General features: G+C 43.2%; 5 protein-coding genes and 1 pseudogene across 31 annotated transcripts; 5 read left to right on the plus strand and 1 right to left on the minus strand.

Annotated features, from left to right (window-relative positions):
* The window catches only part of LOC139391956 (uncharacterized), a 25,097-nt pseudogene extending 8,021 nt beyond the window's left edge, over nt 1-17,076 (plus strand).
* Nucleotides 17,077-29,923: 12,847 nt separating this feature from the next.
* LOC139392179 (guanine nucleotide-binding protein G(I)/G(S)/G(T) subunit beta-3-like) lies at nt 29,924-35,691 on the plus strand. Its single transcript, XM_071139960.1, has 8 exons — nt 29,924-30,138; nt 32,511-32,616; nt 32,993-33,138; nt 33,542-33,605; nt 33,873-34,029; nt 34,250-34,518; nt 34,863-35,079; nt 35,534-35,691. Exons 2-8 carry the CDS (start codon nt 32,560-32,562, stop codon nt 35,638-35,640), a joined length of 1,017 nt encoding a protein of 338 aa, XP_070996061.1. The 5' UTR covers nt 29,924-30,138; nt 32,511-32,559; the 3' UTR covers nt 35,641-35,691.
* Nucleotides 35,692-39,427: 3,736 nt separating this feature from the next.
* On the plus strand, nt 39,428-49,141 carry LOC139392180 (triosephosphate isomerase A). Its single transcript, XM_071139961.1, has 6 exons — nt 39,428-39,673; nt 40,322-40,445; nt 45,035-45,252; nt 45,872-45,957; nt 48,111-48,198; nt 48,479-49,141. The coding sequence occupies exons 1-6, from the start codon at nt 39,562-39,564 to the stop codon at nt 48,595-48,597; spliced, it is 747 nt and encodes a 248-aa protein (XP_070996062.1). The 5' UTR covers nt 39,428-39,561; the 3' UTR covers nt 48,598-49,141.
* Nucleotides 49,142-52,102: 2,961 nt separating this feature from the next.
* LOC139392178 (gamma-enolase) lies at nt 52,103-72,995 on the minus strand. 2 transcript variants are annotated; one of them, XM_071139958.1, is made up of 12 exons: nt 72,847-72,995; nt 65,686-65,771; nt 65,466-65,561; nt 65,290-65,348; nt 64,511-64,580; nt 64,218-64,351; nt 63,782-64,004; nt 59,580-59,777; nt 59,208-59,409; nt 57,355-57,463; nt 57,157-57,215; nt 52,103-52,888 (listed from the first exon to the last, which is right to left on the minus strand). In XM_071139958.1, exons 1-12 carry the CDS (start codon nt 72,876-72,878, stop codon nt 52,819-52,821), a joined length of 1,338 nt encoding a protein of 445 aa, XP_070996059.1. In that variant the 5' UTR covers nt 72,879-72,995; the 3' UTR covers nt 52,103-52,818. The 2 variants fall into 2 exon arrangements, with proteins under 2 accessions (XP_070996059.1, XP_070996060.1); XM_071139959.1 differs by lacking the exon at nt 72,847-72,995 and adding an exon at nt 67,786-67,869.
* An 18-nt stretch (nt 72,996-73,013) lies between these two features.
* LOC139392181 (cell division control protein 42 homolog) lies at nt 73,014-94,916 on the plus strand. The gene is made up of 6 exons (XM_071139962.1): nt 73,014-73,084; nt 80,207-80,311; nt 92,335-92,407; nt 92,819-92,928; nt 93,274-93,471; nt 93,802-94,916. The coding sequence occupies exons 2-6, from the start codon at nt 80,207-80,209 to the stop codon at nt 93,889-93,891; spliced, it is 576 nt and encodes a 191-aa protein (XP_070996063.1). The 5' UTR covers nt 73,014-73,084; the 3' UTR covers nt 93,892-94,916.
* A 16,214-nt stretch (nt 94,917-111,130) lies between these two features.
* On the plus strand, nt 111,131-138,541 carry LOC139391689 (chromodomain-helicase-DNA-binding protein 4-like). 26 transcript variants are annotated; one of them, XM_071139136.1, is made up of 42 exons: nt 111,131-111,307; nt 111,783-111,932; nt 114,264-114,370; nt 114,654-114,908; nt 115,445-115,563; nt 115,718-116,102; nt 116,743-116,890; nt 119,045-119,214; nt 119,536-119,766; nt 121,171-121,374; nt 121,644-121,852; nt 122,178-122,309; nt 122,422-122,521; nt 122,748-122,939; nt 123,469-123,669; nt 123,806-123,943; nt 124,240-124,361; nt 124,529-124,702; nt 124,945-125,086; nt 125,267-125,398; nt 125,643-125,760; nt 127,236-127,360; nt 127,632-127,724; nt 127,945-128,098; nt 128,210-128,233; nt 129,467-129,642; nt 132,753-132,942; nt 133,928-134,017; nt 134,125-134,216; nt 134,427-134,560; nt 134,677-134,821; nt 134,959-135,127; nt 135,318-135,377; nt 135,563-135,666; nt 135,886-136,117; nt 136,236-136,301; nt 136,465-136,620; nt 136,743-136,851; nt 137,168-137,300; nt 137,553-137,748; nt 137,998-138,167; nt 138,262-138,541. In XM_071139136.1, the coding sequence occupies exons 2-42, from the start codon at nt 111,869-111,871 to the stop codon at nt 138,274-138,276; spliced, it is 5,976 nt and encodes a 1,991-aa protein (XP_070995237.1). In that variant the 5' UTR covers nt 111,131-111,307; nt 111,783-111,868; the 3' UTR covers nt 138,277-138,541. The 26 variants fall into 26 exon arrangements, with proteins under 26 accessions (XP_070995237.1, XP_070995241.1, XP_070995233.1 ...); XM_071139140.1 differs by having other exon boundaries at nt 135,566-135,666; XM_071139132.1 differs by having other exon boundaries at nt 133,928-134,016; nt 134,115-134,216.
* The last annotated feature ends 5,638 nt before the right edge of the window (nt 138,542-144,179 follow it).

Genomic DNA, 144,179 nt, shown 5'->3' on the forward strand with positions numbered 1-144,179 from the left:
TATAAATAATGGGGTGCAAAGGAGCAAAATAAATAAATATTTACAGTAGGGGGTGAGGTAGTTGTTTGGGCTAAATTATAGATGGGCTATGTACAGGGGCCGTAATCTGTGAGCTGCTCTGACAGCTGGTGCTTAAAGCTAGTGAGGGAGATAAGTGTTCCCAGTTTCAGAGATTTTTGTAGTTCGTTCCAGTCATTGGCAGCAGAGAACTGGAAGGAGAGGAGGCCAAAGGAAGAATTGGTTTTGGGGGTGACCAGAGAGATATACCTGCTGGAGCGCGTGCTACAGGTGGGTGCTGCTATGGTGATCAGCGAGCTGAGATAAGGCGGGGCTTTACCTAGCAGGGTCTTGCAGATGACCTGGAGCCAGTGGGTTTGGCGACGAGTATGAAGCGAGGGCCAGCCAACGAGAGCGTAGAGGTCGCAGTGGTGGGTAGTATATGGGGCTTTGGTGACAAAACGGATGGCACTGTGATAGACTGCATCCAATTTATTGAGTAGGGTATTGGAGGCTATTTTGTAAATGACATCGCAGAAGTCGAGGATCGGTAGGATGGTCAGTTTTACAAGGGTATGTTTGGCAGCATGAGTGAATTTAGTGATTTAGTTATTATCATGTGATAATGCAAAACTCATTGACATTATGCTTGACTAAGATGTTATAATTCATAACTGTAATGATCTTATGGAAAAATATACTTAGTGTACAAACAATTAGGAACATGCTCTTTCCATGACATAGATTGACCAGATGAATCCAGGTGAAAACTATGTTCACTTATTGATGTCACCTGTTAAATCCACCTCAATCAGTGTAGATGATGGGAGGTGACAGGTTAAAGAGGGATTTTCTAAGCCTTGAGAAACTGAGACACGGATTGTGTATGTGTGCCATTCAGAGTGCACCAGTTTGTGTGTCTGTGTGTATCAAGAATGGTCCACTTCCCAAAGGACATCCAGCCAACTTGACACAACTCTATGAAGCATTGGAGTCAACATGGGCCAGCATCCCTGTGGAACACTTTCGACACCTTGTAGAGTCCATGCCCTGACAAATGGCGACTGTTCTGAGGTAAAAAGGGGACACAACTCAATATTAGGATGGTGTTCATAATGTTTTGTACATTTCAGTATATGTGACAGACTTGGCCTGAAAATCTGGCATTCGAAGTGTCAGACACAACAAAAGCAGTCTGCAGAAGCCATAAACATGTACAACTGTCATTCATATTGTCTATTCTCCATAGCAGCGAAAAGCAGCGACGAGGTATGCTCGTCAATTTTAAAACAGTTGGGTTGGGCATTGACTTTGTGCCAAGCGGCTCAGCATGGAGGTAGAGGTTCGGCTGGCAGGCTTTAACCTGGTACGCCTGAGTTCAAAGGTTTGAGCAGAAAAACAATGAGACTAAACACTGAGGGAGTTCTTATTTAATCATGTTGAGATCTCTCTTCTTAACAAAAGAAAGGAAATGACATCTTAGCAGATGTTCTTATCCAGAGCGATTTACAGTAGTGAGTGCATACATTTTCATACTGGTCCCCCATGTGAATCCAACCAACATCCCTGGCGTTGCAAGCGTCATGCTCTACCAACTGAGCTACACAGGACCCTGTCATCCGTTGTCCCACATGTTTGAGATGCCCTATGCCATCAGAACTTTTCATTGACCCTAAAAGGTATTTACTACAAAAAGATGTTATGATGAGTGTCAAGGCTCAAGAGAAGACCCAGATGCAGACAGTTTCAAAGTAATACAAGTGTATTACAAAAACAGGGGGGCGGGCAAACGACAGGTCAAGGGCAGGCAGAGGTCAGTAGTCCAGGATGGTATAACAAGGTACAGAACGACAGACAGGCTCAGGGTCAAGGGCAGGCAGAGGTCAGTAGTCCAGGATGGTATAACAAGGTACAGAACGACAGGCAGGCTCAGGGTCAAGGCAGGCAGAGGTCAGTAGTCCAGGATGGTATAACAAGGTACAGAACGACAGGCAGGCTCAGGGTAAAGGCAGGTAGAATGGTCAAAACCCAGGAAAGCTAGAAAACAGGAACTAGAGACAGACAGAGGCACAGGGAAAAAACAGTGGTAGGCTTGGAGAAATAAAACAAACTGGCAACAGACAAACAGAGAACACAGGTACACCGGGGATAATGGGGAAGATGGGCGACACCTGGAGGGGGCTGAAGACTAGCACAAAGACAGGTGAGACAGATGAGTATGATGTTCATTTAAATGAAGTACGAGTTTTGGTTTAAATTGTTTTATACATTAATCCTACATTGCTATTAGTGTCACTAAAAAAAGTCTACAGATTGTTGAATGATTTCCTATCAAACGATTTGTTTCCAAAAGAGACTCCTAATTGTACACGTTGGAAGTCAGGTCTGAATGACTTGTTGATTTTGGGACAGTGTTGCAATAACATTGACCAATAAATGATAACTGTACACAGAGACACGTTGGGTCACATCTCTTCAAGTGACGCATACTTTCCTGTGAGGCATCAATGACCACATCATTTCCTCTCTCGTAGATGAAATAGAACCAGTGTGGTACTTTGGTCATCTAGTCTGCGTGGAACTGAAAGTAGTTTGAGGATTCAAACAGACTCCATAATGTTTTTTTGATCAAGCAACAATCCACAACAGGATGTGTATTATCAGAGGTGTCTGTACATGACTATTTTGGCACTCACTCAAGATATGTACATTTTTAAGGTCATTGCTCTTTGACCTGGTAGTGTTTGTAAACCGTAACATTAGCCTACTGTAATAATGCATCTGATTATGACATTTGGGAATGAATATTCATATGCAATGTACCTTATTATTCATGCATAAACCAATGACAAGTGATAAGTGTACGGTAAGCTTTCTGTCCTTACTGGAAGTGATTAATGTGCTGTGCATGTGGGTGGGTGCTGCGTGTGTGGTTGGGTGTGTGTGGTTTGTGACAGGGTGTGTGTTACATGGAATGTGATCCATTCAGGGAGGGAAGTTAGCCGTATTGGCCTCAACTCCGGTATCCAATGACCAGACTCAGACACAGGTCAGGTGCATGATGGAATAGGGCTGTCTGATCTGTCTGACATCCATCATGTCACCTCTGTCCTGCCTCACCTGGAGGCGTTGGGGTTGAGTAACCCCCCCCCCCCCCCCCCCCCAGCTTTGTCCCTCTGACTAAAACGCCATGCTCTGAATGGTGCTGAGCGCACGCACGCTCACACGCACACACACACACACACAGACTTACACTACAGATACTCAAAAAGAAACAGAACTCACTCAGACAGAAACGCAAAAAGCAGAGATGCACACACACAGACACACACACAGACACACACACAGACACACAGACACACACACAGACACACAGACACACACACAGACACACAGACACACAGACACACAGACACACAGACACACACACAGACACACAGACACACAGACACACAGACACACAGACACACACACAGACACACAGACACACAGACACACAGACACACAGACACACAGACACACAGACACACACACACACACACAGACACACAGACACACAGACACACAGACACACAGACACACACACAGACACACAGACACACAGACACACAGACACACACACAGACACACACACAGACACACAGACACACAGACACACAGACACACACACAGACACACAGACACACAGACACACAGACACACACACAGACACACAGACACACAGACACACACACAGACAAACAGACACACAGACACACAGACACACAGACACACAGACACACAGACACACACACAGACACACAGACACACAGACACACAGACACACAGACACACACACGTACACACGTACACACAAGTGCACATAAACAAAACAAAATGCATTAACACACACACACACACAGACACACACACGTACACATGTACACACAAGTGCACATAAACAAAACAAAATGCATTAACACACACTTGCATACGTGCAAACATGAACGGTCATGTCTGTGTACTGTACATAGGAGTAAGTAAGAAATGAATGGGCAAAATGTAAGGGTGTACCTTTCAGCCTGGCCGTCACAATAACCACAGTGCCACCTGCTGGTCCTTAGACCTTCTTAAATATTTCTCAGATTTTTGTGAGCTGATCGAATTATCCTCACTTTTAACCAGGGTTGTGGTTAATTCCATTAACATTTCAGTCAATTCAGAAAGTAAACCAAATTCCAATGAAAAAGGTGGCTCCCTGGAATTTAAATGGAATTGACCAATTGTTTCTACAAGATTGTTGAATGTTACTCCCTCTTTGTCTTGGCACTACAGAATGAGTGGCATATCTGTCTATCTATCCCTGCCCAATCATAACATCCTTACCAAAAACAAACTCAGAATTAGATGCTGGTAGTTAGGTTTGCTAGGCCTTAGTCTTGCTTGGCCAGACTCACAGCACCATGCTAGAAAATCAAGACTAGCTAGCAAGGCCCTAAAGTTGTGTAGACAGTCAGGGTTGGGCAGTAACTGATTACATGTAATCTGATTACAAAAAAGTTACCAGCAGAAATATTGTAATAGGATTACAGATACTTTTGAAAAACTAGATTACTCCTTGAATTACTTTTAAATTGAAAAAAGGTGCAAGTTTATGTTTGTTCCACCTGAGTCAGTCTGACCATAAGTGAGAGACCACTATGATGGCACAGATGGAACCTTTTTGTCCTCTTCTCATGCCGCTTAAGGTAAGTAACTGAAAGTAATCCGATTACATTACTGAGTTTGGACAATCCAAAAGTTACATTACTGATTACAATTTTGGACAGGTAACTAGTAACTGCAACGGTTTACATTTAGAAAGTAACCTACCTAACCACGTGTTGCCTAATGGTAATTATTTTTTCCTGTGTCAGAGTAGTTCTCCTGCATTGAAGCAGTCACTTCAAAGCAGCATTAGTAGGACCACACACATTCTGGCAGGCTTATAATGGTTGATAACAGTAGCCAGAACACACTGACATTTCCCAATCCCTACCCCACCCCTAAACACAAATAGCATTACTCAACATCCTAAAGTAAGCAGTTTCAGCATTCCCTTGAAAGGAGTCATCCACTTCCTATATCTATTTCAATCAATTAGGGAGTGAGGACACATGGCTGACTCCCATATAGTGAGTGAATCCAGGGGAGTATCACAGAGCATTCTGGGTTGGGAAGATTTACTGAAAGGGATGCAGTAACAGATACAGGAAAGGGAGTTACCCTTTTGATACTGTCTGACTCAATGTGACAAAGGAAAGGCCTAGTAAGCCTTCACAACGTGAGTTAAAGGTACACGAGCACACACACAAGTGCGCAAGCGCAGCACACACACAAAGAGAACCTAAGGACATGGAATTTATGTCATCTATCCCCACCGGTCATTAGTAGGTGATAGGATGTTGTGATGTGGGTCAGTGAGATGCTTTACGTGAGCTAAACATTCATTATTACTACCATTCCCTGTAGTCGGTTGGCTAATATCTATGGTGATTCCTGAGACATGATGTGCTGGAACGTAACCGTCCAATGTCGCACTGGTCGAAAAACACAGCAGTCTGATGAAGGTCATTGGGAGCAGCACTGCTCTGGAAATCGTATTGTGCTGTCTCTTAATCGTCATGGTTAAACACTGTGTTCCCTTGATGACCTAACTGTACTCACCTTTCCGTTCACATACAGTAAGTTCAGCAGCAGTACTAGCAGTATTGTGTTTATAGCCTACTGTACAGCACACATTTTACACAAAAGCATTTTAAAGGCTTGTGGGGCACTCTAGTGGCTGATCAAAGGGAAAATAACCTCAGAAATGTATAGCAGAGGAGGAAGAGGAAGCGAGACATTCCACTCCTTCATTTTTTTCTGGTTCATATAAAAACAATGAATGAAGCAGACCAGACCCAGCTGCTAATGCATCGGAGCCTATGGGAGAGCCACCATGTTAAGCAGACCAGAACCTACCTTTTTTTTAAAATGTTAAATGGCCTGAGTGGGATATCTTTATTTATCCATCAGCTTTTTGTATAGTAGCCTACATGCAACCATTTTAAAGCATTTTGAAGGCTAGTGGTGAAATCTAATTGCCTAACATAATCTACAGTGCATTGCGAAAGTATTCGGCCCCCTTGAACTTTGCGACCTTTTGCCACATTTCAGGCTTCAAACATAAAGATATAAAACTGTATTTTTTTGTGAAGAATCAACAACAAGTGGGACACAATCATGAAGTGGAACGACATTTATTGGATATTTCAAACTTTTTTAACAAATCAAAAACTGAAAAATTGGGCGTGCAAAATTATTCAGCCCCTTTACTTTCAGTGCAGCAAACTCTCTCCAGAAGTTCAGTGAGGATCTCTGAATGATCCAATGTTGACCTAAATGACTAATGATGATAAATACAATCCACCTGTGTGTAATCAAGTCTCCGTATAAATGCACCTGCACTGTGATAGTCTCAGAGGTCCGTTAAAAGCGCAGAGAGCATCATGAAGAACAAGGAACACACCAGGCAGGTCCGAGATACTGTTGTGAAGAAGTTTAAAGCCGGATTTGGATACAAAAAGATTTCCCAAGCTTTAAACATCCCAAGGAGCACTGTGCAAGCGATAATATTGAAATGGAAGGAGTATCAGACCACTGCAAATCTACCAAGACCTGGCCGTCCCTCTAAACTTTCAGCTCATACAAGGAGAAGACTGATCAGAGATGCAGCCAAGAGGCCCATGATCACTCTGGATGAACTGCAGAGATCTACAGCTGAGGTGGGGGACTCTGTCCATAGGACAACAATCAGTCGTATATTGCACAAATCTGGCCTTTATGGAAGAGTGCCAAGAAGAAAGCCATTTCTTAAAGATATCCATAAAAAGTGTCGTTTAAAGTTTGCCACAAGCCACCTGGGAGACACACCAAACATGTGGAAGAAGGTGCTCTGGTCAGATGAAACCAAAATTGAACTTTTTGGCAACAATGCAAAACGTTATGTTTGGCGTAAAAGCAACACAGCTCATCACCCTGAACACACCATCCCCACTGTCAAACATGGTGGTGGCAGCATCATGGTTTGGGCCTGCTTTTCTTCAGCAGGGACAGGGAAGATGGTTAAAATTTATGGTAAGATGGATGGAGCCAAATACAGGACCATTCTGGAAGAAAACCTGATGGAGTCTGCAAAAGACCTGAGACTGGGACGGAGATTTGTCTTCCAACAAGACAATGATCCAAAACATAAAGCAAAATCTACAATGGAATAGTTCAAAAATAAACATATCCAGGTGTTAGAATGGCCAAGTCAAAGTCCAGACCTGAATCCAATCGAGAATCTGTGGAAAGAACTGAAAACTGCTGTTCACAAATGCTCTCCATCCAACCTCACTGAGCTCGAGCTGTTTTGCAAGGAGGAATGGGAAAAAATGTCAGTCTCTCGATGTGCAAAACTGATAGAGACATACCCCAAGCGACTTACAGCTGTAATCGCAGCAAAAGGTGGCGCTACAAAGTATTAACTTAAGGGGGCTGAATAATTTTGCACGCCCAATTTTTCAGTTTTTGATTTGTTAAAAAAGTTTGAAATATCCAATAAAGGTCGTTCCACTTCATGATTGTGTCCCACTTGTTGTTGATTCTTCACAAAAAAATACAGTTTTATATCTTTATGTTTGAAGCCTGAAATGTGGCAAAAGGTCGCAAAGTTCAAGGGGGCCGAATACTTTCGCAAGGCACTGTACATTGATTGCACTGCATCTAAATGATTAAATACCCCACAAAACATGTCATAAAAAAACACAACATGAAACATGCATATGCTAATACTATATTCTACTTGTAAATAGTTAATTAGTGGCATTTTAATTAGAAAAGTTAGCCTACTACAAGTTGTTCAATTCAGATAGTTAGCCCAAACCCATAAAATAATTTCCAGACATTTCCACTCGGGCTCCTGAGTGGCGCAGTGGTCTAAGGCCCTGCATCTCAGTGCAAGAGGCGTCATTACAGACCCTGCTTTGAATCCAGGCTGCATCACATCTGGCAGTGGGCTTCACACAATTGGCCGGGGTAGGCCGTTATTTTAAATAAGAATGTGTTCTTAACTGACTTGTCTAGTTAAATAAAGGTTAAAAAAATATCTATATATCTATATATAAAAGTAATGTATTTATGGAAATTATAGAAATTATCTAAAATGTTTCAGTAATGAAAGCAGACAGGGATTGGAAATCAAACTGGTCTCAGAGCATTTCGTATTATTCTGTATGTAAATCCCAAACACCACATTTAGTATGATATGCTACGTTACTAATGTTTTGTATTAATTTGTGGATGTCCATCATCCATTTCGCATATGTTACGAATTACAATTCGTACTATATATTACGAATTTTCAAAACCGAATGAAATGTATGGCATTTGGGACAAGAACATCCTTGACCACCATTTGACAAAAACAACATTTGCATCATTTCCGGCAAAGAGAGCCTAATGACTGATTTACGTGGTAAAGTTTGGGATATACTGGTTGAATCAACATTGTGTCCACGACATTTCAACAACAACAAAAATCAACGTGAGGACGTTTAATCAGCATGGAAAACTGATTTGGATTTGGAAAAAGTCATCAAAGGGAATTTGAACCTAAATCCAATGACATAGTGACCGTTTTTGTTGATTTCATGTTGAATTCAAGTAAGTTCGCAACTCAACCCAATGTAAATCAAAACTAGATGTTGAACTGACATCTGTGCCCAGAGGGTTTGGTTATGCAGTGTTCACTCAGGCATGGTGTGTATTGCATTCAAAACACAGTTCTCTCTGGGTTTCCATATCTGTCTTTCATCATTACCTTCCTCAATAGAATAGACACTGCTTCTAATTTGTATTCAAGATGCTTCCTCCCACGTATCGGACACCATAGCTAATTGTATAATACTACAGGACTGTCACAAGTTCTGAAGAACAATAGTTCTTTATTAAGGAATGTCATTAGTTAAATTAAATCTTGCGTCTAATGTGAAAAATATATTTGCATGCTGTGACCTTATGTCTGACTCCTAATACTGTAAAGTGGAAATATTATCCATTTCAAAATGTGTCAATCTGTTCCTCTGGGACCCCCCCTATTTCAGCACCAGCATACCTGATTCAACTAGTCATCTAATCCTCAAGCCATTGATTCATTTTATCAGATGTGCTAATGCTGCAATGGCTAAACTGGGGTTCCCTGAGGAACAGATTGGAAAACAGTGCACCACAGGCAATATTACTGACAGGAATTGACAGGAATTGTCTCCAAACTGGCAACAAGCAACACCCCTTCCCATACAGCCCATGTAGTTTTCCTGAATGCTCCTACTACTCTGTGGTGCAGTCAACATGCTCATGACATTTAACAGCCAAATAAATGCTCTTTGTGTAATGATTACACAGACATGATTCATTTCCTGACCTAGAATAGCAACAACCGTAATCCTGCCCTACAAACATGATGGGAAGTAAGATTCAACAACAGGCATTTTGTGAATCATCGGGAGCAAGAGGTGGCCTACTGACAGTACATTGTTTTTTTTAAGAGCAGTCACATGATTATTCTTCTTTACATTACTTTTGTTCCCCTTTTAATGGTTGGCTCAATCAAATATCGAATCAACATTTATTTATTCAACAATTCTCTAAGTACTGATTGATAGGGTATAAACAGTATACCTAATAATTAGTAGCCATTAGCCTGTTTCCTTCTCAAAAACACACAATAACAATTGTGTTTTGCAATAATTTCATTAAGGCTTATATTTCAATGATTCCAAATTTGTTTTCTTATTTGAATCCTTTTTTCTTTGTGTGTACCACATAAAACATGTAATTATTGAAAGATAATTTCATCACACCTCTCTTTCAATTATACTTACTAGTTTTTGATTTCATATTTATCTTCCATTCTTTTTATAATGATTCATGAAATGTATCTAATTTTCTACCAAACACACATTTATGGGTTTTTGTCTGCAGGATTAAATGTTGTTGACATTCTGAAAATAGTTCATTGTAGGCATGTTGTGCATCCCCAGCCTGCAGACAGTAGGCTGTAGTATAGTATCTGACTGTGTTATCAAGTGTTTCCGTTGCACAAAAGCCCCCCAAAACCACATACAGAGCAATTAGCACCAACATTTCCAACTGAAATACAGCTCTATACACTGGTGTCATGTACTTCTCTGTGTCCTCCAAAACAGTGTCTGTTCTCTCACTGAGAACGGGCCCCAGGCCCTACAGGTTAGCCACGGCCTGCCTGGCCACACTGTGCGCTGTCCTTCTGCTGTCCATCATCGCTGCGAGCACCCACTGTGAATATATCCACAGCAAACACACAGCGTTGTTTAAATGTTGCCTCCCTAAACCACTTCCTGATTTACCCTAGTGTCCCAATGTGACACAACATTTAAATAAAGGCCTCTGTTTCTGTTTTTTTCCCCTCCGTTTGGTGACCTTTGTAATCTGACTTGTGTAACCAAATCTCGCTCTAGCCAAAAGGCTAGAGCCGGCCCTGCATCCCAGTAAATGACTAATATGAAACTCGCAACCTAACAAAGTCTGAGAGCTCAAAAAGCGGTGTGGAGTCAGTGATTGTTGCAGTGCCACTAACTCTTATCCTGAACAAACCTTGATGATGTCATACTCAGCACATATAAAAGACAATGAAAAGACATTTGCTTGTTGTGTTCTATGGGGCTCCTTCTTATGGCTACCACATTCAACTAGCCTTATCAAAGGTACCTCATCACCTCTGCCCTACGCTCACCGCATTCTTTGTCTTTGCCGTCCCTTCTTCAAAGACTTGTTTTTTTTCTTCCTGGGTGCTTTGGACTGAAGTCCCCTGCTGCTCGTCTTCCTCTCAGATAAGAATATCTATATCTGGGCTTGCGCAATGAGCATCAGGCTCCTCTGCCTCAGAACGAGTCTGGTGGTCAGATCCAGATGCAGAGAGAGACCGTCAACGTAACGGCCCCGATTGCAGCCCTGAGAGAACTGCAGACGGAGAAAGAAGACCTTGTGAAGGAGAGAGACGAGCTTCTGGCCAGGTTGGCCAAATCAGGTCGTGTGTGTGTGTGTGTGTGTGTGTGTGTGTCATGACGCTGAAGTAAAACATTTATATCTAAATCCTTTTTTCTGCTGTGTATGACAGAACCAGAGCCCACATCACCACTGTCACCTACGTCAACCCCGTTGGCCCTTTCAAACGCCGGTAACCTGTCCTCGGGACTGGATGGTGCTCAACAGCAGCTGCTACTACATCTCCACCAGGAGTATGCACTGGCACAACATCCAGGACTCGTTCATGGAGATAGGAGGACACCTGGCCATCGTACACACTGCTGAGGAACAGGTGAGATGGAGTGGGGAGGGAGGGAGATGGGGATGAGAGAGAGAGAGAGAGAGAGGGAGAGGAGGGGGTGGAGTTAAAGAGGGAAAGAGAGCTAGGGAGGGTGGGAGAAAGAGGGAGGGTGGGAAACAGAGGGAAAGAGAGAGAGGAGAGAGGTTGTGGATTAGACACTGTTGATTTTCTCAATTATCTGGTAAGGCTGGAAATAGCAGATCAATAGGGAAGATAAAGTCCAATGTCAAAAAGATTGACACACAAATTTCCTTTTCTTTCTGCCAGGGTTCTGTAGGGGTCATGATAAATGCATTGAGTTCATTTTATATTCCCCCTGTGAATCCGTCTCCATCTGTTTGTATGTTCCTATGAAAGTCACACATGCAGCCTTGGCCCGCTTGACCAAACTCGGGTGAATGATGCTTCTTGCTGTAGAGATTGGCCAGATGGTGGTGCTATGTATGCCCTGTTCAAAGGCACTTAAATATGTTGTCTTGCCCATTCACTCTCTGAATGGCACACATACACAATCCATGTCTCAATTGTCTCAATGCTTAAAAATCCGTCTTTAATCTGTCTCCTCCCCTTCACTGATTGAAGTGGATTTAACAGGTGACATCAATAAGTGAATAGCTTTCACCTGGATTCCCCTGGTCAGTCTATGCCATGGGAGAGAACATGGAAAGAGCAACATTTCGTACACGTTAGATACAATGTCAAGTCTCAACATATGCAAGAACATTTATATTGACCACACGGTGGCGCTATAATGGGCACATGTTTGAAATGTGTCTCATATACTCAGGGATATGAGTCTAGCTAACCCACACAATATCTCAGACACCACGGGCCCGATGTTGACGAAACTTTGGTGAATGATGAGTCTTGCCATAGAGATCCGGCATTAACAAAATGACACTGATTGGCCCAAGGTGGGCGCTATAGGAATCAAGTCTGTTAGTCACACGCAATATATCAGACACCACAGGCCCGATTTGAATGACATTTGGGTGAATGATGTGTCATTCACCCAAATGTATCATTTGTGTGGAACAACATGTTTACTGTTGCCTTTTAAAATCATGTGTCCTGTTATACTCGTCATTCACATCCCAATGTAATCATGTCTCCTGTTATAGACATTGTCGCATTCCAATGTAATATTGTCTCCTGTTATAGACATTGTTATAGACATTGTCGCATTCCAATGTAATATTGTCTCCTGTTATAGACATTGTCGCATTCCAATGTAATATTGTCTCCTGTTATAGACATTGTTATAGACATTGTCGCATTCCAATGTAATCATGTCTCCTGTTATAGACATTGTCGCATTCCAATGTAATATTGTCTCCTGTTATAGACATTGTTATAGACATTGTCGCATTCCAATGTAATATTGTCTCCTGTTATAGACATTGTCGCATTCCAATGTAATATTGTCTCCTGTTATAGACATTGTCACATTCCAATGTAATATTGTCTCCTGTTATAGACATTGTCGCATTCCAATGTAATATTGTCTCCTGTTATAGACATTGTCACATCCCAATGTATTTTTCATGTTGGGTCGATGGAACCAAACTGGTGGTGGGGGGGGGGGGGGGTTGGCTTTGCTGGGCTACATCAAAAATGTGTCCGTGTTTTCGTGGACGCAGATAGATTAAGTCTACCCCAGGACTATTAGATTCAATCAACACTAAAAATGATTGGCTTCGTACACATTGGCCTAAATTATCCCGGGACTGTGGTGGTGCATTTTTTAAACATTGAATCTGACTAACCATGTAGAACAAGGCTCAATTCTTGTTTGATATACCAGAATTCAACTACACCTGGGATTGTTTAAATCTGGGTCTGAGTCCCATCATTTAATGTGAGAACCTGCTTTCTGTTTTACAAATGAGTATATTCATTTCGTTTTTCAAATGGTTTGGTTTACTTGTGTTCTCAGTTGGTACATGTGATGCAAACAGGTTATGGTTAATTTGACTGTGTTTTCACTGTGGGCTCCACCCATTTGTTGTTCCATCTTTAAACTTCTTCAGTTGAGCACCTGCCCATTTTGCATCGATGGACAGGGTGAAGATTGATTACACTGCCTTTTTGTACGCTGTAAATGAGACTTTTCACTGTTATAGCATTCTAACAAATTCATGTTTTGCCTTCATCCAGAAGATTACTAGAGAGTCTGTATACTGTTATGAGATTATCAACATGCTGCCTAAGGATCACAGCCATAGAAATTTAGTTGGGATGAACCTATGGAACCCCCTGCACAACTTTCATTCAAGATGAAAGCTGCCGTTTTGGTGGGTTTGTCAAACACTTGCAGCCCAACCCCTCCACCACCACCCCACCCAATGTTGTCAATGTTCTATATTTGCATTATCTCGTTGTTGGCTTATGTAATTTGCTAGCTCATTAGGCCTAGTTTCCACATGTTGAATGCAAATGTGGCATTTGAGCTTCTAGAGATTGAGAGACAAGGTATCACTGCAAGCATAAACCTTGTCTCGTCAGAACTGCAGGAGCAGTACTTTGGATGGACAAACTGGCATTTATCAGCGTCAATGTGCCTTTCATTGCAATCAGCATATTTGCAAACCTGTTTTTTGCCTTCTGCCTGTTCTGTCCTCTGCCAGGCAGAGAGCAACTCAAACAGCCTGTGAAGATACTACTGGGCTCATTAGTTTGCTGCACCATTGTTTTCCTGGTTTCTCTTATTGCAATGAAATACTTCCTCTTCACGGAACATCTGGAGCTCTGGCTCGCTGCTAATCTGATAGTGGGGTACACTTTCCCCACTAGTATGACAACCTCTGTTTGGCTGAGTTTCTTCTACTACACTCAGATTGTCCCTTCCCAGCGAGCTCTCTTCACCTGGGTGAAGAGGAACATCAAAACAATTATTTACTGGATCCTGTTTATTGACAGAGTCTTGTTTTTGTTTGATATTTCTCTTCATCTTCCCGCAATAGTTGATTTACTCAACAGCGTGTCTGGAAATGCTAATGGCACTTACATATCAATGAACACTACGGTGTCTGCCTCTCCAAATGCCCTGTGTTACACTGAGATGGCACGTGTTGTCTTGAAAATAACCTACGTCTTTTTTGGACTCTGTGTGGTAGTTTGGTCGAGCTGTGCCACTGTGCGCTACCTGCACAGACACATGGAGAGCATGAAAGAGAGCGGCAGCCCCTTCTCCGCGTCCCGTCTGCACAGTCAGATGAGGGTCACCATCACTGGGATCCTGCAGGGGATTCTCTACATCATTTGCTTTTTGTGGCTCATCTTTTACATCTTCAAAGATTTTTTCTCTACAGATTTTGACAACAATGGAAATATCTTCTACACGGTCATCTCTCTGTACATGTTTGGCACCACTGTAAACCTGGGAATTGGTCAGTCTGTTTTCCGACAGAGGGCAGCTGATGTTTGGCATAAAGCTCAACAGGATGTAAGGTTGGCGAAGTTGTGTGGATGAATCCATCAATGGCATTGCTTTGTTTTATTTAAACGTGTTATGCTGTGTTGAGTTATAGTCTACCCCGGGACTATATCTACCCCGGGACTATATCTACCCCGGGACTATATCTACCCAGGGACTATATCTACCCCGGGACTATATCTACCCCGGGACTATATCTACCCAGGGACTATATCTACCCCGGGACTATATCTACCCCGGGACTATATCTACCCCGGGACTATATTGATACATAGATGTAATCAATGCTAATAATAATTTGGCTTCATAGACATAGCCTAAATGATTTAAGATTCAATTGTTTCAATTTAAGATTCAATTTAAGATTCAATTTAAGATTCAAATGATTCAATTGTTTTACAAACCAGAATTTAGCCTCGATTCACCTGGATTTATTTAAACTGGGTCTGTGAAACTGGCCCATAATGTAGTAGGCTATAATATTTAACAAATTAGTATTAAACTCTATTTACTTTTAATGTTTTTATTACGCGTTCCTCTGTAGCTCATTTGGTAGAGAATGGCTCTTGCAACGCTAGGATAGTGGGTTTGATTCCTGCGACCGCCCGTACATAAAATGTATGCACGCATGACTAAGTTGTTTTGGATGAAGGTGTCTGCTAAATGGCATATATTATTATATTTCTACATATATTTTCCAACTGTATCTGACATGCAATTACATTATGATATATTTGACTGCGTTTTTTAATATGTCAGACGTGTGATATTCCTATTTGTTTTTCCATCCTTTAACATTTTCGGTGGACTATAATAATAGATGACATATAATGTGTTTAGTACGTTATGAAGATTACTAAAATGCTGTAAATGGACCTCTATATTGTACTTTGGGTTACTCTGTGACAAATCTTTAACTTGTTAAAAGCAGCTTGTGAAATGTGTGACTTTGCTTTGTGTACGCAATAAAAAAATTACTAAAATGTGTACCCCAATGGATTTCCATTCAGGATAAGTAGGCTATTACAAACTACTGATCGGACCATAGAAATAAAATTACTTCCTCTTTTAAACCTATGGGTACACACAATATGGCCACCGGTCCATCCATTGACTTGAATGGCAATGACCATTCTAGTCATTCTATTTCTATGGGTCCATGTAACTATCTATAGCCCAGGTAAAGAGAGGCCTGTGGCTCTGGATCCGTAGGTCACCGCCCCGTTCCGCCCCTGCCCCACACCTGCCCTGCCCCCCTGGATCCCCTGGAAAGATCCGTATCACCTTCAGTGCATGTGTTTCTTTACCTCTACTTTAAGCACACATTTTTGTGGTCACCTCTCCCTTCACATTTCTCACTGTCCAATCGTGAATGATGATAATTCTTCAGGTTTTACCGGTGAAACGTCCATGCAGCATCTGCATGCCAACCATTTGATCACGATCAGTTCCATGGGAATATGCATTTCGATCTTCTTTGTTATGTACAGTGTTGTTTCAAATGATGTACAGTGTTGTTTCAAATTATGTACAGTGCGCGAATTCTAGAGCAGATGGTGTTAACAAACCGTAGCATACCTGTTTTGTATCGTTATGTGATCTTGGAGACACTGATTCAACTTTAAACTAACTTTATTAAACAAACACCATTTGTCAGAGTAGCCTGTTCTCTATGGCCCCGACTCAGACTTAGGAAAGGTACTCCTTTCCTATGCACGCCTTTCCTACCACTTCTCAGTAGTTGGTATTCAGACTTACCGTATGCAGGTGCATAATGGGCTTCGCAGGCGTGGTTCCCTTGTGGGTGCTGAATAAATAAACCTTTATTTATACAGGTTTGTCTCGCTTAGATAAAAAAAATATATATATATTTTGCAAGAGAGACCTGTAGAGGCACTGTAGATAACACAGTTCATTAGTGCACACCATTGGCCAACAGCTATTCTAGTAAAACAATATATTATATATGTTTTATTGATATTATGTACTGTGCATTATACCAAGATATGTTTGGTTGACTTTGTGGGGTTTTCTAAGGAAACCATGTTTCTCCCTGTGTAGCTTTTGGGAGGAGGGTGAGCCCAACAACCACATTGACAAAGACTGTGGCTACATCGTGAAGACACGCAAGCTGGAGCGCAAAGCGGTGACCAGCTGGTACGACGCCCCGTGCACCATGTACTGGCCCTTCATCTGTGAGATAGAGACTCAGACCCCTGATCCTGCTACTTAGCGATAAGCACTTACCAGGCTCATGTTGGATCTAGAAATACTTCCTCTTTGAGTGGGAATTGTCATTGTTCATAATGATAGACCAGTGATGACCAACCCTTCACCTGGGTACACTGGTTTTTGCTCTAACCCTGCACTAACTTATCTGATTCAGATAATCAAGGTTCAGATGAGCAGCTGATTAGTAGAATAAGGTGTGTTAGAGCAGGGCAAGAGCAAAACCTTGCAAGCCCTGTAGCTCTTCGGGATGATGTTTGGCCACCCCCGTTCTACACTTTGGTAGACTTTTGCAGCATTATCAGGTCTGAAGGGGAACGCTCTACATTACTAGTCTACTGTATTTAGCTTTTTCAATTCAAAATGTTCTCAAGGAACATGTTAGTTACTGTTGTGTCATCGAAGTGGTCGCCAAAGTTCAATAATCCTTCTAAAGCACTATCTGTCAATCAATAGTCATGTCATTTAGATTTACAGAAGAAGAAAAAAAGATTTATTAAAAGAGATGTTATTCCTGAAACAGATTATCAACTGATGTATAACAATGCAAATACATTTTATTCTGAATCTGTTGATTTTGTAAATAAAAATGATTCAAATGGGAAAATAGTCATGAACCTATTTACTATTATAAATTATGTTCTACAAACACTTTTACTTCTAGTGGTTACGGTTAGTATCAGGAAAGGGTCATGTGGTTCTAGGTAATCTGCCTAGACCAGCACAGCTATATATATCCTGTTCCAGTGTCAGTAGACAGTAGACCTACAGTATAAGTAACTTGTTTGCTAAATCATTGCCTCGCCTATTTAGATGTGTGGTGTTATGCTATTTGAATACTGTGCAGGAGCAGGACTATAGATTTATGAAAATCTAGCAAGATTTTGAAGCATCGTTGAGTTTAGTTTATTCGTCTTTCAGCATTATTACAGGTTCTTCAAAAACGGAATTACTTTGCTGTTACGATTAAAAACATTGATGTGGAACAAATAAGACAATTTCCAAATGCTGTGAAAGTTTTTGCTCAAATCACATTGCAAAGTGTTGGACTGATAGACAAAGTGTGTATTGCCACTGTAAATAAATTCAACACAGCAGACATAATGCTCAACTAAGCCTACTACATAACGCTGTCATCATTACTTTGTCTCACTTTTCCCGTAACCTAGCAATACATGAGCTAAATTGCAGGTTCATTCAAAGTTCAGTTTATGTCAATCTGCGCCAGTAACTCTGCTTCTGTCCCTGTTCTGCTCCAATCCAGCCTGTGTGTGTGTGGTGTGACAGTAGGATGTGTACTGCAACAGCCAAATACACCTTTTTTGGACTAATTAAAGCACACATACAGTATTTTTTATTACATTTTTAAATCATCCCTATATGTGTAATAAATCACTGTGTGTTTATTTCATGAATACAACTCCAAATATATGATTAGCGAAAAGGTTCGTCTACACTCAAGAGCCTACCCGCTTACCTCTTCATAGTAGGAGGATACATACGCAAGTAAAAGATTGGTCAGAATAGGTCGTTATCAATAAAACTTGATAATGTAGCTAGCTAAAAAAAACTAAGTGTAATTTAGCTTGCTTCATCAGAGTTTAGGCTTTGGAAAGAGCTTCACTTGGGCAAGTCCTCGTCCTGGTAAAGTTGTCAGACCTTCAGTCATCACCACTACAGATGGCAAGCAAATCAAACAATATTTGGATATAGCCATCTAATTTATCCTCTGAAAGTTAGCTTTCAGGAGACTAGCTAGTCATTACGTAATCTCTTATTAGCTAGCTAGCAAATCAATCAATGTAGACTATTGTCTATAAGCCTGTCTGCAGCAATTGTGATTAAAAACTCTTAAAAACAATGTTGAAAAGAAGATACTGTTAGCTAACTTCGCTAGGTAGGCCTACGTTGGTTGGAGAAAAAAGTACATTACCACTATATTTAGCTAACTGTACAAGGTTTCTACCGGTAGCTTGAAAAGTAAACATTATCAGCTAAGACATCGGCAAATGCGCCCATCTGCTGCTTGACAGGCAGAGCCCACAAAAATGGGAATTGAAAATGAACATAAATCCCTCACACTTGTCAGGTATAGTTCACTTACTTTATATCACTCAAATATCCAATTAATGGTGGCCAATATTGAGTGATGTCGTGAGGCTACACTAACGTTTCTGAAATTACATGATCAAGTGATGTTTACTGATCATGAAAAGCATGCAGTACATTTGTAGTTCTGACTATGCTCTTCAAGAGGTGATGATATTACAACAAAATAAACTCAGCTAAAAAAGAAACGTCCTCTCACTGTCAACTGCGTTTATTTTGAGCAAACGTAACATGTGTAAATATTTGTATGAACATAACAAGATTCAAAACTGAGACATAAACGGAACACGTTCCACAGACATGTGACTAACAGAAATTGAAAAATGTGTCCCTGAACAAAGGGGGGATCAAAATCAAAAGTAACAGTCAGTATCTGGTGTGGCCACCAGCTGCATTAAGTACTGCAGTGCATGTCCTCATGAACTTCACCAGATTTGCCAGTTCTTGCTGTAAGATGTTACCCCACTCTTCCACCAAGGCATCTGCAAGTTCCCGGACATTTCTGGTGGGAATGGCCCTAGCCCTCACCCTCCGATCCAACAGGTCCCAGATGTGCTCAATGGGATTGAGATCCGGGCTCTTCGCTGACCATGGCAGAACACTAACATTCCTGTCTTGCAGGAAATCACGCACAGAATGACCAGTAAGGGTACCACATGAGGAAGGAGGATATCTTCTCTATAACGCACAGCATTGAGATTGTCTGCAATGACAACAAGCTCAGTCCGATGATGCTGTGACACACCGCCCCAGACCATGATGGACCCTCCACCTCCAAATCGAACGCTCATTCCTTCAACGATAAACATGAATCCGACCATCACCCCTGGTGAGACAAAACCGCGACTCGTCAGTGAAGAGCACTTTTGCCAGTCCTGTCTGGTCCAGTGATGGTGGGTTTGTGCCCACAGGCAACAGTGTTGCCGGTGATGTCTGGTGAGGACCTGCCTTACAACAGGCCTAAAAGCCCTCAGTCCAGCCTCTCTCAGCCTATTGCGGACAGTCTGAGCACTGATGTAGGGATTGTGCGTTCCTGGTGTAACTCGGGCAGTTGTTGTTGCCATCCTGTACCTGTCCTGCAGGTGTGATGTTCGGATATACCAATCCTGTGCAGGTGTTGTAACACGTGGTCTGCCACTGCGAGGATGATCAGCGGTCCGTCCTGTCTCCCTGTAGCGCTGTCTTAGGCGTCTCACAGTACGGACATTGCAATGTATAGCCCTGGCCACATCTGCAGTCCTCAAGCCTGCTTGCAGCATGCCTAAGTCACGTTCACGTAGATGAGCAGGGACCCTGGGCATCTTACTTTTCATGTTTGTCAGAGTCAGAAGAAAGGCCTCTTTAGTGTCCTAGGTTTTCATAACTGTGACCTTAATTGCCTACCATCTGTAAGCTGTTAATGTCTTAACGACTGTTCCACAGGTGCATGTTCATTAATTGATTATGGTTCATTGAACAAGCATGGGAAACAGTGTTTAAACCCTTTACAATGAAGATCTGTGAAATTATTTGGATTTTTACGAATTATCTTTTTTTGCGTTTATTTAAAATTTATTCAACAATCTCTTGAAATCGCCACGCAGTTGTCAATGAATTTAGTGGAGCAGATTATGATGTCATGATCTGGGCCAAAAAGTCCATGCATTCTTTTTCAAACAGCTTTTACACAACAAGGGGATTATCACAATTTTCACAATTTCAGTGTTATTTTGACCTCACAGTTTGGACAAAGGAATTATCCGTAGAGGTCCGAGACATGATTGTGTCGAGGCACAGATCCACCAAAACTCTTCCTAGAGCTGGCCGCCAGGCCAAACTGAGCAATCAGGGGAGAAGGGCCTTGGACAGAGAGGTGCCCAAGAACCCGATGGTCACTCTGACAGAGCTCCAGAGTTCCTCTGTGGAGATGGGAGAACCTTCCAGAAGGTTATGGTAGAGGCCGTTATGGTAGAGCGGCCACACGGAAGCCACTCCTCAGTAAAAGGCACATGACAGCCTGCTTGGAGTTTGCCAAAAAACTCTCAGACCATGAGAAACAAGATTCTCTGGTCTGATGAAGCCAAGATTGAACTATTTGGCCTGAATGCCAAGCGTCACGTGTGAAGGAAACCTGACACCATACCTACGGTGAAGCATTGTGATGGCATTATCATGCTGTGGGGATGTTTTTCAGTGGCAAGGACTGGGAGACTAGTCAGGATCGAGGGAAAGATGAACAAAGCAAAGTACAGAGAGATCCTTGATGAAAACCTGCTCCAGAGCGTTCTGAACCTCAGACTGGGGCGAAGGTTCACCTTCCAACAGGACAACAACCCTAAGCACACCACCAAGACAACGCAGTAGTGGCTTCGGGACAAGTCTCTGAATGCCCTTGAGTGGCCCAGCCAGAGCCCGGACTTGAACCCGACCGAACATCTCTGGAGAGACCTGACAATAGCTGTGCAGTGACTCTCCCCATCCAACCTGACAGAGCTTGAGAGGATCTGCAGAGAAGAACGGGAGAAACTCCCCAAATACAGGTGTGCCAAGCGTGTAGCGTCATACCCAAGAACACTTGAGGCTGTAATTGCTGCCAAAGGTGCTTCAACAAAGTACTGAGTAAAGGGTCTGAATATTTATGTAAATGTGATATTTCCATTTTTATATACATTTGTAAAAAAAAATAATCTAAAAACCTGTTTTTGCTTTGTCATTATGGTGTATTGATGAGGGAGGAAAACAATTTAATCCACTTCAGAATAAGGCTGTAACGTAACACAAGGTGGAAAAAGTAGAGGGGTCTGAATACTTTCCGAATGCACTGTATGTCTGACTTTATAGTAAGTACAGAGTCATAGGATACAAAAGCATTTATGTATGTGTTATAAATTACCAAAAGGGTCTGACTTTAAAGTAAGTACAGCGTGATGCGATATATAGTCTTTATGAATGTGTTATGAATGACCGAAGGTGTCTCACTTCAAACGAAATATTACAGGACACTACATAAAGTGTCAATAAATAGGTTATAATCCACAGTTTACTGTAGGATGTGAGAGGTACTTAAATGGGTTGATGGACCTGCAAAGCTTGTTTTTGTGTATGTTTCAGAGCCAAGATGATTTGGACTAGACCAACCTCAGACTACCGCACCAGGTATTTCTCTTCTGTTCCCATGCTGGGGACCAGGGCTTGATTGCAACCTGTTACAATGGTGTCAACATGTTGTGGCTGATCTTTCAGCGGGGGAGCGGGTGAATGTGTGTCGTGGAAATTTCCTGTATTACTAAATAAGGAGAGTTACAAACCACACACCAGTCAGAGTTATACATAAACTTCATCTGAGCTTCACCATAGCCCTGTGACTCTCAGATCAATTCAGTGTCTAGAAATGAATTCTCTGAGAGTGCTTACAAAATGGCAACTGAGATCTTTTATAGCAAAGATCCACCCCTCTCAACTCACAATGACGAACCACAGATCTTAGGAACTTCACAAAGTGCCTTTTACTTGAAAGAGGAGTATCCCATAGTCAGATAGCATTAGCTATACATTATTGTTCAGTTTGGTCTCCTAAACCGAGATTGTAATCTCGTTCCTGGTACTTCTTAGTACCAAAACATTACCTCATCCAATGGCATATATCAATTGTCAATTCTAGATACTCCCATCTCAAATACATCTCCTCCTGGATAAACTCACAGAGGGGAGTGACTGGCACACAGACATTGTGGAGCCCTTCACATGGTTTAACAGATACATTGGAAGACACTGTTCAATTCTGACTTCTCCCTTTCTGATATTCTGCATATTACCAGACAGATAAAAGACAAGCCTGGCCTCTCCCCTCTTTGGGCCCCAAGTGACTTTTCCCTGGAGAAGAACGAGGAAAATGCAACTGCCAACAGTATTATCCAAAAGAAGACATTCTAATGACAAATATCTCACATAAGCATTATTATGAAAATAAAACATCTTATTTATCAGTGTTACCTAACTAATTCTGATTCATCCCCAACATGTGTCAAAGACCTGATCCAGCACCGTGCGGAATGGCTCATCGTATTGTTGCATGCATATTTGTATACTGAGGAACATGTAACTTGGTTCCAGAAGAAAGACACTTTCAATTTCCTTATGTTCGGGGCTTTCATCAAGATAAGTGTTTCTTGGTGTAATGTCGCCTCTCCCCGGGCTTTTGTGCACACAGCACATACTGCACAAGCCTGGGATATCAACCATTCAAAGTTGGCCTTAGTGGGAGTGACAATATAAATCTATTGGCGTGACCTTACTGAGTAAAATATTTGTCATCAGGCTATGTCCTTTGCTAGCAATAATATTCCCCCTGGTCATCACCAGTTAACACAGCCACAAAGTCATAATTATGGCTAAACCCAGCCCATTTCCACTATTTCTCTTCTTAAAATGTGGATTTGAAACCTAACTAACTAATGAAGGCCAAGATTGATTCGGTGGTCCACCAGACCTTCCGCACATTTGGGCGGAAGTGTCTGGGAACGAGATATAGTGTGACAACTTGACTTCACTTTAGAGCGTATGCCGACCTTCAGCACAACATGTCACCCTTTATAAAGCACATGTTTATATCATATTCGTCATAGTGGGTTATGTCACATTTGACATTGTTGATTGTCACACTGTAATGCCACATTTATTAACCCTATATAAAGCAAGACATATGGTTATAGATACTCTAACACATGTATTTAGTGCTTATGAAGGCATTATGAAGTCTTTATGAAGCCTTTATAAGCTGAATGTAATTTAAAGTGGGTCATAAAAAAAACTGGACATTCACGTTTTTAGCTGCACTGCCCCTTTAAGCATGATTCTATTCCATCCCTTATACATTATTAATGTTAATATGACACCAAATGACAGGTATTTGGATCGTTATTCAGGATCTTTTGAAGTATTGTCAGTCACAGGTATGAAATGGCCCATTATAAAGACCAAAAGGTAACACACAGAACTGCTCCAGTCCCTGTAATACACATTTACAAGTCCTCACGAAACAGATATAGTTAGTCTAGCACTGTAACACACAGTGTACACAGTATACTGATCACTATTATACCAACATAATAGCTACCTTCAGTACTATGCCTCCTCCCATGTAGCAGTACATGCATGGTAGCCAATGGTAGCCAATACAGAGTCATGCATGAGATCCCTTCTGCCCGCCCTCTTTCTATTTTCGGCCACGAGCCAAATGTGGCTTTCTGATCCTAGCTACTTCCCGAGACATCCCTTACGCTTGATAGGCTTACAGCAAGTGTCAAACTCGTTCCACAGAGGGGGTCTGCAGGTTTTCTCGCTCCTCCCTTGTACTCGATTGATTAATTAAGGTCACTAATTAGTAAGGGACTCCCCTCACCTGGTTGTCTAGGGCTTAATTGAAAGGGAAAACCCCAAAACCAGTAGACACTAGGCACTCCATGTAATGAGTTTGACACCCCTGGTAGAGAATCAAACCTACCCTCACAACCTTGACTTTCTCAGGTTATTCAGGAAAAAGGGCATAACAGGTGTCAGTCGGGCCAGCCAAGGTAAATAAATAACCAGCTAGGAAAATGGTGAAAGTCTTCTTCCATGGAAACAGGTCTAGTCATTTACTATGTCCACCATGCATGTTCCTCCATTCTAAACCTCGTGTTAAGTATCATTTTCACTCTATTTGACACATTCAGTTGACATCTGGAACATGTGACACCAAAAAAAAGGTGGCAATTTGAGCATTTCAAATATTTTACAACAATAAATAGATTTAATACTAGTAAATGTTTGTGCTGAATACTCAATGTTGGACTGCTCTGCATTTAAGTGCTGCCCTGAAAACATGGACCATGACAGTATTGGACCAAGCTACATCAGCCTGGTTGTCTACTTTGTCAGCTTTCACCCAGATAAATGGGAAATTGCCTCAGTAGCAGTACTTGAAAGGGCAGTAGCCAACCAGGAGGAAGGTGTCATGAAATGGAGAGGGATACTGGGTTAGATTGTAGGAGGATGGAGGATGTAGCAGGATAGAGGATTGGAATGGCATTAAAGGAACGGGGTCAAATGTGGTTTCCGTATGTTTTATGTGTTTGATACCATTCCATTAATTCCATTCCAGTCTTTACAATGAGCCCGTCCTCCTATAGCTCCTCCCACCAGCCTCTCAATAGTCATGATAGCTTAAGACAGACAGTTGGAGTAAAGTGTTACCACACACGATATATGAACATACACCACATATCAACTGTAGACAATGCACACAAGAAAATCATGATGTGCTCAATCTGATTTAGAATGTTTAAAGTTAAATCATGCCCATTTAGGGTGCATGGGCAAAAGAAATGCTAGGCTGACTATTCTTTCAGGATTTTAAACTTTACTTTATTCAATGTGTCTGATAGATACAATGCACATGAATCAACAATGTTGTACATGTGCCAGAATTAGGCAATTATACAAAAGGCTAATTCGCTTGGTCATGGTGTTATAGCCATTGTATGCCGAGCCCGGCGATACATCCACAATAATCTCTTACACTGCCCGTCATGTGACCATGTTCTTAGTGGGTCCGGTGTCAAAGGTGACAGGGGTTTGTGTGCTGTACTCTAACTTCCTATCTACCTCCTGAACGTGTTACTAACAGAGGAAGTTCGCTAGCCCATTTCTGTCATAGTTGGTTAGGGGTTAGCTAGGATTACAGCAGGGGAGGGAGGGAGTCGGAGAGAGACATGCAGACTGCGAAAGAGGCACACAGACATATACCCCTTTCATACAAAGAACTAAATCCCACTCATTTACATTTATCTCGTGATTCCTGCATTTTCACAGATCCTGTAACCAAAATACAGGTATACGGGCTCTGTAAGTGGTTCTCTGAATTTTTTGGAGGATAAAATCATTAACACTTCCATTGTTCAACAGAGAGGGAGGAGAGGGAGAGAAGTGAAAGAGTGCAGAGGGAGAGAGAGTGAAGGGATAGAATGAGCGAGAGGGAGAAATAGAGAGAGAGAGAGAGACAGACAGAGAGAGAGGGGGGGGGGGGGGGGTAATACTAAGTGTCCTACAGGGCCTGATTGAGCTTAACTTACAGCCTTGCACTAATTCTGAGAAAAAGAGGAATGAGAAGATGGCTAGGTTTCACAGAACCATAGTAGCTAACAATGTTACTGGAAAGCATCAGTTGGCTTCACCCTTGCACTTCACCCTATGCAGACCTTTTCAGTGCTGACTGTAGAATAAAATCAACACAGAACATCAATCTGTGTTATAAGGTGTTCTAATGTTCTAAAATGTATTATAAAGACTTGGATCAAATACCAAATACTTAACTTGTCAAATACTTTACCTGCGTTCGATTGATTTTGCCTGGTACAATGGAACGAATAGAATAATCGCCGTCACACGTGGAAACTCCAAGCTAAATAAAGCACATGCACACATTTACACACAGGCCTGTAAGGTATCACAACTCGTTCCCAAATATTCAGACAACATATTATATAGTAATGTTACGAGATGTATACTGTGCTGTTAGGGGGGGGGGGGGGACATGGTGCAAGGGTTTCATGCCTGTTGACACTTTTATCGATTTGTATGCATCACAAGAAATGATAAAGAAGCCAATCTGTCTTTTATGCAGAGGTTATTCAAAGATATTACATTTGTCAATGAGTGCCACTTCCCCTGTCATGAAAATAGTTGCACGCAACTTTATCACATATTTATTGGAACATCATGGTCCACAGCCCCTTGCTGGTAGCCAGGTAGTGGTGGATAAACTGTAATATCAGTGAATTACAAATCAAGGCCTTTTTGACTGGTGAAGGGGTGAATCCAACACGGGTGTTTAAAACCAACAATCACCTCAACCCTTAACTATTTCTGACCCCATGACACATGCCACAAGGCAGGGTGATTGGTAGATCGCCCTGGCATGGAACCTGATCGTTTAGGTTTTCACCTGTAATCCCTCTTGACGAGGAGATCAAGGTGCATTGTCTCGTTAATACCAGAGATTGCATTGCATAGAATAGACGTGCTTGCAAAAGGTTTCTCCACACATAGAGTCTAATACAACCTATAAAGTAATCATTGCATGGGAGCTATCTAGAATATCAATGTTGGGCCATAGCTGAGTGTGCATCAAGGTTCAAGGTTTGTTTGTTAAATGGCGTTGGCATTGCTTGCCGCGAATTGGCATTCTCAAGCAACAACGCTTGTGTTAATTCATCGAGCGGTAATGTTCGTATCGAGGCACCAAAGACCTCTTGAACTCAGACAAATCTTGCTGCGAGTACTTCTGAATCTATATACTGCTGTAATACAGGAATTACTGCAGTAGCACACCCCCAAAGTTCCCATTCACGCCGATCTTTAGGCCCACCCCGATCTTGTGGGATCTGTGAAATCTCTCCTTCGGAGCCACAAATCAGCTAATTCCCTGTGGCTGAGAAGAGATGATCAACTCTCAAGGTACAGTATAATTCTCCCTTTATTTACCACAACTATAAAGGCTTGCCATTTATACCCAAATGCATTCAACAACTCCACTGGCATCTTCACATCCAAATCTCTATTTTAACCATCAATCGATCCCTCGATTTCTTGATCCATTTTCTTCTTGTCTCTTCTGTGTCACTTGTGACGCATGTTCTGGTTGGACTGCTCTAATTCCTTAACGAGATTTCAGATTCCCCGGATATCCAATTGGATCCTGATTAACTGGGCTCAACTCATTAGCTCTGATAAATAAATTCAACTCCCCTCAACCTCAACCCCTGCCAATCTCTCAGAAAACCCTACAAAATTCAGCCGCTCCACCAATACAGTCAGACAATAATACTCTTGATGTCTGGTCATTTCTGACTGCTGCATCATATTACTATCGATAGTGAAAGCTGCCACTGATAGACTTGATAAGAATCCAAACACCACTCATTAGTGATGTGTATTTGTATTTGTAGTTGTATTTATTATGGATCCCCATTAGCTGCTGCCAAAGCAGCAGCTACTCTTCCTGGGGTCCTGCAAAATGAAGGCAGTTTATACAATTGTAAAAACAATACAATACATTCACAGATTTCACAACATGTGGAATAGAGTTCCATGTAACCATGGCTCTATGTAGTACTGTGTGCCTCCCATAGTCTGTTCTGGACTTGGGGACTGTGAAGAGACCTCTTGTGGCATGTCTTGTGGGGTATGCATGGGTATCTGAGATGTGTGCCAGTAGCTAAGACAGATACAATCAACATGTCAATACATCTCATAAATAAAAGTAGTGATTAAGTAAATCTCTCCTCCACTTTCAGCCAGGAGAGATTGACATGCATATCATTAATATTAGCTTTCTGTGTACATCCAAAGGCCAGCCATTCTGCTCTGTTCTGAGCAAATTGCAATTTTCCTAAGTCCTTTTTTGTGGCACCTGACCACAAGACTGAACAGTAGTCAAGGTGTGACAAAACTAGGGCCTGTAGGACATTGATAGTTGTTAAGAAGGCAGAGCATCGCTTCATCATAGACAGACTGCACCCCATCTTAGCTACTACTGCATCAATATGTTTTGACCATGACAGTTTACAATCTATGTTTACTCCAAGCAGTTTAGTCATCTCCACTGACTCAATTTCCACATTATTTATTCCAAGTTTTAGTTGAGGTTTAGGGTTTAGTGAGTGTTTTGTTTGAGTGTTTTGTTCCAAATACAATTATTTTAGTTTTAGAAATATTTAGGGCTAACTTATTCTTTGCCACCCACTCTGAAAATAACTGCAGCTCTTTGTTGAGTGCTGCAGTCATTTCAGTCGCTGTGGTAGCTGACGTGTATAGTGTTGAGTCATCCGCATATATAGACGCTCTGGCTTTACTCAAAGTCAGTGAGATGTTGTTAGTAAAAATTGAAAAAGCAAGGGGCCTAAGCAGCTACCCTGGGGAATTCTTGATTCTAACTGGATTATATTTGAGAGTCTTCCATTAAAGAACACCCTATGTGTAGTAACTCTTTATCCACATTATAGCAGGGGGTGTAAAGCCATAACACATACGTTTTTCCAGCAGCAGACTATGATCGATAATGTCAAAAGCTGCACTGAAGTCTAGCAAGACAGCCCACACAATCATTTTATCATCAATTTCTCTCAGCCAATCATCAGTCGTTTGTGTAAGTGCTGTACTTGTTGAGTGTCCTTCCCTATAAGCATGCTGAAATTCTGTTGTCAATTTGTTTACTGGTTGGACTGCTCTAATTGGTAGGCCTTCCATGCAATTGACTGGAAAAGTTTTCTGAGCCACTCCAGGTCAGCAAAATCAAATACCCTCTCCTCATAGACATTAACACTATTATACTGTCGAATGATATGGGACTGAATGTGGAAGACATCAAATGTGTTTCTCTACCAGCTTTATGTCGTAGCCATTGATGTGATGTAACAAATGGTGTGTTCTCACTAGCAATGCCGCTCTATACCCCTCAGAATCTCTCTACTGGATCATATCTCAAACCCCTCCGCATCTCTCTACTTAATCTTATTCTCACATTTACACCTTCACCTGTCCCTCTCTCCCTTCATCCCCCCTTCTCTCTTTACCTGCTCTTGTCTTTTGACCCCATGACCTGATTTTCTCCTCCAATCGGTTTACCCATCTCCTCTTGCCATGCTCTCTCTCTCTCCTTCCCTCTCTCTATTTCCATCTTCGGGCTTATCCCTTCATCCCTGATCTCCTTCATCCCCTTCAATCCTCATCTGTTCCTCACAGGAGGACGGGAGAGAGAAAGAGAGAGTTTTCACAGGTTGCCTGCAGCCAGTCTGTGGGTGAAAGCGTAAGAGGAAAGAGAGATAGAAAGAAGGAAAGCAGGGCTGACTTGAGTATTGTGGAACATAAAAAGCTGCTTCAAAGGGCTACTGAGGCAGAAAAGCCCAAAAAGAGGAAGGACTGCGTTTTGTTTGGAAAGGTGAGTGATTTTGGGTCACTTTGGTAGCACATACGTGGAACTACATGGAACGACATTGACGTCTCTGATGATTACGAACACGGACCCAGATCATCATCAACACTATCCCATTATCTAGCTCAGTATTCCCATCCATGATAAGATTTCACAGTTGAAAGACTGGAACTTCATCTGATTTGCAGCCCGGTCCAATGGATTGAATATGAGCGAAATAAACTACTCAATTGTCGGTCAATTACAAGAAGTAATAAATGGAGTTCTCAGATGTGCTCATTTCCACCAGAGGATGAATTCTAATGGCCTGCAAAAAGTGCACTGTAGTCCATGGAAAACATGTTGACTGCTGTCTTTGCAAGTGAGAGAGAGAGCAACAAGAGAGAGAGAGAGAGAGAGACAGAGACAGAGACAGAGACAGAGACAGAGAGTGAGAGAGAGAACTGGTAGGTCGGGTTGAAATGGCTGTCACCAGTAGGGAGTGACGGTGACAGAATTGAGTGCTTTTCTTCTCAGAATCCGTTTCATTTATTAGGTAACAACAGCATACAAAGACGTTATCAGCATTATCACGAAGGTTGCAAATCCTCCCTCATTGATTCTGGAGATCCAGTAAAAGAGGAACAACACCAAAACAAAATCCCAGAGTGAAAGCAGCAAACTGCAGAGCTTGTGCATAACTTCTATCTCACTTTTCGCACATGTATTGTCTCACATGTATTGAGTTTGTGCATTGAAGTCTTCCTGAATTCTGCAGCCATGCTAATAGAATGGTGCATGTCTAGAGTTCTTCTATCTAGACAAACAGGAATAGAGGCCATTCTGTGCATTTGTGCAAAGATCATTTCAAAGGAAATAACCAAACAGGAAACTGAAGAAGAAGACTCCATAAAAAAACCTCACATTTCTACCTGATAGGCCTATATCCTTGCCTAGTCTTGTCCCCTCTCTCCACTCTTTCTCTCTTCTACCATCTCTTGCTCCCCCTTTCTGATCCAGTGGTAAAGGGCAGTCAGTAATCGGATGACAGGAGATTTGACTGGAAAAGCCTCCTTTAAGATCCCCTGATGGGGCTTTAAAGCTCTATTCCCACTTGGCACAGACGTCATTTTGTCTAGTTTTGATTTACATTTGATTGAGTTGTCAGCTAATGTGAATTCAGCATGAAATCAACAAGAATTTGAACCGGGTCATTGGATTTAAGTTCAAAGTTGGGTGAAAATACAGAAATTCCTTTATGTTGACGACTTTCTCCACATTGATTCAACATCATCGCATTGATTTTTTTTTGTCATTGAAATTACATGGAAACAATGTTGATTCAACCAGTTTGTGCCCAGTAAGTTGTGCCCACCCCTCCTCGCCCTCTGTCTCACTGGCTCTCATCATAGGTCAAACCACTTACTGAACATGTTTAGCCTATGCTTTGCTTAGCCTATGTGTGAACAATTGTTTCTGTGAAAGTAATACCTTTTGTTAATACTGTATTTGCAGGGATGTGTGCTGTAGTAGTTGGATTCGTTTTTGAGATTTGTTGTTAACCTTTAAGCGGTTTACAAAAGTGGTGTGTGTTGGTAATTGGCCAATTATGAAAACGTCAGCATCCAATTAAAGAGTATTAGGGCCACACACAGCTAACCCCTAATTCCCTCTTGATCATGAAATATTCTCTCTTAAAAGGCATTGAAAATCAGAGTGAGGGGGGAGAAAAGAAGGTTCATGCTAAATTGTGTCTTAAACTTGTTTTAATTGTAACACAAAATAATAAGCAATAAATAGTCAAATATAAGTAATAAAGTATAGTTGTAAAGTTAAATGAGGCCTTCTAAGTAAAAATGGAAAGTACTCTTGAAAGACAGACATCACTTCCGTAAAGAACTATAAAAAACAAAATGGCTGTCTGTGTTACAGATACAATGGCCAGTAATTTGCCTTGTTCTTCGGATACATGAAGGTAGATCTTGGATATGTCACTAATTCTGCATATTAGACTTCTAGCACAGTGGATGTGGGATTATACCTCGTACCGTACTCAAGAAGGCCAATCTAGGCTCTTGCACCATACTAAATGACGAAAGCACCTGATTGGTTTAGTTTAGGGGGTCAGAGGCCATGGGGGAGTTACTGGAGCAATGAGTCCAGTTACGTTCTCCTCAAACAGATGGCCACCGTATACAGTAAATCTACTGCACATATTTGAGAACATTAATTCTCAGTTCTATTTAATTAAGATCTTTGTTACATGATTGAGTTCTACATTGCATACATTTTACAACGAGGACAGCATTTTTGCCAAGCCTTGATCTGTATATGTATGCAATCAAATAAGTTCTAAACATAAAACTATTTTCCTTTTCTCTTTCTCCCTTTTCGTCTAGTCTGCTACTTTTTTTTCTCCAGCGGTAACAGCCCCTATCAACCGTTGCCATGGGTGAAATGGACACGTTGAAAAAGGAGGCCGATGGTCTGAAGGCCCAGATTGAAGTGAGTCTCGTTATCACAGCATGCCAATGGTTGCCACAAGACACATTTTTTTTGTTTGTTACAATCTTCAATATCACCCCAGTCAAAAAAAAGACAATCAGATAAATAACTTGGAATTGTAGTACCAATAATGCACAATAATTCATGTACAGAGTTGATAACATATAGCCTACATTTCGTTTCCTCCACATACCAGCACTGACATTGAGATAAAGTTATACTAAGACATTGTAAGCAGTGTCTGGTTCCTGAAAAATGTAAATACAACAGAAGTATGGAAAACATTCTGCTCCAAACAATCTATGCTTATTTTTCTACAACTATTTGCCTCTTAACTTATTCCTCTCCTACCTGTGAATCCCTTTCCCGCCACTAGGCAGGCCGCAAGGCGGTCAATGACACCACCATGGCCACTCTAGCATCTGGTGTGGCGGCTGCACCACGTGTTCAGCTGAAAAACAGAAAGACATTGAAGGGCCACTTGGCCAAAATCTACGGCTTGCACTGGTCTGCTGATAACAGGTGAGAAGGTGTTCTTGTCCAGATAGCTGAGAATGGGGAAGACGCCAGGGACAGTCGAGCTCACCATAGACGCCCCACCACTACCACTAGCCAGTGTGGAATAGGGACTATTGAAAAACATAGAGAAGGTCTACCTTGAGCAAGACAGAGAAGGTCGATACAAGGGGTTGTCTGATGTGCCACTCAAACCAAATGGACTCTGATATCAAAAGGTCCCATTGTTTAATGTGTCCACCATGGCATGCAGGTGTCATGGGGTTCAATGAAAATGCTTTCATTGTTTCAAATGTTGCATTGTCAAAGTATTGAGCCAGATTCATACTGGACCTCGTGCCTAAATCCTGTTCCCAGAATTTGATACACTGACTAGCCACTTGTTGAACTTTCTTTTTCTCTACAACAGGCACATGGTCAGTGCCTCACAGGATGGCAAGCTTCTGATTTGGGACACCTACACCGGCAACAAGGTAAGGAGTGATCACTGATCACTCATCATCTTCACATCTCTAACTATTTTCCTCTTAATGCATAGGATTTATATAGAGAACTTTCTACTTGGTTTGCAAATGTATGGAGTAAATCCTTACTTCAACCACCGATGTGTAGAAGCAGTACCCACTTTTCTTTTAGATTGTCTTGACTTTGACTACACACTACGAATTTTAAGTCTTCTAACCTTGAGACAAAGCGAACTAGAAAGTGAGTGGTTAAGCATTCTTCTCCCTGCCCTCCAGGTATATGCCGTCCCCCTCAAGTCCTCCTGGGTAATGAGTTGCTCCATGGCCCCTTCTGGCAATCTGGTGGCCAGCGGAGGTCTGGATAACATGTGCACCATCGCCAATATCAAGGGTGCCAGCCCAAAGACCCTCAGGGAGCTGGACGCACATGAAGGTGGGTATCGTAGTACAATGTTTGCTTCATCCGAGTTATCGTCAACTCCGATACCAACTGGGTTTACGGTCAACTCCGTGACCAACTGGGTTATGGTCAACTCCGTGACCAACTACGAGAGAATTCATTAAAAGCGTGTTCATAAATTGGATGAGATCCAAATACGTAGGAAATAAGTAGTACAAACAATAACATCTCTATCTTTCTCCTTCCATCTCAGGCTACCTTTCTCATAGCCGCTTCCTGAACGACAATGAGATCCTCACAGCATCCGGTGACACCACTTGTTGCCTGTGGGATCTGGAGACTGGCAAGCAGAAGGTGATCTACAAGAGCCACGTGGGTGACTGTATGTGCCTGGCCTTGTCACCAGACCGGAACACTTTCATCTCAGGGGCGTGTGACTCCAGCGCCAAGCTGTGGGACATAAGAGATGGCGGCTGCAAGCAGACCTTCATCGGCCACACGAGTGACATTAACGCCATTGCGGTGAGCACATAAGACACGCCCCAGGGTTTTTCCTGGTCAGAATGACTCTGAATGATCTATATACTGTAGTGACCTTAACCCAACAGCTATCGACCTTGTCAAGATGTTGGTTTGCAGGTACAAGATTCTAGTTTCGAGCTCCGGTTGAGACTACCCACGTGACTTCAGTAGTCAGGGGGTAGTGTGATCCAAAATCGAAACATAATTTAGCTTCACAACACCAAATCTTTCCAAGGAGTCTGTACTTTGCTAACTCAGTCAACTCGCCGGGCAAACTAACCTTCAAGTTCAATACATGTCAAAACAAAACACTACATACTGAAATGGCCTTCTTTATACCCCAGTTCTACCCTAGTGGCACTGCAGTTATCACAGGTTCCGATGACTGCACCCTCAAGATGTACGACCTCCGTGCTGACCAAGAGGTCAATGGCTACCAGGACGCGGCATTGAATGCTGGCGTCACGTCAGTCTCCCTCTCCAGCTCAGGACGCCTCATCTTCGCCGGCTACGACAACTTCAACTGCAACATCTGGGATTCTCTGAAGGCCGAGAAAGTTGGTGAGTAAAAGTGTGAGGTGAAACCAGTGAGAGAGAAGGGAGAGGACTGAGGGGAGGGGTGAAAAGGAGTGAGTAGAGACAGAGACAAACAAAGAGAACAGTCAATGTAAAGAGAGGGAGGCAGAAGAGGAGATGGCATGAGTGAAAAATCTGCCGATGTGCCCTTGTGCAAGGCACTTAACCCTAATTGCTCCTGTAAGTTGCTCTTGATAGGAGCATCTGCTAAATGGCTCAAATGTAAATGTAAATAAGTGGGTGGTTTAAACACAGGTAATGAAAGGGAGAACGTGTATAGTCAAAGAAGTCTGGATGAGAGGCAGTCAATCAAAGAAACACGGGTAAAAAGGGAATAGAAACTAGAACTGCATCATTTGCATCAGTGTGGATGACTATTCTCTTCTTCTCTCATCCCTCTCTCTCTCTCTCTCTCTCTCTCTCTTTCTCTCTCTCTCAGGTGTTCTGTCTGGCCATGACAACAGAGTGAGCTGCATTGGGGTGCCAGACGATGGATTGGGTGTCTGCACAGGATCCTGGGATAGCTTCCTGAAGATCTGGAACTGAGCTGGTCCTCCAGAGGCAACATTGGGAAAGAGAGAGGGGAAGACAGGGAGGAGGGGGGGGGGAGTGGATGGAGCTAGAGGAGGAGAGGAGAAGGGGTTAAACACAACACTGAGAAATAAGGATGCTCATTTTGGGATTGGGGAGATATCAGGCGGAGCATGTTTGTCGTACCAGTTCACATAATTTCTTCCCTTCTCTCTCTCCCCTCCTTTTCATCTATGTATGCAATGTGAGAGGTGGTGAATGAGACTTCATAGAACATACTGTATAAATGACATCGACAGCAGATCAAAATGCAGCCACACTACGTGTACACATGAGAATTTTAAAGTTATTGTTAAGACTATCAATACCGAGACAACGACAAACATAAAAAAAATAGGATTATTTGAAATCATAAATGAATTAATGAAGAAAATATGCTCTACTTGTATCTAAGGTGAGAGTGACAATTGCACATATAGATTTTTGACAATAAAAATGTGAAATAAATACAGAAATATAATGAACATAAATAAAGATTTAGTATTACAGATGTATTTTTATTGTTTTGAGATCTTTGATGTATAAAGCCCACACTTATTAGCTGAAAGTTGATATGTACATTTATTTACATTTAGGTCATTTATTATTTATTGGAGTGCAGAGTTGATGTACAGTGCCGTTTGGTCATACAAATCCAATGTATGATGCCATTTTGGGCCTATGATGATACATGCTAACCAGCAGCACCCTCTGTCTTTGCCCCAAAATGGCTGCCATCACCAATCACCAACAAAATTAAACCATGTTCAATCACATACATCCGAGTTTGTCTATCCCTCTACTTTGAGTGTCCAGCATTCTTGAATCCTACTTCGGGAAAAAGGTTCTTGAGGTGTTACATATCAATACCAATATATTCCCTCCCAACTGCATTTTGTAGCACTTTTACCCATCGGCAGTAACTCTGTAAACATGCTATGTTCGTTGAAAAACCTTTCTAATAAACCTAGAATACTGCATTAACACCATGTCTGTGTATTTCTGCTTTGACAGTCCACCATTTAGAACAGAGTTGGACCAGGCTAATGTACACAGTTGTATTTCATATACAGACCTCTTTCTGGAGGACATTATTCAATGTTTTAGTTATGTGTCTTTACTTCAGTTTGTTTCTTTTCTTGTTTGTGAGGTTTTTGTTTTGCTCATTCACCTTGTGTTTGTCGTCTTATGTAAAAATAAAAAAAAAGCTCACACGCCGTACTCCAATGCTTCATAATAAAACACAATTTAAACAGAACATTAACATAACTACTCAACCTGTGGAAACATTGATAAGCGACCACGTTTTGGTTTTAGTGGGGCTGTGAAAATGTAACCACCTTTCTAGATATAAGGACTGACAACTCATGACAACCACAAGATAATGTTAAACATATTTTGAAGCTATTACCTGATTGGATCCCAGTCCAATATTTTGTAGATTAAGACCACATTGTGGGGGGGGGGGGGGGGGGGGGTTGATTCATCTCGCCTGGGCGCCTGTGTAGGCGCGGTTTGCACTGGCTGAATGTTGATTTGGAACTAGGTTGCCTACGCGGTGTGAGCCAGATGGCCCCCGCCTCTGGCCGATGTTGAAGTCGGCTTGAAGGATATAAGAACTGACAACTCATGACATCCACAAGATCATTTTATTTGACGTAGGTTCAGCACATTGAATAATGAGTAGGATTCTGTGTTTTGACGTGCAAAAGTGATCGCTTTTGATAATAACGCTTTGTCTGAGTTCCCAATGAAAACTAGTTTAAAAATTAGAACATACACTACCGTTCAAAAGTTTGGGGTAACTTAGAAATTGTCCTTGTTTTTGAAATAAAAGCAATTATTTTTTTCATTAAATTAACATCAAATTGATCAGAAATACAGTGGAGACATTGTTAATGTTGTAAATGACTATTGTAGCTGGAAACGGCTGACTTTTTTAATGGAATATCTACATAGGCGTACAGAGGCCCATTATCAGCAACCATCACTCCTGTGTTCCAAAGGCACATTGTGTTAGCTAATCCAAGTTTATAATTTTAAAAGGCTAATTGATCATTAGAAAACCCTTTTGCAATTATGTTAGCAGAGCTGAAAACTGTTGTTCTGGTTAAAGAAGCAATAAAACTGCCGTTTAGACTAGTTAAGTATCTGGAGCATCAGCATGTGTGGGTTCGATTACAGGCTGAAAATGGCCAGAAACAAAGACCTTTCTTCTGAAACTCATCAGTCTATTCTTGTTCTGAGAAATTAAGGCTATTCCATGCGAGAAATTGCCAAGAAACTGAAGATCTCGTACAACACTGTGTACTACTCCCTTCACAGAACAGCGCCAACTGTCTCTAACCAGGATAGAAAGAGGAGTGGGAGGCCCCAGGGCACAACTGAGCAAGAGGACAAGTATATTACAGTGTCTAGTTTGAGAAACAGACGCCTCACAAGTCCTCAACTGACAGCTTCATTAAATAGTACCCGCAAAACACCAGTCTCAACGTCAACAGTAAAGAGGCGACTCCGGGATGCTGACCTTCTAGGCAGAGTTGCAAAGAAAAAGCCATATCTCAGACCTGGCAATAAAAAGAAAAGATTAAGATGGGCAAAAGAACAGACACTGGACAGAGGAACTTTCTGTTTCTGAATGATACACACCATGCTGCATTGTTGACAATATGACCAGGGGATGCAGATTACCGGTTGATTTAAGCATGGCACACCTCCCTCACTGGCTTCGCCCGGTCACATAATGGGCCATAGTCCGGTTCAACCCGGGGCAGCTTAATTGAATCCCCTCACTATTGTTGTAAGAGACAAATTGGAAAGGGAAAGTTGTACAACTGAATGGCTTCAACTGAAATGTGTCCTCCGCATTTAATCCAACCCCTCTGAATCAGAGAGGTGCAGGGGGCTGCCTTAATCGACATCCACGTCTTTAGCGCCCAGGGAACGTCAGATTTTTACCTTCGCAGCTCTGGGATTCAATCCAGCAACCTTTTGGTTACTAGCCCAATGCTCTAACCACTAGGCTACCTGCAAAGGGGTGGTAGATTAGATAAAAAGGTGGTGTGTGTGTGTGTGTGTGTGTGTGTGTGTGTGTGTGTGTGTGTGTGTGTGTGTGTGTGTGTGTGTGTGTGTGTGTGTGTGTGTGTGTGTGTGTGTGTGTGTGTGCGCGCGCGTGCGTGTGTGCGTGTGTAAACTGTAGGGATTCCCATGTTGCTGGGGATCAGAAGTGTCTGGTGCGAGAGACGCAGGTTGAGGTTGCCAGGGTGAAAGTTGTGGGGAAAAGGTGTTAGATGCTGCGGCAGTGAAGAAAATTGAAGAAGATGGGTCAATGGTGAGGGATCCTAAGAGGCTCCCGGTGAGTTGCAGAATGTTGCCAGTACAGAGTAATAGGCCTACAAATGAAATGTGCTTCAGTAAGGTTGTCTTTTTAGTGTTCATTGCTATGGTTATCAACTGTACAGCAGGTATGGAAGTCACAGAAAACAGGTGTTGTGGTGGCAGCTGCAGAGAAGTACTTGGAATTAGGAGATTTTAATGTGAAGAGTTGAATGGTATTGTCCCCTCCTCCCAGGCCATTGGCCTGGTAAAGGATTAGATAGGGTTAAATTAGTGGAATGGGGGGAGTGTCTTTTTATGAGTGTAGGGTTAATACAGTAGTTGGCAGTGTAATTATTTTTTTCTATCACAAAGTAGAATGGATTTGTTCTCCGGTCCAGTTGGTGGCGGTAATGTAACATTATATTGGTTGCCAACTGCCGTTAAACCCCGCCGAAGAAGAAGAAGCTTAAAGAAAAAACGGGGAGAAGACTGCTTCTGCTTACCCACTGTTTGTTGCGAGCGCATCACATCCTAGGCCCGTGTCGTCGGTTTTCCGGTATCGTCCAACGCCCAGCCATCATGTCTTCTAGAACATTTTTCGTAGGAGGAAACTGGAAGATGAATGGTGACAAGAAGAGCCTGGGCGACCTTATAACGACCCTGAACACTGCAAGCCTCAACGATGAAACCGGTAACCGGCATTCGATTTTTGTCTCAATATCTTCAGTCTAAAATGTGCCCTAATACGTTGACACTACATTCTTATTGATACCAATACATATATAAACACATGTTAACATGAAACTAGTAAATGTATATATTTTTCTATCACTAAACAGAAGAATGATGCTGATGATTGCGTCAAACGACACGAGAATAACGCCATGACATTGAAGTCACGTGACGTATCTTTTGACCGCTATGTGGAATCCTTGGGATTAACCCTTACCATAACCTATACCTAACTCAACATTTTAATCGTCACCTCAACCATTTTAAATTTGAACTTCAATGGGGTAGGGACGCTCTTCGTGAGAGCTATGCTCATTGAACTCCCATAACATCTGTGTGCATAAATGTGTGCGTAAAAACAGACTTGAGACGTTGAGAAGCTCCACAGAATTTAAGATTGTCTTAATTCACCAACTGATCCCCAAATGGGCACATTTAAAAGCCTACATTTGCGTACAGGCCAGGTAGTCTAGGCTTAGTTATATGAGTTATCAGGTGCATGTCCTTACTCAAGATTGACAATAGCGTGCCAAACAAAAGACTGATTATATTGACAACTGTTCAATTGAATGTCTCCTCTCTCTACCTCCCTCTCTTATACTCACAGAGGTGGTGTGTGGTGCTCCCACCGTTTACCTTGACTTTGCCCGCTCGAACCTGGATGCCAGGATCGGCGTCGCCGCACAGAACTGCTACAAAGTTGCCAAGGGGGCCTTCACAGGCGAGATCAGGTAAGGCTCCTCCATATGACGACACGTCTTCCACCTTGAGACGGAATCTGTGAACTGGTTTAAGATGGACTCCTTATTGGGTGATTTAGGAACTTCATTGGGAGGATGGATGTTTAACATGCTTTTTTACATTTGTGTATCAAACCATTTTTGGAAAAAAAATGATGAAATTGGTCATGTTAGGCCCTTTTTAGACCTATGGTCTGTGAACTGTACATAATACGGACGTCTTGGTGTCATTATACTCTTTATAGTGTTCTCAAATATGTAGCATGTCTAGATTCTGAATTAAATCTCAAAACGACCCATTTTTTACCTCGTTTATTTTTAGACATTGTTTAACAATATACCATTCAAACACGTCAAATGTCAGTGGGCTCTGATTTGACACGTTTTATACATAGAAATGTAATATTGCAGGTCATAAACCATTCACAGCCCAGTGTTTTCCACTAGCCTCGGATGAACAGCCGACTACACCAGGTTGTTGAGATTTGAGTTTGCTCAACTGCTGCTAGCAAAGGAATTTCGGAGAATATCATCTCTCAGACATGTGAATCCCACCATTGTTGAACATGGCGTTCCTGAATGTGGGTATTCCTACATCTGCAGGAACTCTTCTTTATACTTCTATTGGTGCATTTTTAAGTTGGGGGAGGCGGGGCGCTCTAGTACAGTAGGTGACGTTAATGCACAATAACGTTGGATGCCAGCCGCCAATAAACCCCACAGAGGATGTGAACGGTAACTAGCTAGCCGTACACTGGTAGACAGCCCCTGCCTGTCGGACATTGTTTCCCCCAGTTCTGTTAACGGCGGCAGGTGTTTGGCAGGCGGGAGCCAAGGACACTGTACTAGCGGAGCCAGCTAGTCCGGTACACGGGAGCGACACTGTCGCTAACGAACGTTAACTGCTGTGCTAGAGGGGTCGACTAGTAGACCTGTCCTTGTGCAGGAGGGGGCGACACTGTTCTAGCTGGAGAACTAGCAAGCTAGCACAGTGTCGCTAACTAGCTTGCTAGCACACTGTGTCGCCCCAGCCTCCCGCATGCTGTTCCAGCGTTAGTTGCCTAGCTGCGCAAAATGTTATGCAGCAGTGATGCAATGACGCAGTCGGTGTGTTCGAAGCGTTAGGCGGGACGACCAGTAGACTGTCCTTCGTCCAGCTGTCAGGCACTGTTTTATCCAGTACACAGCAGGCTTGAAGGAACCAATGGGTTGCTCGAGGGGGATCATTCCTGCCCTGAATTGCGGGCTGCGGGTGTACACTTGCACCCATGTGACTAATATATTTGCGTGTACATTTGTACTTTATTGAGCATGGAACAATCCAAATAACTTTTAGTCATTTCTTATCATAATGCTTTCTCAAATACTTTCATTATTCTCCTGCAGTTTTGTGTGCTGCTTATTGTGCTCCTTGTATACAATGTCAGCTTTAGAGCCCTGAATTCGCATGTCCCATGTTGTAAAGATGAGTCAAAATCCACTTAGCCTTTTGTTTTCTGGCACATTCATTTATTTTCTTTTGACTTTCATATAGTAGTCACCTTTGATTTATTTTTCCAAGATGTGGGCTATTTTTTAAAATAAAATGCGCAATTTGAACAAACATCGTGGCAGTTCATATCTTGCAGTAAAACTGAATTACTTTAATCTCAAAAGAAGACGAGTTTAATTAATGTTCTTTCACATAGAACATAGTCCTGATCTTATACATTGAGTTTACAAAACATTAAGAACACCTTCCTAATGTTGTCCCCCCTTTTGCCCTCAGAACACCATCAATTTGTCGGGCATGAACTCTACAAGGTGTTGAAAGCGTTCCACAGGGATGCTGACCCATGTTGACTCCAATGCTTCCCACAGTTGTGTCAAGTTGGCTGGATGTCCTGTGGTTGTTACACACGGGGAAACTGAGTGTGGAAAACCCCATCAACGTTGCAGTTCTTGAGACAAACTGGTGCACCTACTACCATACCCTGTTCAAAAGCACTTAAATCTTTTGTCTTGCCTATTCACCCTCTGAATGGCACAGTCTCAATTTTCTCAAGGCTTAAAAATTCCTTATTTAACCTGTCTCCTCCCCTTAATCTACACTGATTTGAAGTGGATTTGACATAATTTGTTCATAATGTTTTATACACTCAGTGTAGGCCTAGGACTAGACGATATCCAAAACAACTAACAATACACTGAATTCTTCAAACAATTTCAGTCATTTAAATTGTAAAGTCATTTTTACAATTTGGGAGGTAAATTTAATAAGTATTCAAATCAAATTGTATCAGTCACCTGTGCTCACTTACGAGCCCCTAACCAACAATGCAATTTAAAAAATACAGATAAGAATAAGTGATAAAAGTAACAAGTATTAAAGAGCAGCAGTGAAATAACAGCGAGACTATACTGGGGGTACTGATACAAAATCAATGTGCGGGGGAACCTGTTTGCGGTAGTATGTACATGTAGGTAGAGCTATTAAGGTGACTATGCATTGTTGACAGAGTAGCAGTGGTGTAAAGAGGGGGTGAGGGGTGCACTGCAAATAGTCTGGGTAGCCATTTGACTACATGTTCAGGAGTCTTATGGCTTGGGGGTAGAAGCCTTTTGAACCAAGACTTGGTCGCTCCGGTACTGCTTGCCATGCGGTAGCAGAGAGAACAGTCTATGACTAGGGTGGCAGGAGTCTTTCACAATTTTTAGGGCCTTCCTCTGACACTGCCTGGTGTAGAGGTCCTGGATGGCAGGAATCTTAGCCCCCACTCTCTGTAGTGCCTTACGGTCAGAGGCCGAGCAGTTGCCATACCAGGCAGTGATGCAACCAGTCAGGATGCGCTTGATGGTGCAGCTGAAGAACCTTTTGAGGATCTGAGGACCCATGCCAAATCTTTTCAATCTGCTGAGGTTTTGTCGTGCCCTCATGACTGTCTTGGTGTGCTTGGACCATGTTAGTTTGTTGGTGACGTGGACACCAAGGAACTTGACGCTCTCAGCCTGCTCCACTGCAGCCCCGTCGATGAGAATGGGGCGTGCTCGGTCCTCTTTTTCCTATAGTCCACAATCATCTTGTTTGTCTTGATCACGTTGAGGGAGAGGTTGTTGTCCTGGCACCACACGGCCAGGTCTCCGACCTCCTTCCTATAGGCTGTCTCATTGTTGTCGGTGATCAGGCCTACCACTTATCTGCAAATGTAATGATGGTGTTGGAGTTGTACCTGGCCGTGCAGTCATGAGTGAACAGGGAGTAGAGGAGGGGACTGAGCACGGGCCCTTGTGTTGAGAATCAGCTTGGTGGATGTGTTGTTACCTACCCTTGCCACCTGGGGGCAGCCCGTCAGGAAGTCCAGGATCCAGTTGCAGAGGGAGGTGTTTAGTCCCAGGGTCCTTATCTTATTGATGAGCTTTGAGGGCTCTGGTGTTGAACGCTGAGCTGTAGTCATTGAATAGCATTCTCACATAGGTGTTCCTTTTTGTCCAGGTGCGAAAGGGAAGTGTGGAGTTCAATGGAGTGTGCATCATCTGTGTTGGTATGCAAATTGGAGTGGGTCTAGGGTTTCTGGGATGATGGTATGATGTGAGCCATGACCAGCCTTTCAAGGCACTTCATAGCTACAGATGTGAGTGCTACGGGTTGGTAGTTGCTTAGGCAGGTTACCTTAGTGTTTTTGGGCACAGGGACTATGGTGGTCTGCTTAAAACATGTTGGAATTACAGACTCAGACAGGGAGAGGTTGAAAATGTCAGTGGAGACACTTGCCAGTTGGTCAGTTCATGCTCGCAGTACACGTCCTGATAATTGGTCCGGCCCTGCAGCCTTGTGACTGTTGACCTGTTTTAAAGGGCTTACTCACATCAGCTGCGGAGAGCATGATCAGTCTTCCGTAACAGCTGGTGCTCTCATGCATGTTTTAGTGTTATTTGCCTCGACACGAGCATAGAAGTAGTTTAGCACGTCTGGTAGGCTCGTGTCACTGGGCAGCTCTCGGCTGTGCTTCCCCTTGTAGTCTAATGGTTTGCAAGCCCTGCCACATCCGACGAGCGTCAGAGCCGTTATAGTACTATTCGGTCTTAGTCCTGTGACGCTTTGCCTGTTTGATGGTTCATCAGAGGACATAGCAGGATTTCTTATAAGCTTCCGGGTTAGAGTCCCGTTCCTTGAAAGCGGCAGCTCTAGCCTTTAGCTCAGTGCGGATGCTGCCTGTAATCCATGGCTTTTGGTTGGGGTATCATTTTGCTGTGTATTTCGGGTGGAATCAAGACATTAGACTGTACCAGAGGCCACCGAAATATAGGTTGTGGCCCGGGGAGGCCTGGCTGGCTACTTTCCTATTTGGCTGGTTATCCAGATACCCTTTGAATCCATTTTCCCATTCACTGAGTTGCTGGTGCTCATAAAATGTATCATACCTTCAGAATTAGCAGAGCCCACTCTGGAAGTTTGATACAAATGTGAAAATGATTTTTAACATCTTTCCTCCTAATGAAGTTTCTGTGAGAAGTGCCAGAATAATCTGACATACATTCAATTAAATCTACTATTTAGTGGGTGTATTGCTAATCCCTCTCCCTCTTTCTCTCTCCCTCAGCCCTGTGATGATCAAGGACTGTGGTGTGGAGTGGGTGATTCTGGGCCACTCGGAGAGGCGCCACGTGTTTGGGGAGAGTGACGAGCTGATTGGTCAGAAGGTGGCCCACGCCCTGGAGAGTGGCCTGGGGGTGATCGCCTGCATCGGAGAGAAGCTGGAGGAGAGAGAGGCTGGAACCACAGAGGAGGTGGTGTACGCCCAGACCCAGGCCATCGCAGGTAACCGCTAGGTTCAAACCCCATGTTCGCTGTGTATCACAGGAATGTATTAGTCTGCTCATCCAAAGCGTTCTCATCATGCAAGCGTTGAACCCTTGCAACACCAGGGTTGTGGTTCGATTCCCACAGGGGACCAGTAGGAAAATGTATGCACCCACTACTGTAAGTTGCTTTGGATAAGAGTCTCTGCTAAATGACCAGTGTAAACATTTAGATCCTTTATTTTCTCTCCTGAATAACTCTTTGGGAAAGTTAACTAAAAATGTCCATGAAATCTTCATTTTATATATTCTACCTGCTCTGTTGCACTCCTTCCAAAAATATGTTGGCCATTATTTTGGTTTAAGTTGAAAATGTTACTTTTTTTGTATTTTTTTTGACACAAACATACATAGACAAAAACAATAGACAATTACGATTTACATACATTTCAACAAACAATGACATCACACTTTCTCAGAACTTTGCCCGAGACCTAAAATAACTAACTCTGGGGTCCATTCAATTAGTCTACATGTTGTATTATACATCTTAAGGCAATTAGTGGTAGGCCAAACATAACTTATCATGATCTACATACAGTGCCGTCCATTATATTGATGTAAAGTTGTTGTTGTAGACAACGTGAAGGACTGGAGCAAAGTGGTGCTGGCTTACGAGCCGGTGTGGGCCATCGGTACTGGCAAGACAGCCTCACCCGAACAGGTACGACTCATCGCCGTTTTATAACAATATTTACTTACCTACAACATGCATACTTTACTATATTTTTTGTAAGTTACACACAGATCTGTGGGAAATGGATATTGGTTTTCTTAATCGCATGCATTTCATATTTTTTTTAAAAAGTTAGCAAGAGTTGTCTGTACATGACTGCAGTGAGCGGGATTCTGTTACGTGAAAGGCACCTGTTGGCTTCTCGGGATGGCCCACTTCCATCCAATCTTTATAGACCACCGCATGTTTAGGCCTGCAGTACGCTCACTAGAAACGAGCACTGTGCATGCTGGGCTAACAGTCCACTGCATTCACACAAACGGTTATCATTGTTGTTAGGGAGATGCTACAATGACTGAGGTTAAAGTGCAGACTGCCAGCTTTAGCTTGAGGGTATTTTCATCCATATGTGACCGTTTAGAAATTATGACACTTTTTGTAGGTAGTGTGTGTCCCCCCCCCCAAATTCACTTGTGTGTTATGAGTCAAACTTTTTTTTTGTATTTAGTCCCATATTCCTAGCGCACAATGATTTGCATCAAGCTTGTGACTCTAGAAACTTGTTGGCTGTACACAAGTATGTGGACACCAGTGGAGGCTGCTGAGGGAGGACGGAATGGAATAATGTCTGGAGTGGTAACAGACACATCAAACACGTGGTTTCTATGTGGTTGATACCACTCGATTGACTCCATTCTAGCCATCTACTATGTCAGTGGATTTGGCTATTTCCAGCCACAGATGTTGCTGACAGGCGTATAAAATCGAGCACACAGCCAGCCATGCAATCTCACCATGCGTAATGCCAGGCATCGGCTGGAGTGATGTAAAGCTCGCCGCCATTTGACTATGGAGCAGTGGGGGGGGAATTCTATGTGAATGACTGAGAAAGTTAAACGCACAAATATCATACTCCCAAGATATGCTACGGTATTTGTGCGTCTAACTTTCTCACTCATCATTCAAGATTTATTCAGGACTATACGTAATCATGGTAGAATCCACATGAATATACAGGTATTTATAAACATTCTATACTTATTTACAATAAAAGTGCCTCCAAAATGACAATACATTACTTACCATTCATATCTATTGGGAGCAAAATAACCTGAAACACAACCAAAACACACAGCAAATGCATCCAACAAATTTGTAGTCAACGCAAGCTATGAATATGGAACTAAATACTTAACTTTTGACTACTTTAATACACTTAAGTGAATTTGGCCCAATACTTTTGGTCCCCTAAAATGGGGCACCATGTACAAAAAGTGCTGTAATTTCTAAACGGTTCACCTGTGGTTGAAATCACCCTCAAATTAAAGCTGACAGTCTGCACTTTAACTTCATTGTCATTGATTTCAAATCAAAAGTCCTGGAGTACAGCGCCAAAACAACATGTCTGTGCCAATAGTTTTATAGCTCACTATGTTTTTAAGTAAATCTTGTACGATAGTTCCATTGTTTCAGTTTTTTTTTTTATTTTTTTTTTTATTGTTAGAAACAGCCTAGTGGTTTATGCTAAATGTGGTTATATTAAGCACTAGTTTGTTTATGCTGCAAGAGTGTATTTTCTGTTTTTTATTTATTTGAAGGCCCAGTGAAGTCAAATGTGATTTAAAAAAAAAATGTATATATATTTTTCCTGTGCTTTTATATACATTTCCAGATGGAGATTGGAATTATACTGTGAAAATGATAATGCCCTTTTTGTGTAAGAGTGGTTTGAAATTTCAGCCCTTGGTGGGATGGAGTTTTGGCCTGTCTGGTGACATCACCAGGTGGTAAATTAGGTGATAGACGGATAAGAGTGAGTTCCAAACCTCCCTGCCAATAACAGCTAGTTTTCAGTTTTTCCTCCCCACTCTGACATCTCCCAGACAGTCCTAGCAAATTTGCTTGAGAAACTGCTCTTGCTAGGAAGCTATTTGTTTATTTTTGACCATTTTAATTCAAATCAAACACAAATTTGACCAACTGGGGACTTTTCTTTTTGTCCCCACAAGGTCAAGTGTGATTTCTAGGGAGTTTAGGGTTAAGGTTAGAATTAGGGAAAGAGTATGGGTTAGTGGAACTGAATTGTGTGTCCCTCACAAAGTTGGCTGTACAAGACACTGTGTGAACTTGTCTCGCCCCAGGCCCAGGAGGTGCATGAGAAGCTGAGGGAGTGGATGAGGGCCAATGTCTCTGAGGCCGTGGCCGACTCCGTCCGCATTATCTATGGAGGTCAGTAGGGACCACACCGAACTCAGGCTGCTAATAGCAACGAGAAAATCCCCAGAGCCATTGTTTCTAATGGAAATCTAAACATATGTATTGGGCTGAATAGTTGGGGGGGGGGGGGGGTCAAAAACACACATTACTGACATCAAATGGAGCTTACAGCATGAGTAACATTATTTTTGTGTCTTTTGGAAGAATATGAATGTGCTCCTAAACCTTTGATAAAATTGTATGTATTACATGCGCACTTGAGTGTTTTTACCAAAGTCCCTCCCTTCTCCAGGCTCCGTGACAGGGGCCAACTGCAAAGAGCTGGGCTCCCAAAACGATGTGGATGGCTTCCTGGTGGGCGGAGCCTCCCTCAAGCCTGAGTTTGTTGACATCATCAATGCACGTGCCTAGAGCGCACGAGCAACCTAACCTGCTGCTAGTAGTGTCCTGTGACTGCATCTCTTCCCTGAGTTTCTGTGTGACAATGAATGACCTGCTTGTGTTAACAAGGGATGATTTGACTCATTTTGAAATGCACTATAGTTTAGGCGCTGGCCACAGTAAAAGTCCCACATTGATAATACATGTCAGTCTCCATTGGTTGATGGATTCTGTGTGAGGGTGGGACTTTTATTATGGAATGTCTCTTTGGATGGAAGATCCTAACTACATGCATTCTAAAAATGTACATTCCTGATATATTAATAAGCACTGCACTTAATGATGTTCCATATAGGATATGTGGTCATTACTGTAAGGGGACCAGTACTTTGTGTATTGCTAGTGACTGTACAAGTTCCATTGTCACTAGAAGCAGTCGTGCTCACGCTTGGTTTAGTCCCTCCTTTCTCTCCTATTGGTTGAATCATGTCAGTAATGTTTTCCAGCAAATGACTGTCAAGACAGACCCACAAGGCTGAAGACCACTTGAATAAATGGTTTAGTCTACTGTGAACTTGCGTCTGTCTTTCTGTTGGTTCTAAAAGTCGGCAAGTGTCCGGTTACTGCATGACTCTAGCAGAAATATGGCTCCTTCCATCCACCCACCCAAAGCAGGCTGGATAAAACTTCAAAATGACAAAGGCTCAACGATTTAAAAAATATGTTAAGTTGAAACATCAAGTTTATAGTTTAATCAATGGTCTTCATTAGAACCTTTTCAAGTATCACTTATTGTATGCACCCTCCACTTCTTTCCATTAAACATAATGATTTCAGTGGTTTCCCTATTCATTTAGCAGCGATGCACAGCTTTTAAAATCGGTTACAAGTTATAGTCAAGTTTGGACACCTCCAATGGTTTCTTTATTAAGATTGTCTATATTGTAGAATAATGGAAGACATCAAAACTATGTAGTAACCAAAAGTGTTAAACAAATCAAAATATTTGAGATTCTTCAAAGTAGCCACCCTTTGCCTTAGACAGCTTTGCACATGCTTGTCATTCTCTCAATGAGGTAGTCACCTGAAATGCCTTTGACTTAACAGGTGTGCCTTAAATTCATTTGTGGAATTTCTTTCCTCAATCCATTTGAGCCAATCATGTGTGTTGTGACAAGGTAGATTGCCCTATTTGGTAAAAGATCCAAGTCCATATTATGGCAAGAACACCTCAAATAAGCAATGAAAAACAGTCCATGACTTTGACAAGAAGGGCAGTCAATCTGGAAGATTTAAGAACTTTGAAAATGTCTTCAAGGGCAGGCGCAAAAACCAAGTGCTATGATGCAATAGGCTCATGAGGACTGCCACAGGAAAGGAAGACCCTGCTGCAAAGGATAAGTTCTTTAGAGTTACCAGCCTTAGAAATTGCAGACCAAATAAATGCTTCACAGAATTAAAGTAAGACACACTTCAACATTTGTTCAGAGGAGGCTGTGTGAATCAGGCCTTAATGGTTGAATTGCTGCAAAGAAACCACTACTAAAGGACACCAATAATAAGATACTTTATTTAGCCAAGAAACATGAGCGATGGACATTAGACCGAAGGAAATCTATCGTTTGGTCTGATGAGTCTAAATTTGAGATGTTTGATTCCAACTGATGTGTCTTCACGAGACGCGGAGTAGGCGAACAGATCTCCGCATGTGTGGTTCCAACTGTGAAGCATGGAGGAGGAGCTTTGCTGGTGACACTGATTTATTTAGAATTCAAGGCACACTTAACCAGCATGGCTACCACAGCATTCTGCAGCGATACGCCATCCCATCTGGCTTGCACTTAGTGGGATTATCATTTGTTTTTCAACAGGACAATGACCCAACACACCTCACACATGTGTAAGGGCTATTTGACCAAGAGAGAGTGATGGAAAGGTGCATCGGATGACCTGGCCTCCACAATCACCCGACCTCAACCCAATTGAGATGGATTGGGATGAGTTGGACCGCAAAGTGAAAAAAGCAGCCAACAAGTGCTCAGCATATGTGGAAACTCCCAAGACTGTTGGGAAAGCATTCCAGGTGAAGCTGGTTGAGAGAATGCAAAGAGCGCAAGTCTGATATTTTTTTAACTAATTGATCTTTTGACCAATCAGATCAGCTCTGAAAAGGATCTGGTGTGAAAAGATTTGATGGGGTTGCTCAAAAGACAAATTAGTGGAAAAATATACAAATTGGGTTGCCTGTGTAAACACAGCTTAACTTCCTTCAGACTGAACGCAGAGACATAAAAATTGTATCCAGGAGTGTATCTGACTCTAGGGGAGTAGTTTTGCCAAAATCCTGAAGTATACCTTCAATAGATATACACTGACTGAACAAAACATTAAGGGCATTGCACCCCCCTTTTGCCCTCAGAACAGCCTCAATTCGTATGGGCATGGACTGTACAAGGTGTCGAAAGCATTCCACAGGGATGCTGGACCATGATGACTTGTGTCGAGTTGGCTGGATGTTATTTAGGTGGTGGACCATTCTTGATACACATGGGAAAACCCAGCAGCATTGCAGTTGTTGGCACAAACCGGTGCACCTGGCAACATCTACACTAATCTGTTTTAAATGCCCTTAAGTCTTTTTTCTTCCCCATTCTCCTTCGGGAATTGCACACATACACAATCCATATCTCAAGGCATAAAAATCCTTCTTTAACCTGTCTCCTTCCCTTTGTCTACACTGATTGAAGGGATCATAGCTTTTACCTGGATTCACCTGGTCGGTCTGTCATGGAAAGAGCAGGTGTTCATAATGTTTTGTACACTGTGTATAATAGTTAGCTAAGATACACTGGCTAAATCCTTTTTTTTTTAGGTTAGTATAGAATTTTCTGGTGATCCCATTAAGATCAATGCCATTGAGATCAACAATTATACCTTTCCTCAAGTTTAAAAAGGAGTAGAACATATACAAATATTCATGCATTTTGGAATCAAATGTCCTTTAAGAAAAAGTTACCTCAGTCTTTTTCAGTTTTTTTTGGTGTAGAAGTGAGCTCAAGGTTGTTCAACAACAAAAAATATCCTGGACTCTGCCACAGTCCGCTGCTGAAAATTAACATTGGATTGACAAGCAGTTAACAAATGTGATATAATCAATTCACTTGTCAAACACAAAATAGTGTTACATCAAGTGTTTGTCATCTGCTGTGTATTTATTTGACTACTACATGGAAAGTTGTGTGTGACAGTGGGAGCATTCTGTTGCCCTCCAGTGTCTTACATTGAGAACTACAAGTAGAGCACAGCGACGTATGTGCATTGGTTGTGGTACCAGAAAAGGTTTTAACATTTCAGTCATTTACTTTTCTCACTATTCAAACCTTTCCATGTACATGATGTAGGAAGAAATTGCCCCCATATGCTGATCTAGGGGCATTTTTGTGTAACATTAAGATTAGGGGAGGGTAAACTGATCTAGATTTGTACAACACTGATATTAATCAACAACAAAAAAAGACACCAATGTGGTTGAAACTGTAAATTACAATAATTTTATTTCACATGTATTTTTTTCATGACAGTAGTTTTGTCTTTCAACAGCAATTATTTTGACAGAGGAATCAATGGAAAGTAGGGAAAGGGGAAATTGGGACTTCAAGCATGGAGGAACAGGCCCATTTCTGCAATCATAGCAACACCAGGAGAGGGAGTGTGGAGGTAACCAAGAAACAACAACAAGAACAAGGGACGACTGCAGAGCCAGAAAAGAGAGGGGGATGAAGGAGGGAGAGTTCAGTTTGTGTCATCATGGGTGAAAAAGCAAACAACTGTGCAATACAATATGTATTCTTTTTTTTTCTTCTCCTCAGTCCGCCTAGTTAGTCTGTCCTTGTCGGCCATCGGTCAGTGTTTTTTGTTGTTGTATACAGCGGTGTGTATTTCTTTTTTTTTTTTACAAATTATTTGTGTGTATTTCATTTTCTCTTTTTTTGTCCTTCTTTGACACTCATCTCAGTCTTGCTTAGGTGTGCCTCAGGCTTCATTTCTACACTTGTGTGTCTCTATTTTCATGTTTGTCTGTCGGTCAGTCAGTCGGTCTCTTTACATTTTTGTCTAGCAGTCTATGTGTCTCAAAATCAGAGTTAACTGTACATATTTAATGTTACCCTGTAGTTCTTCTGTGCATGTAGTTTAGAGGCTCTGAGTATAGTCGGCGGTGATGTGTCGGTCGGTCTGTCGGTCTGTCTGGTCTCACAGGGCAGTGGGGTTTCTGAAGTTATAGCCCGCAAAGCGAGCTTGATCCCCCAACTCCTCCTCGATCCTAAAGAGACCAACAGAATGGACAAAGAGAGAACAGGAAAAGAGTGATACAACAGGTAAATGCATCCGACATCCATATGCTCTAGGTAAAAGCCAAGGCAATCTGAACTTAGATCTGTGGTTAGGCTAGGGGGCGACTTCTACCTGCAGCTGACCCCGTGATCAAGGAAATATAGTTGCCATTATTGGTTAATGCTGCTGTAATTGGGCAATCAGATCCTAGATCTGGGGTTACATACAGTGCATTTGGAAAGTATTCAGACCCCTTGACTTTTTCCACATTGTTACATTACAGCCTTATTAAAAAAGAAATATCTACACACAATATCCCATAATGACAAAGCGAAAAAGAGGTGTCTAGAAATGTTTATTTATTAAAAATAAAAGACAGAAATACCTTATTTACAGAACCTTTGCTATGAGACTCAAAATGGAGCTCAGGTGCATCCTGTTTCCATTGATCATCCTTGAGGTATTCTTAACTTAACTTGGAGTCCACCTGTGGTAAATTCAATTGTATGGACATGATTTGAATAGGCACACACCTGTCTATATAAGGTCCCACAGTGCATGTCAGAGCAAAAACCAAGAAATGGGGTAGAAAGAATTGTCTATGGAGCTTCGATACAGGATTGTCTCGAGGCACGATACCAAATAAATGTCTGCAGCATTGAAGGTCACCAAGAACACAGTGGCCTCCATCATTCTTAAATGGAAGAAGTTTGGAACCACCAAGACTCTTCCTAGAGCTGGCCGCCTGGCCAAACTGAGCAATTGGGGAAGAAGGGCCTTGGTCAGGGAGAACCTTCCAGAAGGACAACCATCTCTGCAGCACTCCACCAATCAGGCCTTTTTGGTAGAGTGGCCAGACGGAAGCCACTCCTCAGTGGCAGCCCACTTGAGTTTGCCAAAAGGACCTAAAGGACTCTCAGATCATGAGAAACTAAATCATCTGGTCTGATGAAACCAAGATTAAACTCTTTGGCCTAAATGCCAAGCGCCAAGTCTGGAGGAAACCTGGCACCATCCCTATGGTGAAGCATGGTGGTGCCAGCATCATGCTGTGGGGATGTTTTTCAGCGGGAGGGACTGGGAGATTAGTCAGGATTGAGGGAAAGCTGAACGGAGCAACGTACAGAAAGATCCTTGATGAAAACTTGCTGCAGAGTGCTCAGGACCTCAGACTGGGGCAAAAGTTCACCTTCCAACAGGACAACGACCCTAAACACACAGCCAAGACAACGCATGAGCGGCTTTGGGACAAGTCTCTGAATGTCCTTGAGTGGTTCAGCCAGAGCCCAGACTTGAACCCGATCGAACATCTCTGGAGAGACCTGAAAATAGCTGTGCAGCGACGCTCCCCATCCAACCTGACAGAGCTTGAGAGGATCTGCAGAGAGGAATGGGAGAAACTCCCCAAATACAGGTGTTCCAAGCTTGTAGCGTCATCTCCTAAAAGACTCAAGGCTGTAATCGCTGCCAAAGGTGCTTCACCAAAGTACTGAGTAAAGGGTCTGAATACTTATGTAAATGTGATATTTCAGTAATATTTGCAAACATTTCTCAAAACCAGTTTTTGCTTTGTCATTATGGGGTATTGTGTGTAGATTGATGAGGGGGAAAAAACAATTGAATAAAATTTTAGAATAAGGCTGTAGCATAACAACGTGGGAAAAGTCAAGGGGTCTGAATGCACTGTACACCTCCACTTGCAACTATTAACCCAGTGATCATTATTAGGAGTCATGCAATCGGATTCTAGAACTGTGCAACTTCTACCTGGACCATTAACCCAGTGATCAGGGTGTTATAGTGGCTGTTATCGGTTAATGCTGCTATGGTTGGGTAAGAGGCCCTCCCTGCCCTGCTAAGAGCCCAATGGGATTACCCTGAGCGGATCCCAGGTGCTGTCTGCGCTCTGACTGGCTCTCATGGGGTGACATTGGGTGACATTGGCGTGTTAGCATGAGTGTCACAGCAATTAGCTCAGCGACGCTGTTTTAGAGTGGGATGTGTATGAATACGCTCCTGGGCTGCGCTCAGTCACACTCAAGGTGGAAGCTGGCCTTATATGTAGGTACAGGTCTAGGTTCAGTTTACAGTAACTGAATGCTACTAACCTGACCGTAAACCATTCAAGGTGGAAAGTAAAACGGACGTTCGATCAGTGTCTTGGGGCAACGTGGTCCTACTCCTATTCTTACTTTGAGGGATTGTTGACCTGTAACAGTAGCTTGTTGGTCTCTACACAGTATATGTTAGTATATGCTTACATGCAATAACAGAAGCGTATTATTATTCCTTTGAGATGCAGTGTTTATTATGGAAATACACTGGAGTGTATAAAACATTAGGAACACCTTCCTAATATTGCGCTGCGCCCTCAGAACAGCCTCAATTCACTGGGGCATGGACTCTACAAGGTGTCGAAGGCGTTCCACAGGGATGCTGGCTCATGTGGACTCCAATGCTTCCCACAGTTGTGTCAAGTTGGCTGGGAGTGGATCTCTACTCCGAATAGCTTGTTCCATCTCATCCCACAGATGCTCAATTGGATTGAGATCTGGTGACTGGGCGTGCTACTGCAGTAAGCTGAAGTCACTGTCAGGTTCATGGAACCATTCCTGGACAATCTTAGCCTTGTGGCATGGGGCATTATCCTGCTGAAAAAATAAATATATTTGCAGATGGATACACCATGAAGGGAGGCACCTGATTGGCAATGATGTTCAGATATCCTGCTGCATTCAAACGTTGCTCCACTTTTATCACGGATGAAAACGCTCCACACCACCACCACCAGCATGCAATGTTGACACGTGGCATGATGGATGCATGTACTTATGTGGTTTTCGCCGTACCCTAATCCTGCCAGCAGGAACCGAGATTCATCAGACCAAGCAATGTTTTTCCAATTCCCCAGTGTCCAGTGTTTTCGTTCCTTAGCAAACTGCAACCACAGTTTTCTTGTTTTTTGAGGAAAGAAGTTGAACTCTGTACATCGTTGGCTGCCATACCCCATTCGTGTCAAGGTACGACGAGTTGTACATTATTTTATGGGTCTTTGGGCACCAACGTTGTACTGGACTGTCAGTTGACAAACTGTAGCCCGTCTGTTATGCTGCACAATTTGTGTCAGTGTCCTTTGTCCTCTTTCATCAATGAGCCATTTTTGACCCCTGTCCTGTCGTTGGCCCGGATGTCCATTGGGTGGTGGACCATTCTTGATGCGCACACAGGAAACTGTTGAGCGTGAAAAACCCAGCAGCTTGGCAGTTCTTGACACTCAAACCGGTGCGCCTGGTACATACTACCATACCCCGTTCAAAAGCACTTAAATATACTGAACTCAAATATAAACGCAACAATCTCAACAATTTTATTGAGTTATAGTTCATATAAGGAAATCAGTCAATTGAAATAAATTCATTAGGCCCTAATCTATGGATTTCACATGATTGGGCAGGGGTGCAGCCATGGGTAGGCTGAGAGGGCATAGGCCCCACCCACTGTGGAGCCAGGCCCAGCCAATCAGAATGAGTTGAGTTTGTCCCCACAAAAGGGCTGTATTACAGACAGAAATTAACATTCAATTCTCTGGAAACAACTCTGGCAGATATTCCTGCAGTCAGCATGCCAAATGCACACTCTCCAAAAATCTGTGGCATTGTGTTGTGTGACACAACTGCACATTTTAAAGTGGCCCCAGTGCAAGGTGCACCTGTGTAATGATCATGCTGTTTAATCAGCAACTTGATATGCCACACCTATCAGGTGGATGGATTATTTTAGTAAAGGAAAAATGTTCACTAACAGAGATATAAACAAATGTGTGCACAACATTTCTGAGAAATACACTTTTTGTGCGTAAAAACCATTTCTGGGATTTTTTATTTCAGCTTAGGAAACATGGGACCAACACTTTACATGTTGCGTTTATAGTTTTGTTCAGTGTATTTTGTCTTATCCATTCACCCTCTGAATGGCACAAACACACAATCTCATGTCTCAATTGTCTCAAGGCTTACAAATCCTTATTTAACCTGTAGATTTAACAGGTGACATCAATAAGGGATCATAGCATTCACCTGGTCAGCCTGTCACGGAAAGAGCAGGTGTTGTCATGGAAAGAGCAGGTGTTCTTAATGAATTGTACACACAGTGTATAATGATTTATTGTTTTGAGGTGCAAATTCCATCAAGAAGCAATATAAGCCACTGAATAGCATTTGTCAGGGTAGCTAAAGACGATCATGTTTGACCACTGACCTCATGAGCTGGTTGTACTTGGCCAGCCTCTCAGATCTACACGGGGCTCCTGTCTTAATCTGAGAGAGAGAGAGAGAGAGAGAGAGAATTAGAACAAATTTAGTGAAAGAGACACAATATTGTGGTCAGATTTGTATAATGATCAGGGACTTCTGTGTCTGTGTAGAATGCTCCACATCTCTCTGAGTGAGTGTGTACCTGTCCAGTGCAAAGCCCCACCACCAGGTCAGCGATGAAAGTGTCCTCTGTCTCTCCCGAACGGTGACTGACCATCACTCCCCAGCCATTGGCTTGGGCTAGCTTACACCTGAGAGGGAGAGAGAAGGCGTCAGGCAGATATATAGAGAGAGAGATAGAGAAACCGAGAGTAACCAAGAGACATAAAGAGAGAGGGATAGAGAGATGGAGAGTAGAATAAGTGTGAGACAACGAGGATAGGTGGGGTGTGGGCGATAGACTATCAGAGAGGGTACCAAAAGGATAGTTAAATGAATGTAGGATTCTAAGTGATTAACGGCTATATTAATACATTTTAATTGAACAACTTTCAATGACCGTTGGCTGTACTTATGGTCAAGATTGATGACAACAGTTATAGATGATGGATAGCTGTAAAATGTCAATGATTGATGGCTATGAGTGTTGTAGCATTTGACAGGTATATAGATGGAAGTATTGGCTATATAAATATGACTGATTGATGATCATGTGAATGTAAAAAAGCTCATTATTTTCTTAATTTAATGATCTTTTATTTGAGCATGTAACCACCATTGACATCTCTTGCTCAAGGACTTCCAACCTGGCCAAGAGACAGACGTGATGATTGACGCTACATAAATGTGTATGAATGACATCACACTTTACTTGAACCCTGATCCGTTCCTAAATGGACCTGGGGCTTTCCCACCCGGGCCCAAAATAACAATTGTAAATATAGAGACCCGTCCCGAACCGATGACAACTAGACCTGTTCCGTATAGACCTTAGTCGGATCCCGGTCCGATCCAAGTGAGGGAAGCAGCAGTAAAGTCATTTTTTAAGCTACTTCATTAACCGGAGCTGGGAGGGGCCGTACCCTGAGCGAGTGACACCGGGAGGAGGGAGCGAGAGACGAGAGACAGCAACCAAGCCGACTCGCGTTATAGTAGACTAATAGCTGCCAAATCTAGGTTATTTATCATCAAATAGGATGACGTTGCACCTGTCTTGACTGCTTCAAACCGGGAGAAGCTAATTAAGCTAGCTAACGTCAGCTGCATTGCATTCACTTTATAATCCTACAGTTACAAATAACAACAACAGCTCTATATTCAGAATATTAAGTAGTAGCCTATCTGTTGGCTCTTGGTCATTGTAGTCTATCCACCTCCTTTAACTTTTCATTCCGTCCATCTTCCATTGATTAGATGTCTAACTTTTGCTACAGAAAGAGCCAGGCTCTATATGACTGTAGACTATTGCCGCTTTGACGACTCATGATTGGCCAACAAGAGCAGCAGCATAAATTACAACATCTCTCTTTCTCACTACTGCAGCAGTCGCGTTTGGATCTGTATGGGTCCTTCCGGACAAGTCAGTTAAAATTACACATAACCAAGACCCGTGACAATCATATCAGATCCGACCAAGACCATGACATTTTATCAGAATTACCTACCTCAGCGGTCCCAAACACTTGTCCTCCAGTACCCTTAACAGCACACATTTTTGTTGTAGCCCTGAACAAACATACCTGATTCAACTCATTAAAGGGCCTGATAATTATTTGACAAGTGGAATCAGCTGCTTGTCCTGGGCTACAATAAAAATGCTACTGTTGGGGTTACTCAAGGACCAGAGTGAGGAACCACGGACCTACGTCATTAGAGCTATATAACCTTGTTATAGAGCATCAGTGTTCCTTCTATATATTACTAGGTAATTCATCTCTTTTTCAAGGACAACCTAGCCCGGCCAAGTGACAGAGATTGACATCTATATACAAGTATATCAACGTGATTGATTGACTGGTCATGTGACGTGGGGTCATGTGACATGGGGTCACTTACGCCTGGATGGCTTCAGTGACAGAGCCAATCTGGTTGACTTTGAGCAGCAGGCAGTTGCAGGCCCGCTCCTCGGCAGCCTTCTCTATCCTCTTGGGATTGGTCACCGTCAGGTCGTCCCCGACAACCTGGATGCCCACGGAAGCGGTTAGGCGGGACCAGGCGGCCCAGTCGTCCTGGTCAAACGGGTCCTCGATGGACACCACTACAAAGGGGACAAAGGTATTGTGTTATCTCTGTCTAGTTTAAAAAAAGAATGCACTGTGTGTGTTTTTTTGTTTAACTCTCAAATAAAATAAATAAATAAATAAATAAATAAAATTCATGTTCGATTGAATTAACAATCTTGTAGGTGTCAGATAACCGTCTGCCTACCTGGGTAGTCGTTAACGAAGCTTTGGTAGATGTCTGACAGCTCCTCTCCGCTGATGTGTCTGTTAGCGTCCGGAGGAGACTTGAAGTCCAGGTCGTACTTCCCCTCGCGGTAAAACTCGGACGCCGCCACATCCATCCCAATCACCACCTTATCCGTGAAGCCCGCTTTCTCGATGGCTGTCTTTATCAGCTCCAACGCTGAAGGGAGAGACAGAAAGAAGAAGGAGGGAAGGAAAGAAAGAACGAGAGAGGAAGGGTGTAAGGGTAGACTCTACCTAGCATCTGAACTAGAGGTTGACCGATTAATCGGAATGGCCGATTTCAAGTTTTCATAACAATCGGAAATCGGTAATTTTGGACGCCGATTTTGCAGATTTATTTTATTTTTTACAACTTTATTTAATCTTTATTTAACTAGTCAGTTAAGAACACATTCTTGTTTTCAATTACGGTGGGTTAACTGCCTTGTTCAGGGGCAGAATGACAGATTTTTACCTTGTCAGCTCAGGGATTCAATCTTGCAACCTTACGGTTAACTAGTCCAACGCTCTAACCACCTGCCTCACGAGGAGCCCGCCTGTTACGCGAATGCAGTAAGAAGTCAAGGTAAGTTGCTAGCTAGCATTAAACTTAATCAATCATAATCACTAGTTATAACTACACATGGTTGATGATATTACTAGTTTATCTAGCGTGTCCTGCGTTGCATATAATCGATGCAGTGCACATTCGCGAAAAAGGACTGTCGTTGCTCCAACGTGTACCTAACCATAAACACCAATGCCTTTCTTAAAATCAATACACAGAAGTATATATTTTTAAACCTGCGTATTTAGTTTATTTAGTTTGGGCAGCCTGGCTCATTGCGAACTAATTTGCCAGAATTTTACGTAATTATGACATAACATTGAAGATTGTGCAATCTAACTGGAATATTTAGACTGATGGATGCCACCCGTTAGATAAAATACGGAATGGTCCCGTATTTCACTGAAAGAATAAACGTCTTGTTTTTTTCGAAATGATAGTTTCCGGATTCTAACATATTAATGACCTAAGGCTCGCATTTCTGTGTTTTATTATGTTATAATTAAGTCTATGATTTGATAGAGCAGTCTGACTGAGCGATGGTAGGCACCAGCAGGCTCATAAGCATTCATTCAAACAGCACTTTTGAGCGTTTTGCCAGCAGCTCTGCTGTTTATGACTTCAAGCCTATCAACTCCCGAGATTAGGCTGGTGTATCAATGTGATGTGAAATGGCTAGCTAGTTAGCGGGGTGCACGCTAATAGCGTTTCAAATGTCACTCGCTCTGAGACTTGGAGTAGTTGTTCCCCTTGCTCTGCATGGGTAACGCTGCTTCGAGGGTGGCTGTTGTCGTTGTGTTCCTGGTTCGAGCCCAGGTAGGAGCGAGGAGAGGTACGGAAGCTATACTGTTACACTGGCAATACTAAAGTGCCTATATAGAACATCCAATAGTCAAAGGTATATGAAATACAAATGGTATAGAGAGAAATAGTCCTATAATTCCTATAATAACTACAACCTAAAACTTCTTACCTGGGAATATTGAAGACTCATGTTAAAAGGAACCACCAGCTTTCAAATGTTCTCATGTTCTGAGCAAGGAACTTAAACATTAGCTTTCTTACATGGCACATATTGCACTTTTACTTTCTTCTCCAACACTTTGTTTTTGCATTATTTAAACCAAATTTAACGTTTCATTATTTTATTGATGTATTATATTAAGTTAAAATAATTGTTCAATCAGTATTGTTGTAATTGTCATCTTTACAAATACATTTTAAAAATTGGCATCGGCTTTTTTTGTCCTCCAATAATCGGTATCTGCTTTTTTTGTCCTCCAATAATCGGTATCGGCTTTTTTAGTCCTTCAATAATGTGTATCGGCGTTGAAAAATCATAATCGGTCGACCTCTAATCTGAACCACTCCGTTTCTGCTTTAGCCAACTTGTCTTGTCGTTTGATTGGTGAGATGATGATGCTGCTGAGATGATGCTGCTGTGTTGCTGAAAGTAGAAATAGTCAAGTATCCACGCTGGGGTGGGGTTGAGAGTGAGGCAGAAAGGTTGCAAGACTACACACACGATTCTGTTCTAGATGCTTGAGAGATACTACAGACCAAAATATATTCTAAGAGGCTACAGCTGACACTCCTTTAGGCTTTTCACACTTCTTTTTTGATCTTGCCAGGGTTCTGACTTCCTGTCACACCTAGCTACTTATTCAATAGTGGGATAGCGGCATCATTCTTAGCCCAAGGCCCAGTGTTATCGCACACATACACGCACACACCAATGCAAGCTCAAGTACAAGCTTAAGCGCTCACACACACACACACACACACAGTGTCAGTCCAAAGAACATCTGATACACATTGCCTTGGCTTGTTGGGAAATATGAGAACACGTCGTGACAAACATACAGATGAGCAGACACGGTCACAGAGGCAGGTTGCAAACTCATTACCACCTTAGGATATCATTTCTGTAGCGTAGAGTAGTTTGTGGGTGAGAAGATTTTGTCTAGTGGTGTAAATGCACATACAGTATATTAACATTGGCACAGTCCACTATTTTCAAACAGCCCCCAAGAGAATGTATAATTTGAACTCTGGTCAAAGGGTTACCAGGAGTCGTGTTCAGTGGAGCACATAGCAAAATGTTTTTAAAACAGATTTGTACCGCGGATGTCTCGCTCGGGAATCTAACGGCTTAACCATTATAAACTCAGCAACAAAAAAAAAACCATTTTAGAACCCTGTCTTTCAAAGATAATTCGTAAAGATCCAAATAACTTCAGACCTTCATTGTAAAGGGTTTAAACACCATTTCCCCATGCTTGTTCAATGAACCATAAACAATTAATGAACATGCACCTGTGGAACGGTCGTTAAGACACTAACAGTTTACAGACGGTAGGCAATTAAGGTCACAGTTATGAAAACTAAAGACACTGAAGAGGCCTTTCTACACCAAAATAAAGATGACCAGGGTCCCTGCTCATCTGCGTGAACGTGCTTAAGGTATGCCTCAAGGAGGCATGAGGACTGCAGATGTGGCCAGGGCAATAAATTCCAATGTCCGTACTGTGAGACGCCTAAGATAGCTCTACAGGAGACAGGACGGACAGCTGATCGTCCTCGCAGTGGCAGACCACGTGTAACAACATCTGCACAGGATCGGTACATCCGAACATCACACCTGCGGGACAGATACAGGATGGCAACAACAACTGCCCAAGTTACACCAGGAACGCACAATCCCTCCATCAGTGCTCAGACTGTCCACAATAGGCTGAGAGAGGCTGGACTGAGGGCTTTTAGGCCTGTTGTAAGACAGGTCCTCACCCGACATCACCGGCAACAACGTTGCCTATGGGCACAAACCCACCGTCGCTGGACCAGACAGGAAGTGCTCTTCACTGACGAGTCGCGGTTTTGTCTCACCAGGGGTGATAGTCGGAGTCGGGTTTATCGTCGAAGGAATGAAAGTTACACCGAGGCCTGTACTGTCATGGTCTGGGACGGTGTGCCACAGCATCATCGGACTGAGCTTGTTGTCATTGCAGGCAATCTCAATGCTGTGCGTTACAAGGAAGACATCCTCCTCCCTCATGTGGTACCCTCCCTTCAGGCTCATCCTGACATGACCCTCCAGCATGACAATGCCACCAGCCATACTGCTCGTTCTGTGAGTGATTTCCTGCAAGACAGGAATGCCAGGGCCCTTCCCCCCAGAAATGCGGTGCCATGGTGGAAGAGTGGGGTAACATTTCACAGCAAGAACTGGCAAATCTGGTGCAGTCCATGAGGAGGAGATGCACTGCAGTACTTAATGCAGCTGGTGGCCACACCAGATACTGACTGTTACTTTTGATTTTGACCCCCCCCCCCCTTTGTTCAGGGACACATTATTCCATTTCTGTTAGTCACATGTCTGTGGAACTTGTTCCGTTTATGTCTCAGTTGTTGAATCTTGTTATGTTCATACAAATATTTACACATGTTACGTTTGCTGAAAATAAACGCAGTTGACAGTGAGAGGACGTTTATTTTTTAGCTGAGTTTATCATTAAAGTCCCTGTAGTTCGAGGGTGACAATTGGGCTTATCGGTCTCAGGCAGGTCTGCCCCTCGCAGGACTGTGATTCTCTAAATCAACTCTGCTACACTTACCCTCACTGTTCTCCAGGATATTGGGGGCAAACCCCCCTTCGTCACCCACGTTGGTAGCATCCTGGCCGTACTTCTCCTGGATCACCCCCCTGAGCGTGTGGTACAGCTCCGAGCCCACTCGTAGCGCATCCCTGAAAGACTCCGCCCCGACAGGAAGTACCATGAACTCCTGCATGGCTAGCTTGTTGCCCGCGTGGGAGCCGCCGTTGATCACGTTGAACGCCTGGAAAGAAGATGAGAGGAGACAGAAGGGAATTAGCCGTTCGGCCAATACCCATGTTCAGCAGGTATGGTGCAGTACATTTCCCATATTTGTTTCATATACCGTATATGTTACTTTTATCATACATACCATTATATTTCAGTGTTAATTATTGTTATTATGCTACACCACCTCCTCCTCTGATATGACAGTTATATAAGTAGTGTCTCTCACTGGAACTGGCAGCACCAGCTCGGTGTTTCCCGCCAGGTCAGCGATGTGACGGTACAGGGGGACCTCTTTCTCCGCTGCACCAGCCTTGCAAATGGCCAGGGAGACTCCCAGGATAGCATTAGCACCAAACTGAGCTGTCGACGATGAAGGAAATGTGATCAATTCCAAAAGGGCTACCAAAATCTAGGTTCAGACAAAAGCCCATTCTTTCAGTTAATGGTGGACCTGAATTGATCAGGGGATACAGCTTGACACATTTGATCTGTTTCTCTGGTAGGAACCTGGATACTCACACTTGTTCTCTGTGCCGTCCATTTCAATCATCGTGTTGTCCAGTTGTTCCTGCTCCACAACACTGATACCCTATAGGACATATATTTATAAGCATATTAAAACGTTATTTGAATTGATATGTCATCGAGGACCAATTCTCTTCTTCACCAAATGGACGGATACACAAAAAAAGATCTCATATTTGCAGCCACCTTTGAGCAAGGAGCCAAACCCTCAAAAGTATTACCTCTTGCACATATCATAGGTATAACAGATTTGCTTGTAAAGAGTCAGAGTACAACATCATTAAGTTGTAAGATGTTCGTCTCATTTCTACATGCATCCTATACCTACATTCTATAAGTGCAGCACAATGGCAGTGATTTTCGTACGTTGCATCAATGCGTTTTCACTGGCAGACTGCATCCTAAGATTTATTGTCCCCTCAAATCTACCTCGGCATAAATCTCTCTCTCTTTCTGTGGCGCAGCTGTCTGATTCATAGATACACACAGAGAACAATTACTCCGTACACTTAAATCACTCATACCAACACATCCCCACTTCACTGCACCTATCTGGTGTTTGTGACCATAAAACACATTTCCTTTTTTTCCTTCCACTGTCCTTGGTCCATCTTCACACATTCGTTTATCTACGCCTGTCTGGATAGGTCAATCACATCCACTCAGCTTCCTGAAAGTCCATCTGGAGGTGATGGTTATCTGCAGATCAATATGTACTCACACTAAAACATGAGCACTGTCACCTAGCTGGCAAAACACAGTCCCCAACTCACCGTTGCTATGAGGGCAGGAGCCAGAGTGTCATTGATGTGGCCCACTGCCTTGAGCACACCTAGAGCAGAGAAAGAAGGCAGATAGGAGAGAAGATGGTGAAGGAGGGACAAACATCAATCTGTTTACTCCAGCATTAGATATACGTGGACTCGCGAGCGCAAGAACACAAACAAACCTTTGCCCTTGTAGCGGCTCTTGTCTCCATCCCTCAGCTCTAGAGCCTCATAGATACCTGTGGACGCTCCACTGGGCACTGCAGCCCTGAAAAGACCTGAGAGAGAGAGAGAGAGAGGCGAGGGAGGTCCTCTATAGAATTTATCATAGCTTTTGGCTAGTCTTAGCTCTCTTTGTGTGGTGTGATGCTCAGCTTTGCAAACAGGCATGAGAGAGATCACCTTTTTCTGTGCACAGGTCCACCTCCACAGTGGGGTTTCCTCGGGAGTCCAGGATCTCCCTCGCAATGATGCTCACAATTGACATCCTGTGAAAGAGAGAGCGAAGGGAAGGAGAGAAAGAAAGAGCGAGAGGGGGGAAGAGATCTATTTTTACCATTACATTTGCGCATACAGTAAGGAAATGAATAATGAAAAGGCAAAGCAAGTGTGCAGAGAGGGACATTACGATGGCTATAAACCCGTCATGATTTATGAGAGCATTCCAACATGTAAAGTTGCAAGACATCCAACAGTAGGAATTGAATTGATTTTACAATGTCGTGTGCCAGAAGGTTTGATGGAGTCCATGATGCTAAAAAAACATTGCTCACTCAAGACACTATTCCGCTATCAGGACTGAGAGTTGTGGAATCGGTGGTGAGTGACTCAAGCCAAATTACAATATCGTTCCTAGTCACCTGGCTCACGACTCCATGAGACACAGGGAATCCGCCACTGCCATTGGTCAAGATCGGACTATCAGCGCCTAGCCCACCTTGACAAGCTTTATCCAGAAATACACAGTTAAGAAGGTTTTGCAATTATATAACTAATTTCATGCAATTCTACTCATTTTGCCATGGGGCGGAGAGAAAAATATGCAGGGCTGGGCTCTGTCTGCATGTGTGGGTATGGATGTGGGTACGCAGACCCGCGAGCCACTGCAGCCCCTCAAGATGAGCTCAGATTTTTGTGTGGCCTCCACCACCATCAAAGTTGCCCATCCCTGCCCGATGGTGTACCCATAGGATGTCATTATCATTTTCCTTCTTAATAGTAATTAGCCCCTAATAGTCGTTTATTTGGATCAACAAAATAACAAGGATCCCTCCAGAACTGCACAGCTACGTAATATTCTGTTTTCACAAAAAGACTGAAATGTTACAGCAGCTGAGCATTGCTGTCGATAAACGTATGAACGTCGCTGTGTGTTTTCCACAGACATTTTTGTGGTGGACAAATATATCATACATTCCTTTCAGCCCCTATGTTTTCAGCCCCTATGAATGTATTTAACCACGTTGTTCAGGTAAATGCTTGTAATTTAATGGTGCCACAATATGCATAAATCCCTATCCCCTTTCAGCCAATCATCAATCAGCCCCCTTATCGGGACTCATATGAATGCAGCCGTAAGTTATATAACCCCTCCCCCCCAGCAGCTTGTCTTATCAGGACACCCATGTCCACACCGAACCTACTGTAGATTGCAGCACTCAGCACAAATACCCAGAGAGAGCAAGATAGAAGGGAAGGGGTTGGGGCGATGGGGAGAAAAATAGATAAATAATTAAATCCCTCCTTTTGGCTGAAGAACAGAGGAGATTCAGAGATGGAGGAGAGGGTTGGTGTGGTAAAAAAGGAGAGCAGGGGGAGAGCGAGAAAGAGAAGCAGAAGGCTTATTTTCGCAGGATTGGCACCGATTGGACACACACTGACACAGACGCATGGAGAGCAGTCTAACGCACGGCACACACACACACACTTTTGCAGACGCTGACACTATCCCTCTTCTTCTCTCTCACACATTCACTGTACACACACACACGCATCCGTACACATAATGATACAGACATTCAAGGCTCTCTTCATCCCCTTCACTGTCTCTCAAAAACACACAAACACGCACACACACAGAGACGTGTAGAGCTCTCCCTTCCTCTACCTGCCTCATAGACACACCTGCTAGTTCAAACACAAATCACATTTTCTCCACATACACAGAGAGGCACCGTCAAAAGAACCCAGACAATACAAAAATGCTCTTATAGAAACTGACACACATGTATACACAGTAAACACACACACACACACACACTCACAGTGAAACAATAAAATACCTAGAACTCAGTGCCACATTAGTTAGCATACACAACGGTAACACCTCACATACAGAACTAGGCAAGCAGCAGCATCACCCCAACCCACTCCAACACAGAACATCTCTGCTACTGGGATGCAATCAATACCAGATGCAGGAATAAAACAGGGGATGACAGAAAGTCTGGAGAATGAAAATAGAGAGAGGAAGAGAAGAGAATGAGGATTTTCCATCGTTACCTGATGTCTGTATGTTCCGCCTAATAGGGCTAGCCAGAAAATACTGGAGAGAGAGGGAGCGAGAGTGAGAGAAACAGAGGGAGGGGGAGAAACGGAGAGAGAGAGAGAGGGAGAGCAAAGGAGGAAAACAGGGAGGGGGTAAAATGTGTGACAGAAGGGGGAGGGGATGACAGGATGACTCACAATAAGATGCTGAGAAAAGAGGAGAGCGGGAAGAGGGAGGAGGGGGAGGTCAAGGGGATTGACTAATTAGACGGAAAGGGGGACGGAGGAGAGGTGGATCGGAGAGAAAAAGACAGGGTACTGCATTTGGAACTGCAAATCAGCTGTAAAAATAGAGAGGGGAAGGAAGAAGTGGAAAGGGTCTGTCTACCCCCTTCTCTCTCATCTCTCTTTCCCTCATCTAGCTTCAACTCTCATCTCTCATCTAGCTTCAATTCTCTCTCTCTCATCTCATCTCTTTTTTTCCTCTCATCTAGCTTCATCGCACTCATCTAGCTTCATCTCACTCATCTAGCTTCATCTCTCTCGTATCTCTTTCTTTCCTCTCACTTCATCTCTCTCATCTCTCTGTCATCTTTCTTTCTTTCATGATCCTGCAAAGGCAGTGTAGTCGGTATATAAGGCACCATCTATATACACTATTACATAATCTATACTAAACACAGGCACAGCAATGATGCACCTACAGTGTATACCATTTCTTATACACTCAGTGGCCAGTTTATTGCGTACACCAACCCGTTCAAGAAAATGGATCGCTCCTACAGACATAAAAGCAGGCAGATGGGCATGGTGGCATTGTTACTGTTCGATTGAACTTTAGCATGGGCAAAACGAGTGACCTATGAGACTTTGAGCATGGTATGATCACCGGTGCCAGGCGAGCCTCTTCCAATATCTCAGAAACGGACGGGATTTTCACACACAACAGTGTGTTTACAAAAACATCCAGTCAGAGGCAGCCCTGTGGGCGAAAACAGCTCGTTGTGGAGAGGTCAAATGACAATGGCAAGAATCATGCAAGCTAACAGGCAAATAACGGCGCATCTCGGATGCACATCTTGGAACGCAGAACTCGTCGATCCTTGTCACGGATCGGGTATGACCACACCGGGTTCCCCTCCTATCAGCCTAAAACAATAAGAAGCCGCTCCAGTGGCGACGCGATCATCAATACTGGACAATTGAGGAGTGGAAAAACATTGCCAGGTCCAACAAATCCCACTTCCTGTTGCATCATGGGAGTCAGGATTTGGCGTAAACAGCATGACCCATCCTGCCTGGTGTCAACGGTACAGGCTGGTGGCAGTGGTGTAATGGTGTGGGTATGTTTTCCTGGCACATATTAGGCCCTTTGATACCAAGTGAGCAATGTTTCCATTCCCCAAAGAATTCAGTCTGTTCTGGAGGCAAAGGGGTCCAACCCAGTACTAGATGGGTGTACCAATTAAACTGGCCACCGAGTGAATATGACTTCTGTGTCGGCACTAAGCACCGTGAACAGCATTGTTGCACTGTTAGAGCATCAAAGTGGATTTGGAAACATTGACTGTATGCCCCATTGAATACCATACATCAAAATTACTACTATTATCTTGTTTGAAAAAAATAATATATAAGCTGTAAGAGAACAATTACACAGAAATACTAAAACATTTCAAATGTATTTTTGCTTTAAAATTTGCTCATATGCAAAACCATCCACGAAATGTCATGCCCTTAAAAATGGCAAGTTGTTGATTACTGGAGGGGTTTAATGTTTTAGGTCCGCTTGACGGTTATACAGATAGACAGGAGGTGAGGGTGAAATAGTGTGGAAGTAGTGTGTGTGTGTGTCTGTGCACATTTGTGCACACACACACACGTGTGTGCGAATTCCTCTGTGTGTATGTGCATTCCTGTGTGTGCCAGTGAAAGTTTCATTCCTGAGCATGCATGTACGTGTGTGTGTGTGTTTCTGTGGATGTATATGCATGCGTGTGTGTGTCAGGGATAGTGTACATTCCATGTGTGTATGTGTTTAAAGGGGTATGCCTAGACAGATGAGAGTTAGAGATCTACAATTCTATAATTAAATGGCCAAGTTTAATGGGATTATATTTGAAATACAAAAACAATGTCCTTGACACCCATCTCACACACACACAGAGAGAGGAGAGAGAGAGAGGAGAGAGAGGAGAGAGAGGAGAGAGAGAGAGAGAGAGAGGCAAAGGCAAAGAGCAGAGGGAGTGAAAGATATGTACAGGGAAAGTGCTTCTATCCAACTGCTATTTTAATCATGGTTGATTGACAGTTTGTCCGCCCTCTGGTCACACGTCTGGTTCTCCAACCTCTGTTTCAGTCCACGCAGCTGCTGCTGTCCCATCCTCCTTCCTCTCATTTCCTCTTGGAATGTTTGTGTGTGTCTGTGTGCGTCTATGTTATTTGTGAGGACAGAGGGAGCCAGAGGAGGTGCAGATGTCAGGGGAGGCACAGTGGTATATGAAAGGCCAGTGGACAGAGAGCCAGTGTGACAGCTAGAGGAGTCTGCATGGACTCCTCTCCTAGGGCAGCGTGCGTGCGTCCGTGTCAATGGATGGAGAGAGAAAGCAAAGGAAAGAGAGAGATTCGCAAATAAACACTAATTGTATTCATAGCCATTATTTGAAATAATGCATTGGTATAACGCACTAGATTCTAATGAAGTTACAGTCTTTTCCCATCGAGAGGCGAAGATCAAGAGCTATGGGTCCTCCGAAACACGACCTTGCCAAGCCGCACTGCTTCTTGACACACTGCTTGCTTAACCCGGAAGCCAGCCGCACCAATGTGTCAGAGGAAACGCTGTACAACTGGTGACCGAAGTCAGCATGCATGCGCCCGGCCCGCCACAAGGAGTTGCTAGAGCGCGATGGGACAAGGACATCCCGGCCAGCCAAACCTCCCCTGATCCAGACGACGCTGGGCCAATTCTGCGCTGCCTCATGGGTCTCCCGGTCGCAGCCGGCTGCGACACATCCTGGGATCGAACCCGGGTCTGTAGTGCTGCCTCCTAGCACTGTGATGCAGTGCCTTAGACCGCTGCGCCACTCTGAAGGCCCATAAAGAAAAATATATATTTTTGGGCCTGAATGTTATGGTACGTACAGGACAGGTATCAGGCTTGTCTTGTAGATGGAGGTTCATGCCACAGCCCTGCTATCCTCTAGCTTGACGACTCACACTAAATTCTTTCCGCTGCTTGCTACATCCTTTAGTCAGAGACTGCCATCATTGAAGTTGTTTGTGGTGAGGAGGGGCACAAGGGGTGTTGTACAAAACAAGGTAATTAGATATTGAATCATCTCTAACCACTCGCAGTATCAAAGCCAATGACGATTTTTCAAACCTCCGCTTTACCCGGTTTCCACTAGATAGCACAGCCACAAAGTCTCAAAATGGGCTATATCTGAAATATTCATGGGGAAAAAATGCTTTTTGGTCTTAATTTAAGGTTGGAGCTAGGAAAAAGGTTAGCAGTGTGGTTAAGGTTAGGGGTGAGGTAAGGTTTAAATCACATTTTAAAGCTGCAATATGTAACTCTTTGGATGGCCTGTCTAAATCAACATAGAAATGTGATTTTTAGATCTGTCATTTACATTGAAAGCAAGTTTAAGAAGCGGGCAAGCTGTTCTTGTGCGCTATTTTTATGCTTCCAGTTCTTAAGTTTTTGTGTCTTTTACACCAGCTTCAAACAGCTAAAAATATTATATTTTTATGCAACCAGGAAATGGCAGAGTGATTTCTGCATATTGTACCTTTAAGAAGAGAAATTGTAGAAATAGGCATGGTTTAAGACTTTGTGGCTGTGGTAACTAGTGATGACCACTTCACCCAGGTGTGTTCTGGCTGTGGCCCAACCCATTGGTTTCTGGACCAATCAGACTGCCCCGAATGTGTTCATGTTCATGTTCATTGAAGGCGCAGAGTACCCATTAAATTGACTAGATGGCCGCTCTAACAATGAATTGAAATGTCTTCAAAACTGGAAGGCAGTCGGGAGGAGGCAAGATCAGGTGGGACCATTCTAGCCAATGAGAGGGCAGATAGGCACTCCGATATAACGTGTTTTTTTCTCTCTCGGACAAGGTGACTTTCATCAATATATTCGTCTCTATTTACTCTTAGATTCGAAAATGCTAATTGGCATCAAAATGGGCATCATGAAAGACTACAGATCCCTGCACCTCATCTAGCTGATACCTTTGCTAACAGGTATTGTGTCAATTAAAAGTTGCACAAGAAAGTTCACAGAATTGTCAATTTAAAGAAATGTAGCCAACTTATTCATGACTAAATTTAACTAACATTAGATAGCTCATCCAGAGATTCGTACCTTTGCCTCAATTCGGCAGTCTCGTCCAGATCGTCAAGGCATTTGTAGTTCTGTATGATAGCCACATTAGCAGCTAATTAGCATTTCATTTTGTATTTTTTGGGGGGGGATACATGTGAATATATTGATAAGTCACCTTGTTCTAACGAGATTTACACGGTTATCAAAATGTCACACCAGGGTAAGCCTACATGGAACACAGACCTTATTTTAAGTGTTTCTAAAATCCCTATAGGAAAAATGAATGGTGGAAAAACGATTGGAACCATTTCCTTGTTTCACCGCTAGGTTTTATGGGTATTATGACTCACACTGTGGTACTCTATAGTGAAGAGGAAACTAACGTCTGAGCTTGGCTAGCGTTTGGCAGGAGCAAGGAGTCTGGGTAGCCAGGCAAGCTATCCTCTCCTTCATTCACTATGCTCACAAAGTAGCACGCTGGTAAAAATGTGTTACTTACTCCTGCTAGAATAGCATTCAGTACCCACTTCACCTAACTCAACTCTCCTGTGACATGCCGCACCACCAGGCAGGTCCAGGCTTGCTTTGAACTTAAACATGTACAGACTCACTGTGCACTGATCAGTAAAGCAATACTGCAGATTGAAATTATTTTAGTGAAAAACGTGGTGTTACCAATGTCAACCCCTCTCCACTGAAGATCACCTGTGCATGCTCTATTAAAAGCTATTCAAAGGTCTCACCACTTGCCAAGGACAATGTAGGTAGTCTTCATAGAGGATGTCTCTCTTTTACGGTGGTTATATAACTAAGAGGGAGGGTAGATAAAATGGTAGCATATACTAACTACATGCCATTGTTCAGCCACAGCTGGATGAACATCAAGAATACTGAGGGCTGGGTTGTATGACACGCCTCCTTTACAGTGAGCTCTCGCGAGCGAACCCCAGATCTAACAACGCCTGGTGGTGGACTGATAAGGTAGCTAATGTTAAGCTTTTGCAATCTTAAATCTGTGATTCATATTAAATAAATCGTTAAATGTATGTTATGTTGAAAGAATACACATTTACGCTTTACATTAAGTTTTACATTTGGAAGAACTTAGTGAATGTATTTATTTTAAAACAGCTTGACAGCTAGCTAACCCTAGCAAGCTGCTAAGAACGTTAGCTAGCTTTCGTTTGTTGTTTTTAACTAGCTAAGTGCTAAGAATGTCCTAGCAGATTGGGGAAATGGTATTCGTTTTTGTTTTGTTTGCTTAGTTATATATATATGAGAGAGAAAAAAAATGACATGACACTGAAATGATTGTGCCGAAATGATTTTACAGGCCGTGTCTGGAATTTAGCTAGCAAGGTAACGTTAGCCTAACGAGATATAGCCAAGATATAAAACGCTATTTTTAGTAGGGTTGTCAAGCTCTAGTTGAAATTTGGTATGGTTAACTTTCCATGTTTTTTTATCTTTATGTTAGCTTGCTACGGTCATAACCTCGCGCGTTGTATGCGGAAGTGACAGCCAGTAGTTGGCTAACCAGCAAGGTTGGAAAATGCTAACAATTTAATTAGCTAGCTAGTAAGTTCTAATTGTGTCCATACAATTCATGCCGGTATGTTAGTGAATGACAACTCTTAGGAAAGTCTCTTTTTTTTGTGGTTGGCTAGCCTGTAATACTACTGTGATAGCGCTTATTCAGTGTGATAAAATGCCTTGTACTTTTGGGGGGGTAACAGGTCTCACACAGCACCTCTGCAAGCCAGAATGTGTTCTGTTTTTATTGAACAGCATTTCGAACAGGCATTGCTAATTACTTATCTTTGTCTTACTCCTATCCAAGCCCACAACCAAAAAAATAATCATCATAAGACCCTCATTGACGAAACTGTGATGTAAACCAGACACACTCTATAATGACTAGGTGGTATTGTCTCTGCCCTAACAATGGGAGTCGTTGTCGAAACAAGGCTCCAAGCGGCCCGTCTTTCCGCGGTTATGGCTCCAGGACTGACACACCCACATGTTAAGAATACAATTTTAAAAACATGCTGGTCGCGTAGTTCTCTAACGTAAAATAGGTACACACATTTCCGGTGTGAACCATTAATATAAAATATATATATAAAAATTGCATTAAACGGTGATATATTATGAGGGTACAATACCCTGAACATACTTGCTTCGTCCGGCAACGAGCCATTGTTTAGACTGATGGCTTGCTGCGGAATCTTCCGTAGTCAGGCATCCTTGATTCACCAAAATAGTTGTCAGTGGCATCCAATATCTCTAGGAGCAATGCTTACGATGTGGCCTTGCCAGCATTTAAAACAGATTTATATCCAGGGTCTCCCATTTCCGCCTGTATCAGTGGTAGATTACGTGATCTAGAATGTACTACAATGGCAGCCCACAGGCCGAAAAACCTGGATTTAAACGTTTTAAACTCAATTGTTAGCGAAGGACACATTCAACCTGGTGAGTCGTAAGTATTGTTCCTCGAGATATTGGATATGCCAATGTTGACTGGAAATGTTATTTTGGTGAAACAGAATATTTTAGATTTGGTTGATCAAGGACGCCAGGGTACGGAAGCTTCCGCAACTAGCCATCTATCTGTACACAATGGCTCGTTGCTGGGCGAACCCGAGTTGGGGGGGCAAACAAACTACTCATCCCATACAGCATTACGGTCTGTGTCGTCCAATCATAGAGCAGACAAAAGTGACATCCCCCTGGAATCTTTCCTTGGAAATGTTGATTAACATGTTGTTTGGGCGAGGTGTTGCGTTACCAATTTATGTTAGCTAGCTAAGCCACAGTCCTAAAATAAACCTTGATCTGTTAGCGAACTCATGATAGCACTGTCCCAATTGCAAAGTGAATTTGTTGGTCCTGTTATCGCTTGTAGGCAGTTCGAGCATCTGACCAAATTATGCAAGATTTTACCTATTTGTTAAACGAGAGGAGTTGTGCACGTCCAGGATATGTTTCTGTGGTGGTAGAAACGCTGAGGCTCGTGGTTAGTGTCGTTTTGTTGCTGTTTGAAACTAGGAACCGACAGCAAATGTTTTTTGTTGTTGCTATCTCTGGAGAGAGAAAAAAACGTCCTAAATTGCACAGTAATATCGCTAATATTTCATATCACCACTGGTTACGAGGATTGATAATCCACTTCCGGCACTCGGGAGGAGGCAAGATCAGTTGTGAACATTCTAGCCAATGAGAGGGAAGATACGCATGTAAACATCCAACACAACTCCGAAATGAGTTTTTCCTCAAAGTTGCGTGGGCGTCCACTTATGTCATTCGTAACAACGAAAACTACTTACGAAACTACTATTACACTGAACAAAAATATAAACGCAACATGTAAAGTGTTGGTCTCATGTTTCGTGAGCTAAAATAAAAGATTCCAGAAATGTTTCATATGCAAAAAAAGCTTATTTCTTTCAAATGTTGTGCACACATTTGTTTACATCCCTGGTGGTGAGCATTTTTCCAAAATAATCCATCCACCTGACAGGTGTGGCATTTTTCTAAGAGGATTGAACAGCATGATCATTAGTGCAATTTGTGCTGGGGACAATAAAAGGCTGCTCTAAAATATGCAGTTTTGTCACACAACACAATGCCACAGATGTCTCACGTTTTTGAGGGAGTGTGCAATTGGCATGCTGACTGCAAGAATGTCCACCAGAGCTGTTGCCAGAAAATGTAATGTTACTTTCTCTACCATAAGCCGACTCCAATGTCATTTAGATAATTTGGCAGTACGTACAACTGGCCTCAGAACCACAGACTACGTGTAACCATGCCAGCCCAGTGCCCCCTCATCCGGCTTCTTCACTTGCTGGTTCATCTGAGACCAACCACCCAGACAGCTGATGAAACTGTGGGTTTGCATAACTGAAGAATTTCTGCGCAAACTGTCAGAAACCGTCTCAGGGAAGCCCATCTGAGTGCTCATCTTCCTCACCAGGGTTTTGACCTGGCTGCAGTTCACCGTAGCAAATGCTCACCTTCGATGGCCACTGGCACGTTGGAGAAGTGTGCTCTTCACAGATAAATCCCGGTTTCAATTGTAACCAGGCAGATTGCGTTGTGTGGGTGAGCAGTTTGCTGATGTCAACGTTGTGAACAGAGTGCCCCATGGTGGCAGTGGGGTTATGGTATGGGCAGGCATAAGCTACGGAAAACAAACACAATTGCATTGTATCGATGGCGATTTGAATGCGCAAAGCTACCGTGACAAGATCCTGAGGCCCATTCATCTGTCACCATCACCTCATATTTCAGCATGATAATGCACTGCCCCATGTCACAAGGTTCTGTATGCAATTCCTGGAAGCTGAACATTTCCCAGTTCTTTCATGGCCTGCATACTCACCAGACATGTCACCCACCGAGCATATTAGGGATGCTCTGGATGGACGTGTACAACAGCTTGTTCCAGTTCCCTCAACTTGGCACAGCCATTGAAGACTAGTGGGACAACATTCCACAATCAACAGCCTGATCAACTCTATACAACGGAGATGTCGTGCTGTGTGAGGCAAATGAAGGTCACACCAGATACGGACTGGTTTTCTGATCAATGCCCATACCTTCTTTTTTTTTTTTTCTTCGTTGTAAGGTGCTCAACAGATGCATATTTGTATTTCCAGTCATGTGAAATCCATAGATTAGGGCCTAATAAATTCGTTTTTTTTAAAGGTAAGTAGCGAACACACTCATTTACAGCAACGACCTAAGAAATAGTTACAGGGGAGAGGAGGGGGGATGAATGAGCTAATTGTAAACGGGGGATAATTAGGTGGCCATGATGGTATGAGGACCAGATTGGTCATTTGGCCACGACACCAGGGTTAACACCCCTACAGTTGCGAGAAGTGCCATGGAACTACAGGGAATCAGCACACCTGTTTAACGTCCCTGATCACTTTCCTGGGGCGTTGGGATATTTTTTTAGACCAGAGAAAATAGTTTTGTTTTTTTTTACCTTTATTTAACTAGGCAAGTCAGTTAAGAACAAATTCTTATTTTCAATGACGGCCTAGTGGGCTAACTGCCTGTTCAGGGGCAGAACGACAGATTTGTACCTTGTCAGCTCGGGAAGATACGGTTACTAGTCCGGTTACTAGTCCAACGCTCTAACCACTAGGCTACCCTGGCCCCCCAAACCACTTTCAGCAGCATCCAAGGACCAACTCTGCTTAACTTCAGAAGCAAGCCAGCAGTAGGGTGCAGGGTGGTTCTTGGATGGTATTTCAATTGACTGATTTCCTTATATGAACTTTAACTCAGTAAAATCTTTGAAATTATTGCATGTTGTGTTCATATTTTTGTTTAGTGTAGATCAAATAAATCGCACTTAGCAAATACATGTTTTGTTGACCAAATCTGACACTCATAAAACAGGTTTCCATCCAAGTAAAGAACATGTTGAATAAAAAATGCTAAATGGAAACAGCAAAATTGTCGGTACACTTTTCAAATGTCGATAAAATACACTAGACAAGGTGGGATCTTTTTTGTGTTTTTTTTTATTAGTAATGCGAGAAATGGCATTGGAAGTTCTTTTATGTGCAAATAATGATATAATAACCATCATATTGAATTAAACTTGGAGTCACAATGATAAGTTTTGTGGTCCTCCCACTACGACTCGGGAAAGCATGCCGTTTATTAGGCAACAGGTGAAATAAGTTATTTACATTACTATCTTTGTCATTGAGCAGACGCTCGTATCCAGAGCGACTTATGATGAACTTCACAGGGTGGCAAATGTGCACGGGGATGAACTTGATGCTCCCCTCCAATAAATATTGAGGGTCTTATTCTGGTGACATGATGATCGATGCTTGGCTAGCGTTTGACAAATTAAAAGACTCTAGCTCTTTTCCATAATAACCTGATTGTGTAGGTAGCCTACCCTTACTGTAGCTGCGAGTTGTTGGCTAACACGCATGTGCCAAGACCAGAGTGGGCACATTCACTATATATTGCAACATTTGTTGTGACAAAACGATCAGCAGAGTTTAAAATACTTAATTAAAAATAAAAAAAATTGGTACATGGGAATTTAACCTCAAACGTCATTTTTATGTGCACTACGTCATCACGCACAGTCTTTTATCCGTAACAAGTCAACTTGATGGAAGCACATCTCTGGTGGGAGAATGCGCATATTTTTTATTTTATTTACGGTACTTGGATATTCACATAAATCTGTCATCAATATGATGGAAACCTAGCTACAGATCTCCAAACAAAAAGTCTCCACTTTGTCTGCTTATCGCTGTATCTCGTGTGGACAGATTTTGACGGGAGTGGAGCCTCTCACTTAGCCTCTTCCTGTCATTGCTATTGTCATTTTTTTAACCAAATGAGCAGGTATGTGTATTGCTGAGCAACATACTGTTCACAGGGCCTTGTGCTGTAAACAGTGTATTACACAGCCACCCGTGTTTGGACTGTCTGACCGCCTATTGTGTGCACTTGAGCTATTAAGATGTGTGGCATTCTTATCACTTGTTATTCACATACACACTGTCGGAGCTGTAGCCAAGGAGTCATACAATGGTGGTGTCTGCTCTCACTCTCGTGCCTACCCTCTCATGATGTTTTTAAAAAAAAAATTCTCTCCCTCTTAATATCTTTCATCTCTAGTAGAGGTCGACCGATTATGATTTTTCAACGCCGATACCGATTATTGGAGGACCATAAAAGCCGATACCGATTAATTGGCCGATTTAAAAAAAATAAAAAATAAAATAAAATAAAATAAATAAATAAAAAATAATAATAATAATCATTTTTAAAAAGTATTTATTTGTAATAATGACAATTACAACAATACTGAATGAACACTTATTTTAACTTAATATAATACATCAATAAAATCAATTTAGCCTCAAGTAAATAATGAAACATGTTAAATTTGGTTTAAATAATGCAAAAACAAAGTGTTGGAGAAGAAAGTAAAAGTGCAATATGTTCCATGTAAAGTATGTGCCATGTAATAAAGCTAACGTTTCAGTTCCTTGCTCAGAACATGAGAACATATGAAAGCTGGTGGTTCCTTTTAACATGAGTCTTCAATATTCCAGGTAAGAAGTTTTAGGTTGTAGTTATTATAGGACTATTTCCCTCTATACCATTTGTATTTCATTAACCTTTGACTATTGGATGTTCTTATAGGCACTTTAGTATTGCCAGTGTAACAGTATAGCTTCCGTCCCTCTCCTCGCTCCTCCCTGGGCTAGAACCAGCAACACAACGACAATTAGCACTAACTAGCTAGCCATTTCACTTCGGTTACACGAGCCTCATCTCGGGAGTTGATAGGCTTGAAGTCATGAACAGCGCAATGCTTGATGCACAACGAAGAGCTGCTGGCAAAACGCACGAAAGTGCTGTTTGAATGAATGTTTACGCGCCTGCTTCTGCCTACCACCGCTCAGTCAGATACTTGTATGCTCAGTCAGATTATATGCAACGCAGGACACGCTAGATAATATCTAGTAATATCATCAACCATGTGTAGTTAACTAGTGATTATGATTGATTGTTTTTTATAAGATAAGTTATGCTAGCTAGCAACTTACCTTGGCTTACTGCATTCGCGTAACTCCTTGTGGAGTGCAACAAGAGAGAGGCAGGTCGTTATTGCGTTGACTTGTTAAGGTTGCAAGATTGGATCCCCTAAGCTGACAAGGTGAAAATCTGTCGTTCTGCCCCTGAACAAGGCAGTTAACCCACTGTTCCTAGGCTGTCATTGAAAATAAGAATGTGTTCTTAACTGACTTGCCTAGTTAAATAAAGATTAAGTAAAGGTGTAAAAAAATAAATTAAAAAAAAGCAAATCGGCGCCCAAATTTACAGATTTCCGATTGTTATGAAAACTTGAAATCGGCCCTAATTAATCGGCCTTTCCGATTAATTGGTCGACCTCTAATCTCTAGTGTGATAAACCGATGATGATCGACAAGAGGTGTCTGTCTATAAGTTATGACGACAGCTGCCAAAAGAGTGCAGATTCACTTGCGTCAGCATATTCAACCGTGTGTCTGTCTGTCTGTCTGTCTCCCTCCTTCCCTCCAGATGCAGACCATAAAGTGTGTGGTGGTGGGTGACGGTGCGGTGGGAAAGACTTGCCTGTTGATCTCCTACACCACCAACAAGTTCCCTTCTGAATACGTCCCCACGGTGAGTGGCACTGGAGTGTTGTCGAGAAAGGTCTCGAGCGGGACTTGGCGGAGTGTCTGGGTCTGTCAAGTGTCTAGGCTAGGGGATATGCAACAGGAGCCGCCGTACTTTGCGCCCTTTGTTCCAGACCATTTCTATCACATCTCTTATTCAACTCATCCATTTTAAACAACCATTGGATGAATTAGGTGTGTTTAGTGCTGGGCATGAGCAAAAGCCTCCACACACCATCTGTAATTCTTTGTGGCTGGAGTTACCAATCATTGGCTTGTGTAGAATCTCAAATATAGAATGGGTTTTGAGAGAAGGTATTTGTTTTCAAACTGAAAAGAGGAACCCCTTGAGGAAGAGCCAAACTCGAATGGAAGTGGTTATGGACCAAAAAGCATGAGTCAGGCTACACACCGTTTCATACTATTTGACAAATAGGGATGAGAACAGACAACTCAGTCCAACTGAAATAAATCAATACAGTTGGTAGACCAGGGATGGGCAACTTTGATGAGGGTGGAGGCCACAAAAATGTGAACTCATCATGAGGGGCAGCATTTGATCACAGGTCTGCGTACACACAGCCATAACATTTTATAGCTAATTTCCTGCAACATAACACATTTTGCCTTGGGTGGAGAGGAATATTTGCCTTTTTTAATATATCTGAGTGAAACTGACTAACAAAATCAATGCCCCCCACCGGACGGTAATACAACCATGCCTTTTATTTAACCTTTTTTTTAACTAGGCTAGTCTGTTAAGAACAAATTCTTATTTACAATGACAGCCTACCAAAAGGCAAAAGGCCTCCTGCGGGGATGGGGGCTGGGATTAAAAATAATCATAAATTAAATAAAATTATAGGACAAAACACACATCACGACAAGAGACAACACTACATAAAGAGAGACCGAAGACGACAACAACAGCATGGCAGCAACACATGACAACATAGCATGGTAGCAACACAACATGGCAGCAGCACAACATGGTAGCAGCACAAAACATGGTACAAACATTATTGGGCACAGACAACAGCACAAAGGGCAAGAAGGTAGAGACAACAATACATCACGCAGAGCAGCCACAACTGTCAGTAAGAGTGTCCATGATTGAGTCTTTGAATGAAGAGATTGAGAAAACTCGTTGCAGCTCGTTCCAGTCGCTAGCTGCAGCGAACTGAAAAGAGTAGTGACCCAAGGATGTGTGTGCTTTGGGGACCTTTAACAGAATCTGACTGGCCAAACAGGTGTTGTATCTGGAGGATGAGGGCTGCAGTAGATATCAGATAGGGGGGAGTGAGGCCTAAGATAATTTTATAAATAAGCATCATCAACCAGTGGGTCTTGTGACAGATATACAGAGATGACCAGTTTACAGAGGAGTATAGAGTGCAATGATGTGTCCTATAAGGGGAATTGGTGGCAAATCTGATGACCAAATGGTAAAGAACATCTAGCCACTCGAGAGCACCCTTACCTGCCGATCTATTTATTGCATCTCCGTAATCTAGCATGGGTAGGAGGGTCATATGAATCAGGGTTAGTTTGGCAGCTGGGGTGAAAGAGGAGCGATTACAATAGAGGAAACCAAGTCTAGATTTAACCTTAGCCTGCAGCTTTGATATGTGCTGAGATACGGACAGTATACCGTCTAGCCATACTCCCAAGTACTTGTATGAGGTGACTACCTCAAGCTCAAACCCCTCAGAGGTAGTAATCACACCTGGGGGGAGAGGGGCATTCTTCTTACCAAACCACATGACCTTTGTTTTGGAGGTGTTCAGAACAAGGTTAAGGGCAGAGAAAGCTTGTTGGACACTAAGAAAGCTTTGTTGTAGAGCGTTTAACACAAGATCCGGGGAGGGGCCAATCCAGGGGAGTATAAGAATGTATCATCTGCATATAAGTGGATGCGAAATGGATGCTAACACGTTTAGGTAGTTTAGCGGCCGGCTAACTTAGCAATCTAAAAATGTTTAGCTGACATTGGCTAATTAACTGACATAACAGGAGAAAAACTGCTGATGCACAACCACATTTAGAAATTGCACCTTGTGTAATCTACCAAATTGAGACCCTGACTGAGGGGGGGGTTGTTATCCAGGTGCACATCCCTGAGGTAGCATTGGGACTCAGCACAGCAATGGGGTGCTGCAGATGGTGTGTGATGAGTAGCTGTTTCTATCAGTCCTGTCTCTGGCAGTAATCAGCACTGTGCTGTACCAGAGACTGACAGGGAGAGTGTGTCGACTCAGCCCTCTCTGTCCTCTGCCCAGTCAGGCTCAACTGGGTGTGTTCATGTTGTTGGCCCATAAAAACAGACCCAACTTTCTCCATGACGTTTCTCTGTCTGTCTGTGCAGTTCAACAGTGCACTCTTCTCATAAGAATCACGTGGCAATTTAAGATTTTTGATTCTAAGCAGATTACTCTCAAAATCCTCAGAAACAATGCTACTGGTTGATTTAGTCTTATACGTCATACATATACAGAAGTAGGCTGAGAACCTACAACAGCCTAATGTATTCTTATATTAGATGTATGTAGTGCATTCTTATTTCATTTATTGGTGAATACAGTCCTTGTACTACTGCATTTGGGAGTTGAAACATCTGAATATTGGTGTAGTGTGTACAGTCACAATTGTAGAGGCAGGTTTTTTTATTTTTTTACCCACCATTCTCTGTGGCATTAGGCCTAGCTCTGTCCAAACACATTATTGTCATGACGGTCAGAGATGTGTTTTTTTTTACTTTGCTTGGTTGCTCTTCAATGTGTTCGGTCTGCCGTGCCTCGCCTTTCCGCTACGTGCCCCAACGCCTCACTCTTTTTATGTCTGAACTTGAACTGCCCTAAGAAGCCCTGCCTCCCATGGTTTCTCAACCCAATAGAGGCAGACTGTTCTCCCTCTGGATCATATAACCGATTAGCTGACCACGGGTGTGTACAAGACTGAAGTGCATGGTTGCATCTTAATAGTTGAAAGTGTCCTCGCCTCCTCGCGTTCATCTTTCTGCACTGATGTGTAAACACGTATGAGAGATGAAAGAAATAGGCCTATGATAGGCAGACTACCTCCTGGGAAATTGCTATCACCTCTCCAGTTCTTTCATATTCAGACGGTGATCAGTAGTGTTGGAAATGATTGAATGGTGACAATAAGCTTTGAAATCAGCATATTTTGCTTTATGATTTGAATATTATCACAAACAAAATACTAGGGTTGTGAATTGATGTTAGCTTCAGCTGTAAACTAGCAAGGACAGTTAGGCCTACAAAGCTGGAAGCTATCGGTAGCCTCTTGCATTGTAAAGTGTTCTAGCCTGAAATGGACAGTGTTTTGCGAACAGTAATTAACAGTTGCAACATTTCTACATGCTGTGTTGCATTATTCAAGTGTGTTAACTTCTGTACAGCATGAGTGGGGCGCTAACATGATGCAGCCAAGACTCCTAGTGAGTACAGGGGTTTCTCAGGACAGGCTAGAGCTAGCAATGAGTAAGTGGGGCAGGCACAGTGCTTGCTCCAAAAGGGGAAATCGACTGTGTTGATAGACGGGCTTGATCGTCTCTCAATCAGTGGACGACGTGAGACACATTTTGATATTGATAGAAGGACCGAAAGTAACACCTTCTAGTACCAAACTTTTTTTCATGTTCTAGTATTGTTCTAGTACCATGCAACACTAGTATTCAATAATATTCAGTGCAGTTAAAGGAAAGGTGACAAGGAGAGGAAGACATTTTAGACCATTGAGATGCACCCCAACTCTAGCAAGCATGAGTTGTGGGTGCATCTCAATAGTCTGAAATGGCTTCCTCTCCTTGTCGTCCGGGTGAGATCCCTTAAAATAAAAATGGCAGTTGACTCAAACTAAAGTGTAAGAATGGTCTAGGATGAGGCCTGAGATGAAACAGGTAGTGGACAGCCAGGGAAGAAGGTAAATTGGTGGTTTAGTGACTGCACAAGGCTGGAATGTTGTCCGGAATCTCCCACCCAAATTGAAGGAATGTCCCTCATGTTCCACATTACAAAGACAAACATGTCTACTAAAGTAATAGAAGTTAACACTGTTACTCATTTCCAGGTGACAGCGATAAGACTCATTTTTAAATAGAATACCGAGTGTTTAACACTAATCAACATTTTCCAAAGCAACATCAAAAACTGGATACACCATTTTTAGCCACTTGTTCGCACCCCACCTAAGTAACATTTTTATTTATTTTATTTAAGGCAAGTCAGTTAAACCTATCTAGGACTGGGGTTCCGCTAGCGCCAAATACAAATCAACAGAAATCTCATAAATCACATTTCTCAAACATACAAGTATTAGGCACCATTTTAAAGATAAAATTCCCGTTAATCCAGCCACAGTGTCTGATTTAAAAAATGCTTTACATTGAAAGCTCCACAAATGATTATGTTTGGTCACCACCAACTCACAGAAAAACCATGCCATTTTTCAAGCACAAGGGAGGAGTCACAAAAAGCACAAATAGAGATAAAATGAATCACTAACCTTTGATGATCTTCATCAGATGACACTCATAGGACTTCATGTTACACAATACATGTATGTTTTGTTCGGTAAAGTTCATATTTATATCCAAAAATCGTATTTTACATTGGCGTGTTATGTTCAGTAGTTCCAAAACATGCAGTGATATTGCAGAGAGCCACATGAATTCACAGAAATACTCATTATAAATGTTGATGAAAATTCAAGTGTTAGACATGGAAATATAGATACACTTCTCCTTAATGCAACCGCTTTGTCAGATTTCAAAAATACTTTACTGAAAAAGCATCATCTGAGAATGGCGCTCAGAGCCCAAACCAGCCAGAGAAATATCCGCCATGTTGTGTAGTCAACATCATTCATAAATAGCATTATGACTTACCTTTGAGGATCTTCATCAGAATGCACTCCCAGGAATCACAGTTCCACAATAAATGCTTGTTTTGTTCGATAATGTCCATCATTTATGTCCATTTATGTCCAATAGCTTCTTTTGTTAGGGCGTTTTGGTAAACAAATCCAAAAGCGCGATCTGGTCCAGTCGAACGAAAAGTTCAAAAAGTTATATTGCAGATCGAAGAAACTTGTCAAACTAAGTATAGAATCAATCTTTAGGATGTTTTTATCATAAATGTTCCATAATGTTCCAACCGGAGAATTCCATTGTCTGTAGAAAAGCAATGGAACAAGAGCTACCTCTCATGTGAAATAGTCTGAATAGTCCCATCCGGCCCCCCTTCACATGAGAAGCCTGAAACAAAGTTCTAAAGACGGTTGACATCTAGTGGAAGCCGTAGGAAGTGCAAAATAACCCATATCCCATTGTGTATTCGATAAGGGTGAGTTCAAAAACTACAAACCTCAGATTTCCCACTTCCTGTTTGGATTTTTTCTCAGGTTTTTGCCTGCCATGAGTTCTGTTATACTCACAGACATCATTCAAACATTTTTAGAAACTTCAGAGTGTTTTCTATCCAATACTAATAATAATATGCGTATATTAGCATCTGGGACTGAGTAGGAGGCAGTTCACTCTGGGCACGCTATTCATCCAAAAGTGAAAATGCTGCCCCCTATCCCAAAGAAGTTAATAACACATTTTTATTTACAATGACGGCCTACACCGGCCAAACCCGAACGACGCCGGTCCAATTGTGCGCTGCCCAATTACAGCCGGTTGTGATACAGCCTGGATTCAAATCAGGGTGTCTGTAGGGATGACTCTAGCACTGAGATGCAGTGCCTTAGACTGCCGCGCCACTCGGGAGCCCCAATGGTAGTAATGGTAGGAGAAACACTGGTTGGGCTAAAGAGAGTGTGTTTGGAGCACAGGATTAGAATTGTCCTTAAGTTTGCTGACCTAAAGATAAGCTTGGAAATTATACTGCCCATGAACCTGCCCTATGGGAGTCAACCAGCATTGTGCGACGGAGACGAAACATGAGAAATGGCGATGCCATTCAGCAGCATTTGGGACAAGGCATAGTGGTTTCTTCAGCACATATAAATGAGCTGAGTCAGACTGTTTCTCATTCTTACTGAACAGTCGGTTGTTTCATTGCCTCTAGTGGGAGGCACCTTAAAGAGGAACAAGAACACTGTGAAACATTCGGTCTCCGACCTAAACGATACCCTACGTACACAACACAAGATCTTGTGTCAAGTTATGAATGGCGAGGCGCCACACGTCTATGTAGTGTCCCTATGCAATACGTAGCTAATTGTAGCACTTCCACATGTTTTAAATCAAGGCTTACTTAGTTGACAACATGGATCCCTTTGACCAACTACCACTCTGTGTCATAGACCGTTCTGTGGAGGGAACCAAAAAAAATAGGGATTTCCATGTGCTCAGTATGATGGAATATCGGCCTAGGTTATGAAACAGAACCACAGCATGACCCATATTCATGTATCCACACGTGTACCAGGTATGATGTAGGCCAACTGTAAACTCGCTCTGTGGAAAGACTCCAAAAGAGTCCAGTTCATTTCAATTGTTCTAAAACCATGATTTGGCCAACAGTAATAGCCTATGCATTATTTTGATTCCTGCTATGAAAGTATCTTCCTTTCCCTGTTTCACTGTCGGGTGCTGACTCTTATTCCCTCTCCCCACTGTGCTCACAGAGGAGAGAGCTTTGCATTCTGAGAAGCACAAGCATAGGAAAGTTGCTAAAAAAAAAGGCTATTGCGGGGAAAAGAGTTTTCAAAGCAACTACTGTTGTTCTAGTTCCATAGAGGAGAGTCACATATATCTGAGAGTATATCATGTATTTCTCACCCCTTAATATTGGGTTCATGGCACCACTTTACAACCGGAGTAGACTATAGTTCGTTTTGATTTGGAATGAATAGGCTAGCCTAGCGCTGTAAAGTTTTTGTAGGACATTAGCCTACATTTACTGATAGCCATGTAGGCTAATAGATGAATCAATCTAGCAACAAAATCATATTGGCAATCTAGCGAAGAGTGTCCACTTCCTCAGGTGGTGAATAATATAGGCCAATGTGCACAAAGATGCCGGCAAATTCTCTGAATAGCCCACAATAAATCTGATAATTCTGGATCCAATTTTGCCAGGTTGCACATCAAAATATCAGTGATGCATTGGATGAAACGGCTTGAATCATAGGCTACCCTCTCAGTTGTCTTACTTGGCACCGGAAAACAATTGTTTAGAGCCCTGCTTGCTAATGTAAAGTATATGTCCCTTCAATTCTTTTAAGGTATATATATACACATATGTATGTATGTATGTATGTATGTATGTATGTATGTATATATATGTATGTGTATATATATGTATGTATATATATACACATATATATATATACACATGTATGTATATATATATATATGTATATATATGTATATATATATATATATGTGTATATATATATATATATATGTATATATACATATATATATATATATATATATATATATGTATATATATATATGTATATATACATATATATATATATATATATATATATATATGTATATATACACATATATATATGTATATATACATATATATATATATATATATATATGTATATATACACATATATATATGTATATATACATGTATATATACACATATATATATGTATATATACATATATGTATATATACACATATATATATATATATATATATATGTATATATATATATATATATATGTGTGTGTGTGTGTATATATATATATATATGTATGTATATATATGTATATATATATATATATGTATATGTGTGTGTGTATGTATTTGTTGTTATCGAGCAAAATAGTTCCCGATATCAATTTTTGGCCATATCGCGCAGCTCTACTGTTTAGTACAAGACTTTCTGTTGCAGAGATCATCAACTAGATTCATCCGCTGGCCATTTCTTAAATTTTTATTTATTATACATTTTCTTGAGCAGATGATCAGGGGGCCGGCGGAACATAATTACTGCAAATTGAACGCAATCCCAAAACATAATCATTTCAAACTTTGCTTACACTATATTATATATACACAAATGTATCTCTCTATAATGCGTGGGAATACTTTGGAACAGATATCCCAAATTAGAATGACTTGGAGCAGATTTTCTGGTTCCTTATTCTTATGTCCAACAATAAAAATACAAAAAAAAAATGCCCCGAAAACTTGGGGGGACAAATGAAATCATGGCCCATGGCCGCCAGTTGGGGAACCCTGTTGTACTGTATAGTACAAGACTTTCCAGAGATTTGGAACGAGGCAACCAGTCACTCACTCATCTGATATCTAATAGTGAATGAGGACACTTAACACTGACAACAGTATAGGAACATCAAAATATTGAGTAACTTTTGGCTTTTGACTTTTAAGCACTGCCTCCATGTTCATCAGACAGTTCCATGGTTGCCATGGAAGGTAGCCTAGGCAGAGAGTTCTGTAAATATTGGTTGAGTTCGTAAATTCACGCTGGCCATCTACTCCCGATTTCAGCACACACTCGTCTGAGGGTGTGTTTGAAAATTCACTCTGACTATCTACTCAAATTTCAGAGCACTCTCATCGGGGTGTGCCAGAGCGCAGAATAACTGAGGAATTTCCGAACGTGCAACAGTTTTTGAATATGACCGGTGTCAGTAAACATCTGCAAAAAAACGTAATTCAATTCTTGCCAGCAGCATAGTTAGTCACCAATGCTCTAGATCAAGTATTCCCAAACTGGGGTATGCGTACCCCCAGAGGTATGCGCAATGCTGTTGGGGGTACACCAAATAAAAATGTGATTCGCATTTAAAAAATGTTTTATAATTTTTGTATAAAAAAATTAACACATTTTCAAACAGTACATTTATATTTTCCAACAGGGCTACACATTTGGGTGAGGTTTATTTCTCGCCTGAGTAGCCTCATTTCACTGCCAAAAATAAAATGAAACCATCTAGTGTTCAGCGAAATAGCAACACAATGTCAAATACAGGTAGACTAGTCAAATAATTAACATCCAATCACGTTAACCGTTACTCTCTCGCGGGAAACCTTCACTCTTGCGCAGACATTTAGAAACGAAACATGACAATTTGAAAAATAAGCCGCAGGAGTTTTTTGACGTATAAAAGCGTAACAGTATAGCTTCCGTCCCTCTCCTTGCCCCTACGTTTGCTTGAACCAGGGACCCTCTGCACACATCGACAACAGCCACCCTCGAAGCATCGTTACCCATTACTCGTTACCCACAACTACTTCAAGGTCTCAGAGCGAGTGACGTCACCGGTTGAAACGCTATTAGCGCGCTCCCCGCTAACTAGCTAGCCATTTCACATCGGTAACAAAAGCAACAGATACCATTAATAAGAAGGGGCTAGGACAGGCAAGCCCCATACTATTGTGGAGGACTTAATTCTTCCTGCTGCTGCGGATATGGCTGGGGGAAAGGCCAAAAAAACTATACAGACAATGCCTTCATCAAACAACACTGTTGTTTGAAACAAGTAATTGAAACAATTACTGCTTCGCATACAAGCCAGTGAATTATATGCGTTACAGCTGGATGAGTCAACAGACGTGGCGGGCCTGGCACAGCTCCTGGTATATGTCTGTTACGCTTATGGGGGGGGTCAATTAATTAAGGAAGACATACTCTTCAGGACAACAGGAGAGGATATTTTTAAAGTACTGGACAGCTTTGTGGCATCAAATGGACTTTGGTGGTCAAGATGTGTTGGCTTTTGCACCATCAGTACAGATACCATGACAGGGAGACATAGTGACAGGGAGACACGCGTGTAAGCAGTTGCTCCCAATGCCACTTGGGTACACTGCAGCATCCACCGAGAGGTTCTTGCTGCCAAGGGAATGCCTGACAGCTTGAAAGATGTTTTGAACTTGGTTAAAGCAAGGCCACTGAACTCTCGTGTATTTTCTGAGTTCTACAATGATATGGGCAGCGACCATGTAACGCTTTTACAACATACAGAAGTGTGCTGGTTATCAAAGTATTGACACGTTTTTTCTAACTGAGAGAGGAGCTTAAAGTTTTCTTTACTGACCATCATTTTCACTTGTCTGACCACTTGCATGATGATGAGTTTCTCACACGACTGGTCTATCTGGGTGATGTTTTTTCTCGCCTGAATGATCTGATTCTATGATTACAGGGACTCTCCTCAACTATATTCAATGTGCGGGACAAAATTGAGGCTATGATTAAGAAGTTGGAGCTCTTTTCTGTCTGGATTAACAAGGACAACAGACAGGTCTTTCCATCATTGTATTTATTTTGTGTGCAAATGAATTCCAGCTTACGGGCAATATCAAATGTGATATAGCGAAGCACCTGAGTGAGCTGGGTGCGTAATTACGCAGGTACTTTCCCAAAACGGACGACACAAACAACTGGATTCGTTATCCCTTTCATGCTCTGCCTCCAGTCCACTTACTGATATCTGAACAAGAGAGCCTCATCAAAATTGCAACAAGTGATTCTGTGACATATTTATTTAATCAGAAGCCACCTCTAGATTTCTGGATAGGGCTGCGCTCAAAGTTTCTTGCCTTATTGTTGCCTTCTTGCCTTATTTAAGACTGAGACTATCTGCAATACAACCCAACATTGCAGAGTTATGTGCATCCTTTCAAGCACACCCTTCTCATTAACCTGTGGTGGGTTATTCACAATTAATGATGAACAAATAAATAAGGTTTTATATGTAAGATGGCTAAATAAAGAGCAAAATTATTGATTATTGTTATTTGTGCCCTGGTCCTATAAGAGCTCTTTGTCACAACCCGGCTCGTGGGAAGTGACAAACTCACACTCATTCTTATGTTTAATAAATGTATCATATAGTGTGTGTGTGTGTGTGTGTGTGGATGGCAAAAAACAACATTTGAGAGTGCGCTGACCCTGGTGCTAGAAGGGGTACGCAGCTGGAGGTTGAATGTTTGAAGGGGTACGGGACTATAAGAAGTTTGGGAACCACTGTTCTAGATAACATGTAAACAGCCTAACCAGCTCTGCTAGGGCGAGTAAAATTGCCAGAGTGAGGTGTTCTCTCATTTGTGTCTGGAAGTAGCTAGCAAGCTAGCCACCTTTGGCCAGTTAGCTTGGGTGCTTGACTGCCGTTGGACGCTCTGGCCGAGGACCACAGTGTGCGCTCTGAACGCTCCGAGAGTGAAACGCTTAGAATTTGCGAATGGACAATTTGACGCCCAAAGTGCACTGTGGCACTCCAGAGTGAATTTACAAACACACCCATTGTATATGTTTTGTTATTAAAAAAATATCCATGTTTTGTTACATTAAAAATATATATTTTGGGGGTTTTGATTGCTCTGGGTTTTTGGTTGCTCTGGGTTTCTGGTTGTCATGACTCACAAAGTTGCAGGTCTGAGATTAAAAGTCTGCTAGTTTGGCTTGACAGCTTGTCATCTGGCTATTTGGATTTAAATCTGCCGCGAATGACAACTGTATGTGATGTCCGGGGATGGCAGTGAAGGCTAAGGGTCTGCTTCCTAACCACTCTCGACATGTGGTTGTTTTTGAGAGCTTTTTCTGCAGCCATGGCATCATGCAGGTGGGTGCCACATTTTCATCAATGGAGGACCAATACCTGCTGGGGAGCAGCTTCTGTGGCGGAACTGAACGCCAGAAACGGATGTGGTGTCCTGATGAAGAGCTCCTGGCCTGTTCGTCAGACTGCATTTGTTTCTCCCTGGCTGTATCATCAATGCCCCCCACCACTCAAGCTATACTGCCTTTCCAGCCCACTGCCTCAACTCCCTTCCCATCACCTGGAACCTTCTACTAGGGACTATTCAATCTCCGTCAGACTTTTCAATCACTTTTTTTTTTGGGGGGGGGGGGGGCTACATTGGAAATGTTTCTTTTTTGTGTGTGAATTTTAAAAAATTTAAAAAATTAAGTAACTGTTAAATAAAATCAATCAAAACTCAACATTTTACATTGAAATCCCTAATGATTTATTCTATTTCTCTCCTATCTGCCTCTTTCTCAGGTGTTTGATAACTATGCGGTGACCGTGATGATCGGAGGGGAGCCCTACACTCTGGGGCTGTTCGATACAGCAGGTAAAACAAAATGGCCGCTCCCCACTACATGAGCTCTTCTTAACTACAGTGTCTTGAGCATCGACTTGCAATACCTTCTTCTCACTCACCATGGTCTGCCTGTATTACTTTCACATGGTGCTTACATTGGGATTATGGATTGTGTTTCTCTTCAGCCATCTAAGCGTTTGAACATTGCATGGGTAACTCACCTTGTGCACTGGCCTATGTAGTGATAGGATTTACCATGGTGTCTAAATGTGTGTTTGTGAGTTAGTCTACTAGTGTGTTAGTCCACTGAGCTCAATTATTCGCAAGATAATGTAGAGCCCATTGTGTAGTTGTCATATTTAGGCTTGTTCTTGTATATGAAAGGTAGCCTTGATGAACACTCCTCAAATGTTTGCTGTCTCTCTCTGTCGCCCTCCCCAGGTCAGGAGGACTATGACAGACTGCGACCACTCAGCTACCCCCAGACAGACGTCTTCCTTGTGTGTTTCTCTGTCGTATCGCCATCCTCCTTTGAGAACGTCCGCGAGAAGGTGTGTGTGTGGAATATAACTTTAGTGTCCATTGGCTGGAACGTATGAGTCATCTGCCTTTCACAACACCCCCAGATACACACACACACACACACACGTGGCACTAGTGTTTTCTAGCCCATGTCTTTACACCTGTGATTCTCTATAAACATAACATTATGTTGCTCTTCGGTTTGTGTGTTTCGTGAGTTGAGGTTAGTGTTCTTTCTCTCCCCTCCCTCTTTCTCTCTCTCTATTACTCACACCTGCATACAATTATTTACAACATGAAACCCTCCCATACTCTATGGACATAATATAATGCAGGATCAGAACCTAATATGCCTCCCCCTTCCTCTCCCACAGTGGGTCCCAGAGATCTCCCACCATTGTCCGCGTACACCCTTCCTGCTGGTGGGAACCCAGATGGACCTGAGGGACGACAGCAACACAGTGGAGAAGCTGGCTAAGAACAAGCAGCGGCCCCTGGCCCCCGAGAGCGGAGACAAGCTGGCCCGGGACCTCCGGGCCGTCAAATATGTGGAGTGCTCCGCCCTCACCCAGGTGCGTGTCTGTGTGTGTGAGAGACACAATCTCTATCTCCTACGTCTGGCCTTCATTCAGGGAAACAGGAAATGGTGGGTGTAAGTGGCTTGTGTGGTTTCTGAAAAGTAACTTCCTCTAACTTCCTCTAACTCTGTTCTCCTTCGTGTTGTTGGATGTCATACTTACTCACTTCAAACTACTACCGGATGATGGCTACTGTTGACAGCATTTCATAGTGCCATCTTGTGCAACTGTGGCCATTGTGAAACTAGGCTAGTGGGTCAATAAGTAAATTGACTAACTTATTCCTCTCTTTTTCTCTTTTTTTTCTCTCTCTCTCTCTCGCAGCGAGGTCTGAAGAACGTGTTTGATGAGGCCATCCTGGCGGCGCTGGAGCCGCCAGAGACCAAGCCCAAGAAACGCTGTGCACTCTTATAAAACATTTTTAAATGGGGCCAAAGAGCCAGGGGAAAGACCGAATTTAAAAGGCGGACACGGGAACAGACAGGGAGGGGTGTAACGCTCGGAGAGGTGTAGAGGGAGGGAGCAAGAGAGGACAAGTGAGACATTCGTTTAACAGTGCCTTCAGCGATAGAGGTGGGGAGGGGCGATGTTGGGTAACACAGACAGAAATAAATCACAATGTGTAATAGAATGTAACAAGCTGATCAATTCTCTTCCTAACCAGTATAGTCCTTCTTAAAAGGAGACCGACTGAGCAATATAGGGAAAGAGACAAGGTTTTGAAACCTCTATTGCCTTATAGTTACAGGACAAATGAAATGGGTTTGACAAAAAGAGGTAGAGACGGTGTGGATTTTATTTTGTGTTTGATGATACTAAAAACTGACTGGAAAATTTTGCTTAAGACGCGCAACCTTGACGTTCACACACACCTGCTTTACTCCCTTCAACCCAAAACGGCTTCTCTCTTTCAAACTGCCCGCCATAGTTTTGAAAATGCTGCGTCTTCAAACATGAACTATTCTGCTTGACTTGCTACCTGCTGTCACCGCTCCAATGGGAACTACAAGCGCTTCTTACTTCCTCTTGGTTTTCACTGCTCCCTAAAGGCAATAACATGAACTGAATTCCCGCTCGCTTTTTTTGTTGCCATTTATTATTTTAGAGATGATGGTGTATTATTGATGATAATAAGAGTATTATATATTTTTTGGCTCTTTATTTCTGGGGTACCCCTAGTGGTTAGTGGTTTGGACTCTTGTTGTTTTTTTTTTTATATATATTTTTATTATTAATTTGATGGTTGTGTGCCAATGTGTTGAGTGTCACTGGTTTCATTTGACATAACAATCATAATATGCCTCTAATGACTACGTAGCTGGATGTGATGTCAGTAGTAATAACAGAAAAAAGCAATAATGGTTGAGTAACAATAATAGCTCTTTTGAAGCATCCTCATCTGGTTGTTTGAAATAAATAAAAATACTTGAACTTGAAAACTCTAGTCAATTTCCCCATTTATTTTTATTTTACCTTTATTTAACTAGGCAGAGTGAAGGAAAAGCATACTATACTATTTTATGTATATTATATTTGTGTGTGTGTATGTATGTATATGTATATATATACAGTAGCAGTCAAAAGTTACACCATTCAAGGGTTTTTCTTTATTTTACTATTTTCTACATTGTATAATAAGAGTGAAGACATCAAAACTATGAAATAACACATGGAATCATGTAGTAACCAAAAAAGTGTTAAACAAATCAAAATATATTCTAGATTCTTCAAAGTAGACACCCTTTGCCTTGATGACAGCTTTGCACACGCTTGGCATTCTCTCAACCAGCTTCACCTGGAATGATTTTCCAACAGTCTTGAAGGAGTTCCCACAAATACTGGCTGCTTTTCCTTCACTCTGCGGTCCAACTCATCCCAAACCATCTCAATTGGGTTGAGGTCAGGTGATTGTAGAGGCCAAGTCATCTGATGCAGCCCTCATTGCTCTCCTTCTTGGTCAAATAGTCCTTACACAGCCTAGAGGTGTGTTGGGTCATTGTTCTGTTGAAGAATCAAATTTATTTATATAGCCCTTCTTGTATCAGCTGATTTCTCAAAGTTCTGTACAGAAACCCAGCCTAAAACCCCAAACAGCAAGCAATGCTGTTATTTAGAATGGCGGCCTACACCGGCCAAAAAACAAATGATAGTCCCACTAAGTGCTCCCGAATGGCGCTGCGTTCTAAGACACCGCATCTCTGTGCTAGAGGCATCACTACAGACACCCTGGGTTGAATCCAGGATGTATCACAACCGTCCGTGATTGGGAGTCCCATATGGCGGCGCACAATTGGCCCAGCGTCGTCCGGGTTTGGCCGGTGTAGGCCGCCATTCTAAATAACAATTTGTTCTTAACTGACTTGCCTAGTTAAATAAATGTTACATTTAAAAATATATATATAATTCAAGTGCAAACCAGATGGGAAGGCATATCGCTGCAGAATGCTGTGGAAGCCAGGCTGGTTTAGTGTGCCTTGAATTCCAAATAAATCACAATACCGTGACACCAACAAAGCACCATCACACCTCCTCCTCCATGCGTCACGGTGGGAACCACACATGCAGAGATCATCCCTTCAACTACTCTGTGTCTCACAAAGACATGGTGGTTGGAACCAAAAATCTCAAATTTGGACTCATCGGACCAAAGGACAGATTTCCACTGGTCTAATGTCCATTACTCGTGTTTCTTGGCCCAAGGAAGCCTCTTCTTATTGGTGTCCTTTTTAGTAGTGGTTTCTTTGCAGCAATTCGACCATGAAGGCCTGATTCACAGGCGGGGGCGTATGCCTCATGGCCAACGTGACATGGTGTGATGAAAGAAACATACAGGAACTCAAATCCTTCTGTTCACCTGATTTAGAATTCCTCACAATCAAATGTAGACCGCATTATCTACCAAGAGAATTCTCTTCGATTATAATCACAGCCGTATATATCCCCCCCCCAAGCAGACACATCGATGGCTCTGAACAAACTTTATTTAACTCTCTGCAAACTGGAAACGATTTATCCGGAGGCTGCATTCATTGTAGCTGGGGATTTTAACAAGGCTAATCTGAAAACAAGACTCCCCAAATTTTATCAGCATATCGATTGCGCAACCAGGGGAGGAAAGACCTTGGATCATTGTTACTCTAACTTCCGCGACGCATATAAGGCCCTGTCCCGCCCCCCTTTCGGAAAAGCTGACCACGACTCCATTTTGTTGATCCCTGCCTACAGACAGAAACTAAAACAAGAGGCTCCCACGCTGAGGTCTGTCCAACGCTGGTCCGACCAAGCTGACTCCACACTCCAAGACTGCTTCCATCACGTGGACTGGGAGATGTTTCGTATTGCGTCAGATAACAACATTGACGAATACGCTGATTCGGTGTGCGAGTTCATTAGAACGTGCGTTGAAGATGTCGTTCCCATAGCAACGATTAAAACATTCCCTAACCAGAAACCTTGGATTGATGGCAGCATTCGTGTGAAACTGAAAGCGCGAACCACTGCTTTTAATCAGGGCAAGGTGTCTGGTAACATGACCGAATACAAACAGTGCAGCTATTCCCTCCGCAAGGCTATCAAACAAGCTAAGCGCCAGTACAGAGACAAAGTAGAATCTCAAATCAACGGCTCAGACACAAGAGGCATGTGGCAGGGTCTACAGTCAATCACGGACTACGGGAAGAAATCCAGCCCAGTCACGGACCAGGATGTCTTGCTCCCAGGCAGACTAAATAACTTTTTTGCCCGCTTTGACGACAATACAGTGCCACTGACACGGCCTGCAACGAAAACATGCGGTCTCTCCTTCACTGCAGCCGAGGTGAGTAAGACATTTAAACGTGTTAACCCTCGCAAGGCTGCAGGCCCAGACGGCATCCCCAGCCGCGCCCTCAGAGCATGCGCAGACCAGCTGGCCGGTGTGTTTACGGACATATTCAATCAATCCCTATACCAGTCTGCTGTTCCCACATGCTTCAAGAGGGCCACCATTGTTCCTGTTCCCAAGAAAGCTAAGGTAACTGAGCTAAACGACTACCGCCCCGGTACGACTACCTGACACCCTAGACCCACTCCAATTTGCTTACCGCCCAAATAGGTCCACAGACGATGCAATCTCAACCACACTGCACACTGCCCTAACCCATCTGGACAAGAGGAATACCTATGTGAGAATGCTGTTCATCGACTACAGCTCGGCATTCAACACCATAGTACCCTCCAAGCTCGTCATCAAGCTCGAGACCCTGGGTCTCGACCCCGCCCTGTGCAACTGGGTACTGGACTTCCTGACGGGCCGCCCCCAGGTGGTGAGGGTAGGCAACAACATCTCCTCCCCGCTGATCGTCAACACTGGGGCCCCACAAGGGTGCGTTCTGAGCCCTCTCCTGTACTCCCTGTTCACCCACGACTGCGTGGCCACGCACGCCTCCAACTCAATCATCAAGTTTGCGGACGACACAACAGTGGTAGGCTTGATTACCAACAACGACGAGACGGCCTACAGGGAGGAGGTGAGGGCCCTCGGAGTGTGGTGTCAGGAAAATAACCTCACACTCAATGTCAACAAAACTAAGGAGATGATTGTGGACTTCAGGAAACAGCAGAGGGAACACCCCCCTATCCACATCGATGGAACAGTAGTGGAGAGGGTAGCAAGTTTTAAGTTCCTCGGCATACACATCACAGACAAACTGAATTGGTCCACTCACACAGACAGCATCGTGAAGAAGGCGCAGCAGCGCCTCTTCAACCTCAGGAGGCTGAAGAAATTCGGCTTGTCACCAAAAGCACTCACAAACTTCTACAGATGCACAATCGAGAGCATCCTGGCGGGCTGTATCACCGCCTGGTATGGCAACTGCACCGCCCTCAACCGTAAGGCTCTCCAGAGGGTAGTGAGGTCTGCACAACGCATCACCGGGGGCAAACTACCTGCCCTCCAGGACACCTACACCACCCGATGTCACAGGAAGGCCATAAAGATCATCAAGGACATCAACCACCCGAGCCACTGCCTGTTCACCCCGCTATCATCCAGAAGGCGAGGTCAGTACAGGTGCATCAAAGCTGGGACCGAGAGACTGAAAAACAGCTTCTATCTCAAGGCCATCAGACTGTTAAACAGCCACCACTAACACTGAGTGGCTGCTGCCAACACACTGACACTGACTCAACTCCAGCCACTTTAATAATGGGAATTGATGGGAAATGATGTAAATATATCACTAGCCACTTTAAACAATGCTACCTTATATAAATGTTACTTACCCTACATTATTCATCTCATATGCATACGTATATACTGTACTCTATATCATCGACGGTATCCTTATGTAATACATGTATCACTAGCCACTTTATACTATGCCACTTTGTTTACATACTCATCTCATTTGTACATACTGTACTCGATACCATCTACTGTATCTTGCCTATGCTGCTCTGTACCATCACTCATTCATATATCCTTATGTACATATTCTTTATCCCCTTACACTGTGTACAAGACAGTAGTTTTGGAATTGTTAGTTAGATTACTTGTTATTACTGCATTGTCGGAACTAGAAGCACAAGCATTTCGCTACACTCGCATTAACATCTGCTAACCATGTGTATGTGACAAATAAAATTTTATTTGAACAGTTGATGTTGAGATCTGTCTGTTACTTGAACTCTGTGAAGCATTTATTTGGGCGGTAATCTGAGGTGCAGTTAACTCTAATGAACTTATCTTCTGAAGCAGGGGTAAGTGTGGGTCTTCCCTTTAATGTGGCGGTCCTCATGAGAGCCAGTTTCATCATAGTGCTTTGCGGTTTTTGCAACTTCACTTGAAACTTTAAAAGTTCTTGAAATGTTCCGCATTGTCTAACCTTCATGTCTTAAAGTAATGATGGACTGTTATTTCTCTTTGCTTATTTGAGCTGATCTTGCCATAGTATGGACTTTGCACTTTTTGGTAAATGACCATCTTCACAACACAACTGATTGGCTCAAACTTATTAAGATGGAAAGAAATTTCACCCCAAAAATTGTTTTAACAAGGCACGCCTGTTAATTGAAATGCATTCCTCATGAAGCAGGTTGAGAGAATGCCAAGAGTGTGCAAAGCTGTCATCAAGGCAAAGGGTGACAACTTTGAAGAATCTCAATTTGTTTAACACTATTTTGGTTACTACATGATTCCATATGTGTTATGTCATAGTTGTGATGTTTTTACGACTATTCTACAATGTAGAAAATAGTACAAAGAAAGAAAAACCCCTGAATGAGTAGGTGTAGCTTTTGACTGGTACTGTATATACACTGCTCAAAAAAATAAAGGGGACACTTTACAACACAATGTAACTCCAAGTCAATCACACTTCTGTGAAATCAAACTGTCCACTTAGGAAGCAACACTGATTGACAATACATTTCACATGCTGTTGTGCAAATGGAATAGACAACAGGTGGAAATTATAGGCAATTAGCAAGACACCCCCAATAAAGGAGTGGTTCTGAAGGTGGTGACCACAGACCACTTCTCAGTTCCTATGCTTCCTGGCTGATGTTTTGGTCACTTTTGAATGCTGGCGGTGCTTTCATTCTAGTGGTAGCATGAGACGGAGTCTACAACCCACACAAGTGGCTCAGGTAGTGCAGCTCATCCAGGATGGCACATCAAGGTGAGCTGTGGCAAGAAGGTTTGCTGTGTCTGTCAGCGTAGTGTCCAGAGCATGGAGGCGCTACCAGGAGACAGGCCAGTACATCAGGAGATGTGGAGGAGGCCGTAGGAGGGCAACAACCCAGCAGCAGGACCGCTACCTCCGCCTTTGTGCAAGGATGAGCAGGAGGAGCACTGCCAGAGCCCTGAAAAATTACCTCCAGCAGGCCACAAATGTGCATGTGTCTGCTCAAACGGTCAGAAACAGACTCCATGAGGGTGGTATGAGGGCCCGACGTCCACAGGTGGAGGTTGTGCTTACAGCCCAACACCGTGCAGGACGTTTGGCATTTGCCAGAGAACACCAAGACTGTGCTCTTCACAGATGAAAGCAGGTTCACACTGAGCACATGTGGAAGACGTGACAGTCTGGAGACGCCGTGGAGAACGTTCTGCTGCCTGCAACATCCTCCAGCATGACCGGTTTGGCGGTGGGTCAGTCATGGTGTGGGGTGGCATTTCTTTGGGGGGCCGCACAGCCCTCCATGTGCTCGCCAGAGGTAGCCTGACTGCCATTAGGTACCGAGATGAGATCCTCAGACCCCTTGTGAAACCATATGCTGGTGCGGTTGGCCCTGGGTTCCTCTTAATGCAAGACAATGCTAGACCTCATGTGGCTGGAGTGTGTCAGCAGTTCCTGCAAGAGGAAGGCATTGATGCTATGGACTGGCCCGCCCGTTCCCCAGACCTGAATCCAATTGAGCACATCTGGGACATCATGTCTCGCTCCATCCACCAACGCCACGTTGCACCACAGACTGTCCAGGAGTTGGCGGATGCTTTAGTCCAGGTCTGGGAGGAGATCCCTCAGGAGACCATCCGCCACCTCATCAGGAGCATGCCCAGACGTTGTAGGGAGGTCATACAGGCACGCGGAGGTCACACACACTACTGAGCCTAATTTTGACTTGTTTTAAGGACATTACATCAAAGTTGGATCAGCCTGTAGTGTGGTTTTCCACTTTAATTTTGAGTGTGACTCCAAATCCAGACCTCCATGGGTTGATTTCCATTGATAATCTTTGTGATTTTGTTGTCAGCACATTCAATTATGTAAAGAAAAAAGTATTTAATAAGAATATTTTGTTCATTCAGATCTAGGATGTGTTATTTTAGTGTTCCCTTTATTTTTTGAGCAGTGTTGTATATGACAGCTATAAAACTTTACAAGGATCCTTTAAAAAATATCTTTAAAGTATCTACAAGTACACAATATGCTATCCTTGTTTTGCAGGCTTCACCCAAACACATCAAACAACTATTTGACTTCACATCTATTTGTCACTCAGTGAGTTTTTAAACTTGAGGTAGTAACTGCTTAGTCTGCTTGTTACAGTGCATTCGGAAAGCATTCAGACCCGTTGACTTTTTCCACATTTTATGTTACAGCCTTATTCTAAAATGGATTAAATAGAAAAAATGTCCTCATCAATCTACACCCCAGAATGACAGTGAAAACAGGTTTAGACATTTTTTCAAATGTATTAAAAATTTAAAACAGATTTCTTAGTCACATAAGTATTCAGACCCTTTGCTATAAGACTCGAAATTGAGCTCAGGTGCATCCTGTTTCCATTGATCATCCTTGAGATGTTTCTACAACTTGATTGGAGTCCACCTGTGGTAAATTCAAATGATTGGACATGATTTGGAAAGGCACACACCTGTCTATATAAGGTCCCAGAGTTGGCAGTGCATGTCAGAGCAAAAACCAAGCCATGAGGTCAAAGGAATTGTCTGTAGAGCTTCGAAACAGAATTGCGTCGAGGCACAGAAATGGGGAAGGGTACCAAAAAGGTTCTGCAGCATTGGATGTCTAAAAGAAGACAGTGGCCTCCATCATTCTTAAATGAAAGAAGTTTGTAGCCACCAAGACTCTTCCTGGAGCTGGCTGCCCGGCCAAACTGAGCAATCGGGCGAGAAGGGAGCTGACCAAGATCTCGATGGTCACACTGACAGAGCTCCAAAGTTCCTCTGTGGAGATGGGAGAACCTTCCAGAAGGACAACCATCTCTGCAGCACTCCGCCATTCAGACCTTTATGATAGAGTGGCCAGATGGACGCAACTCCTCATAAAAGGCACATGACAGCCCACTTGGAGTTTGCCAAAAGCCACCTAAAGACTTTCAGACCATGAGAAACAAAATTATCTGGTTAGATTTTCATCTGATTGAACTCTTTGGCCTGAATGCCAAGCATCACGTCTGGAGGAAACCTGGCACCATCCCTACGGTGAAGCATGGTGGTGGCAACATCATGTTGTGGGGATGTTTTTCAGTAGCAGGAACTGGAAGACTAGTCAGAATCGAAGGAAAGATGAACGAAGCCAAGTACAGAGAGATCCTTGATGAAAACCGTCTCCAGAGTGCTCAGGACCTCAGACTGGGGCAAAGGTTACCTTCCATCGACCCTAAGCACACAGCCAAGACAAAGCAGGAGTGGCTTCGGGACAAGTCTCTGAATGTCCTTGAGTGGCCCAGCCAGAGCCCGGACTTGAACCCGGTCGACCATCTCTGGAGAGACTTGAAAATAGCTGTGCAGCTACGCTCCCCATCCAACCTGACCGAGCTTGAGGATCTGCAGAGAATAATGGGAGAAACTCCCCAAATACAGGTGGGCCAAGCTTGTAGCGTCATAACCAAGAAGACTTGAGGCTGTAATCGCTGCTAAAGGTGCTACATAATACTTATATAAATGTGATGTTTCAAACCTGTTTTTGCTTTGTCATTATGGGGTTTTGTGTGTAGGTTGATGAGGGGGGGAAATGATTTCATTAATTTCATAATAAGGCTGTAATGTTACAATGTGGAAAAAGGCAAGGGGTCTGAATACTTTCCGAATGCACTGTATATATTTTCAGGCAAGTCTCTTCTATTGAAAAGGTTGGGCTTCTCTGAAAACATGTCTAGGGAGGAATATCAAAACTATTCTGAACAAAAGTAAAAACCCAGTTTTGGTTTCATGAGTTGAAATAAAAATAAATAAATGTCCCATTTGCACAAAAAGCTTATTTCTCTCTAATTTTGTGCACAAGTTTGTTTGCATCCCTGTTAGTGTGCATTTCTCCTAGATAATCGATCCACCTGACAGATGTGGCATATCAAGATGCCGATTAAACAGAATGATCATTACACAGGTGCACCTTGTGCTGGAGACAAAAGGCCGTACGTCCAACCAGCGTCAACCGCAGACAACGTGTAACCACGCCAGCCCAGGGCCTCCACATCTGACTTCTTCATCAGCCACCTGGACAGCTGATGAAACTGAGGAGTATTTCTGTCTGTAATAAAGCCCTTGTGAGGGGAATTCTCAATCTGATTGGCTGGGTCTGGCTCCCCAGTGGGCCTGGCAATCAAGTTGGGTGGGCTTACGCCCTCCCAGGCCTACCCATGACAGCGCCCCACTCTATCTCATGGTATGGTGAAGATGCTAAATATAACTACATGATTAGAGGTGGGTGATGTTCCTAGTTTTCTTAATGTCATGTCCCATACAATTTATTTAACATTCTCTGAATCCAATGCAAGCAATGCAAACAGTTCAGAGAAAAATAAGATGTATAGAAAAACAAACATGCAATGTCCTTCCTTCAGTAAGTTTTATCTATCCCTGGGCTGCTCAACCCTGCTCATCATGAGGGATTCAGTTCATAAGGGTTTGTAGCAAATTTGGTAGGCTTTTCTGCATGCTTTTTCATTCAAATCAAATCAAATTTTATTTGTCACATACACATGGTTAGCAGATGTTAATGCGAGTGTAGCGAAATGCTTGTGCTTCTAGTTCCGACAGTGCAGTAATAACAAGTAATCTAACTAACAATTCCAAAACTACTGTCTTGTACACAGTGTAAGGGGATAAAGAATATGTACATAAGGATATATGAATGAGTGATGGTACAGAGCAGCATAGGCAAGATACAGTAGATGGTATTGAGTACAGTATGTACAAATGAGATGAATATGTAAACAAAGTGGCATAGTTTAAAGTGGCTAGTGATACATGTATTACATAAGGATACAGTCGATGATATAGAGTACAGTATATACGTATGCATATGAGATGAATAATGTAGGGTAAGTAACATTATATAAGGTAGCATTGTTTAAAGTGGCTAGTGATATATTTACATCATTTCCCATCAATTCCCATTATTAAAGTGGCTGGAGTTGAGTCAGTGTCAGTGTGTTGGCAGCAGCCACTCAGTGTTAGTGGTGGCTGTTTAACAGTCTGATGGCCTTGAGATAGAAGCTGTTTTTCAGTCTCTCGGTCCCAGCTTTGATGCACCTGTACTGACCTCGCCTTCTGGATGATAGCGGGGTGAACAGGCAGTGGCTCGGGTGGTTGATGTCCTTGATGATCTTTATGGCCTTCCTGTGACATCGGGTGGTGTAGGTGTCCTGGAGGGCAGGTAGTTTGCCCCCGGTGATGCGTTGTGCAGACCTCACTACCCTCTGGAGAGCCTTACGGTTGAGGGCGGGGCAGTTGCCATACCAGGCGGTGATACAGCCCGCCAGGATGCTCTCGATTGTGCATCTGTAGAAGTTTGTGAGTGCTTTTGGTGACAAGCCGAATTTCTTCAGCCTCCTGAGGTTGAAGAGGCGCTGCTGCGCCTTCTTCACGATGCTGTCTGTGTGAGTGGACCAATTCAGTTTGTCTGTGATGTGTATGCCGAGGAACTTAAAACTTGCTACCCTCTCCACTACTGTTCCATCGATGTGGATAGGGGGGTGTTCCCTCTGCTGTTTCCTGAAGTCCACAATCATCAATCAATCATTCATTCTAAATGGAAACAACCGCAATAAAAGTATCCTTTTTCCCAGAGGTTAATAGCGCTGAAACACGTTGATGAAACCAGTGGAACCAGTATTTGAAGTATTTGAAGTGGATGGACAAAGAGAACAGTCATGTACACTAGTAACCCCCAAGGGGTGGAAGAGTTGAGGGTTAACTTGTTCAATCTTATGGCCACTAGGGGGAGGTATGCCATTTGTTTTGAGTCGAACTCATTTCTCAAAGTCCCATTTTGATTGGTGATCTAAAATGGATCTCATTCCAATAAAATGAAGTGATTAAATTAAATGAAGAACCATTGGCTTTAGTCTCCATGAGGGAAACGTGGTGGAGATATTTAAGCAGAGCAGTGTGTTGGTTTGTGTGATTTGATTAAGTGAAAAAGATAGTTCTCGGGCGAGTTGAACAAAAACAAAGATAATCCTTAGCATTAAGATGACTGCTCGCCCATTGCATAGTGCATACCAATAGAATAATCTTATTGGTATGTATAGATGGTCTTTAGGTTTTTGTCGAAACCCTGGACAGCAAATGCATTGGGGAACTCCACTCTACGGATAATTGATTGAGTAAGCAAATAGCCACAAAGGGTCTTCACAGACAAATGGAGGTCCAAGTTCACCTCTTTCTTCAACAGAATGATGTTTAGTGCTACATCTCATCTTATGTCACAGTAAAGGTGTATCAGTCTGACATACTAGTCTCTACATTCTCTGTCACCATTCCTCTCCCACAGACGGATTTCCCTCCATTACAAAGCTAAACTATAGCCACTGCACTTTTATCATACATGTTCTTATCTTTTATGAATGTGGCATCTTTCCACATCACAATAAGGTCATTGAAGGTAAAGCCTCTGTTCTCACGAGTGAGGCTACATTCAAGATCTCCGTCCCAACCTAACCCTCTTAAGTGTTCAATGTAATCCCATCCTGCCATCAGTGAGTGTAGACCCTATACTCTTACTAACCCTGTATCTTCAATTGGTGCATTTTTAATGCGTCGGTCATGATTACTGTGGCCCTGTTATCCTAATACCAGGGTCCGGAGAATCACTCACCACAAGTGTCCGGATATGATCTGTTCATTGACAATCTTACAGACCCTTTTTACTGTGGAGTCTAGCCCACTTTAGTGGATGCTCCCATAGGCTACTCCGCCTCAAATAACATGTATTGATCATTGCCTTTCTGTAACTTGTGTAGGACAACAAACTACCTGTCAAATATAATCCCGAACAGTACAGATGTCAGCTCTCTTTTAGAACTAAGCTGATGAGCTTGATGTTAAGTAGCCAAGAAAGGTATCATGGAGTAAGGGGGTCCTTCGTTATCCACAGAGATATTAGACACAAGTTAGCTTTCTTGCGTTGTCAAGTGGTTGGTGTTAGCCAGTGACACATTGACTGCTGTATGTTCCACATTGCCTGAGTCAGAGTGGTTAGTGCATATTATGGGATGCCAATTTGACCTCATTATAAGAGTGTTGTCATGGGCAACAGTGTGTGGGTGTGTGTGTGGGGGGGGCAGAATAGAGGAATTATGGGATAGAAACCTGACCTCTCATTCTCATTATTTTTTCTCTCAGAGGACTTACGGTTTGCCTAAACAAAGATACGTCAACAACAGATTTGAAAATAGAAAAGGCATATCGCTCTTGAATTAACTTCTGCATCCAAAGGACAGTACCTGTTTAGATTGGTGATATATACCATGTACAGGTTCATAAAAACATACATGGAGACATTTAGACATACATGGTTAACAATAGCATGTACATTGCATCTATGGGGAAATTATAATTGTATGTGAACTGTTTAAAGGCTCATGCGTTGGTTTGTATGTCGAAGTACAGTCAAGCGTCACAGTCCCTCTATCTCTGACATAACCGGTTACCATGTACACTGTGACGGTGAGGCAGCCAACTGTGATATTATGGGATGTTCTTTGTTTTGTCATGACTTGTCCTGGTATGGGAGGGGGGAAGGGGGGGGGGGGGGGGTAGAAATACATGTTGACGTGTGTGTTGGGCCTCTTGAGTGGACCTGGGAGCGGAGAGAAAGCAACCTTCCTCTGGATGTAAGGACTTGGACAGATCTGCATGGCATTCTCATGATAGAGTACATTACACCATTTATCCATTCAGCCTGTATTGCCATTGGCCATCTCCCTTAGGTGACTCTCAAGACAGTCAGGTTTAAACAGCACCCAGAGAGCACAAACAATCTAAGGAAACCACACAGATTATGACATGCCAACACTTGAAAATGGGGCCTGATGTAGCCTATATCCGGGAATGGTGTGCGCATACATTTATACCATTCTGTGGTTTTATAAAGGCTGCCTTAGAAGGAGAAAGAGAAAAAAAATTAAAAGCGAGAGAAGAACCCTTGTGCATGATGAAGTCCGTTGCAGACGTCATAAAGTGTATTTTGAGCTCTGGGGCTCCTGTGTGCCCCCAGCTTCATTTTTTTTAAAGACGCACTGTACTCTGTAAGGAGTGCTTATGAGACAGTAGTGAGACAGAGCTGGGGAGGGTGAATTAGCACTCTGATTATTATGGAGCGGCAGTGGTGTGGGGGAGGGAGAGATAGTGGGCAGCAGCTCTGCATATTATGGGATGCCGGGTGATGTGATGTGGGGGAGGTGTGGAAATTAAGGGTGGGGGGGGGGGGGGGGAGAGGGGTGATGTGAAAAGGAGGAGGGAGGGAAGGGGGGACTAGGGAGGGAGGGGGTGGCTGGTAGAATATTATGGTCTGGCCTAGGCCTGTTTTTGAGTGCTGTACAGTGGCCCTCCCTCCCTCCTCCCTGCCTGAGAATGCGCCTGAGTTACCAAGGGAGCCCTGCGTACGGATCGAGATCAAGGCTCTACGACATGTTGAGTATTATGGGATGTTTATCCTCAGGTGTGAATTGAATAAAAAGGGAGACAGACCTAAGAGACAGAGAGAGACTGTCTGGGAAACTCAGTCTAGGCTTGTGGGAAGAAATCTGCCAAAGTATGTTTTCTGTTCATACCTTATCACTATTCTTCAAAGAGACCTTGATGAATGAAGGGTTGGAGATCTTTGCACTATGAAACCAGAATGTATATACTCATACATTGGCCCCACTGATAAGAACAAAGGCTCCTTTTCAACAAGCCAATGCAATGCAGTGCACAACAGCAGGGTGAAACCTTGACACTGAATTCCAGAAGTAATATTGACCAAAAAAGAGACATCATCTGGTTTTCTTGGACCACAGGTGAAATAGAATCAACTGTATTCTATTCCTTGGCTATCTGTCTCAGCTTATTGTCTTGTCTCCTGCACTCTCCCATAGATTCATTCAGATGAATTACATGCATCCTATTTTTGAAGACACCTACTGCTCAGGATGGTGGTAATGAATGATCATATTGGCTATGCAAATAGGTAGGCTATACCTATTTTTGTCCATGACAGAAATATGGCACATTGTACTCTTTTCACAGTGCAGTATGTGCATTGTCTGGTTATCAAGTCAATACCTTCTATATACACACCATCACGTGTGTCTACCTGTCCGACTGTCCGTCAAGTAGTTGCTTTCTTATCTCTCTGTCGGTGAGCTTTCTGCTTATATCAGTGGGTGTGCATGATCATGTCCATATGCACTCCTTTGCCTAGTAACAGTGAAACATTAAAGGATGTCTGGAATGGAGAGGGTGTGGGGGTGTGGAGGGAGGGGGGGACTGGTGTGGGTGGGGGGGTGAAGGAGTATTATGGTCTGCATTTTGGCTTACATGGTAATCTGACCCCGCCTGTAACCCCCACCCCCTCGCGAGTGTTTATCTCCATAGCGACAACCAGGACAAGAAGGAATATTATGGTCTGTACTTTCTTTTCACTCAGAAATTACATTATGGGATGTTTAGTGGTGCGTCCGCTGGTGTGGGGGAGGGGCAGGCTGCGTGCGGGTATCCATGACAACCACCACATATCCTTCTGATTGGTGATTATGGGATGTTACACAACCCCCCTTCCCGCTCCAAATGCACACATGAACACTGTGTCCACAGTGAATAAGAGGTGGGGGGGAGGGGAGGAAATAGAGGGAGCGAGAAGAGAGAGAGAATTTAGGAGTGTGCATGTGCTTCATTTCCGCTGCTCTTTGTGCCAGCACTCTACCTCACCTTGAGAGAGAGAGAAAAACCAGGAAGAGGCTAGTGTGTGAGTGGGACAAAGGGAGGGACAAAGGGAGGAGAGGAGAGAGAGAGAGAGAGAGGGGAGAGAGGAGAGAGAGAGAAACCAGGAAGAGGCTAGTGTGAGTGGGACAAAGGGAGGAGACGAGAGAGAGAGAGATCAAAATCCAGAGCAATTAAATTCTACAACCACCTAAAAATAAGTGATTTTCAAACCTTCCTTAACAAAGCCCTCACCTACAGGGAGATGAACCTGGAGAAGAGTCCCCTCTGCCAGCTGGTACGGGGACTCTACTCACAAACACAAACAGACCCCACAAAGCACCAGGACAGCAACCAAATTATGACAAAACAAAAAGATAATTACTTGACACATTGTAAATAATCAACAAAAAAACAGAGCAAACTGTAATGTTATTTGGCCCTAAACAGAGAGTACACCGCAGCAGAATACCTGACCACTGTGACTGACCCCAAATTAAGAAAATCCTTGACTATATACAGACTCAGTGAGCTAAGCCTTGCTATTGAGAGAGGCAGCCATTGGCAGACCTGGCTGTCAAGAGAAGACAGGCTATGTGCCCACTGCCCACAAAATTAGGTGGAAACAGAGCTGCACCTCCTAACCTTTTGCCAACTGTATGACCATATCAGAGACACACATTTCCCTCAGATTACACAGACCCACAAATAATTTGAAAACAAATCCAATCTTGATAAAATTGCAAATCTATTAGGTGAAATACCAGTGTGCCACCACATCAGCAAGATTAGAATGGCTTGAACCCTGACTATATCAGTCATTAATAAAACCATAACCCCTTTAATTCATAATACATTTCTGGATGGATTTCTGTAAGGGTCTATCATTTCACTGTGCTAAATGTGGGGTTTCACACAAACACTGCATTTGCCACAGTACAACACAAATGATCCCTAACTGGTAGATACATTGTGCCTTTTTTGGCAGTACTGAAAAATGCAGATTGCATCACTTATGAAATAATTGCGTAAGCCTACATTTAATGTCCACATTGTACATTATCAATGCTTTGGCTTAGCTTCATATGCAGTACTTTTGCACTCTAAAATCCAGTATAGCATATCGGAATCATGTTAGGATTCAAACCATTTTCTCACCATTGAGTGCAATACAGTATTGGCCTATCACAAGGTCTCCTTTGCAGACCCTGGGTCTCAGCTGTTGGTTATGCTGTATAAGCTAAATCTGACTAGTCACTAGGATGATACAGAGGCCTAAATGAGACATGGCTTTGAATAAGGCCTCATTAGTCTGTGTCTATGATGCATGGTGACTTTTGAACCTATAACCATGGTCTCCCTGAGTTAATGGTACTTCTGTTTTGTCTTTGTGTCTGCTTTGACTGGAAACAACATGTTTTATTTGAGTCATGGTCGTTTGGTTGTGTGTAGACAAATCATGGAGGATGGAGCAAATCATTGGACTCAAATCAATGGTTTTCAAATGGGCCTGCCCAAGTTCATAGTAGTGTTTACCTGAGTGTGCCCTGTGGTGAACCTCCACGAGGAATGTATGGTTTATAAGTGTTCATAAGGCTTCTATATATAATATGCGTGTGCAATGTTTTGTGTCAGTCCATGATGAAATATACTCTTAGGCTGTACAGTAGTGTCTCAACATACATGTAGATTGTGAGACTGAAGTTAAATGCAGTGTGCATGTGGTGCACAGTTGCCATGTGACGTATTTTTTTCATCCCTCTCTTTTTGGAGTTATGCTTATTGTGGGATGTCAGTGACTGTGCTCATTATTATTATGGGATGTTGGGTAGGAGTGTGGGGGGGGTGAGTGTTTCCATAGTAACGTCGGTTGCTAGAGGGGGAATGGAGGAATGGGGAAGAGACTGCATGTGAGGGAGGAGGGGGGTGGATTATTATGGTCTGTACATTGCAAGGTAACTATGCAGAGTGGGGGAGGGGTGAACGTGTGTGGGGTTATTATGGGATGTCTGCCCCCTGATCTCTTTGTGTGTGTGCGTGCGCGGGTGTTTAGTGCGAGAGAGGGAGACGTCGTGTGCAACATAAGAAAAAATACTGCATTTTAATTATTGGAACTAGCTAGTTATTGTAACCAAAAAAGAAAAACATACCGTTTCGTTGTTTCTGGTTTCAAACAGTGGAATCATTCAACTTGTGAGTAACGTTACTGTAGTTTGTTGCATTGTTTCTAAATGTATTTGTGACAGACCTTTTATTATCGAAATTAAACAAATTGAAGTTAGTTATATTTTGGGATGATTAGGTGAATCGTGCTTCTGAACCTAGCCGGTGTGCGCTAACGTTAGCGGGCTAACTAATCAAGTGTGGGACGGAAAACTAGTAGCAAGCTAGCCGCACGATGATGGCATGTCAAATGGCTAGCTAGCTATATGTAGCTAGCGAGACTACGCATAGATTGAAATGCTGATAATCTTGAGTAGCCTAGTGCTGTTTGAAACAATTGTCACCAGAAATTGTATTTTACCTACTGAGGCATTCCATGTATTTACATTGCTCAATAAACGAAACCAGTCAAGAATATTCACTTCTGTTTTCTTTTTGTCTCTTATTTCCACCTCCTTGCCGACCTGTCCTCTTTGACTCCATGCTCGACCTGGACGGACTGAAGACTCGGACAGGACTCGGGAGGCAAAACGGATTTAAAAACTTTTTATTTAGCTAGTTAGCTAACTACATTTAAAGTTAGCTAACAGTATGTCTGGAAGCGAAGAAGATAGGGATGATTTTGGAGCCCCAGAGGATCGGTCTCTAATGCATGGTAGTACCACTTCTACAAATTAACGTTACATATTCATTACAACGAAATTGATTTATCAACGTTTGCTGTACTTTATGTAAATAATACAGGTAAATCGTATAACTAGGCCAAATATACAATTTATGTGTACTGTCAAAACTAACATTTTATGAATAGCTATTGTATCTAACTGGTAACGTTAAGCTAGTTGATGCTGGTTATGGTTAGCATACTTGGCTGGTTATTATGGTTAGCTAACTTGGCTCTAGTTAGCTAGCAGCATTATCACAATTTCTTATGTAGCTGGCCAACTAGTTATGGAAAAGTGTTTTAGCCAATTAAAGTAAGTTTCTGAAACTATGGACATCAGTCTAAGCTAAATGTTAGCTGGTTAACTGAGTGACTGGCGGGTTAACTAACTAACTAGTTGGCCAGAAGCTAGCCTGGCAAGCTATCTGGCCGAAGCTAACTTAGCCTAGCTTGCGTGTGCTAACAATGTTAACGTTTAGTTTCAGTTGTTGGATTGCTTGCCTTTTTAAATTTTATTTAGCAAAACGGCCATACCTAGGCAACTGGCACAACTTAAACTTTGAGCTACTAAAATCATGCCGACCCACCGGCATATTCTTGCGGCCTAGCAAATATTACCGGTATTTTTACGTGCGGATGACAAGATGGAGCCAGCCAGTTAGCTTGAAAGATGGCAGATGACGACGGTGGTTTTCCCCTCCTCTATCGAGTGGTTGGTAGCGCCGCTTTGCGTGGTAGAAATAAATGCTGTCTATACAGTTCTGGAAAATGTTAACGGAATTTGACATATAGCTAGCTAACTATCGTACAATAGTTGGGGAAGTACAATAAAACTTTGTTTACACAACAACAACGGATTCGGATATGAAGGCAATGCATATTCCTTTAGAATCTTTGAGGGTGGAAGTTAAGGCGATGGAATTTTCTGATTTTAAACACAACATGCGTCTCCAGGCCACCTTTTTAGATAGTAGCTAACTAATATAATTATTAAACCACTCGCATTCATTTACAGAAATAATCACATTCAAATGCATGGATGATTTATTTTGGTAAATTATTTTAGCATAGCTAGTGCTTTTTATTTTCTTTGCTTTCAAACCTCTCACATGTGGAAATCATTGACCATAACCCCACTCAAATAAAAAATAATTACTTGGAAGAGGCATCTTTTCTTATTTGTTTGTGGGAAATCACATTATGGATTTGGGCTAACTGGAATTGAACTTAATCAAGATAATAATGACATGGCATATAATTGGTCATCCAGTCCCCCTCATTTTGACCTACAGACAGTTTATCACATGTCAGACCGTTGCCACTTTGTCTTGATTTCAATGCCAACGGCCATTTGCTTAAATGTACCCTGAGTAATTACATAATAGGCTTTGAACTCCATTCCATATGACTTTGCAGCTACCAGGATTGCAAGGACCTAGGATATTGAATTGACAAGGGGGGTAGGTAGTAGTACAGTTATGGGGGGGTAGATAGTAGTTGCAGCCTATTTGAAATCTAGCCAGCCAAGTGACATGGTGGCGGTTCCATGGCGGCTCGGGCTCTGTTCTCCGAAACCATAATAGTACATTTTGTTCAATGGTATAATATCAGTCAGATAACATGACCTTTATGAATTATGAAGCATTTGTGTGTTTTTTTTATGACATAAAAGCCGATGACGTATCTCATAGAACAAAACATATAAGATCTCCTAAGCCCGTGTTTAACACAGACCTTGTTTTTGGTGTTTATCCAAAAACCCTTCAAAAACATCATTCATTCCCCCACAGGCTTTGTCCGACGAACCATGGCGAAGTTGGTGCCTACAAAAAGACACCATTGTGATTTCTCTCTCTTGCATTAGGGAAAGGGGGATACCTACTCAGTTGTGCAACTGAAATGTGTCTTCCACATTTAACCCAACTCCTCTGAATCAGAGGTGCAGAGGACTGCCTTAATCGACATCCATGTCTTCAGCCCCCAGGGAACAGTGGGTTAACTGTATCTCTCAGGGGCAGAATGACAGATTTTTACCCTGTAAGCTCGGGGATTCGATCCAGCAACCTTTCGGTTACTGGCCCAACGCTCCTACTTGCCGCCCCCATTAATGCACATGTTTATTGGTTAATTTGCAGTTATGTTTTCACTTTGCAAAGATGCAATCCAAAAGAAACTGCTCTTTCGTCATTTGAGTTTTAGGCAGTAGAATGGGAAGAAAAAAATCACTGTTTTTGTCTTTGAATTTGAGAGAAAAGAAACAGACATGCACACGTCTATACCCAGGGTCACGTGGTTAAGCTGTGTCTCTGACCTCCATTGCAGATGAGGAAGAGATGTCAGAGAATGAGGCCCCGAAGGTGAAGAAAAAGAAGAAGGCCAAAAAGAGCCGGGAGAACAAAAGCAGCAAGAGGCGAACCTCTCGCAGAGAGGTAGGCTACTGTGACATGACCATGTCTCTGTCATATTTGTACGTTGTTAGGATGCACCATGTCTTGTTTGTTGTTGGTCAATTGGACCAAAATTTCAAACATTAACTTATAGACCAAGAAGGCAGGTAAAATACTATACTGTATATTTTTACATCCTTTCCAGAGGAATTGTTCAGGGACCCCCATTGTCTCCGATCAGATAGTGCAGCGTTAGTCTTTCAGTGGAGGGACACGCCACCTGTCAGAAGACAGCTTACTCCTAACCCCCCTGTGTCCCCTCCAGGATGTGCCAATGAGCTCCCCCGAGCCCATGGAGACCCCCGAGGTAGACCGAGACGAAGAGCGAGCGATTCCCCACTCGGACAGCGAGGGCAGCGACTACAACCCGGGGAAAAAGAAGAAGAAAAACAGGGGGGGCACTTCCAAGGAGAAGAAGAGGAGCAGCACCAGCGCTGACAGAAACGGCGGAGGAAAGGACAAGAGGAAGGACCCTGAACCTGAGGAAGAGGAGGATGAGGACGATGATGACGATAGCTCGGTAAAATTTAGTTTGAGGATGGAGAGCGTTTGAGGGGGTACGGTATTAAAGTTAACCAAACAATATTTCATGGTGTTAATTTAATTGTAATTATGCAACTTAAACCCATTAATAGCTCCATAGAAAGGGATTGAATAAGCTACCTGTAGCTCTAGCTGTATATAAGAGTTGACAATACTTCTATGTTGAGAGTAGACTACCATTAGGCTGCCTGGTAGAGGTAATTGCACTTATATAATGACATACTATCACTGTGGCAGCATATTGATCCTTTGTCAAGACAAACACTTTGCACATGGTATAACTGTATGCGGCATCAAATAACCGTTAGTCGCCAATGCTGGCAGGAAAGTGCTTTGTCCAAAGCGGTGTGAGAGTAAACTTGTATATTTTATTATACCTAGTAGCTATTGAAAACAATGGCACCACTCAAAGGGCAATAAATATTCCCACCACAGTAGTCCAGTCAGTAATGGAAAAGACTGGAAAATAACCACTTTTACGCAAACGTTCATACTGATTTTTTTCCCATCTAGGAGCCTAAGACATCGTCCCAGCTCCTGGATGACTGGGGAATGGAGGACATTGACCACGTCTTCAGCGAAGAGGACTACCGCTCCCTCACCAACTACAAGGCCTTCAGCCAATATGTCCGGTAACAAGATTGTCCTTATCAACGCTTTTGGCTTGAATAGTATATTAAGCTTTCTCTTTCTTACCCCCTTTAAACTTTTTGCTCACTCAAATATTTCTCCTTTCTTCCCCTGATCTTGTCTTTTTTTGTCCTCATTACTCACCATCCTCCCCAGACCCCTCATTGCGGCCAAGAACCCCAAGATCGCAGTGTCCAAGATGATGATGGTACTGGGCGCCAAGTGGCGTGAGTTCAGCACCAACAACCCCCTGAGAGGCTCCGCCGCGGCCAACGCCGCCCTGGCTGCCGCCAACGTGTCTGCTGCCGTGGACAGCATGGTGGCGGAGGTCGCACCCCCTCCCGCCCCGGTCGCCGAGCCTCAGCTACCGCCCGCCCCGCCTCTGAAAAAGGCCAAGACCAAAGAGGGCAAAGGTCCAAATGCTCGTAAGAAGTCCAAGCCAACCCCTAAGCCCGTAGAGAAGAAGAAGGTGGCTACAAAGAAGGTGGCCCCGCTCAAGATCAAGCTAGGAGGCTTCAACAGCAAGAGGAAACGCTCCTCAGTAAGTGCTTTCACTTTCTTTTTTTCCTCCTTCTCCTTTCTCAATCTCTCTCTACATGTCCCCCATTTGCAACCATTTCTTCCTCATTCTCTCTCCTTGGACCTGCTTAGTAGTGATGGAGGGGGAAGAATCGGAAGCTAAGTTCATTATTTTTGACGATGTATCGTTTTGACAATATCGCAATATTATTTTTGTGCTCGTTGGCTTTACCTGCACCAAAACGGCAGTATTTTTCCTTCATAGCTTTTTCTCTGTCTTCTCTTTAAATAGAGAGACAATTTTTCAGTACTTTTATGTCCACGACTGACCATAACTTATCTTTGCATGGCTCTCTTGTCCCTCTGCAGCAGACAATATGCAGCAATATGTTTGGAACATCGAATCACAATAAAATCACAGTATCGAGCCTCAATACATAGAATCGTGATAATCACAATACTTCGGTGCCAAAATGATCTGTATCGTGATAATATTGTATTGTGAGGTCCCTGGCAATTCCCAGCATTACTGTTTCGTCACCTCTTTCTCGCTCATTTTGAGTTATCTTAGGTTGGCATAGGGGCCTTCAACCTAGAGAATAATTTCTCCTGACAAAGATGTTTCTAACCCTTCTCTCTCACTCCCTCTGTGTTCCTATTAGAGTGAGGAAGATGAGCCCGACGTGGAGAGTGACTTTGACGACGCCAGCATGAACAGCGTGTCCGTGTCGGATGGCTCCAACAGCCGCAGCAGCCGCTCCAAGAAGCCCAAGAGCAAGCCCAAGAAGAAGAAGGGTCAGTACTCTGCAGGTGTGTGTGTCTCTCTTCCATGGCTGTGATACAGTATGTCTCAAGCCCGATTAAAAAAAAAAGTGGCGTCGAGTTTCTAGACTCCATAGCTGTAGTTTGTGCATGTCCAGTTGGCCATGACTCAGTCAGTACCGCTCAGTCTTACTGAGTCACTAGAAGATTGTTTTCAGGAGGGCAGTATCCAGCATCATCTTCCTTTAAATAGTTTGACACCCGCTGACACATTCAGTAGACAAGCTCTTCCATAAGAGCATTGATACACATCGGCTATGAGATTGAGATGCTTCCTAATTTCAATTGCGTATGAAGTACTCTCCAACTACACAGTAAAAGGGAGAGACAAAAAAATATGCGCAATTCCATAATGTTTAATTCTACAGCGCTTAATAAAATTATTAGTTTTTGTCATACATTCTGATTCAAATATGCGTTCCTGCTGTACATTCCTTACAATATGTAACAGCTAAAGCGTTAGTGTTCCTGGTATTTCTGTAAGGGTGATCGTCAAACAACAACAAATGTTGAAGAGGTTCCTATTTTGGGATGTAAAAATAGCTTCTCTATCAAATTTTGTGCACAAATTTGTTTACAGCCCTGTTAGTGAGCATTTCTCCTTTACCAAGACAATCCATTCACCTGACAGGTGTAGCATATCAAGAAACTGATTAAACAGCGTAATCATTATTAAATTACAATTAAAGGCCACTCTAAAATGTGCAGTTTTGTCACACAACACAATGCCACAATTGACATGTTGACTACAGGAATGTTCATCAGAGCTGTTGCCAGATAAAAAAAATATATATATATTTTTTTTAACCCTTTTTTCTCCCCAATTTCGTGGTTGAAAGTCATGCGTCCTCCGATACACAACCCAACCAGCCGCACTGCTTCTTAACACAGCGCGCCTCCAACCCGGAAGACAGCCGCACCAATGTGTCGGAGGATACACCGTGCACCTGGCAACCTTGGTTAGCGCGCACTGCGCCCGGCCCGCCACAGGAGTCGCTGGTGCGAGATGAGACAAGGACATCCCTACCGGACGACGCTAGGCCAATTGTGCGTCGCCCCATGGACCTCCCGGTCGCGGCCGGTTACGAAAGAGCCTGGGCGCGAACCCAGGGACTCTGATGGCACAGCTGGCGCTGCATTACAGCGCCCTTAACCACTGCGCCACCCGGGAGGCCCTTGTTGCCAGAGAATTTAATGTTCATTTCTCTACCGTAAGCCGCCTCCAACGTCATTTTAGAGAATTTGGCAGTACATTCAACCGGCCTCACAACCGCAGAGCATGTGTAACCATGTCAGCCCAGAACCTCCACAAACAGTCTCAGGGAAGCTCGTCTGCGTGCTCGTTGTATTCACCAGTGTATTGACCTGACTGCAGTTTGGCGTAGTAACCAACTTCAGTGGGTAAATGCTCGCCTTTGATGGCTGCTGGCACGCTGGAGAAGTATGCTCATCACGGCTGAATCCTGGTTTCAACTGTACCAGGCAGATGGTATACAGAGTGTATGGCGTTGTGTGGGCGAGCGGGTTGCTGATGTCAACTTTGTGAACAGGGAACCCCACCGGCACCATAGGGTAATGGTATGGGCAGGCATAAGCTACGGAATGCACAGAGCTACTGTGACGATCCTTAGGCCCATTGTTGTATGATAATGCACGTTCCCATGTCGCAAGGAACAGTACACAATTACAGGAAGCTGAAAATGTCCCAATTCTTTCATGGCCTGCATACTCAGACATATGTCCCATTGAACATGTTTGGGATGTTCTGGATTTACGTGTACGACAGCGTGTTCCAGTTCCCGCCAATAACCAGCAACTTCGCACAGCCATTGACGAGTGGGATAGCATTGCACAGGCCACAGTCAACAGCCTGATCAACTCTATGAGAATGAGATGTCGCACTGCATGAGGCAAATGGTGGTTACACCAGATACTAACTGGTTGTCTGTGACCAACAGATGCATATCTGTATTCCCAGTCATGTGAATTCCATAGATTAGGGCCTAATGAATGTATTTCAATTGACTGATTTCCTTATATGAACTGTAAGTCAGTAAAATCTTTGACGGTGTTGCATTTTCATATTTTTGTTTAGTTTGAATTGCTCTCACGCACTTTTCTCCTCTTATTCCCTCTCTCCAGTCGAGGAGGATGGTGACGGCTATGAGACGGACCACCAGGACTACTGTGAGGTGTGCCAGCAGGGAGGGGAGATCATTCTGTGCGACACCTGTCCCAGGGCCTACCACATGGTGTGCCTGGACCCCGACATGGAGAACGCCCCAGAGGGCACCTGGAGCTGCCCACACTGTGTGAGTGACACCTTCCTAAGCTCTGTGGAGTAAGTGACCAGGGAAAGTGGTACTGGTTAGTCAACGAGAATGTCTGGCCAATTGGAGTGCTGAAAAAAATCGGAGGAAATTGCAGAGGGTAGCGATGAACTATTCGTATTGACCAGCATTGGTCAATGATCATAAACTACTAGCTAGTAGTACTATGGTATATGCTGGTAGTATTTGAACTCAAATTTCTCCAGTGAATAATTGTCTTTGCTCCCCTACCATTCAACCAGTTAACCTTTTCCCTTTTCACTACTACCATTCACGTGAACCCCTTTCCTCCCCCATCCACAGGAGAAGGAGGGCAAGCAGTGGGAGGCGCGGGAGGATGGCTCAGAAGAAGAAGAGGAGGAGGTGGAGCCCGAGCCGGAGGAGGACGACCACCACATGGAGTTCTGCAGGGTGTGTAAGGACGGTGGCGAGCTGCTCTGCTGCGACTCCTGTCCCTCCTCCTACCACATCCACTGTCTCAATCCGCCCCTGCCTGAGATCCCCAACGGAGAGTGGATCTGCCCCCGCTGCACTGTGAGTGAACCAATAGGGTGGGACCCAGAGGGTGATTGACATGGGGCACAGACAGTTAGAGGGTGAAGTGAATTTGTGACCCACCGTCTCTTTTCAGTCTTGTGTACCAGAATTCGAAATGGAGTACAGACACCGAGCTTCAAAATGGCATTTTATGCACTGTAGTTAGAGGAAACCATTTACAGTATTAAATTGCCTATTGTTGTATAATAAAAAATTATTTAAAAAGGGTATCTTTAAGGTAACCTTTCACATTGAACAGCTACAGTGCTGTTCTTTGTCTACACCCATGTAGCATCGTTCACACCCTCTAAAGCCTCAGATCGACCTATCCATCTCTTGACAAATTCACATTGGAACACGCGAATGTGGCCATGTGCTAAAGCAGTGACTTAGTGCTACTTTAACTTCAAGTGGTAAAGGTAGTAGCCTACAATTTAGGTAACACATAAGGCTTAGGTGAAAACTATCTAGACCTAGGCCTATATCATCAGATCCTTTGAGTAACTTTGGTTCAGGTAATGTTATGATGTGAACAAAGGAATCTAGCCTGAGAGCATATTTCTGTCCTGCCTTTTGGAACAGGATATGTAATGTCCATGGCCTTTTCATTGCAAAAGTCCTGATGTTCTCAAAAATATGTTTGTGTCCAGTCTGAGGGATGCTTTCACATTTCTTGGAGGAAGGGCGTCAACATTGCACACAGCAACTTTTTGATACAGTTGAGACAGTAACGCATGTAGCTAGCTATATTTTGGCATTTTAACTGTAGACTCTTAACTGGTGTATGGAGAATGATTCACGGCAGACTGAATCACAGAATACAGAGCTGTGAATACCAGCAGCTCTATTCAGGACAAGACTGGTATTAAAAGTTGCAGCTACACTTTGCATGTAGTCAATGAGTAAATCCAATGGCTATTTCAAATATCCACGGTAGCAGAGAGCAGGATGATTTTTTTTTCTCGTGAATGTCCCAGCCCCTTGTTATATCATAGGCAAAATTCTGCATTTTTTTTGTTGTCTAAACAGCTTTGATTTCATATATTATTTATTTTTACAGATTACCTACTGGATTGTTATTAAGGCACATGAAAGTGCACATGTTCAAGAAGGCATTTCTGCAGAAGATATATGCATTTTGATGAAAATGTTGTTGTTTTTTACATTCAAATGCCACTCCTGTGAAGTGCGACATACATTTGACTTCCCAAATTGAAACCTAGCCCCTACGGTCTTAGATAGTGAATGGGAAAACAAAATGACTAAATGGTTGAATGCCATGTAACAATACCTATCTGTAGGCAAGGAGTTTTCACCGTGTCATTATGATCTGTTGGTCATGAAAAGTGAATGTTTTAAATTCTTTTGACCTATTCATTGGATTTCCCCTCTTCTCCTCAGTGTCCACCAATGAAAGGCAAGGTGCAGAAGATTCTGACGTGGCGCTGGGGCGACCCCCCTCCACCCACGACCATCCCCCGCCCCCCAGACCTCCCGGCTGACCAGCCCGACCCCGCCCCTCTGGCCGGGCGCCCCGAGAGGGAGTTTTTCGCCAAGTGGAGCAACATGTCCTACTGGCACTGCTCCTGGGTGTCTGAGCTGCAGGTATGTACGCACATACACACGGACATGAAAAAATACTTTCGCTACGCTGCTACTTTACAGGCAATCGTGCTCATACACAGCTACCCTCAGTTGGCTTGTTGCACATCTTCTTTTTCGTTTCTCAGTCGCACACTGAAACCAAAGCGTTCAAACAAAGACACTCTTCTTTCTCGCTCAAATTGGTTAGAGAAGAGCTTTAATGTCACAACCACGTTTGGGAACACACACACACACTTCTCCCTTTCACCCACTCTTTCCCATCTCCCCAGTTGGAGCTGCACTGTCAGGTGATGTTCAGGAACTACCAGAGGAAGAACGACATGGACGAGCCTCCTTCAATCGACTTTGGCGAGGGCGATGAGGAAAAGAGCACAAAGAGGAAGGCCAAGGACCCGCTCTACGCCAAGATGGAGGAGAAGTACTACCGCTTCGGCATCAAGATTGCTTGGATGATGATTCACCGCATCCTTAACCACAGGTCAGACCAGACTCAGACTGGCTCCTAAATGTGATTGAAATGTGTTTTAGTCTCATTGAGAGTTAACATTTCCAAAATAGCAGCAGATTTTTAGTTGCAAGGCCAGGCCGATATAGTCGTGCACTTTGTAAATACTGTCTAGTCGGGAGTTTCCCTTCAATGGACACATAATTACCTCTGCATGTGTTTGTCAGGTGAAAGGTTTCTCCTCACGGTGCAAATCTGACATTGGTCAAAGCGATAATTTAAACCAATCCGTTGCGAATACCCACCAGATGTCATTTTCAATGTTGCTAACCAAGTTTTGCCTGTTTGTGCGCTGCAGTCAGGACAAGAAGAACAACATCCACTACCTCATCAAGTGGAAAGACCTCCCCTACGACCAGGCCACCTGGGAGGCCGAGGACATGGACATCCCCGAGTTCGACATCTTCAGACAGCAGTACTGGAACCACAGGTCACTAATGCATTATTGTACACCTCTATATTGCGTAGATGAACTGGAGGAATTTCTACTGTCACCCTTTGTCTGTTTCCGAGGCTAACAATATTCTCTCTGTTTGTTTCAGGGAGCTAATGATGGGCGATGAGGGTAAACCAGGGAAGAAGATGAAGGTGAAAGGCAAGACGAAACGGTTGGACCGGCCTCCTGAGAACCCTGTCGTTGACGTAAGTGGAGTTGTAACTGTTATTGGAGTCTTATGTCTTTTTAACATTTTTTTATGAGAGATGGTTTCTCTTGATTTAAAAGATATTCCTGATCATAAATTGTTTCAGTATATTACTGTTTAAATGTGCCGATCACATAAATCCTGTATGGTGCCTTATTTACTGTATAGTGTGTCTTGGCTTCAACAGTAATTCACTTCTCAATCCCCCCCCCCCCCCTCTTCAGCCCACCATCAAGTTTGAGCGGCAGCCTGATTACCTAGACAGTACGGGGGGCAACTTGCACCCCTACCAGCTGGAGGGTCTCAACTGGCTGCGTTTCTCCTGGGCACAGGGCACAGACACTATCCTGGCTGACGAGATGGGTCTAGGCAAGACTGTGCAGACTGCCGTGTTCCTCTACTCACTCTACAAAGAGGTGTGGGGTGAATGTGCATGTATTAGAGATAATAACTTTCAGTTTGAATTTTCAAATGTTAACTATAGCTTCTAACCTTTTTATTTATTAATTAATGTCATTGTTTAAAAAAAAAAAATCAAGGCCAAAATGCGAAGTGGTAGCCATTAGTTAAAGAGAAACTGATTAGAAATGCCAACTTTGGCATATAGACCAATACCAGCCCAGCCATTTTGTATAAATCAGGTGAAATCTGACGACATTAAGCTTGAGCTTTGTGTCAACCCTCTTGGGGGGTGATCACTTGGAGACTACTGCCACCTATTGGTCGGAGTGTATAATGCAACCCCTTTGACAACACCATGTATTTACATTAGAATTATAGATGCATGAATGTTACATGAAAAATGATATTGCTTTATTAAATTAGCTGTGGATCAGTTGGTGAAGCATGGCATTTTCAACACCAAGGGTAGTGGGTTAGATTCCTGCTGGGGCCACACATTAAAAATATAATTTGTATGGGACTTTTTTTCTTTCCCCCTCACAGGGTCACTCCAAGGGCCCGTTCCTGGTGAGCGCCCCCCTATCCACCATCATTAACTGGGAGCGAGAGTTTGAGATGTGGGCCCCAGACATGTACGTGGTGACCTATGTAGGAGACAAGGACAGCAGAGCCGTCATTAGAGAGAATGAGTTCTCCTTCGAGAACAACGCCATCCGCGGAGGCAAGAGAGCTTCTAAGATGAAGGTGAGAATGATAACTGATCAAATGTACTTGTTGAAGTAAGGAAGTACTTGCTTTGTCAATCTGTCACGATAAGCTCACTCCTCCAATGATATGCTGGTGTGTGTCATGTTTTTTAACCATCCCCGTGGCCTTGTAGAAAGACTCATCGGTGAAGTTCCATGTGCTGCTGACGTCGTATGAGTTGATCACCATCGACATGGCCATCCTAGGTTCCATAGATTGGGCCTGTCTGGTGGTCGATGAGGCCCACAGGCTCAAAAACAACCAGTCCAAGGTGAGAGATTAGAGTTGACGACTCCTATAACATGTCTATGGTGAGGGTTTAAAGTGCTTGTGCTAGGGAGGTAGTTTACCTGTTATGTGCAACATATTCCCTTATTCAAGAAAAATATCAATTTGGAAGTATAAGGGTATTGAGGCATCCCAAATAACATTTATCGTAATTTGGATATCCTGATTTTGTATTAAGTACAATGAAACTCCACCTAAACAGGTATCGCTGATGGTACCATTGAGAAATTCATGTGTGCCTTTTTTTTGTTTAGTAACAGTTCTCTCTCTCCCGTCCAGTTCTTTAGGGTGCTGAACAACTATCCTCTCCAGCACAAGCTGCTACTGACCGGTACACCTCTACAGAACAACCTGGAAGAGTTGTTCCACCTCCTCAACTTCCTCACGCCAGAGAGATTCAGGTGTGTGTACACATTCTGACCACCCTCCAAACATTACTCCCCATACTTTCCCACTCAATCCCAACGACCACTTCACGTCACCTGTATCACACCCCGCACATCTTAGATCAGCGATTTATAGAGTTAAACCTTTACTTACTTCCCTGCATCTTCCTCTCTCTGTGTAGTAACCTGGAGGGCTTCCTGGAAGAGTTTGCTGACATCGCCAAAGAGGACCAGATCAAGAAGCTGCACGACATGCTGGGACCCCACATGCTCAGGAGGCTGAAGGCGGACGTCTTCAAACACATGCCCTCCAAGACGGAGCTCATCGTCAGGGTGGAGCTCAGCCCCATGCAGAAGTGAGTGAACGTGGGAAAGGAGGGATAGGATGTAGTGAAGAGGGTAAATTGAATAGTGGTAACCCACATTTATTGGCTAAAAGGTGATATGATCAAATATATAGTTAGAATGATTAGTTATCTTCCCAAGACTACTTAATTAAACACGATCTTCCCTCGGGATACTCAACTCATGAGAACTTTACAATATAATTGGACTGGGGAAGTGGTATTAAGTGTTTCTTATTGTCTCATCTTTTTAGGAAGTACTACAAATTCATCCTCACCCGTAACTTTGAGGCCCTGAACACACGAAGTGGTGGAAACCAAGTATCCCTTCTCAATGTGGTGATGGACCTCAAGAAGTGCTGCAATCACCCCTACCTCTTCCCTGTGGCAGCCATGGTACGACCCACATACCAATGTTGTTGACTGAGAATGGACCATGCTATTGTGATGGATAAGTGTGTGTGGGGGGGGGGTTGTATTTGCAGTTTTAGGAATAATATGCATTATAACTTAAGTATTTTGCTGTGAAGCTCTATATAACTGAGGCTCTGACTCTTGATTGGTTCCCCCAAACAGGAAGCCCCAAAGATGCCCAATGGGATGTACGACGGCAGCGCCCTCACTAAGTCTGCCGGGAAACTGACTCTATTGCAGAAGATGATGAGGAAGCTGAAAGACGGAGGGCACAGAGTACTCATCTTCTCTCAAGTTAGTTACCCAACTCTCACATTTTAAATACTTTATTTGAATCCACAAATCGCATTACATCTTGAAGGATTCAACCATTTCAAAGATCTTGGAGACAGACACTTAAAGATACAAAAAGCACACAGACATACACACATGGACACTGCTTACCCTTGTAGATTATTTTATAGATTGACGTTTATTTTGCCTCTTGTGCATCAACTTAATTTGTTTATTCACCGCTCATTCACTCCCTCTGTATTAGATGACCAAGATGCTTGACCTGCTTGAGGACTTCCTGGAGAACGAGGGCTACAAGTACGAGCGTATCGACGGCAGCATCACCGGGGGCATGAGACAGGAGGCCATCGACAGATTCAACGGTGAGGCTCACCCCACAGACTTCCTCATTCACACTCGACTATATCACTGTGTATACTGCAGTTTCAGAGTGAATATTATATAGTTGAGTCTTTAGGAGTATATATCCTATCGTTGTTTGATATTGAAAGTGGTTGATATAGATAATAGCTGATGTAAAAAAGCAGGGTTTTTTTCTGGATCAAAAGGGAGCTTAGGTGGGGGTCGGTGCAGCTGAATTTGTTCCGGTCTCTGGGCAAGAAACAACCCCGTCTTGGTGGTGCAGATACATTTTTGTTGTTGTTTCCATTACTGCAATTCTACATGTTTCTCCATGAAGCTGACATACTGACTCATCTCTAGCCACTTTAATAATGAAAATAATTATGTAATAAATGTATCACTAGCAACTTTAAACAATGCCACTTTATATAATGTTTGCATACCCTACATTACTCATCTCATATGTATATACTGTACTCTATACCATCTACTGCATCTTGCTTATGCCGTTCGCCCATCGCTCATTCATATATATTTTTATGTACATATTCTTAATCATTCCTTTACACTTGTGTGTGTATAAGGTGGTAGTTGTGAAATTGTTAGGTTGGATTACTTGTTAGATATTACTGCATGGTCGGAATTAGAAGCACAATAATTTCGCTACACTCGCATTAACATCTGCTAACCATGTGTATGTGACAAATAAAACATTTATTAGATTTTTTTTGTTGTTGCAGTTTTAAAGCAAATTTCCTGCAATTCTATGCATCCTGAATTCATTGGGCCTATTGCAACCATGGACGGCCACTAGATTATCGCCATGGCCCGACGAACAGTTCTTGTGCTGATGTTGCTTCCAGAGGCAGTTTGGAACTCGGTAGTGAGTGTTGCAACCTAGAACAGACGACTTTTACGTGCTTTTGTTCTGTGAGCTTGTGTGGGCTACCATTTCACGGCTGAGCCGTTGTTGCTCCTAGACGTTTCCACTTCACAGTAACACAGGCCTGTGCAACTCCAGTCCCCGGGAGCCTGATTGGTGTCACACTTTTCCCGCATCCCTTGCAAACACACCTGATTTTAAACTAATAACATTTTAACTGAAGATCAAGATTAGTTAGTCGGGTGTGTTAGCTGGGGCAAACGTGCGACACCAATCAGGCCCCCGAGGACTGGAGTTGCCCAGGCCTGTGAATAAAAGCACTTACAGTTGACAGGGGCAGTTCTAGCAGGGCAGAGATTTGACGAACTGACTTGTTGGAAAGGTGACATCCTATGACGGTGCCACGTTGAAAGTCACTGAGCTCTTCAGCAAGGACCATTCTACCGCAAATGTTTGTCTGTGGAGATTGCATGGCGGTGTGCTCGTTTTTGTACACCTGTCAGCAAATAGCCGAATTCCCTAATTTGAAAGGGTGTCCACATACTTTTGTATCCATGTTTGTGTATATGTTTAGTGATTTGGTCTGAGTGGTTGATCTGTTTTGTTCCTTAGCCCCGGGAGCGGTCCAGTTTGCCTTCCTGCTGTCGACGAGAGCTGGAGGTCTGGGTATCAACCTGGCCACCGCCGACACCGTCATCATCTACGACTCCGACTGGAACCCCCACAACGACATCCAGGTATCACACACACACAGGCCAATTCAAGTCCTATGGACTTAGAGAATTTGATTTGTTTAAGCAATATGGTGAAACTTCCACCTAGCCGATCAGGGCAAGTGGAGCTATTACATATTGCTTACGCCTATCCAATCAGATCTCCACACATGTTTAGCGGTCGATTTGGGATTGGGCCATTTACCATTTCCTTGTCCTCCTCCATATCAACTTTATTAAGGTGGTTGCAAGGATGAAAGGTTCATACAGTTTCTCTGTCTCTTCCTCATCTCAGGCGTTCAGCAGAGCTCACCGTATCGGACAGAACAAGAAGGTGATGATCTACCGCTTCGTCACGAAGGCCTCTGTGGAGGAGAGGATCACTCAGGTAAACAGGCTGTCCCCTCTCCCGCAACATCACAATGACCTATTCACAACGTAACACAACATCTGTATCATAGAAATGATACTTTCTTGATGGATCCAATGAGTGTTGTGTGTGTGAAACAGAGCCTTGTCTGTCAGCTCTACTCATTTAATTTCTATGGCCTAAATGGGCTGAAAGAAAGTGCAGGCATTGAAACGTCCCATGTTCCCTCCCTCACCAGGTTGCCAAGAAGAAGATGATGTTGACCCACCTGGTGGTGCGTCCTGGTCTGGGCTCCAAGACGGGCTCCATGTCCAAACAGGAGCTGGACGACATCCTCAAGTTCGGCACGGAGGAGCTGTTCAAGGACGAGCTTGGGAAGGGGGACAAAGAAGGTAAACATGGAGGGATGATGGATGGAGTGGATAGTTGTTCATCTGTCAAATCACCAGTCAGTTGGCTTGCAAGTGAGCAAACAAAATGTTGTTTTTTTTACCTGCCCACAGCAGGTTACTGGAAGCGTGTTGCAGGTGAACAGAAAACGAGCAAAGGCCAGCAGATACGAACAGTCAAATAAGCTGATAGTTTGTTGTTTATTACTTATTAGTGCTTATTAGTTTAAATGTTCAACATTACTATCATGCCCCCCCCCCTAGAAATGGATGGAGCATCTAACCAAATTACACATGGTTTTAGTTCTGGGTAAACTGAGATGAAAAACATCATAATGATGTATATAACAGATTTGGTTCAAGATTAAGGTTATGACAATGTTTATAACGCGTTCAGTGTAACGTTTTATTAACTGGGTGGTTTGAACCCTGAATGCTGATTGGCTGACAGCCGTGGTATATCAGACCGCGTACCACGGTTATGACAAAACATTTATTTTTACTGCTCTAATTATGTTGGTAACCAGTTTATAATAGCAATAAGGCACCTTGGGGGTTTGTGATATATGGCCAATATACCACGGCTAAGGACTGTGTCCAGGCACTGCGTTGCGTCGTGCATAAGAACAGCCCTTAGCCGTGGTATATTGGCCATATATCACACCTCCTCAGGCTTTTGCTTAATTATACCATGGCATTGTTAAATACTTGTTTCTGATTGGCTTGAAGGGCATTCTTGAGCATGCATATTTTCCCAATAACGCACGGTAGAATTCAATCGCTATAGTTAATTCTGACATGTTTTGAGCTGCTTTTGAAAGTAAAAGTTGAATTGAAAACACTGGCATTGTTGAATTGGATTTTCATAATGTCAAGCTAGGACTGATGGTTTGGTTAGCTAAACTAGCAAGTCTGTTTGGTAACCATGGCAACTACAGTAGCTATCTAGTAAACTTGCTAGCTACGTTAGTGGATGTTGAACACATTTCTACCTGCAAATGTGTTCAATTATAGCCATGGTATAAAAGGGATCTTCAACCCGGGGCTCTATGCGTCATTCATTATTTTCCCTAGAACGCATAGCCCCTCGTTGATTATCCCTCACATCGGGGTTTTCCCAAACTCTGTCCTGGGGCCCCCCACTGGGGGCACGTTTTTGTGCTATTACTCCACAGCTGCTTCAAATGATCAAAGCTTAATGAGTTGTTTATTTGAATCAGCTGTGTATTTGCTAGGGCTAAAACCAAAACGTGCACGAGGAGGGGGGCAGGACCGAGTTTGGGGAAACCCTGCCTTCCATGATAATGTTTAGAACGTGTGCTGATGTTTTTAGATGGAGCTTGTCCATAATGTAATTGTGATGTCCCCCAGGTGAGAACAAGGAGGAGGACAGCCAGGTGATCCACTACGATGACATGGCGGTGGACAGACTGCTGGACAGGAACCAGGAGTCCGAAACCCCGGAGGAAACGGAGATCGGGAGCATGAATGAGTACCTCGGCTCCTTCAAGGTGGCCCAGTACGTGGTCAAGGACGAGGAGGAGGCGGTAAGCGTGTTTGTTGGACATATATGCCACTTAGCAGGCTATTTAGGTCCAATTTTAGAAGGTTGACGCCTATGTGGCTTTGTTGTATCGTGTGTGTGTGTGTGTGTGTGTGTGTGTGTGATTTGACACAGTCACCCAAGTCATAGACTGATCTCTGCTACCGCGCGGCAAGCCGGTACCGGAACACCAAGTCAACGTTTAAAAATATATAAATAAAACAAATATTTAAAAAGGGCTCCTGAACAGCTTCTACCCCCAAGCCATAAGACTGCTGAACAATTCATCAAATGGCTCCTGAACAGCTTCTACCCCCAAGCCATAAGACTGCTGAACAATTCATCAAATGGCTCCTGAACAGCTTCTACCTCCAAGCCATAAGACTGCTGAACAATTCATCAAATGGCTCCTTAACAGCTTCTACCTCCAAGCCATAAGACTGCTGAACAATTCATCAAATGGCTCCTGAACAGCTTCTACCTCCAAGCCATAAGACTGCTGAACAATTCATCAAATGGCTCCTGAACAGCTTCTACCTCCAAGCCATAAGACTGCTGAACAATTCATCAAATGGCTCCTTAACAGCTTCTACCCCCAAGCCATAAGACTGCTGAACAATTCATCAAATGGCTCCTGAACAGCTTCTACCTCCAAGCCATAAGACTGCTGAACAATTCATCAAATGGCTCCTGAACAGCTTCTACCTCCAAGCCATAAGACTGCTGAACAATTCATCAAATGGCTCCTTAACAGCTTCTACCCCCAAGCCATAAGACTGCTGAACAATTCATCAAATGGCTCCTGAACAGCTTCTACCTCCAAGCCATAAGACTGCTGAACAATTCATCAACGGGCTCCTTAACAGCTTCTACCTCCAAGCCATAAGACTGCTGAACAATTCATCAAATGGCTCCTGAACAGCTTCTACCCCCAAGCCATAAGACTGCTGAACAATTCATCAACGGGCTCCTTAACAGCTTCTACCTCCAAGCCATAAGACTGCTGAACAATTCATCAACGGGCTCCTTAACAGCTTCTACCTCCAAGCCATAAGACTGCTGAACAATTCATCAAATGGCTCCTTAACAGCTTCTACCCCCAAGCCATAAGACTGCTGAACAATTCATCAAATGGCTCCTGAACAGCTTCTACCTCCAAGCCATAAGACTGCTGAACAATTCATCAAATGGCTCCTGAACAGCTTCTACCTCCAAGCCATAAGACTGCTGAACAATTCATCAAATGGCTCCTGAACAGCTTCTACCTCCAAGCCATAAGACTGCTGAACAATTCATCAAATGGCTCCTGAACAGCTTCTACCTCCAAGCCATAAGACTGCTGAACAATTCATCAAATGGCTCCTGAACAGCTTCTACCTCCAAGCCATAAGACTGCTGAACAATTCATCAACGGGCTCCTTAACAGCTTCTACCTCCAAGCCATAAGACTGCTGAACAATTCATCAAATGGCTCCTTAACAGCTTCTACCTCCAAGCCATAAGACTGCTGAACAATTCATCAAATGGCTCCTTAACAGCTTCTACCTCCAAGCCATAAGACTGCTGAACAATTCATCAAATGGCTCCTGAACAGCTTCTACCTCCAAGCCATAAGACTGCTGAACAATTCATCAAATGGCTCCTGAACAGCTTCTACCCCCAAGCCATAAGACTGCTGAACAATTCATCAAATGGCTCCTGAACAGCTTCTACCTCCAAGCCATAAGACTGCTGAACAATTCATCAAATGGCTCCTGAACAGCTTCTACCTCCAAGCCATAAGACTGCTGAACAATTCATCAAATGGCTCCTGAACAGCTTCTACCTCCAAGCCATAAGACTGCTGAACAATTCATCAAATGGCTCCTGAACAGCTTCTACCTCCAAGCCATAAGACTGCTGAACAATTCATCAAATGGCTCCTGAACAGCTTCTACCTCCAAGCCATAAGACTGCTGAACAATTCATCAACGGGCTCCTTAACAGCTTCTACCTCCAAGCCATAAGACTGCTGAACAATTCATCAACGGGCTCCTTAACAGCTTCTACCTCCAAGCCATAAGACTGCTGAACAATTCATCAAATGGCTCCTTAACAGCTTCTACCTCCAAGCCATAAGACTGCTGAACAATTCATCAAATGGCTCCTTAACAGCTTCTACCTCCAAGCCATAAGACTGCTGAACAATTCATCAAATGGCTCCTGAACAGCTTCTACCTCCAAGCCATAAGACTGCTGAACAATTCATCAAATGGCTCCTGAACAGCTTCTACCCCCAAGCCATAAGACTGCTGAACAATTCATCAAATGGCTCCTGAACAGCTTCTACCTCCAAGCCATAAGACTGCTGAACAATTCATCAAATGGCTCCTGAACAGCTTCTACCCCCAAGCCATAAGACTGCTGAACAATTCATCAAATGGCTCCTGAACAGCTTCTACCCCCAAGCCATAAGACTGCTGAACAATTCATCAAATGGCTCCTGAACAGCTTCTACCTCTAAGCCATAAGACTGCTGAACAATTCATCAAATGGCTCCTGAACAGCTTCTACCTCCAAGCCATAAGACTGCTGAACAATTCATCAAATGGCTCCTGAACAGCTTCTACCTCCAAGCCATAAGACTGCTGAACAATTCATCAAATGGCTCCTGAACAGCTTCTACCCCCAAGCCATAAGACTGCTGAACAATTCATCAAATGGCTCCTGAACAGCTTCTACCCCCAAGCCATAAGACTGCTGAACAATTCATCAAATGGCTCCTGAACAGCTTCTACCCCCAAGCCATAAGACTGCTGAACAATTCATCAAATGGCTCCTGAACAGCTTCTACCCCCAAGCCATAAGACTGCTGAACAATTCATCAAATGGCTCCTGAACAGCTTCTACCCCCAAGCCATAAGACTGCTGAACAATTCATCAAATGGCCAGCCGGACTATTTACATTGACCCCACCCTTTGTTTTACACTGCTGCTACTCTCTGTTTATTATCTATGCATAATAGTATTCTGATTAGTCAGTCCTGATTGAAATGTATACATAATTAGTCATCATTGATAAAAATTCCCTTAACACTCACTCACTCCTATTCCTTCGCTATTGGCCCCCCTCAGGAGGAGGAAGTACAGAGGGAGATCATCAAGCAGGAGGAGAGTGTCGACCCAGACTACTGGGAGAAGCTGCTCAGGCACCACTATGAGCAGCAGCAGGAGGACCTGGCCCGCAACCTGGGCAAGGGCAAGCGCATCCGCAAGCAGGTCAACTACAACGACGGCTCCCAGGAGGACCGAGGTAGTAGACGGGGTAACAACAACAAGCGCCAACGCCCTTATTTACTTACATGTTTGTGTGTGTCCCTTTGTGGATGTGTGCAAGGGGAGGCATGCAGTGTGTAGGAGCATGGAGGTATGTACCTGTGTGAGCGTCTCTGGTGAAGCCTTAGTAACAGAGTGGTGTCCGGGGCTGGTTTGAACATTCTTTACCTCCTGCATGAGACATGCCTCTCTGTCACAGTCGTGTTGGAAATTTTGAATTTCCATCCAATTTGCATTACCTCACCACTCCAGCCAGGCTCCGTGTCAAACCTCAGAAGGCCAGGTAAATCTTCACATACGTTAGTGATCTTCTATCCCCAACAACAATCCAAACTATTCAGGATTACTTATGATGAGCAGATATGTTCAAGTCCTTTTATGTTGGATTGACCGCCTTCCTTAATTAACTTTTGACACCTGAATACAATGCATTGCAATGGTGTGGACTACTCTACCCACAATGCAATGCAGGGGCACCATGATCTCAGGCTCCTCACCAAGAGGAAGAAAATGCCGGCACCCGCCCCACAAACTGTACTCTTTTATTCTAGTCCCCTAAGAGATAGAAGTTGGCGTGTGTGACTGAATTGGGGTTGTGTGTGTGTTGTGCTTACTTGGTTTGTGTTTATTGTACCCCTTCCCACTTTTGAGTTGGGAACCGGTGCCTTTTTCCTTGCCTGCTAACTATAGACATACTAGCTTAACCAAAGTCCCACATGTGGTTTGTCAGCTACTCCTACTTTGGCACTGCGTGTATTGTGTGTAGGCAAGTTGAGACATCACCCCATATCTGTGACGGTGGTTTCCTGCTAGATCTCTGTACTTGGTCTGTTTGTCAACCTTTCACTCAGTCCATTTCCTTGTAGAATCTACACCCCCCCCCCTCTTTAAATGTTAATATATATTTTAAAGAGGTTCAAAGACGTTTCTGGACTGTGTACTGAAATTGCTCCCTGTGTCTTTCTGTCTCCAAGCAGATTGGCAGGATGACCAATCGGACAACAACTCTGACTACTCTGTGGCCTCCGAGGAGGGTGACGAGGACTTTGATGAGCGGGCAGAAGGTAAGAGGATGGTGTCCCTGTCAGTGGGGTTTACAAGAGCGCTTGTGTGTGGTTTGTGAAGCTTAAGAGAATAATTGTTAATGTTTTCCTTTTTTCTGGCGGTGCAGCCAACTCTCGCAGACCCAACAGGAAAGGCATGCGGGGTGACAGGGACAAGCCACTGCCCCCCTTGCTGGCCAGAGTGGGAGGCAACATTGAGGTCAGCTGTCAATGTCCATCAATCACTGCACTCTGAACCAATGCCCTGCGTGATTCTGAATGTGTTTTCAATTTAGGTTATCTACAGATGGGCCTACCCACCTCGTGCCTCTGACATTCAATTGGCTTGGATAGAAATAGTTAGAGGTTGTGGGTCGATCTGTAAGACTACCTGTTAACTCGACACTAACCCTGCCTCTCTGGTGTTCAGGTGTTGGGCTTCAACGTTCGCCAGAGGAAGGCCTTCCTGAATGCAGTGATGCGTTATGGGATGCCTCCCCAGGATGCATTCACCACCCAGTGGCTGGTCAGAGACCTGCGCGGGAAAGCTGAGAAAGAGTTCAAGTAAGTAACTAACATGTTATAGTGTAAATACAAATGGTAATTCCCTGATATTTGTTGAATTTGTCCTCTTTTTAATTTTTTTCCACTCATCTCTCTTCCTTCTTGGTCTCTCTCAGGGCGTATGTCTCGCTCTTCATGAGGCACCTGTGCGAACCCGGCGCAGACGGAGCCGAGACCTTCGCCGACGGCGTCCCACGCGAAGGGTTGTCGCGGCAACACGTCCTCACCCGCATCGGCGTGATGTCACTGATCCGTAAGAAGGTAAAGCCCAGTTCCTGTTTGGGATAACTGTCATACTTTTTAAGTCAAAGTCTTAATGGTATACTGGTCTCATGATCGTATGCGGCCCTGTGTTTCATTATCTGTCCTGGCTGTGTTCTGACCATGTTTTGGACCAGGTCCAGGAGTTCGAGCACGTCAACGGCCAGTGGTCCATGCCCTGGATGATGGAGCTGGAGGAGAGTAAAAAGGCTGCGGCCGCTGCAGCTGGAGCCCGCCCCGACTCCCCAGGGAAGACCCCCTCCACGGGCACGCCTGCAGACACACAGCCCAACACACCCGCCACAGGTACAGACCGCTACGCCCTCTTCCACAACCCTCTCCCTGATCCCTGCTCTTCCTGCATTCCTTATGGACAATCCGTCTTTCTCTGCTGTGTTGACCTATGGCCTGCAACCCCCCCTCCACTTCTGCAAGTAGACCCTCCTGCGATAATGCTTTTAACCCCTGTTCTCCTCTGTGTGCTCGCCCTCCCCAGCCCCCAAAACTCCCTCCACAGGCACACCCGCAGACACGCAACCCAACACGCCCGCCCCAGGTAAACCAACTGCCCCCACCTCTACACTCACTCACTGTTCCAGGACTCTGACCCATGCGCTGCTGCTATGCTGGTTTTAGTGAAACCACCCTAGAATAAGAGTGCTTGGTGTGTAAAATGTGTAACTGTCAATCAATGCTTAGAGGTGTGGAAGGTGGATTAAAGAGGATGATCTGTTGGTTTAGCAGACGATCCTTCAAGGACTGAGGACGCCGTGAAGGATGGCGAGAAAGAAGAGAAGAAAGACCGTGAGGGGGAGAAGGAGTCCAGAAAGACGGAAGACCCAGAGGTAAAGAATTTGATCTACATTGGTCAATAGACTGGGTGGCTTTGGTTGTTATCCATTGCCCTATTCTAATGTATCATGCTTGTACATGGGGGATTGATACTACAGTATATCATTGTTGTGAAGTCGGAGATGGAACTCCTTTTCCAGAATGGTTGTGGTTATACTTAGTTCTCTGTGCTTCAGGCTCTAATAAATCCAGCTCTTTCCCCTCTCTTTCAGATAATTGCGATCCCTGATGAGGATGAGAAGGCCCCTTCCCCTGAACAGAAAGCAAAGGAGAAAGGGGAAGAGGAGCCCATGGAAACAGACGAGCCTACCAACGGAGAGGCGGAAAAGAAGGATGGAGAGACTGCGGAGAAGAGTGCTGAGGGAGGAGAGGGGACCAAGTCTCCAGCAGCGGAGGAAAAGACGGATGTGTCGGAGGTCAAATCTGAAGATTCTGAGGCCAAAGGTGAACTTTTCTGTCAATGTCATAATATAATATGGCTCAGTACTAGTTTTCCCATAGTACCATTTCTATTACACTTGTTTGCTAATGTCTCCCCCTCTTTCTCTTTGTGGATTTGCAGCAGAAGATAAGAAAGAAGAGAAGACCGAAGAGATGGACACCACTCCTGCCTCGGAGGAAAAAAAAGGTAGCTCGTCCATCTGCTCTTGTTTTGTCCCTTGTCGATCAACGAACTGCAGTAAGAACATCCTGTAGGTTCGGTTCCTTGGTTGATGTTTGTCAGCATTTCTGCTTCACGCCTTTCTCTCTTTGGCCCCATTTTTATTTGTTCTATCTCGTTCTGTCTGCAGAGCAAAAGGAGGAGAAGGATGGAGTGAAGGTAGAGGAGCCGGCCAAGCTGCAGAACGGAGACAGTGTGAAGGAGGGAGCGGCGGCCGGAGTCAGTGAGGAGAAGAAGAAAGCGAAGACGAGATTCATGTTTAACATCGCCGACGGAGGATTCACAGGTAAGAGGACTGGAGAGTGTCGAGGGACTCGCACGCCCAGATCTCAACTGAGATTTGGTTGGTTTCAAACATGGTCTCAATTGTTACACGGAAGCACTAACAATCTCTTCTCTCTCCTACAGAGCTGCACTCCTTGTGGCAGAACGAGGAGAGGGCCGCCACCGTCACCAAGAAGACCAATGAGATCTGGCACCGTCGCCACGACTACTGGCTGCTTGCTGGCATAATACAGTATCCTTTTATACCAGTGTTGACTTACTAGGCTGCTCACTGTGGCTCTTTGCAAACAAACATTAGGACGGCGCATTCCAACAGACAGAACTCAATGATTTGCTGTCAATTCTTTCTCTTAAACATTTGACCGGTACAACCCCGTCATTGGATTATTGCCTCCAGGGTGGACGGCCTGTAGCATGATCTGAACATATCTATGAACTATGACCAGCTTCAAGTATTAGTGAAAGGTCACATACATTAGGCCATTATTGGTCATAACACAAACAGTGGGGCTTGTTTTGTTTTTCCCCTTGACTCTGGCGCCCCCTAGACACGGCTACGCGCGCTGGCAGGACATCCAGAACGATGTGAAGTACGCCATTCTCAATGAGCCCTTCAAGGCTGAGATGAACCGAGGCAACTTCCTGGAGATCAAAAACAAGTTTCTGGCCAGGAGGTTTAAGGTATAAAGTCCTTTATTAGCCATTTATACTTTTATGAGCGTCATTTCTAAGCCAACTCTTCTAGTACAGTTTTGTCAGCAGTTCTCATTTTCACTCTTATAATATACAGGTTTGTTGTGCTCCGTGTACACGATGCACATTTTGTATTCATATATTTTCAACCACCCCTTTCTTTCCCCCTCTCCTCCTTTCCTTCCCCATTTCCTCTCCCCCTTTCCTTCCCCATCTCCTCTCCTCCTTCCCTCCCACTAGCTGCTGGAGCAGGCCTTGGTGATCGAGGAGCAGCTGCGCCGGGCGGCCTACCTCAACATGTCGGAGGACCCTTCCCATCCCTCCATGGCCCTCAACACGCGCTTCAGCGAGGTGGAGTGTCTGGCCGAGTCCCACCAACACCTCAGCAAGGAGTCCATGTCGGGGAACAAGCCCGCCAATGCCGTCCTGCACAAAGGTAGCTAGCCAGCTTGCACTCGCCTAGTACGTCTGGGTCGAGTTCGTTAGGATGGTACCTTCCCATTTTTCATTTTGTTTCCCCCGGCCGTTTTGTGCCTACTGAACGTGACCCTGTGCAAAGGAATGGGAAGGATAGTCTCTCTGCTGACAACAGACCTTAATACGTTATCAACCTAAAGTACCTTGAGGCTTAGTTGAAGATTTAAGTTGGCAAGCACTTCCAGGTTCTCACTCTTTTCCCTCTCAGTGCTAAAACAGCTGGAGGAGCTTCTCAGTGACATGAAGGCAGATGTCACCCGTCTCCCGGCAACCATCGCCCGGATACCCCCCGTCGCAGTGAGACTCCAGATGTCCGAGAGGAACATCCTGAGCCGCCTGGCCAGCAGAGGCCCCGAACCACAACCTCAACAACAGCAGGTAAGCGCTCAGTCCAAAGAGAGGTGTGTGTGTGTGTTCTGTTCACGAGTCTTGTCACGCTTTGTAATGTGGTTGTTCCTTTCTCCTGCTTCAGATGTCGCAGCAGTAGCCTGGCTTAGGCCCCCCCCCCGAACCCCATCACCTCTACATTCCTGATTGGCACAGCAGAAGATGACGCGCCCAAGCTTGAAACCACGGCTCTTTACATATATATACATACATACATACATATATATATATATATATGGACTTGCAGCGTTTCTACAGGCTGACTCCTGGACACTGTGGAAATGATAGCTATTTTATTTTTTTTGTTTTTTGACTTAATATTATTGATATGTTTTTTTTGGGACCTAAATAAAAATGTAATAAAAGATGGTTTATTTTTATCATGAGATTTGGGGGGGGGGTCAATTGTATTTGTCACATGTGCCCCGACTACAACAGGTGTAGTAGACCTTACTGTGAAATGCTTACTTAAAAGCCCTTAACTAAAAATGACGTTTTAAGAACATATTTACAAAATTACAAAAACTAATGTAAGACAATAATGAGGCTATCTACAGGGGGTACCAGTACCACGTCAATATGCAGTATTAGTGAAAGGTCACATACATTAGGCCATTATTGGTCATAACACAAACAGTGGGGCTTGTTTCACTATTATTCTACAATGTAGAAAATCGTAACTACTCAATGCAGGGTTTTTATTTTTTATGTCCAAACTTTTGACTGGTACTTTATATACTTTATATATATAAAGTACCAGTCAAAAGTTTGGACATAACTACTCATTGCAGGGTTTTTATGTTTTACTATTTCCTACATTTTAGAATAATAGTGAATACATCACACCTATGAAATAACACATGGAATCATGTAGTAACCAAAAAAAAGTGTTAACCGCTATAGTATTGGGCTGGGATGGTTGCGCTAACGTATGCTAATGCGATTAGCAAGCGGTTGTAAGTAACAAGAAAGTTTCCCAGGACATGGACATATCTGATATTGTCAGAAAGCTTAACTTCTTGTTAATCTAACTGCACTGTCCAATTTACAGTAGCTATTACAGTGAAATAATACCATGCTATTGTTTGAGTAGAGTGCACAGTTATGAACTTAACCAATTGGGCATATTTAGGTAGTGTTACAACATTTTGAACAGAAATGCAATGGTTCATTGAATCAGTCTAAAACTTTGCACATACTGCTGCCATCTAGTGGCCAAAACTTTTATTGCGCCTGGCCTGGAAATATGGCCTTTCTCTTACTTCATTTCAAAGATGATGGTACAAAAACAATTAACACGTTTTTTCCCCTTTGTATTATTTTTTACCAACTGTGTTTATAATTCTCCTACATTCATCTCATATTTCCACAAACTTCAAAGTGTTTCCTTTAAAATGGTATCAAGAATATGCATACCCTTGCTTCAGGTCGTGCGCTACAGGCAGTTAGATTTGGGTATGTCATTTTAGGTGAAAATGGAAAAAAGGGTACAATCCTTAAGAGGTTTAAACAAATTTAAATATATTTTAGAGTCTTCAAAGTAGCCACCCTTTGCCTTGATGACAGCTCTGCACACTCTTGGCATTACTTGGAATACTTTTCCAACAGTCTTAAAGGAGTTCCCACATATGCTGAGGACTTGTTGGCTGCTTTTCCTTCACTCTGTGGTCCAACTCATCCCAAACCTCAAATGGGATGAGGTCATCTGATGCAGCACTCCATCACTCTCCTTGGTCAAATAGCCCTAAGAACAGCCTGGAGGTGTGTTGGATCATTGTCCTGTTGAAAATAATGGGTCCACTAAGAGCAAACCAGATGGCATGGCGTATCGCTGTAGAATGCTGTGGTAGCCATGCTGGTTAAGTGTGTATTCTATTCTAAATAAATCAGTGTCACCAGCAAAGCACCATCACACCTCTGCTTCACGGTTGGAACCACACATGCAGAGATCATCCTTTCACCTACTCTGCGTCTCACAAAGACAGTGGTTAGAACCAAAAATCTCAAATTTGGACTCGTCAGACCAAAGGACGAATTTCCACCAATCTGATGTCCATTGCTTGTGTTTCTTTGCCCAAGCAAGTCTCTTCTTTTAATTTTTTTTATTTTTAATTTAACCTTTAACTTGGCAAGTCAGTTAAGAACAAATTCTTATTGACAATGACGGCCTAACCCGGACGACGCTGGGCCAATTGTGTGCCGCCCTATGGCGGGGAAGCTTGGTTCCAGTGATGTACTGGGCCGTACGCACTACTCTGTAGCGCCTTACGGTCGGTTGGATGCCGAGCAGTTGCCATACCAGGCGGTGATACAACCGGTCAGGATGCTCTCGATGGTGCAGCTGTAGAACTTTTTGAGGATCTGGGGACCCATGCAAAAGGTTTTCAGTCTCTTGAGGGGGAAAAGGCGTTGTTGTGCTCTCTTCACGACTTTCTTGGTGTGTTTGGACCATGATAGTTTGTTGGTGATTCCACAATGGAGTACAAAACAGTTTTTTTTTACCATAAGTGTTCAACATCTCAAGAATCACATTACCTGGTGTCAGGGCCTTTTGTATAATTATTTACGTAAATCCATCCGAGATGCTCCATTTAATGTTTCGTATGTTATGTATTAATTTGTGGATGTCCATCACTCATTTCATATGTTATGTTACAAATTAAAATTTTGTATTATATGTTACCAATTGTAGCTAGCTGGCTAACGTTAGCTAGGCTACGGTTAAGTTTAGGAGTTAAGTTAAAGCGTTAGGGGAAGGGTTAGCTAACATGCTAAGTAGTTGTAAAGTATCTGAAAAGTAGTGAGTATTTGAAAAGTTACTAAAAAGCTAAGATTGTCCATGATGAGATTTGAACTAGCAACCTTTCGGTTGCTAGACAGAGTTCTACATCCACCAAAACCCATTTTAGCTAGACATTCGTGTTATACACCCACCCATCCACCCGAACCGATCTTTGCTAGACCTTCTCATTCTCGTTGTATATCACTTTGGATTATTAAATCTCAAATGGCATACATAATTACCAGGTAAGATCCAATTCAAATTCGCATGAACCCGGCGGAGGCACACTGAATATATTCTAAATGTGTAGCACAGACGTACTTCGTACACACTCTATTTAAAAAATATTTTGATAGTAATATTCAGATGCGCGGCACAACTGCAAAGAAGACGATCTGGATCGCGAACATAAGGAAGTTGCAGGCGACCAATTTAACTTTTGAAACTGTTGCAACTGACAACAGCAAAGATTTTTATAACTAACCCAACATAGACCACAAGTGCGCTTGTGCAGTAACTCAATGCGCCCTTGCACTCTTTCTAAATAATTCATACTTTTTTTTTTACTTTGAGAAAGGATAACGTTTTTAAAAACTTAGTCTACTCTGTTTGTAACCTATTTTCAATACAGAAAACTGATTGCGCAAATGTCACCATTCCAATTTTTTTTGTGTGGGTGTACCATGCAGCCCCGGCAAGATGTCGCCTTGGCGGCTGCCCATATCGCCTGTACCTAAATCCGCCACTGGGTCTGGGACACGAACCTCTTAATAACCTACATTTATTATGGCTGGGGGCAGTATTGAGTAGCTTGGATGAATAAGGTGCCTAGAGTAAACTGCCTGCTACTCAGGTCCAGTTGCTAATATATGCATATTATTAGTATATTTGGATAGAAAACACTCTGAAGTTTCAAAAACGTGAGAAAAAATCCAACCAGGAAGTGGGAAATCTGAGGTTTGTAGTTTTTCAACTTATTTTCTATCGAATATACAGTGTCTATGGGGTCATATTGCACTTCCAAAGGCTTGCACTCGATGTCAACAGTCTTTAGAACCTTGTTTGATGCTTCTACTGTGAAAGACGGGGGAATGGGAGCTGAATGAGTCAGTGGTCTGGCAGAGTGGCATGAGCTGGTCACGCACGTTCATGTGAGACTTAGCTTGCGTTCCATTGCATTTCTGAAGACAAAGGAATTCTCCGGTTGGAACACTATTGAAGATTTATGATAAAAACATCCTAAAGATTGATTCTATACATCGTTTGTTTCTACGGACTGTAACAGAACTTTTTGACTTTTCGTCTGCTCGCGCCTCATGAATTTGGATTACTGGGCTAAACGCGCGAACAAAAGGGAGGTATTTGGAAATAAATGATGGACTTTATCGAACAAATTAAACATTTATTGTGGAACTGGGATTCCTGGGAGTGCATTCTGAGGAAGATCATCAAAGGTAAGTGAATATTTATAATGCTATTTCTGACTTTGTTGACTCCACAACATGGCAGATATCTTCATGGCTCGTTTTTGTGTCTGAGCGCCGTACTCAGATTATTGCATGGTGTGCTTTTTCTATAAAGCTTTTTTGAAATCTGACACAGCAGTTGCATTAAGGAGAAGTTTATCTAAAGTTCCATGCATAACAGTTGTATCTTTTATCAATGTTTATTATGATTTATTATCTCTGCAAAATCCCCGGATGTTTTGGAAGCAAAACATTACTGAACGTAAACTGAGATTTATGGATATAAATATGAACTTTATCGAACAAAACATACATGTATTGTGTAACATGAAGTCCTATGAGTGTCATCTGATGAAGATCATCAAAGGTTAGTGATTCATTTATCTCTATTTCTGATTTTTGTGACTCCTCTCTTTGGCTGGAAAAATGGCTGTGTTTTTCTGTGACTAGGTGCAGACCTAACATAATCGTTTGGTGTGCTTTTGCTGTAAAGCCTTTTTTAAATCGGACACTGTGGTAGGATTAACAACAAGTTTATCTTTAAAATGGTGTAAAATACTTCTATGTTTGAGGAATTTTAATTATGAGATTTCTGTTGTTTTGAATTTGGCGCCCTGCACTTTCACTGGCTGCTGTCATATCGATCCCGTTAACGGGATCTAAGCCATAAGAAGTTTAAGGATCGTACTCTTTTTTTCAATTTTCGCCTAAAATTACACCAAATCTAACTTCCCGTAGCTCAATACCTGATGTCACGCCCTGACCTGAGAGAGCCTTTTTATCTCTATATCTCTATTTGGATTGGTCAGTGATTTGGGTGGGCATTCTATGTTCTTTATTTCTATGTTTTGTGTTTCTATGTTTTTGCCGGGTATGGTTCTCAATCAGTGACAGCTGACTATCGTTGTCTCTGATTGGGAATCATACTTAGGGAGCCTGTTTTGCCACCTTAGGTTGTGGGATGTTGTTTTTTGTTAGCTCTGCGTAGCCTACGGAACGTGACGTTCGGTGGTCGTTTGTTGTTTTGTTTGGTGTTTGGTTTTAATACAGAATCATGAACACGTACCACGCTGCACCTTGGTCCACTTCTTCCGACGACTGTTACAGAACATCCCACCACAAACGAACCAAGCAGCGTGGTCCATGGCACGAAGCCTCCAGTGATGATCCATGGCATGAAGCCTCCAGTGATGATCCATGGCACGAAGCCTCCAGTGATGATCCATGGCCTGAAGCCTCCAGTGATGATCCATGGCAAAAAGCCTCCAGCAACGGCCTCCAGTCCGGAGCCTCCAGCGACGGTCTCCAGTCCGGTGCACCCAGCGACGGACCCCAGTCCGGGACCCGCAATGAAGGTCCCCAGTCCGGGGTCGGCGACGAGGGTCCCCGCACCAGAGGCGCCACCTAAGTAGGGTGAGAAAGAGTGGGAGCGGGGTCTACATCTCGCACCAGAGCTGCCACCGAGGATAGATGCCCACCCGGACCCTCCCCTATAGGTTCAGGTTTTGCGGCCTGAGTCCGCACTTTTGGGGGGGGGTACTGTCACGCCCTGACCTGAGAGAGCCTTTTTTGTTTTTTATTAGCTCTGCGTAGCCTACGCAACGTGACGTTTGTTGTTCTTTTGTTTTGTTTGGTGTTCGGTTTTAATAACGAATCATGAACACGTAACACGCTGCACCTTGGTCCACTTCTTCCGACGACTGTTACACCTGAAGCAAGGACCCGGAAGCCAGCCGCACCAATGTGTCGGAGGAA

The sequence above is a fragment of the Oncorhynchus clarkii genome, chromosome 32 (genome assembly GCF_045791955.1).
Source record: "Oncorhynchus clarkii lewisi isolate Uvic-CL-2024 chromosome 32, UVic_Ocla_1.0, whole genome shotgun sequence".
Taxonomy (NCBI): Eukaryota; Metazoa; Chordata; class Actinopteri; order Salmoniformes; family Salmonidae; genus Oncorhynchus; species Oncorhynchus clarkii.

What these genes read in the sequence shown, in the direction of transcription:
- LOC139392179 (XM_071139960.1), top strand. Translation starts at nt 32,560, where the DNA reads ATGGGTGAAATGGACACGTTGAAAAAGGAGGCCGATGGTCTGAAGGCC. An exon ending in GGAGCTGGACGCACATGAAG is followed by an intron (nt 34,030 to 34,249) that starts GTGGGTATCGTA and finishes CTTCCATCTCAG; the next exon opens with GCTACCTTTCTCATAGCCGC. An exon ending in GTGACATTAACGCCATTGCG is followed by an intron (nt 34,519 to 34,862) that starts GTGAGCACATAA and finishes TTTATACCCCAG; the next exon opens with TTCTACCCTAGTGGCACTGC.
- LOC139392181 (XM_071139962.1), top strand. Translation starts at nt 80,207, where the DNA reads ATGCAGACCATAAAGTGTGTGGTGGTGGGTGACGGTGCGGTGGGAAAG. An exon ending in GGGGCTGTTCGATACAGCAG is followed by an intron (nt 92,408 to 92,818) that starts GTAAAACAAAAT and finishes CGCCCTCCCCAG; the next exon opens with GTCAGGAGGACTATGACAGA. An exon ending in TTGAGAACGTCCGCGAGAAG is followed by an intron (nt 92,929 to 93,273) that starts GTGTGTGTGTGG and finishes CCTCTCCCACAG; the next exon opens with TGGGTCCCAGAGATCTCCCA.
- LOC139392178 (XM_071139958.1), bottom strand. Translation starts at nt 72,878, where the DNA reads ATGAAGACTACCTACATTGTCCTTGGCAAGTG. An exon ending in AGCTGGTGCTGCCAGTTCCA is followed by an intron (nt 64,005 to 64,217) that starts GTGAGAGACACT and finishes TCTTCTTTCCAG; the next exon opens with GCGTTCAACGTGATCAACGG. An exon ending in TGGGGCTTTGCACTGGACAG is followed by an intron (nt 57,216 to 57,354) that starts GTACACACTCAC and finishes TCTCTCTCTCAG; the next exon opens with ATTAAGACAGGAGCCCCGTG.
- LOC139391689 (XM_071139132.1), top strand. Translation starts at nt 111,869, where the DNA reads ATGTCTGGAAGCGAAGAAGATAGGGATGATTTTGGAGCCCCAGAGGAT. An exon ending in TCTACTCACTCTACAAAGAG is followed by an intron (nt 122,940 to 123,468) that starts GTGTGGGGTGAA and finishes TCCCCCTCACAG; the next exon opens with GGTCACTCCAAGGGCCCGTT. An exon ending in ACCCAACACGCCCGCCCCAG is followed by an intron (nt 135,378 to 135,562) that starts GTAAACCAACTG and finishes CTGTTGGTTTAG; the next exon opens with CAGACGATCCTTCAAGGACT.
- LOC139392180 (XM_071139961.1), top strand. Translation starts at nt 39,562, where the DNA reads ATGTCTTCTAGAACATTTTTCGTAGGAGGAAACTGGAAGATGAATGGT. An exon ending in GCCTTCACAGGCGAGATCAG is followed by an intron (nt 40,446 to 45,034) that starts GTAAGGCTCCTC and finishes TCTCTCCCTCAG; the next exon opens with CCCTGTGATGATCAAGGACT. An exon ending in CCAGACCCAGGCCATCGCAG is followed by an intron (nt 45,253 to 45,871) that starts GTAACCGCTAGG and finishes TTGTTGTTGTAG; the next exon opens with ACAACGTGAAGGACTGGAGC.